The following is a 144179-nucleotide window of genomic DNA, read 5'->3' as shown; positions in this document are numbered from 1 at the left end:
GTAGAAGGGATGTCCTCCATCAAAGCTTGAAAGAAAGCTCCAAAAAGAAGAAGAAAAAGCATGTTCTCAAAAGGCAGAAGGGAAAATAGTCTCCTCTAAGTCTTCTGAAACCCTTCTTTAACCAAGAACCCTAAAATTTACCTCAAAGTTAGTGACAAGCTGCTAAATCTGCTCTTCCAGCCTCCAAACTTGGTCCTAGACTCCATTAATGCTCATGACTTTACAGTCCTTGTGGTCCAAAAATCCTTGATGTCATGTATGTACCTATGTACCTTTGTACATGTGGCTCTTAAATCTATGTGACTAAAAAAAAGTTAATTGAATGGAATGTTGGCCAACTGGATCAAGAACCTATGGCTCTGATACCACTTGTCAAGGAGATGACTGGGGAGAGAGAAAGAGGAGAGACAAGACTACAAAAGAGAGAGAAGAAGTGCAAAAGAGAGAGAGAGAGAGTGACAAGGAGAGAGAAATATTAGAAATGGAGAGAGAAATACAAGAATAGAGAGAAGACAATCATGAAAGCTGGAGAGAGGGAGAAGATGAAGGAGAATCGTATTATTATAATCTGATCGTCAAAAATCGAGTCCCTTACACCTTTTATACCGACTCGTTATTTTATTTCCCCTCTCTTACAAGTCCTCCAAGAATTTGACTTTGAAATAAAATTTCATCCTGGTAAGGACAATCTTGTAGTTGATGCCCTAAGTAGGAAATCCTTATTAAATTATTTACTAATAGAAGAACTATCCAGTAGAGGATTTCTTGTGAGTCTAATTTCCATGCCTAGCAATCCATCCTAGAGGTAATACCTCTTGAAATTCCTAAAGATCCTAATTACCTTGAGCTAAAAAGGTCCATTCAATCTAGGGAAAATAGACAAAATATAAAAGCCAAATTTAAACCTTACCACACTGAGGGCAAACCTTGTACTATCAACATAGGATATGTGTGCTCAATGATTGGGATCTCAAGAAGAAGATTGCATAGGAAGCACATGACAGTCCAATAGCTTGACATCCCAACTACACAAAGACTATAAATGTGGTAAGAAAGAGTTATTGTTGGCCAATATTGAAGGCTAATGTATTAAGGTATGTAACTCAATGCCTAAGTTATTGGTGAATAAAGACTGAAAGGATCAAACTTTCAAGAGAGTTGCATCCTCTTAACATTCCTCAAATGAAATGGGAGTTCATCAATATAGATTTTGTAGTTGGACTTCCAATTGTGCAAGAAGGATATGACTCAATCCTAGTAGTCATGGATATGCTGACAAAGGTTACTCGCATCATTCCTATGAAAACTACCTTCAAAGTATCCCATATCACTAGGTTGTTTGTCAAGGAGATTTTCAAATTGCACGGCTTGCCAAAAAGGATTGTCAGCGCAGTAGGGATTCATTATTCACCTCTAAGTTTTGGACTTGTCTCTTTCAAGCCATTGGTATGCAATTTTGTTTCAATGTCGCTTATCATCCTCAAACTAATGGGCAAAGTGAAAGAGTCAATCATGTGTGCTGGAAGACATTTTGAGAGTCTACTACAATAGGGAGTCCAAGAGATAGATTGAATATTTACCTCTAATAGAATTTGCCTACGACATTTCGTACCAAACAACAAAGCAATGGTATGACCCCTATCAGATATTTTACATGCAAGCTTATTTTTCCACTCTCAATTTCTCAAATCCAACCTTACGGGCCGAAGCATCTAAGAAGATACAAGATGAGGTAGAGGAGCAAGCCAAAGCAATACGCCAAGACATCAAAGTAGCACAATACAAAAAAAGGCCTATGGTGATCCCAAGAGGACTCCCCAAACTTTCAAGGATGGAGACATGGTATTCCTAAGAGTCTAGCCCAAAAAAGTTCCCTATCCCTTAGGAAATTCAAAAAACTTGGTCTAAGATATTGTGGGCTCTATAGGATTGTGAAAAGTCTTGGAAGAAATGCCTATAGATTCGAACTTCCACCTCATCTCAATATTCACAATGTATTTTATGTAAGCATTCTAAAGCCTTATGTTCTCAACCCTAATCATGTCTTAGATGATGAACAAATTGTAATGCCAACTCATGGAATTTTAGAAGTTCAACCTGATAGAATTCTAGAGATCGGGGAAAAACCTCTTAGGAATCATACTCTTCGCGAGTACCTTATCCAATGGAAAGACTTTCCCAAAGAGGATGCCACATGGATCAAGGAATCTATCCTCAGGAGAGACCACCCTAAGCTTCTCTCAAGATGAGGACATCTCGATTTCTCTAAGGGGAAGAGGATATTTCCAAAAACAATATATGGCCACATGATTTTTCCCAATCTTACATAATGTCTAGGAAATAATTTTATAGGTCGCCAGATTGTTTATGCATGAGAATTATGCAAGGAAGTGACTCGCATAACACACATGATAATGTAGCCGTGATGAATAGCATTAAAAACACCTCTAATGGAAAAGAAAAGTAAGCTTAGAAAGGTTAAAAGATAAGGAGAAGAGAGATTATTAATGATGGGGGAGGCGGCCTATTAATGGTCACTAACTTCACCCCCTGCCCCCCTCCTCTTCACATCACCTCCCCTCCCCTTTATGCCACCACCTCATCCCTCCCCTCTCCATGTCTCCTCCTCTCCTTTCACCACTTCTTAGCCCCTTCTAATCTCCATCACCATCATCTTTATCATCTCATCCCCCCCTTCAGTCTCAATAGCCTTTGCCCCCCCCCTCCAATCCACACTGGAAATAAAAATGACCCCGCCATAGAAAAGAGAGAGAGAGAGAGAGAGAGAGAGAGAGAAGAAAGAGAGAGGGGGAGAGACAGACACAAATAGAGAAAGAGAAAGAGAGAGAAGAGAAAGAGAATGAAGAGAGAGAGAAGAGAGAGAGAGGGAGAGAGACAAAGATAGAGAAAGAAGAGAGAGAGAGAGAGAGAGAGAGAGAGAGAGAGAGAGAGAGAGAGAGAAAGAGATTGTCTCTCCCCCCCATAAATTCAAATTTGAATAAGATAACTTCCCCCCTTCCAATGTGGGGTAATAATGATGAAATCCCACCCCACATATTAATGGAGATGAGAGAGATGCAATAAAAGACAAAGCACTTGTGAGAAAGAGTAATGAGGCAAAGCATAAATTTTCTAATGCTATAATTCTACCGATCATTTTTTAAAGCCACATCTTTATTTCATCCTATTCCCCTTCTTTCTATCATCCTACCATCTTCTTTATCCCATATTACCAATATTTTCTCTCCCACTCATCATGCCCCCATGCAAGAGAGTTAGCATGTCAAAGAAGGTGGGGGCCTCAAATGTAGCAACTCCATTATCTACAACATTTAGTGCAAGGGAATTGGTGGCTAATGATGCCATCCACTCCAATGCGTAAAACTAGGTATTGGTTACATTTAGTCACATGTTTAAAAAGCATGTAATTCTAGCTTAGTGATGTTTGAAAATTTTGTTTAAATCCACTTAAATTAGGAAATGCGATCATATTAAAATATTGGAACTTTTTTACATTCTCATTAAAATAATATTGTTTGAGAAGGTTTGACTAGTTATTATTGCTTGCATTAGATGATATGATAAATCCATGAAAAATTTAAAAAAGGACTTTTGGCTTCTGCCCAGATATTGGGCGATATTGAACAATTTGTACCTCCCCTAAGGGAAACTATTGGAGCTCAAGTTGGGCTCGTTTTCGTTCCACCTCATGAGTGTCAAAAGGTCACATATGGAAGAATATTCCCTTCTATGGCAACATGTAACCAACATCTAGGCAAGAAGGTCACTCATGGAAGGTTCTCTTGTATAACAACACATATCCAAGGGGGCTCTGGTTGAAAAAGGATAATCACATAGTTGGCCCTGAAATGGAGAAGAAATCTGTACGTATGCAATACGGTGAGCATCAAGAGCATGAAAATTTATGGGGCTACTTTATTGCTCTAAAGAGAGCACGTTTTTTATCTCGCTCTATAAACGAAATTCAATGTAACAATTATCAAATAATAAAGTAGATGTTTTGAAAGGAATGTATTTTTTGTATTCTTGTTGCACCTAATGAAAATGTGAAATGAACCTAGTATTAAAAAAATAATGAAGAAAGTTGCTTCTATATGTTAAATAGTGTAGCATGCTTGTTTAGAAAACTAAAGAAATCCCACGTGTAAATGGAAAGCAAGTGATCGTCTTCCCCAATGGAAACCAATCAATGGTTAGGTGGACCTGATAAGTCAAGTGCTTTCCTCATAAGAAAATATTAGGACATGAGTCAGATGAAACTTTACATGGGATTCGGTCTTAGATTCTAGTCGCATACCATTTAGGGGAATGAAGATTATATTTTTCCTTACTAAGGCAAAGGGTTAGAGCCTAGCTCCCCCTCATCTCACACTCAATATGAATCAAGTGCATTGATTGGTTGCTCTCAATCCTATAGGGCCACAATGTGATCGCCAAGATAGAGCACTAGAATACTATTAGAGACTGTTATTTTTTGTAGGAATCTTCAACTCGTTCCTTGTGGGTCAAGGCCAAGCACTTTGCAACAACAAGGTAGACCCAAAGCCACCTAGTCCAACTATTCCATTAGAGTGTAGATGGCAACAACTAGGATAGCGACTGCAAAACATTACCTTTTGCAATTAAGTGGTGGGTACATTATATCTATTTTAGCAACTTTCACGTCTTTTACTTCTCCAACTTTGAATTTTATGAAATTTTCCATCTTGGCTCCCACTTCCTTAACCATCTCCTTTTTTTTTTTAATTTTTGTATGGGCTCTTGATTTCTCACGCCTTGAACTTGCATAGGGTTAACACATCCCCCTCCCTTACCCCCGTGTTATACTAGTCCAAGGCCAACACAACACAAGAGGGGAGCCTACCATAATGTATGGAAATGCCTTATCATGTTGTGGTAGTTACCATGATACTTTCCCAACTCTTCCATAAATTGGTCTCCTAGTGGTCATTTTGAATCTTTTTGATACCTAATATAGCTTTTGTGTTAGAAATCAAGCTCACCGTCAGTGTGTCTTCATCTATGACCGACATCTATGATAGCTAGTGTGTACAGCTGTCTACATGTGAGTACATTAAATAAGTCGGGTTAGTAGTCAGTTAGTGACCTGACTAGAGTTAGTCAGTCTAGTCTACATTTACACTAGGTCACTTTATCTTGTAGTGTGTGTGCTTTTCAGTTTAGAGTGTGGAATATGAAGAAATGAGCTTGGGAGCCTGAAGGCTCATGGATATGGTGTTTTCCCTATCTCTCTCTCCTCTTTGAACATGGTATCAGAGCATTGCCAGGTTGAGCTCTCTGGAGTAGGAGGGAGTCAAGAAGACTTGAAGAAGCTGAAGAATAAGTTTTTTTGAAAACAAGAATAGGCTGCCATTACTCTGTCAAGGAATGCATTTGCTCATCTTGGACTCCATGCTTTATCATTGTGGTTGAGGCCTTCCTGGGAGCCTTGGTGGGCATCTTTGAGCATCTGCAAGTGGTCATTGAGCCTCATGATGAGGAGGACCAGCTGAAAACAAGGCCTGGAATTCTATGTGATCTGCGCCTACTGATCTAGGTGGACAGCAACCTATCAATCTTCAGTGGAGCACCTGGACAAGGTTCATAGAGCATGTATGCTCACTATTGAAGGTATTTGAAGTGTGCAAGAAGTAAATGCTTGTGTGGGAGCTCTGTTATGAGCTGGAGTAACAGACACAGACCTGTAATCAGTTCTGAACTGCTGTAAACATGAATGGACAGCATGCATTCAGTCACTACTGACACACAGGAACCTTGTACTACACTCAGAAGGCATCTTTGGAGCACAAGAATGTGTCAAAGCATGTATACATTGGATCAAATGTCTTGGAGCTAAGATTTTTTTGCTCAGAATACTCAGATCTGAAAATCATTGACAGGCTGAAAACTATCATACACAGTCAATGACAAGTACTGTGCATTACTGAAGCAATCTTGGGGGTTCCATCATCTATATGAATTGGCCTATACATGCTGAATGTATGGAGGATTGAAGCAAGCAATGAGCATCATTGAAAACTGAATTCTAAAGCTGAAGTAAATGCAGTTACACTATCCTGGTTAATTACAAATAGCTCATGAAGGTTATGTGATTGGTCAATGAAGACAGGTTGTCTATGCCTACTCAAATGCTCATGTATTGAACTTGCCACTACAAAATAAATGTATGACATGGTCGAAAGACATTTTGGAGCTGCTTGGAGCTTGGTATGTTGAATTCTGGTTGACTGCAACCTGCAACTGAATTTGTTGACACTTGTATGTGCTAGTTATGCACTGTTCTGTGCCCTTATGCTCATGTCTTGACTGCCAAATGTACTAGCAGCTACCTGGGAGATTTTGAAACATGTATGACATGATTACCACTCAGTTGTGGACTTGAAATTGCTGCTGGTTACTCAAAGTTTACAGTTTTCAGACTGCATGTATGTACCCTGGCAATGAGGTTACAGAAGCTTAAGCTGAAGCAAACACATAGCTTATGTATTGACAATTATATCCACAGTTGAGACCACTTGTTTGTGGGTTGTTTTGGGGTGTCAGTGGGCTGAAATACCTTGTTTTTTTCTGCAATTTAGTGCAGAAAACTGTCATAAACTGTTACGGACTAAACTTAGTCAGTCACACTTATTGGACTGCAGGGAGTCAGGCACTTGATAGATAGTCTATTGCATCATGGCTAATGCACATGGGACTGACAATATCACTCAGATAGTTGGAGAGAAGTTGGATAATAAGAACTTTACATTATGGAAATTCAGAATGAATAACTTTCTGGTTGGCAGAGGTTATTGGGATTTATGTACAGGAGATGAAGTTGCTCCTGAGTTGCCTGCACATAATCCAACAAATGAACAGAAAAGAGCCTACAGGCTATGGAATGAAAGAGCATGCAAGATGCTGCATTGGTTTTCCTTATGTATATCTCATGCTATGGTAATTCAAATTACTGGATGTGAGACTCCGAAGGATACTTGGAACATACTGATGAAAAATTATGGAACCATGACACATGCAAGAAAGATCCAATTGAAACAGCAGTTCAACAACATGTCTAAGAATGGCAAGAGCATCGAGACGTATACCACGGAGATTAAGACCATAGCTGATCAACTTGCTACTATTAGCTCAAGTTTATCAGAAGATGATATGATTGTTGTTGCTTTGAATGGCTTAGGCAAACAGTACAAAGCTTTTGACACTTCCATTTCTATCAGAGAAGAGCCCCCTAGTTGGGAAGAGCTAGTTGCTTTGTTGCTGCATGAGGAAGTCAAACTTGGTTTGAATACAGGTTCTAGTGCATCTCAGAGTAGAGACACTATGTTGTACTCTAGCCAGCGTGGCAGAGGATCTAGAGGTCGTGGTTCATTTCGAGGTCGTGGTGACACTCGTAATACTTATGGACAGCAGCAGCAGCAGAGTAATTGGCATGGTGCAAATATGCAAGGCCAGCGTGGATCTGGTGGGTTTAGAGGCAGGGGGAGATCACCCCGAGGTAGAGGTGGTGGTTCTGGTTCATGGCAGTCATCTGATCAGTCCAACAGGGACAAGGACTGCCATTATTGTGGCCGGTATGGGCATATTGCAAAGGATTGTTACAAGAAGCAAGGAGATATGAAGGCAAAGGGTAGACAGCATGGGCACTATGCATCTTCTAGTGGTGCTCATGATGTGTCAGTTGATAGACTCTTTGCCATGCAGCATGTATCTAAAAATGCATCAAGACATGATAGAGATGACAGATGGTACATTGACTCTGGAGCGTCAAACCACATGACCCCGCCTGGAGAGTGGTTTGATGAGATGGTTGCAGGTACACATAGTCATGTATGTACTGGTGATGACACCCAACATGACATAAAGCATAAAGGGATTGTTCCTCTTATGATGCCTGATGGCAAGAAGAAAGGCTTGCATGATGTATTACATGTACCAACCATAACAAAGAATCTGTTGTCTATGGGTCAAATGGCAGAATAGAATTTGCAAGTGAGGCTCAACAAAGATGGGTGTTTCATTGAGGAGTATGGAAATGGCTGCAAGTTAATTGCCAAGGTTAGAAGGGATGGCAAGATGTTTACATTGGATGCGACCATTCCGGGACTCAAGGTAGCCATGTTTGCACATGATGAGAGTGCCATTCGGGATGTAGAGATTTGGCACAAGCGGATTGGACATGTCAATGTACAAAAGCTGAAATCTATGCAGCAGAAAGAAGTAGTACTTGGATTACCTAAATTCAAGTATAATGATTTTGGTCATGTATGCCCTGCATGTCAGTTTGGGAAGCAGGCACGGTTTCCTTTCATGAGACATGTAAAAAACAGCACTAGGCCTTTACAGTTGGTACACTCTGATGTCTGGGGTCCTTCACATAATGCTTCTTTTGGCAGTGCACGATATTATGTCTCATTTATTGATGATTTCAGTAGGTACACTTGGCTTTATATCTTGAAACATAAGGATGATGTGTTTGATGCATTCAAAGACTTCAAGAAACATGCTGAAAATGAATTGGGCTGTTACATATCATGTTTGAGATCAGATGGAGGAGGTGAATATGTCTCAAACTACTTTGACAGGTATCTTGCTAAACATGGGATCAGAAGACAGCTCACATGCAGTTATATACTGCAGCAAAACGATGTTGTAGAGAGCAAAAACAGAGTTTTGATGGAGTCAGCTAGAGCTATGCTGAATGAAAAATGTCTGCCAAATGGTTATTGGGCTGAAGCAGTGGTGACTGCTGTTTATGTGCTGAATCGAACCCCTACAGCAGCAAGGATTCATGATGTCACTCCGTATGAACAGCTGTATGGTCATAAACCTGATATTTCACACTTGAAGGTATTTGGCAGCATTGCATATGTGCATATACCGGATGAGAAGAGGAAGAAATTGGATCCTAAGGCAGTGAAAAGTGTGTTTATTGGATATGCACAGGAACGGAAAGCTTATAAGTGTTATGTACCTTCTACGCATGAGACACTCATAAGCAGAGATGTAGTATTTGATGAGTTAGCATCTTGGTATGGGAATCCTGTTGCAGTGCCTACTGATGGCTTGCCCAGTATGAGTCATGTTGAAAATACTCCTGCAGAGAGTACTTCCATGACTGGTCAGACAGGTGATGTATCATCTACAGTGAGTCCTTGGACAAGATGATTACGGAGTCGCACTACTGCATCCACTGACACGGATATGTCAGTGAGGGGGAGAATAGATAAGGGAAAATAAAAGGTTTTTGAAGATGTAACAGGTCCACTCACTACAGGTTATGATTCATCTAGCAGTGACAGCTTAGATAGTGAATTGGGGATTCCGTCTGTTATGACGCCAGGTGCTAGGCAGAGCCGTTATGTGCCGCCTCATGAGAGGCAAGCTCACAGTGAGCCATAGCTCAGGAGATCAGAGAGGGTCAAACAGTTGTCTCTACACCTCAAGGCATATGGCTGCCAGAAGTAGTATGCTCATGACATGTTACAGAAATATGGTATGGCTGATTGCAAGCCTATGGATACGCCTTTGGAGCAGAATGTCAAGCTGCAGATTGATGTTGGGACAGAGATTGAGAATGTTATGTAGACAGATGGTAGGCAGCTTGATCTATCTCACGATCACTAGACCTGACTTGAGTTATGCTGTGGGCCTGATCAGTCAGTTCATGCAAAAGCCTCGCAAACCACACTTGGATGCAGTCAGAAGAATTCTGAGATATGTAAAGAGTACCACAGATCATGGGCTGTTTTATGCATATGGGAAACCCCTTGACTTGATGGGGTACACTGATGTTGACTGGGCTGGTTGCACATATGACAGGAGGTCAACTAGTGGCTATGCATTTGGATTGGGTAGTAGCATGATCAGTTGGCAGAGTAAGAAACAGCCTACAGTTGCATTGTCTAGTACGGAAGCAGAGTATCGTGGAGCGGCCTTAGCAGCCTGTGAAGCTAAGTGGTTACAGAAGTTGTTGAATGACTTGGGAGTACACTTGGACAACAAAGTCAAGCTGCATTGTGACAATTTGAGCAGTGTTATGTTAGCAAGCAATCATGTTTATCATGCAAGATCAAAACACATTGAGGTTCACTATCATTTCATCAGGGAAATGGTTTTAGCAGATCAGATTGACTTGGAGCATGTAAAGACTGAAGACCAGGTAGCAGACATCTTTACCAAATCACTTGGTAAAGATAAGTTCATTCACTTTAGACAGCTACTTGGAATGATGCAGATGATTTGAGTTTTGTTTTTGAGCTTGAGGGGGAGTGTTGGAAATCAAGCTCACCGTCAGTGTGTCTTCATCTATGACCGACATCTATGACAGTTAGTGTGTACAACTGTCTACATGTGAGTACATTAAATAAGTCGGGTTAGTAGTCAGTTAGTGACCTGACTAGAGTTAGTCAGTCTAGTCTACATTTACACTAGGTCACTTTATCTTGTAGTGTATGTGCTTTTCAGTTTAGAGTGTGGAATATGAAGAAATGAGCTTGGGAGCCTAAAGGCTCATGGATATGGTGTTTTCCCTATCTCTCTCTCCTCTTTGAACATTTTGGGCCATTTGAATACACTAATCAATTTTTAATGGTGTCAATATCTAAATTATTGAGTGGAGAATGGGGAAAATTTGATGGTGCTTTGTATCTAGGGAGTCCAAAACCATCATCTAGGTTGAGAAATGCTCAAAAGAGACATTGTGAGACCAAGCTATAATGAAATCAAGAAGGTCAAGGGAGAATTGTGCCACCCTCTTCAGTATCTTCCCAATTTCTTTGTAGCTTGGCCTCCTAGTGTTTGTTTTGAGTAATTTTTTATCCCAAATGCAAGTCTTTAGCCACTTCAAATGCAAAGACACCATTTTTTTGTCCCATTCTCCACCCAAATTTTTCATTTTGGTATTGTCATTTGATTAGTGTATCCGAAATAGCCTAAAAGCCCCATTGGGTAGAATTGAAGCTTCGCATGTTTAAAGCCGAAAAGGAAACAAAGGATAGATGAGAATGAATATTTTTTATCTAAGGGTGAGAATATTTACCCACCATTGGAAACATCGACCACCACACTGACAATGCCTTTGTGAAGGCTAGAATAGATGCCTCCCTATAATGATAGTCGCTACGCCAACTTTGCCTTGACTATCCTTAGAGGTATGACTTAGAAAACAAATCAATTTAGCTTGATTTTGTTGTTTACATCATAAGCTACAATGCATCTTGGAATTTCTTCATTTAAATCAAATTGGTTGAATTTCTTTATTCAGTGCATGATGATATTTATTATAGGCTATAACACTATGGGTAGGTATAGTTTATTACATAAAGAAGAAGAAGGTAAATCGATGAATAAATTGGTATTATTATGTTCAATTGTGATTGTTACTCAATTACTCAATTAGATTTAGTCATTCATTCAATTAAGTTGTTAATTAGTTGTTGATTGCTCCCTTTGTTGAGTCATTTATTAGTTATCTACATCTCCTTTCTTAAGTAGCTAATTTGTCAATTACCAGTCCCTTTGTTGATCATTTTTTATTGGTTATTAATTAAGTCATTGTTTTGTTGTGCATACTCATGCACGCATGTGTGCATGTGCGTGTGCGTGTGCGCGTGCGCGCGCGCGCGTGTGTGTGTGTGTGTGTGTGTGTGTGTGTGTGTGTGTGTGTGTGTGTGTGTGCGCGCGCGCGCGCGTGCACATGCATGTGTGCATGCACGTGTGTGTGTGTGTGTGTGTGTGTGTGTGTGTGTGTGTGTGTGTGTGTGTGTGTGTGTGTGTGTGTGTGTGTGTGTGTGTGTGTGTGTGTGTGTGTGTGTGTGTGTGTGTGTGTGTGTGTGTGTGTGTGTGTGTGTGTGTGTGTGTGTGTGTGTGTGTGTGTGTGTGTGTGTGTGTGTGTGTGTGTGTGTGTGTGTGTGTGTGTGTGTGTGTGTTTTGAATGTAGTAAATTGTATTTTAAAAAGTGGAGAAATATTTGCAATGCTACAACAAGGAGCGGGTCATGAGGATCGATTACATAGTTTGGGGAACTTTTTGAAGAGCATTCAAGAGGGTTACAAAATTGTCCCAAGATGATACAAAACAGGGATGGAGCAAAAAGATTGTAGATTGCGCTCAAAAAAACCTTTAGTGTGGGATGAATAGATACCAACATATCCTAGTGTTTAGGTTGAGATAAACCAAAGTAGAATTTAAATGCTTCCCCTAATGTAAGCAATATTTTTGCGGCCTCAATTTTTTTCTTCTTGACCTTCTCCTTTCTTTATTTCTTTAAGAGGAAAATATTGAGAGGCTTGATGGAGTGACCAACTTCTTCACTTATGATTTTTTCCTTAAGAGTATATCTACAAAACCAATTAAATACATGCTCATTCCTAGAAATCCAAATAGACCATAAGTAGGCACTCCTTATTATAGTTCAAATTACCTGAGGCATCTAACCTCATTTTTGGGGCAATTGAGAAATTAATTGGGGATGGTTTTTATTTCTTGTTTACATTTCATGCATACACCATCACATTTTCCTATAGTCCAAACAACTTGATGTAGCATAAGCCATAACAAAAAAGAGATTTTAGGAGGGATAGTGAGAAACCAAATTTTCTCAAATCTATAATACCATTGATCAAGCTTCCACCTTCCATCAAGTTTTCCAATTAGCTTTGGGTCAATTCTTTCAATGTTGGGAATGGGAAGTACATGAAGTCTCCTCTCCCACCTAAAGTCCTCCACCCTGTCCTACAAATCAAACTAAAGAAAAATGGGTTAGTCCAAATATGTGATTCCATTCGTCGGTGAAATATCTCCATAATTGTTCATTGAATCAATATTGTGTGACTAGAGTATCTCTAGTGTTCCACTAGTTATTATGGGTGTCATATCTTGACTTTGATTTAAAATATTCCCGACTTCTCGCAAAATGGACTTGAAGAACTATAAATTCATTAAATAGAGATGATCTCGAGCAAAAAGACTAGAGGATCATAACCCGACATTTTTCCAAATTGACAAAGACTGATGAAGCCACCCGTCACAGAAGTTACCGCATGAATGAGAGTTATGAGCTGTATTAGTCATTAGTGTTAATGTCTATAGTATGGATGGACAAAACTAGCATATTTTCGATATTTTGAATATCATTTATTGTAAATATCTTAAAAAGCTATGGAAACTTCTAAAACATGGTGTCGTGTTTTTTAAAAAAAACAAGTAGCTTTTTCAACAAGTTTTGGAGATTTAATGCAAAAAGAAGGATTGGTAAATTCGCGTGCATAGCAATCCCAGATTACAAGTAGCAAGCAACACTCTGAATGAGAAGAAGAAAAAGTGATCTAGAAGAATTCTCATTAGGTTTCTTGGGGTTTTAACCCCCCTTTCAAAGCCAATGGAACCATTAGATTGCAATCTGAGCATCAGATTGCATCTATAGCTTCAAATTACTGATTTTGCCAAGATCCCCTCCATAAAGAGCTCTTCTTCTTAGCCACAACCCTTTTGCTCTAATATAGCTATAAATAAGAGGCATGGGGAGACATTGAGGGCAGTCCGAGCAAGAGGGGAGAGGCCCTTCTCAGGAGTATAGAGCATGAGGGAGTGGGGCAAGAGAAGCACAAGCATGGGAATTCCTCGTCAAGAAGACAAGGAGGATACTCTGCGAGCTCTCAAATTCAATTCCTCCATCCCTTCTATCCTATTCCCCCCTATGGAATCAAGACTCTTCTCGATTTCTCAAAATTCTTGGTGATCGCTTCCCCCCATCCCCCATCCCCAGTCAATCAAATTTATGTCAATCTAATTACCCCTAAACTCCTTCGCCAAATTCCCCTTTTCTCGTGATCGCGTGATTAGAGACCATAGGTCACACAGGAAGAAGTTGCCAATAACGATGTGGACACAATTACTACAAACGGAATGTCAATCACATGGGGATCACAAACAAAGCTGCAAATACCTTCAACCAAGCACCCCTCATGGATCCTCAGGTACTATTTTTTTTAAATAAAAACAGCTTGCATGCCTTTATCGATGAATAGACAACAGAAGCTGCATACATAAAATAAGATTTTATTTGATTCTTGTATATAATTTCTTTGAGGAATTCTTAACTGTGAATTTTAAGGACTTGGGTTTGTACAAGATGAACCTAAGTGAGTACAAGGAAGGTACTATGTCCCTAAAAAATTTAATAATTTTTATTTTTTTGTTGATCAAACAAAATCTCTTATGGATAATAACGGACGTTAATCCTCGGTATATAAGAGACCTTGAAATGCAATTGCCAAATGATATTGTTCGTAATTAAACTAACCAATATTTTATTTTATTGCAGGCAAAGACCCACGAAACTCCAAGGGAGTTATCCTCAACTATGAAATTCTTGCTTAAATTTAGTCCATACTAATCCCAAAGGAAGAGAAAATCCAGGAAGACTATTGGAAGGTATTGCCACTTATGCTAATTTGTCTCGAAATTATTTTGCCAATTATGCTAATTTGCCTCAATGTTATTATTTTTGGAAAGAAAATATTTGTCTTGGAAATAAACTTGTTAAAAGTTTATGTATAATGCATTCAAAATAAGATATTTGTGATTGTAAGCTAGATACCGATCTTTCTTAAAATCATCAGGCTAAAAGATGGATGACTGAGTATAGATCACCAACTGAGGCAATATTCTGGTGAACACAAAATGCCGACTAAGGCAATGTTCTTGATGGCATTAGACCTCCCCAAGGCCAGCATGAATATAACCTACTCTAAGGGGTTTTTCTTTTTTTGTTTCACATTAGTGAGTTTAGACAAATCATGATGCAAAAGGTCGCACTGTAGGAAACTCTAGTCGATAGGAGGAGATGAGGATACCAGGGGGCTCTAGTCATAAACTCCTTAGGCTCTGACAAACTACCAACTACCCTTTGATTTCTAGACTATGTCTGGAAGTTCTAATACTAGTCAAGGAATGGAACTTGGAGAGAATAATACTTTGAATAGAAAACATTGTAAATGTCATTTTTTTCTGAAAGCAACTATTAAGAAGGAATTACTTTACTATGTTTTTGTGTCGTGAATAAAAGGCATGCAACAAATTTGTATCATGAGATAATTCAAAGAAGTCATTTTTATATGTTAAACCTAAAGTGGTAGGTAATTAGATAACTAAAACTACTCTCTCGAGGGAAGTGGGAGGATGGACTCCCAGATCCAAACCTATGGCTAGGTGGTCTTGGTAAGCTAAGAGCTTTCCTAAGAAGAAATAAAAATCACACTTGATGTACCATTAGAAACCAGAAAGACTGACTCACATCACTTTAGAATCTGCTAATATTAATTAACCGCTATTAATAGATTTGACCAAAAAAACTTAGGTCAATCCTCATAGGAGCGGTCGGAACTTCCAATGTGGGGTAGACTCAAGCGAGCCTAGTTAGCAAAATTTGAGGGTTTTATCAAAATCCTGGATGGCACTTCCTAGGACATCTCTTGATGGGCTACTAAGAATGTACCACCAAGGAATAACTCAGGTGGAATGTTACAATGGGTATCCCATAAATCCTTCCAATCTTGATGCCTTTTCTACAAAGCCTAACTATTGTCTTGAGTTCTTCCTCTTGATTGGCTATACCGCTATCCAGAGCCATACTGAATCTAATGCCACCCATTTGATATTGCCCTTCTTATCCACCACCATACTAATAGATTATTTGTATTACTATTAGGATTCCCAAATCATCTTCAAGAATGTCAACACCTTCTTTGCCCTAAATCTTGTATTGTTCTGAGGAGAATATTATGTGTGTGGAGTTCAATAAATGTGCTACATTCCTCCACTGATAGAGTTTAAGGTTATGATTTAATAAAATTGTCCAATCTTCATCATGCTTCAATTGACTTATGACTAGCCATTTTGTTGTGACTTTTCATGCCATGGTGGATATTTGGGATCCCTATTCCATATTTCTTATCTAGGGTGCAAATATTCTGAGCTACTTTACGGATTTTGTGTCCATGGAAGTCCCCACTCAATACAAATTCCTACGAAGTGAGTCTAGCTATCAATGTGTGTTTTACTAGGCTTCTAGCAAGCAAGGAAACCGATGCAAGTAGGAATTATGTAGTGTTGCAAAACCGATTTTCTAGAAGCAAGCCCATGCTGAAATCCTTTCCAATATTCTAGTTTCTTGCTAAGCTTATCCATCACCCATTGCCACCTCTATTTGAGTGTGGCTCCGTAGCCCATGGGAATCAAAAGGAACCTAAAGATCTATCCTTCCACTAGGTTTTGACAACCAATGTGTCTAAAATACATTGAGGGCAATGGCTAGTAAGGTCATGATGCCTATTTTGTGGTGATTCATCTTAGACCTTCAAGGCAAGACAAACATTTATAGACATCTCCAAAGATTCATAAGGGATTGTTGTTCATTCTTTATTGTGCCATTCCTATCATCTACAAATAGGTTCAACACAATCTACTTATTGGAGTTGAGTAGTTTGACTTCTTGAATAAGCCATTTTCTAACTTGATCCTCAAGAAAACAACCAAGCATGTCAATAGCTATGGTGTAAAGTAATGGAGCTAATGGACAATCTTGTCAAATTGAGCACCTCAGTATATAGAGGTTAGCTAGCTCACCATTGATGGCCACCCTAGCTATTGCATTATCAAAAAGGGTAAAGATGAATCTAATAAAGCATTGCCTAGGCCCATTCCATACTGCAAGATAAAGTCCCATTCAATTCTATCATAAGCCTTGTCAAAATCAATATTGAGAAAGAAAAAGTCTTGATTGGTTTTTTGTGCATAGTCAATTCCCTCTCAAAGACCTATAACTATATCTAATATATGTTTCCCATTTATGAAGTTTTTGTGCTCTTTTTTGACTCAATAGTATAAATGTTGGGATAGCCTCCTAGCTAATGTTTTAGTAAATATCATCTATTCAGTCGGTAGGCTGGTTATAGGTCACCAATTCCCCAATTCCCCCTTGTTATCTTTATTGTGGATTAGTGTAACTACTCCCTCATTGATGCTTAGAGGTAGAGACCTTTTGGCAATTGAGTATTTCCATAAACTAAGAAGGATTTTGAGTAAGATATCTTGATATTCTTGGAAGAATTCATGCGTGAGGTTGTCTATTACCTAGTATTTTCCCTTATTAAGAAACTAAATATTATCCACTATATCCACTTTGGTGATATCCATGTCTAGAATTTGAGCTACTTTATGGGATTACCTTCTTTTGACATCATACTATTTTAGCTCCTACATCATCTTCTCAAGAGTTGAAGAGGGGTATTGATCAAAGATGGAGAAGTATTTGTGGGCAAACACCTCCTATTGATGAGGCAAGATGCTATCTTCTTTTTTTAGGAGGGGAACTCTATCATGTCCTTTTTCATTGTGAGTAGATGGAATTGTTCTTTTGTTGGCCGATCCACCTTATCAGCCCACCACCTTCAAAAGTAGTATTGAAGAGACTCTACTTCTAGGAATCCTTCTTTCCTAAGCCTAGCCATTACTTCAATTAGAGGCTCTTGATAGTCCTCTCTTCCCTAGTTCAATTTACCTTCTACTTGGCCCACTTCATTATATACTTGTTGTCTTCTTTTCCTTCTAATTTGTGTTGCCTTGTGTTTTGCCTCCCTACGAAGCTGTTTAGTTTCCTTAGTTGCATCCTTCCATGCAATGGCTAGAGAGAAGGAGTAGAAATGATTGTCCTAGATTTTCTTGGTTCCTTCCCTAATGTAGTTGAAGCAAAAAAGATTTTAATCTACTTGAAACTAGCCTACCCTCATTATGTCAGTGTTAGAAAGGGAAAGTAAGATTGGCTTATGGTTTGATAGTAAAAATATTGTGGAATGTTCTTAGTTTAGCTTCCTTGAAAGAGATTTGAAGTCCTATTGTGACATAGAATTATTCAATGTGAGATTTTCTCAATAGCTAGCCTTTCTAACCTTGTAAAGTTCAACTCATGGCTGGTTCTACTAGACCCTAAAACCTTTGAGCCCAACCACATTGTCTTTTGGCTATGTGAGACCACTTGGCCCTTACCTTCATGTCTATCAAAAAGGTTTTCAACCATGTTGAAGTCACTGTCTAGAATGATAGGGCATTGTAGCTGTTTTAAAGAATCCCACAACTTGGATTTAGAGCTCATTACTCCCTACACATAAACTAGAACAATGGAAAATTCTTCACATCCTCTTACTTGGATTCTGACCCATTGATTGACCTTGTCCTATTGTTATTGAGGATGCATGCTCTGTGTCTTTTTTGTGATGACTTCCTTTACTAACGGTTGTTGTTGTGAATTTGAGTTGTAAGTGGCTAAGTTTCTTCCTTCGCTTGTGATGGGGCATCATTCTATCCATTCTACTGAGTCTCCATTGCCACATTCAAGTCATGATGTTTCGCGTTCCTTTTGAATTTGTTAGTTGTACTAGTTGTGTTTAGAAGAATTGTGTTCCATCAATGAACTCATCCTCATTAGACATTGAGTCTGTATTTGAAAGTAAAACATGAAACTTACCTTTTGTAGTGAATCACTCCTCATTGTCTTCTAGATTCATGAGTAGGAGGGCATACATGTTACTTGTATTGGCCCTTGACAATGACTTACCCTTATTCTTTGCTTTGGTCTTCTTGGCCTTTAACTTCTTCGACTGCATAGTCTAGAGGTATCTATGGTTGTCTTCCCTTCAACTTTCTCCTTCACTATTGGGTTCTTCTTTTCCCACTTAGAGCAAACATCCCTACTTATGGCACTTGAAACATGAGCTAGGCAAATTTTTCTACATAACCCCTTACTTTCTTATGATATATCCATGATCATTGCAAATTAGAGTGTGGTGCTTGAGCTTTTTTGCTTAGATCAACTTCAACTAGGATTTAAGGGTGCCAACAGGGATTTGTTGGTATAGGGACAATGCCCTAGAACTATTGGAGAGGCCAATGAGTTGAGAAAGGGGTAATATTAATATGATAAGTTGGGAAACTTGATCTAGATAGGCACCTTACTTGGTTTAGGACACAATGGTCAAATTCTTTGGTCCACCAAAATAGGGTTAAAGGCAAGCTAAAAAGCATCTAATGCCCATAAGTGAGGACATTGGCAATCATAACATGGGACCCAAAGAAGGACAAAAAATAATTATTCGCGAGATACCTAGTGTAAAACACCCAAATGCATAATGTATGCCAATGATCTTTGACCCAAGACCTAAGGACTTCAATGGGTGGACATGGACCATAACAAAGTTCACACAAAGCATAGGATTGGTACTCCTTTACCCAATGGCAGATCCCTTCATCGGCATTCTAATTAAGAAAGTACCTTTTGGATTGTCTTGTCATTTTATTTGGTGTTAGGATTGTTATCTTTGTTTGCATTGGCTCTTGGTTGAGTAGTGAGGAATGGTTGAGTTCCACAACTTTGTGTCCACTTCCTCCAAACATATGTCCTTCCTTAACTAGCATTTGAGGGTGGTTGAGTAGCAGTTCCAGCAATGTCTCTTGAATGATGTAGCTGGTGGTGATTACATGGTTTGACTGCATGTATTTTATGCCATGATGTAGGCTTCCTTGAAGATGGATGATTGCGGGAATTGTATGCCATGTTGCAAGCTTCATTTGCAAGTGTCAAATTAGTGGGGGTAAAGGCACCAGTGCCTATGCCACCCGTGTATTACTACACTAACAGTAACTACATACCTATATACTACAGGTGGCGGGTGCCCATCACTATCACTTCATTCTTTATTCTTTCAGTGACATTTGAATAAGGGAAGGTCAATCACACATTGTAACTATTCGAGTTCCCACATCTTGAGTCTCTCTCTCTCTCTCTCTCTCTCTCTCTCTCTCTCTCTCTCTCTCTCTCTCTCTCTCTCTCTCTCTCTCTCTCTCTCTCTCTCTCTCTCTCTCTCTCTCTCTCTCTCTCTCTCTCTCTCTCTCTCTCTCCATCCACCATATCTTACTCATTCGCTGCTTCTGCTACTTGCTTGTGCTCTCACTCGGGCTTCTCTCTTCAACTAGTATTAATGCATTGGTTTGAGGGTCTTCTCTTTAGTATGCTTCTGCTTGGATTTGAGATCTACAACTAAGGTCTAATGGCTACCCTTCAACAGGGTATGCATCAGTTCTATGCTTCATAGGCCTATTCTCGGTTTGTGCAGGCTCCTTCCTGCCATCAAGTAGACCTTCAACAAAAAGGGCTCCGATGGGTTCAGCAATAGTAGCAAATAGACATGTTGATTATTCTGTGCAAGACAAACTTGCTATTTATTCTATGTAAGACAAAACTACTATCTAGTTTATGTAGGATAGATCTATTGTTTATTATATGAAAAACAGACTTGTTGTTTGCTTACTCTATGTAGGACAAACCTACTGTCTACTTTATGCAGGACAACAAACCTATTGTCTACTCCATGCAGGATAAACCTATTGTTTACTCTATGCAGGACAGCAGACCTACTATTCACTATGTTACAAGATAGACCTATTGTTCATTGTGTTTCATGATGTTCAGTATGTTGCAAATAGACCTACTATTCACTACATTGAGGATAGACATGCTATTTATTGTATTCAAGATAGACCTATTTAGGATATACATGTTGTATACAGTCACACCAAGCTAATTGATTATGAAAGTCTATGCCTACTACCATCCAATGATATTCTAGTACTTTAGTGGATGTATTGATGTATGGCATTGACGTTATGTACTTGGACATGCTTATGGAATATCTTAAGCTTTGCATTTGAGATCATTTACATGTACTGGAGCTTTGGTCAATTGATACAGTGATCATTCACTTATAGGCTTGAAGATTTTATTGGGTTTTATGCTCTCGACTATCCACTTGATGTATCTTGGATGCTTGCATGTTTACTGAGCTTGTCTTGCTCAATTTCCATTCAATTTTGTTTCAATGGGAGTCACTTGAGCTACTTTGCTATTTTGCATTTGAGTAAAGCTTTGGGTTTATGTAGTTGAGCTTACTTCAATGAGACTATGGGACTCAATTAAGTTGTGTCTATGCTCTCCACATGTTATTTGGATGTGATTCTTGCCTAGTGACCTAATTTGATTCATGCTTTGAGCCAACACCTATCTCTATCAAGTTGTCTTCAGTGATGTATTCATCTTGCTTGGATATGTATTGATCTTCTTTACACTTGCTCAATCAATTGCATATTTGGCAGTTCTCTTCCATTAACTTGAGACCTACTATATGTATGACAATTATGTCTATTGGATGTATCCCACTTTGACACACTGAGTTTGACAATTCTCACCACCAGTTGAATGCTCAATGATTGCTAGTGGTTTGTACATACCTTGCTTCTTATAGGATATACCTGGCAACTACAAATTGGATTCTATATGTTGATTGCTCACACTTGGCTTTGGATTTATTAGTGTTATTATTTTCAGCTTCTTGTAATTGCAGGTTTATGCATCATTTATGAGACCAAATGCCTTGACTTGATAGTCATTCTTTGGTAGTTAGTGGACAACCCTACTCTTTGTAGTTTTTCCTCTATTAGACACTATCTTGGGTGTGATTTTGGACTATTTGGCTGTCATTTACAAAAAACTATTCATCTTAGACTTTGCTCTCATTTACTACATTATGGCTTGTGGGTCAAATGACAATGCTATCTTCAACATTGACAAGTTGGATGGCACCAACTATGGCTATTGAAAGGCATAAATTTGGCAAGCTCTTGCACAAAAATTGCAAATAAAGGCTTGAACACATTGAGGTAAAAGATTAGGATAAGTTATGTAAATCTACAATCATTTTGCCACTCTCTAAGCAAGTCTACTATAAGGTTGTCTCTAATAAACAGACCACCTAGCAATTATGGGATAATATTCATAATGTTTATGATAAGTAAAGGCCTACCTCTTAGATGTATTGGCTGAACCAACTCTCATTTGTTTAAAAAGATTAGCCAATGTCTCTTTTAGATAGCTTAATTTAATTGTGGCTTTATGTGACTCATCCTTGGTCCTTTGCAAATCCTCCAAAAAGGAGGAATACAACTATTGAACATAGGCATTAGTAAGAGAAAAAGAATATTTATCTTGGAAATAGAGGAGAAGTAGCTCATACATACACATTTTTTCTTTGAATTCTAAGTTTGCCTAGCTTTTCCTATGATTGAATCATTTTTCCAAGGAGATTTTTGAATGTGACTGTGGTTGAAATGATTAAAGATTTACAATCTCTTTCCCTTCCCTGAATTTTATGAAAATTGTTATATTTTTCTTTAAAAATTAAAGATCTCTCTTCACAATCACAATCAAGGCACGATTTTTTGTTAATCAATCCATTCCAATTATCACATCTCTTTTTCCCATGTTGTCTGTCCACTTAAGCGAGTTTCATTCTATTTTCAGCTACTTATCTTCGCAAGGGGTTGAATTTAAGGACAATCTTCCTCCCTTATTCTTGCTAGTTATATTAATTGAGTCATGGAACACATTCTGTATTGCTATGTGTGCAATTATGCCTGCTAATGGGCTGAAATCGTAGGATGTAGAGAGTACACTCTTGAATGAAGAGGTTAACAAAAAGAATGTAGATGCTTCATACACCTCTCATGCTTTGACAATTAGAGGCAATAATGGTAGGAGTGGTAATGATCACCTTGGAGAGACTCTCAGAAGTCTTGCTCTCAATCACATGGGCAGACTTGTAGTAACTCTCGTGGCCGTACATTTGCATTGACTTGTGACTATTGTGAAAAGCACTGTCTTGGTCACAGTGCTATAAAATGTATGATGACAACCGCAAGGAAAAGGGCAGGAAAAGAACGATGATCGCAACATTGTCCCTAACAAGTCCTACATCAAGATTAAAGAGATTAAGATCGTGCAGACTGATTTTGATGATGACTACATACTTGTAGCTTCTTCTCTTGAGGTTTTGCAATTAACTAGTGCCTCATCCACCTATACTCAATGTTGGTTGATTGATTTAGGGGCTTCATTTCATGTCACCCCTCATCAAGAGTGGTTCCACTCCTACCACAGCATGACGTGATGTGTCAAATTAGGTAATGACTTGGCATTGGATATGGTTGGTATTGGAGATGTCTAGCTACAATTTTCTTCAAGCTATATGTTTACTTTGCATAATGATGCCATGTTTCAGCTTTGACTAAAAGCCTCCTTTCAGCTAGACAATTGGATGATGCTGGTTATGTTGCATCTTTTGGTGATTCCTCATGGAAGCTTATCCATGGAGTCTTATTTTGTCACGAGGTGCCAAGTTTGGCACTCTTTATACGAGAGTTTTTTTTTTCCCAAATTTATTTATTTTATTTTATGTGTCTATGTTACACAGTTTTAGGCGCTTATCATGTTTCATGCTCTTTGGGTGTGAACTCCCTCTTAGAGCCCTAAGGTTTAAGTGTTCTACTTTGTACTTACACCTTACACTTTAGATTATTGTAGTGGGTGTCATGCTCTCACACTTACACTATCAATTATACTCTCAGCTAAGCTTCAATCTATCCTTTCTCTCACATTTGGTATCAGAGCTCAGCTTTAGCTCATCACCTAACCTCTCAACCATCATCAATAGTTCATTGGTCTTCATGAGTAGCTCCACTGCAGCAACTAAGCCACCAGCTCAAATCTCCAACTCCTTCCAACAACTGGTCCACAAGTCTCCATAGCCCTCCTGGCCAGCATCACCACCAAGACCGTTGTCGAAGTGTTTGGGGTCGAAAGTCTACCACTGGGGTAAGAGACATTAGGGTGAAGGGAAATTTAGGGAGAGAAATTGATGGAAGAGAAGGGGTTTGAAGAAATAGAAGATGTAGAACAATACTCATAGAGGTAAGAGATAGTAAGGTGAAGGGAGATTCAAGGAGAGCAATTGATGAAAGAGAAGGGGTTTGAAGAAATAGAAGATGTAGAACCATACTCATAGAGGTGAAGCCTGTCAATTTATTTCTGCATCCCGAGAAGATAAATCCCTTGTAGACCAAAAACGTGCATCAAACAATACCTTCTTCTCTGTTGCCCAGACCACCAATCAGATGCTTCCGTTGGCTCGAAAAGGAGGGTAAAATACCAAGACACCTAGTCATAATTCTCCCAGTCACTTTTCTAGTCAATCCATCACTTTCAGGTGATAAAGCAAAAGCCACAGGCTTTACCTTCTTTGCAAATGTTTTATACTTTATATCCACCCTTGCTTCAACCCTCTTTTGCAGCCCATAACATTCATGCTCAACCAACTCTTGAATGACTTCATACATCTCTAAAGTGTCAACATAAATAATCTCTTTTTCTACCCCGTTTTCAACATTAATTATTGCAAAAATTTGAGCCATTGTATCAACATCAACCAGCCCTAAAATACCTTTATTTGTAGCCATCAAACCATATGTCTTCAGCTCTTTTTCAACCCATTCTACATATTTCTTTTCAACCCTCCACATTGCTAAATATTCTTAAAACTGCCAAGACTACATGCTATCCATTCCTACAATCTAGACACAAACACAGTTTCCCCCTTTCTTTGAGGCATAATAATCTTCCTAGAGGCACTGCCATGGCCTCCACTTACAATAGTGTTTTCTAAAAACCCTTAAACTCTTGTGCATTAGGTGGCATGGAATTATTGATGGGACCTAAAATGGGCCGGCACTGGCTATGGCAGTAGCCGGACCTCATGCATACAACAGACAACCCCACCACATGGCCTCACAGGCAAGGAGCGTCTAAAACTCACTTTGCACTAAATGCTTATGACAATTTTGCAATTATATCCAATATGTAGTCCAACGTTCATCTTCCCATCTCCTCAAATGGAGATTCCATAATATATAGGCATAATGCCTCGTAATACACACATAGGAAAGCACCTCTCGGCTGATTGCCACGGCTCCATTACGACTCTCTTACACCTCGAGGATTGGCCCCAAGATGCGTCACTAACACATATAACATTCGCACAAACTCCACTCTTTCATAATTCAACATTCCAAGAGATTTTGATTTGCCTCACAAAACTTTCCCCAACGGAAGCGCGTGTCTAAACCTACAGCTTAGGTTTCCTATCCTCTCAGCATTGGTTAAATTTTATCAATCAATTGCAATGCATTCCAGGAGATACCACGTGGCATGCTTAATGGAAGGTGTATGACAATTGTACACAACCATTTTATGATTTAAAAAACCTGCCATGTGAGGTGCGAAAAACAGTCCTTTCATGAATTTTAACTAAACGTTACATGCTGCGCTGCTTTAGGGACTAGCACTGGAACTTCCATGCTACTAGTCGCCTATATTTAATTATGGAACGATCCCTAAATGCTATGTACAAAGAGGAAAATCAGAATTTGTATCTTTTCAACAATTAGATCATCGCACAAACTTCTTTCCCCCCCCCCCCCCGTTACCGTTTAGGTGTTGCTGCGGTGCATAGGTGTAAATGATTGTTTTGTATCATTTTTGTATATAAAAAGTAATAGACACGTACTATAACACAAAGAACAAGGCCAAAATGAGGCTTAACCTCATGCTTTAACATCACCAAGCATCCACACACATAAATCTTATTTTTCCATATATTTTTAGTGTTAAAATCCCAATTTTCTCTATTTTTGCTATTTTTCTATTTATTATTCATGAAAAATAGGTATTTTCTGATTTATTTGTGTTAGCTTATTATTTTGACTGAAACTTAACATTTTCTCTGAGTTTATTCCATTTTCATTCCTTTTTTCCAACTCAAGATCGAAAAAAACCACTAATTTCCATTGAAAATGACATTTTACAAGTTTTATAGAATTAATAACGGCTCTAAATCATTACAAGTTCTATAACTCTGTAGTTACAGCCCTCAAACATGATGCAAACAAGGTTCAAACAAAAATTCATCACATATGAACAACATTTGGACCATGAAACAACAAAAACAAGCAAATTTCTTCATAAAATTGGAGCATACCGCGTGTCTTGCGTGTTGTGGGTTTTTTAATAATTATTCTGAGCAGCCCACGAACCGACCAACAACCATTCTTCAATGCTAAACCTCTTTCCTCAGCCTCCTCTTCATCTTGAAGCAATCCGATCACAGCCAGACAAGCATTCTTCAACCCCTCTTCTTCTTGATTTCTTGCACATGAATTGACTCTATGCAGGAGAGAGAGGGAGGAGAGAGAAATACTGGTTTTTTATCTCTTGACTCAGTATATCATTCCTTGATCCGTTTGTGGCGATGGAGGGCGAAGGATACAAGCATCTCAAGCCCAGGAGGATTCCTCCCCATCCTCCTAATCAGAAAATGATGATGAAGGAGGGGAAAATGGGGCTCAAAAAACTGACCCCCCCCCCCCCCCCCCCCATCATTTCATTTCATGAGCATTTTGGGTACTAAGCTCTTTGTTAAGAGCTTTTAAGCTCTTCATCAACTTATCTAGTTCATGACTTTTGCGTTCACACTTCTGGCAAAAAGTGACTTTTTCACTTTTGGAGGGGCAAACGACATCGGATTCGAGATCTGTTTGGACGGGTGGTTCCGTGACAAAAGATGGTCTTCCAATAGAGCCAAATTTTGAAAATGATTGCATGCAGAAGAGGATGGAAGAGATGGTAGCAAGGTCAATATTTGTTACCATAGATGTAGCCATACATGGGTTGAGAATTGAAAGGACCGAAGAAGCTCGTAAAGAAGGCATGGTTGAAGCAAAATCTGACGTTTGGATGTAAAACATTAGATTGCATCGAAAAAGGAAAAACAACAAAGTCTGAATTGGTTGATGCAAGTTAGAGTATATGAGGAAGAACAGGATGGAGTACACTAGTGGATTCATTTTTAGCCTATGCTTATTTGATTGAGGTTCATAATCAAGAAGCTCTTGTGGAAGAAAAGAGAAGAAGAGATAAGGACACTGCTGGTCCTTCCTCTTCAAGCCCATCTAAATGCATAATACGAAGTAAAATGGAGTAGCAAAAAGAGGCTAAAAAAGCCATACTTGAGCATGTTATGGAGGATGCATCTCAAGAGAAGAAACGAGAAGGGAAGAAAAGGGGCAAGCAGCTCAGTTACAGGTTACAATTGGATCTTGAGACTACCACAAATCTTAAAAAGGTCTTGGAAGATTGCATACTTGGCAGTAGAGTGGAATTCACACTTGGCAAAGTTCTTGGAATCGCGAAGCATGAATTTCATGATGCAATCGTTTATATATTGAAACAAAAAAGATAGTTTGATGGTAAAGTTTTGCAAGCATTGATTGACAAAAACATAGAGAAACAACTTCAAAGGGAATATGATGATGTATGTAATGTTGATTTGGAGTAGACTGATGTTGAAAATGGGTTGAATGGGAGTGTAGACAAGCTTGTAGCTGAAATTGGTCTTATGGATAGTAGTAAGCATAGAGAGAAGGCTATGTATGATGGGGATGTCCATCAATAAGTACATGAAGAAGATGCTCATTTTATTCCAAGCAGTCATTATTCATGAACGCATTGGGCTCGTGCTATAACAGAGACAATTGTTAAAGTGGGAGAAAGAGAGACAACTTGCATAGCTCTTTTGGATCATGGTTTCGAAATCAATGTTATGGCACACAGCTTGTATGAGAATGGAGGTTCGACGATTGATGTCGATTTGGGATAGTGCATGCATGCAACAAACAATTCATTAGGGGATCTTTATGTGGCTTGTCTGAATATACTCATGACTATTGGAGATGTTAGGGATGAATGTCATTTTTTAATGCAAGATTCATGTAGTTATCCAGTGATATTTCACAATCAAGGTTGGAAACAAAAGCCTTGGATGATGATTCTTCATATGCTCGAGTTTGGAGTAGAGACAATACAAAGGCAGTACAGTTTCTTACTATTTGTGTGAATTGTCCCCGCAATCGGGATAGGCTGTGGGATAATTGACAAATGATTTTTTATGCCGAGAAGTGCTTAAAAATAGCCAAAAATTACAAATATCAAGGGAAAAATAGACTTCGTCGAAGGCGGCGGAGGCAAGCAGTACGATTTTAAGCAGCGAGTCCCTAAAGCGCTAGTGCTTATTTTCAAGGAAATCAAATGGTAGCGGATGGCCGAGCTGGAGTTTTCCTAGATGCAAAATGGCATCAGGAATCCAACGCAAGCCTCAGATCTCCATTCCAAGGTCGTTTGATCCCCCATTTAATCCCTGCAAGGTTTGGGGTTGTGAAGCGACTACTGGATCTGGAAGTCGGGAAGAGTGTGATGGGGCCCAGCTTTGTAGATTTTATTTTCCATCTTTTCAAAAGACTAACCTTTTCACTTTCACTTCACGATAGGCTGTACAATCTCACTTTTCATGCTATAAACTATACACCAAATGCATCTCCTCTTGTATCCTTCTTTGTACGGTCTTTGGGCTATTGCCCGACCCTTCTCTTCTACCTTAACATCCAACTTTTTGACCTTTGCATAGATTTTTGTCAAATTCAGCCGGTTGTTCTGCCATAGCCATAGGTGCCTTGGCTACAATTTCAGCCCCCTTCTGAGCACTAACAAGTGTGGTGCCTATACCCATCTTAATTTCATCTACTCTCTCTTTACCAACATATGCACTACCTTAGTTACATTAGCCCAATCTGATTTCAGCCCCGTTTCAAAATACGTATCTTCTAAATGATCAATAAGCTTCTCCTATAAGACAAGATCTGCAACTTTTAGAAACAAATCAATTTTTTTACTCTCCAATGATTGCTGCTCATTGTCATCCAACTGCACATACCGACTTTCAAATTCACAGAGCAAAGTTGTAGCAGCCAACCCTTTATTAGGCTTTTCAATACAAACTATAAATGTCTTCTTAGTTACCAATCCTACATCTTCTAAGAAAAACTCTTCTCTCAAAGCTTTCTTAAAAGCTACCCAATCAACATCTCTCTTATGTAACTCATCAATCTAATCATGCAATGCATGCATGGCCAAAGGTGAGAAATACCGACTCCATGCATACTACAATACCGCATGAAACAACATCTTTTCTTCATACAATAGGATGAATACTGAAACATTTCGACCCTTAAACTACTTCAATTCTTGTCCCACTACATGCAATGCACTCACATCTAAGGAATCAATTCTTTCTTCTTCCTGCCGAGTTTGCATCTGCTATTGTAACAACAACCACTGCTATTGTTGTTGCTACAACAAAGCAATCATCTATTGTAAACATCACCACTACTTGAACCTACAGAATCCCCCATCTTTACACACATGCGGCTGATTTTCACGTCGAGTTCACTACCATTGTCGGAGCATTTCGGGTTGAAAGTCTACCATAGGGTAAGAGAAAGGACGGTGAAGGGAGATTCAAGGAGAGTAATTGATGAAAGAGAAGGGGTTCGAAGAAATAGAAGATGTAGAAGAATACTCATAGAGGTGAAGCTTGTCAATTTATTTCTACATCCTGAGAAGATAAATCCCTTGTAGACCAAAAATGTGCATCAAATAGTAGCTTCTTCTCTACTACCCAGACCACCAAACCGATGCTTTCGTTGGCTTCGAAAGGCGGGTAAAATACTAGGACACCTGGTCAAAATTCTCCCATATCACTCCTTTTCCCAGTTCGAAGTGTTGTTTACTGCATGTAAACTGTGATCGCGCGTCGTGCAATTACACCAATCCTTATTTTTGCATAGAATTCCCCGAAAATGGTTGAAAGCCACGTGCTTTTTTTTTTTACATGTCATTCTATTGTAGAAGTTGTCTACATATTTTGGATTTTAGAAGAAATAATATCCAAAATATCAATAATAGGCTAAACTTGTCCAAAAATCTAATATTTTTGAATCATCCACACTACGAAACTGACACTAATGACTAATATGGCATTGATTCTCTAGATCAATAAGAAAGCCAAATGATGATGCACTCTAGAGTTTTTCACACTATGTCTGCGCAGCAGCACGACACCGCCAAGACTCCACAGCGCCAACAATGCCATCCACCAACCTTTAATGTTGTCACCTCCCAGTAGGCCTACTACATGCACCAACTACACCACATTTACAGTCCATCACTAGTGCCACAAGCACCCATCCCTTATGCTAGACCCTACAACTAGCATCGCCTGCCTGGCCCCTAGTCTAGGTCTGTCGACTATGCCAATACCCTACAACACTGCTCCATCTCAGCTCCCTAGAATTTTGGGCCTTTTGTATTTTCAGTACTATTGAGCGCTTATTACACCTTGGACAACATGTGTTTCAGATAGTTTTTGACAAAGTATGATTAAATTTATTGATTACAACAAAGTACTTGCTTTAATTTCTAGAAATTTTGAGATTTTCAAGTTGTTCCAGCTTGAGATATTTCTCTTTTGTTCTCTGAACAATGACATTTATCATGGCAAAGCAAGGATGTGATGTATTTACATATGTATCCAAGGAGGATAGGTTGGATGGCACCAACTATTCCCTTTATTCCTTCATCATGAAGAACATGCTGAATGGAAAAAATCTTTGGGATTATATCAGTGGTGAAGAAGTTAGACCTAGAATTGTGGCTTCTACTACTCCTTCAGGAGGACATGGACAATTGGAAACTTAGCATGTTCAACTTGCTCCAACTCAACCACTTTCCTAGAGATCGGTAGCACAAAAGGCATCAGATACATGGGATGCATAGGCTTTGTCATCATTGATTGCATTGGCAGTTCAACGGTCTATCATTCCTCATATTTGGTCTATAGCTTCTTCATCATGAGAAGCATGGTTAACCTTAGAGCATATGTTTGTTGGAAAGAACAAGACACATCTCTTTCTTAAAGAAAGAGCTTGAGATTGTGAAGATGGATGAGGGTGATTCTATATAGGATAATCTAAATAAAATTCAAAACTTGTGTGAGCAGCTTATGAATGTAGATGAGTATTACTCAAATTCACAGTTGATATCTACTACCTTGAATTTATTGCCGCCCTCGTACTTGTCCTTTCATATGGCCTTGAACCTCACCATGAGGATTTTCCCACAGCCACTTACTTTCCTTCAGTTGGTCAGTTTGCTCTTAGAGGAAGAGAAGACAAGAAAGAATAGTGGTGTGGATGTTATAGCCTCTGAGGAGGCTTTTATGGCAAGGCAAAAGGGCAAGGGCAGCTAAGCAAAAAATGCTCCACAGAACTCTAGGACTGCAGACACTTCACAGGGCAGCAAGAAATAGGGGGTATACAAGCCAAGAAGGGCAAGTGCCACTATTGCAAGAAGTCAAAACACTACATCACTGAATGTAAAAAGTGCATAGCTAAGGAGAAGGAGTCAGGTATGTCTCTTTTTCATGCACCTTCTACAGCTATTGAGTCCATGTCCTTTGTTCAAATGGTGACTATTGTTTTTACACATGCAATTATGACTCTTCTTGGGCCTATAGAGCATTTAGCTCTACTGAGGATGCGAGTACATGGTTTTTTTACAATGGTGCTTCCAGGCACATCACACCTCACAGAGATTTGTTTGCTTCTATTATTGCAGCTCTAGTTGGCAAGTCTATGTAGTGTGCCATACAATGCATTGTACCCTGTTAGAGATATTGGAGAGATTGTGTTGACATCCATTGATGGCTCTATTCTTTGCTTATAGGATGCCTTGTTTGTGCCAGGCATAAAGAAGAATTTGTTATCTATTTCTTCTTTGGGCAAGTGTGGTTTATAGGTCACCTTTGATGATGACAGATGTATGGTGAGAGATAAGGAACACATGACTTTGGTTTTGACTAGCACTCTATGTCATGGGTTATATGAGTTGGATGCTTTTTCAGTTGATCAGTTAGTCTATCTAGCATCCACTCTTACTCCTGCTATGTCACAGGCAAAGTTATGGCATCCTTCCATGGGGCATGTAAACTATGGTAGCTTGATGCTTATGCAGCGTACGCCGATGCTTGTTGGTATACCTCTTTTGTAGAGACCTCCTGAGCATTATGCAAGGGATGTATTTTGGGAAAAATGCATCATTTTTTGTTTCCCTGTGATGTTGCTTTTAGAGCAACTACTAGATTGCAGCTTGTGCACTCAAATGTGTGTGGTCCCTATGTAGAAAAAGTCAATGAGTGGTTGTTACTATTGTGTTACTTTCATTGATGACTTTACTCATTTCTGTTGGGTCTACTCTTTGGTAAAAATGTCAAAAGTGTATGATGCCTTTTTGTCTTTTGTAGCACTTTGGTGAAAATCAATATGTCTATACAAGGTAAAGACTCTCCATTCAAACCAAGGGGGGAATACATGTCCTCTATGCTGAATTCTTTTTTGAAGTAGGACATTGTTCATCAGTACACTACATCTTATACTCCACAATAGAATGGGGTTGCAAAGAGGAAGAATCAGTCACTCATGGACATTGAAAGCAAAGAGCTTGCCACATAGTTTTTGTTGCCCCACTGAGGCATTAAAGAATGTCATGCCTTTTGAGGCTTGGAACAGTTAGAAACCTTTTGTTGGGCATTTTCATACTTTTGGGTGTCTTGCATATGCACACATTCCCAAGGTGCTCATGAAGAAGTTGGACAACAAGGTTGTTAAATGCATTTTTGTGGGGTACATCAATGAGAGCAAAGGATATAGATTAGATGATCCTGTCTCTAAAATGAAAGGGAGAGAAGGACCAATGCTTGGACTCGAGAGCTATGGCGGGAGAGCAAGAGCAAGAGAGAGAGAGATAAAAAATGGGAACTCCAAAAGTCACAATGTGTGACCGGGCCTTCCTTATTCAAACTGTCACTAAAAGAATAAAGAATAAAGTGACGGTGACGGGCCCCCGCCACCTATAGTGTGCAGTGGCGGTGACTGTTAGTGTAGTAATACACGAGCAGCTAGGCGGAGGCGCATTTACCCCCAACAACCTCCCACTTAAAGGCGAATCTGCCCTAGTGAGGAGTGAAAAGAAAAAGAAAAAGACAGTATAATATGTACACATGTACAATAGGATGAGGAAAGACGTCATCTCATCCCACGCCCATCAACCTCCTGAGGAAGGCAAAGCGCTCTGTAGAGAGGCTTTTCGTGAGTAGATCTACAGGATTCTGGTCAATCGAGATCTTGACAAGATCAACAGACTTGTCCTCAACGACCCCATGTATGAAGTGATACCTCACCTCAATGTGTTTCATCTTCACATGGAAGACCAGATTCTTGGCTAACTGAATAGCACTCATAGAATCCGAATGCAGTGTAGGGATAACATCAATACCAAGGTCAGCAACCAAACGACCCAACCAAATGGCCTCCTTACAAGCCTCTGTGGCTGCAACATACTCGGCCTCTGTAGTAGAAAGGGCCGTGCATTTCTGCACCCTGGACATCCAAGAAATAGCACCTCCAGCATATGTGAATACATAGCCGGAAGTGGACTTCCAACTATCTACATATCCTTCATAATCAGAGTCAGTGTACCCCACGACTCCTGTATCCTGGCTGCCATAGCATATGCACATATCTGCAATGCCCTTCAAGTACCTCATGATACCCTTCACGGCATCCCAATGCTTCTTGCCAGGTGTAACCATATAGCATGCCACAATACCAACTGCAAAGGCAATATCTAGACGAGTGGCTATCATGGCATACATAAGACTGCCCACTGCGGATGCATAGGGAATCTTGGCCATCTCGGCCTTCAACTCTTCTGTCTGCGGACAATCAGCCTGTGATACCTTCACATAAGAAGGCAATGGACAGCCAATAGGCTTTACGTCCTGCATGCGGAAGCACTCAAGGACTTTATGAATGTACTCCCTCTGTGACAAGTAGAGGAGTCCCTGATGCCTGTCGCGTGTAATGCCCATACCAAGTATGTGAGCGGCCTGTCCCAGATCTTTCATCTCAAAGCTCTTCTTGAGCTGAGCCTTAAGAGCATCTAGCTCATCATGAGCTTTCCCTGCTATCAGCATATCATCCACATAGAGTACCAAAATCAATAAAGAACCATCACGAGCTTTCTTTGTGTAAAGACACGGATCCATAGCACTCCGATTGTAGCCTTGTGATTGCATAAATGCATCAAACTCATGATACCACTCCCTAGGTGCCTGTTTCAAGCCATAAAGACTTTTCTTCAATTTGCACACTAGGTGCTCCCTGCTAGGTTCTGCAAAGCCCTTAGGCTACTCCATATAAATCTCATCATGCAAGTCCCCATGTAAGAAAGCCGTCTTGACATCCATCTGGTATAAATCCAAGTCAAGTTGAGCAACCAAAGCCAAGACTAAGCATAGGGTGGTCATCTTAACCACATGAGAAAAGACCTCATCAAAGTCCACACCATGCTCCTACTTAAAACCCTTTGCTACCAATCTAGCCTTGTATGCCGGCTTGGGGTGTCCAGGGGTACTTTTTAGCTTGTACACCCACTTGCATGGCAAAGCCTTCTTGGCCGTAGGAGAGGAAACCAAATCCCAAGTGTCATTCTTATGCAGGGAATCTATCTCAGACTGCATAGCCCTCTCCCAGGAGTGACTATCACCCCTGCGCATAGCCTCATCATAAGTGAAAGGCTCTCCTGCATCTATAACCAAGACATAATTCATCAAGGGTTGAAATCTATCCAGTGGACGTCTGTCTCTAATAGACTGTCTCACGGCAGGCTCTACTCCTGCCCAACTACCTATCCAACGCCCTGACCATGAGCATCTACTACAGCTGTAGACTGTCCAACTGGCTATGCAGGAGCTCTCGGCTCCTCCTGAAATATGACCATGCTCTCAAAACTCTCTCAGGCTACCTATGCATCTTGTCTTCATGGAAGACTACATCATGACTACGAATGACTTTCCGTGCCTGCGGATCCCAGAGATGGTAACATATCTCGCCTGCATCCCCATAGCCAAGGAAAATGCATTTAACACTCTTGGGATCCAGCTTACTTCTCTTGTCCCTGGACACGTGGCAAAATTCCTCACATCCAAAGACACTGAGATGTGCATAAGAGGAGGGTTTTCCAGTCCATACTTCCTCTGCAACCTGGAAATCCAAACCACTAGAAGGTGATCTGTATATGACATGCATAGCTCTACTAACTGCCTCAGCCCAAAAGCTCTATGGTAGGCCTGCATGGCTAAGCATACTACGTACACGCTCCTGGATGGCTCTATTCATCCGCTTAGCCAAACCATTCTTGGGGGGGGGGGGGGGGGGGGGTGTGTAGGGAGCGGTCAACTGACGCTTAATACCCCTCTCATCACATAACTGCCCAAAAGCACGTAAGACATACTCACCCCCATTATCTGTCCTTAGGCATTTTAGCCTATACCCAGACTGGTTCTCAACCAATGCAAGCCATCTTTGAAACACAGCCAAGACATCGGATTTCAGCTTAATGGGATAAGCCTAAACTTTCCGTGAAAAATCATCTATGAACGTAACAAAATACTTTGCACCACCCATAGACTAACAAGGCATGGGCCCACAGACATCCGAATGTACCAATGCTAAGGGCTCACTCATGCGTGGCCTACCGAACTTCTTATGCGTAGACCTAGTCTGCCTGCCATAAAGACAATGCTCACATGAATCAAAACATGCATAATCAAGGGGCAATAAGTACTGCAAACTAGAAAGCATTTTCATTCCCTTCAAAGACATATGGCCCAAACGGGCATGCCAAAGAGATACATGTGGAATAGAACCCACAGATAAAACATGATCAAGGGAAGAAGCTGATACAATGAAGGGGTAGAGACTGCCAGCCTTGGCACCTCTTGCAATCACAAGTCTGCCACGAGTGATCTTCCATGCAGAGTCTCCAAAAGATACACGATAATCTGCATCATCAAGCTATCTAGCTTACATGAGACTGCGTGTCAAAGCAGATACATGACATACATCCTGCATAACAAAACTGCTGCCAAAAGAAAACTGCAGCCTAACATTACCAATGCCCACAATATTAAGAGAGTTCTCATCACCCAAGCGCACAGTACCCGAAACAATACGGTATGAATGAAACCACTCTCAGCAAGGTGTCACATGAAAGGATGCGCCTGAGTCTAAGAGCCAACACTGTGTATACATAGAGTGTATCTCTATCATCTGCGAAGCACTAGAAAAAGTTGCAAGGATATAGTCATCATCATCAACATCCTCAAGTTGCATAACATTGATCTCTTCAATTTTAACACTAGACTTTGCAGGCACTATGCTGCAATCAGAAGACTTATCCTGCACTTATCTTTGGCTTTTCCCTTATCTTTGTGCCTTTCATTGCACAATTCATGGAATTGTGGCCTAATATGGTCCTTTTTCCCACAATGGTAATAAGTAACATTTGCATTCCTACCACGGGATTTACTACGTGACTTCCCACGAGACTTGGACTGAGATTTTTGAGAATCCCGTCCACGGTCACTGCCACTGTCATGCTTTTCAGATCCATCATTCCTGCCTCTAACTGTCATAGCATGCGACACACGAGAAGCATCCAAATTCTTACGGTTAACCTCTTCTTGCAGAAGAGCACTCTCAACATCAGATAATTTCAAGGTAGCAGTAGAGGCACATAATGCAGTGCGGAATACATCCCATGACTCATTAAGAGTACCAAGCAAGAAAAGAGGAGTGACATCCTCTGCAAAAGTGATATCCTACGAAGTCAAGTTCTTGAGTATAGCATAGAAGTGGCTCAAGTGAGCAGACATAGTCAAATTCTCCTTTATGCGCAGATCCATAAGCTACTTCAGCCAATATATTTGACTCGCTGGACTTTTCTTGTCATAGAGATTCTTGATTTTATCCCACAACTGCCATGCACTCTGTTCTTCCTCAAATACATTGTAGTGAACCTATTCTGTGAGAGACAATACAATGGTGGACTTGCATAACTCATCAAGCTCAAGCCATTCCTCATCTAGCATAGTTGCAGGCGGATGCCCGCTTAACCTCAAAGGTTTGATCTGCGATTTCTGCTCCAACACCTGCCAAATCTAGCTCTTCCAATAAGAGTAATCCGTACCATCAAGCTTAGTGATATTGAAAAAAGCATGATCAGTGGGCGAACTCACCATAATACAGGCTGAAAGACTGTAAATAATTCAAAACTGCTTATTGTTTACTGCAAAAAATGACCAAAAAATCACCAAAATCAAGGAAAAATGGCGAGGAAAGTGGAACCAAGCTGCTACCCACCAAGTATTAGTGAAAGAATATCATTTCAGAGTGTTTCATCATGAGAAATCCATGTCAGTCCATACACATATGCTTGCTGTAATAAATTTCAGATTTCAATAAAAAGGAGAGCTAACAGTGCCAAACTCGGATCCCAAGGCAATCAGATATTGCCAATACCAAAGTTGGCATCATGCAGGCATAGCATAAGCATATGACGATCAATAAGTATCAATCCAACACCCAAGTATGTCATACAAACATATGCCAGTGAGTAGACACACCCCCCAGTCAACGGGGCAAAGTGGTCCTGCCACTACCAAAACTTGACACAAGTAGGTGTCAATTCACAAAGATACGGATCCAAAACTGAGACTTAGCTCATAAGCATACAGTGAACCAAGACATATGATGTATCATCCCAAAAGGTAAGAAATCCCAAAGTCTCAAGTGTCTATAATAACTGCTCAATAGCATGTAACGGCTCAATGCATAAAAGTACCGCCTGCTCAATGTCTGATAAGCATTCAAGAATGCTCCCACTGGCACAAAAGTCATATGTAGAGCTCAAGAGCTCAAGCCAAGGCAAGACATAGTGCCAATGACATAAGTCCAAGACAATACATCAATAGTACATCCCGAACATGTAGGTGGTAGAGCATCCGTAAGCATGTAAGACATCAAATATATCCCAATCCAAACTCTGACAAGCCAAGTAATATCCAAGACTACTCCAAATAATCCAAAATGCATCCAAGGTAGAGCTTCAATGAGCACTTAAGCTCAACGTATGCATAGGGTAATCAACCGTGACATGAGCATCAAGCCGTAGGTAACAGGCATGCATAAACCCAAGGAGCATCACTGTCAAAGCATCTACCACTATCAAGCACTTCCAAAAGCATTCGGATTCAATGACAAGCTCAAAGTTGTCCCTCGATGATCAATACATCATAGCATAACCCAAGACACATATCCGGAACCAATAGCCATATGTCAAAGCATGAAAGATAGCTTCAGCCCAAGAGTATTTAGCATGCATTTACTATTATAAACTGTGTATTTCCAGCCCCAAAATCAGGCCAAAATCATAGCATTACATGTAGCTTCAATCCTTCAATCAATCGAGATGCAATAGGTATCAAACCGGTTATGTAGTCATACCCAAACAAGCATAGGTATACAAATACATGCTATCTCAGACTTGAAATCTATTGCAGAAGATTTTGTCATCAAAATTTGGCAAATCCAACATCACCATCACGTCCGGAGCATGCCAAACCCCAACTTAGACTCTTACCTTGCCTGAATCATGTTCTGAATGCCCGAGATATGACAAAAAGAGTGATTTTTGGGCCAGATTTTGAAACAAGCACAAAAAAAATGTGAGCTAGCTGGGGGGGTCTACTGTCCCACGTGTCAACAATGGGGTCCAAAGGGAGTACAAATGAGAGCCAAAGAAGGCCTACACCAAGCCTCAGCAAGCCTTAATAGGCTGGAAGCAAGAAGGAAACTCCAAGAGGTGTGAGCTATGGCTGCCCACAACTTGTTTACAACCTATGAGACCTGAGAACTGAAGTAAACCCTAAAGAAAATGATCAAACACCTCTGATGTAATGCCCTGAAGGTGCCCAACAATGCCGAGAAGGTGCTCGGGAATCCGGGGAGTGACGGGAGCTCGAAGGAGTCGGATATGGCTGCTAGGAAGGAGACCCAATGCGAGTAGGGAGTCAATGGGATGCTGAGAATGCCACGAACCAAGCTCAAGAGTCAGAAAGCAAAGCTCGGATACCAATTGAAAGGGAGAGAAGGACCAAAGCTTGGACTCTAGAGCTATGGCGAGAAAGCAGAAGCAAGAGAGAGAGAGAGAGAGAGAGAGAGAGAGAGAGAGAGAGAGAGAGAGAGAGAGAGAGACAAGAAATCGGAACTCCAACAGTCACAATGTGTAACCGGGTCTTCCTTTATTCAAACTGTCACTAAAAGAATAAAGAATAAAGTGATGGTGACAGGCGCCCGCCACCTGCAGTGTGCAGTGGCGGTGACTATCAGTGTAGTAATACACGGCGGCTAGGCGGAGGCGCCTTTACCCCCAACATAAAAAGGTATTTGTTAGCAGGGATGTGGTTTTCAATGAAAAATCAAAATTATCCTTGCTAGTTTTGACACATATTAAGTTGTCAATGATGTATTAGAAGGGTTGCTACCCATTTGTTTTGGTGATACAACTAGAGCTTCAGCAAATGAACTTAATGTTCAGCCAATTGCTCCATTAGGTAATGTAGAAAATTAGCCCATGGCTGATTTGAAAATACCAAGGTGTTGAATTCAACAATAGCTTGTACATAGTCAAGAGGCTAGGTAGATGCCTAGATGGTATTTGCAGACTATGAAAGATTGTCTTTTGGATGTTCCTATCATTGTTCATACTAGAATATAAGCTCGTATTGCACGATGGTGCACATACTAGAAGATAAGCTCGTATTGCACCATGAATTTTGTTATGGCATTAGATATATTCGATAATGCGAAGCCTAAATGTTTTGAGGATGCACGACATAGTGTACATTGGATGGTAACAATGTAAGCTGAGTTTGATTCCATCATAAAGAATTAAACATGGGATTTAGTGTCTTTGCCTATTGGGAAGAAATCCATTGGTACAAAGTGGATCTATAAGTTGAAAAGGAATGCAGATGGGTCCATTGACAAATATAAGGCCAAGCTAGTGGCCAAGGGGCTATACCCAGAAGAAAGGCATTGACTATGAGGAGACATTTGCTCCTACCTCCTACATGACTACCATTAGGTGTATGGTTGCTTTAGTTACTCATTATGGATGGACTATGCATCAGCTTGAAATAAAGATTGCATTTTTACTTGCGGAACTTCAAGAAGAAGTGTATATACCACAACCCATTTGTTTTGCTGTTGAAGAATCCAAACACTTGGTTTGCAAAAGCCAAAAAAGGCTTTATATGGTTTGAAACAAGCTCCTTGAGATTGGTACGCAAAGATTGATGCCTTTACTCAGCCAAGGGTTCATAAACAACTCTTCAGAGTCTACCCTATACATATGTAAAGAGGGGGGATCCTTGCTAGTCAAGTGTCTATATATTGATTATCTTTTTCTTACAAGGACACATGCTAGTCAGATTTTAGCATTCAAACAAAATTTGCAGCAAACATTTCATATATCAAATTTGGGATTTTCGCACTATTACTTGGGCATTCAATTCATGTTTACCACTCTTTGGCTATGAACACCCTCTTATAACCCTAAGGTTTAAGGGGGTTGTACTTTGTACTTACACCTTACACTTCAGATTACTGTATTGGGTGTCATGCTCTCACACTCTACATTGTCAATTGTACTCACAACTGAACTTCAATCTATCCTTCCTCTCACATCGAATTATTTCTTCTTGTTTCTCTGGTCATTTGTGAATAATTGCAATTGTAATGGTCAATAGATTTGTCAAAGGGAAATATCTCATTGAATATTCAACCAAACCAAGAGTTGAATAGCTTCAAACAAAGCTTATGAATTGAGAGACAAAAAATATAACAATCTCTCAAATTGGATATTGGTTTCTAGGTGAAACAGATTAAAATAGCCCCTATCAATGATGTCCAAGTGTTGTCCATGATAAAAACTAGCGATAAAACTGGAATAACTCATCGAGATTGCAAGCATTGAAGGTTCTTATTCAAAATTTGTTGCCTAGGCTTGAAATTGAGGGAAATCTTCAATTGAGCCCTCTTCATATTACTAAGGTATTCATATTTAGTTGGAAGCATTGGACAATTAAGATTGAGGAGTCTATAGAGTATCAACTCTTATTGTTTGATCAAATTGTGGCATTTCAAGCATCAACTAATCATGATGTATGAGGTACTCCTTATTTATTTCTCTATAATCTCTCTAATATGCTCTTGAGAAAGCCATTTCCCCTTGTTATTAGAGAGATTTGAAGTCCTCATAGAGTCATCTATTCATTAAGATTGGTTGTTAGAACCCTATAAGCAATAACTAGACTCTATTTTACTCAAAATCCCTCTAGTTTCAATATTTGTCACTCTCACATTCATTGTCATCAAGTTGTATTTTATTTAACCTTGGCAATTGATGTCTTCTTTGGATTGACTGTATGGATTAAAAGAGGGTAAGTAATCAAGAAAATCAATGAGTCCTAATTCAATCCATATCATTTGAAAGGTCAAGCTTCATTCAGATTTCCTTCCCAAAGTTGAAAAAGCCTCTTTCAATCCTATGTACTTTTTTTAATAGCCTAGTATTGAGTTCTTGTACATGCATTCCCATCGAGGAAAAAGCTTGGTGCTAGATGAGGTAGTGGGAAAAAAGTGAGGTGACCCTCCCTTACTACATAGGATTTCGAAGGGGTGTACAACTTAGCTCAAGGAGGAACTTTACATACTCCTTGGTAATCCTAAATCCAATTATTTGTAGGAAATTTGATTGAAAATCATTAAGAATGATTCTGGAATGAGGTTTACAAATGGAACCCCAAAACAATGTAGTATACTATTGATATAATAATAATACATATTTTCATTTTTCATTTTGGGGGGAGCAAGACACACTCTTTTCTTTTGGTTCTTGGATTAAGAAATGAGGGGCATTGATGCGAGCTTTCAAATAAGCCCACATTTGCTACGATTATTGGTCTTCAGTCCTATATATAATAATACCATTCACTCAAAGTCACAACACCAGTAGACATCATGTGAACCATGTCTTAATATGTCATCTAATAGTTCTCCATTTCTTGCAATATGTTCTAAGGGAGAAGAAGTAGCACCAAAAGCTTCTTCCTTTCGAACTCTCCAAGTAGAAAACAAACTACGTACAACACCCAAACTTTCTTTTAACCAACCAATACCACGACTATAATTATAGAAGGCATGTGCAATACCAATAAGCAACAAACCTAAATTAATGATTGTATTTGGTATCTCATCAACTATACTTAAAACATATGGTAAGCAACATTGGATAAACTTTTGGTTCTCTTCAGCCTTCTTGAACCAAATATGAAGCCTTATTGAAGAACATTTGAGCTTTCAAGAAACTTTCATGGCTACCCTAGTATGAATTAGGGTTTGGAGAGTAAGAATGTCAAGAAAATGAGGATTAAGGCTTTAAATCTTGCCCAATGGCCACCATTTACAAGTAGAATGCCTTGGCAATGATCTTGATGAAGATTAGAGCTTCGATGGGAGTTAAGTGATGCTAGAATGTTTCCATAAGTCTACTACCCTACTCCCATTAGGGTTTTTAGAGAAAAATGATGCCAAGAAAGAAGCAGAACCAATAATCAATCCATGCTAAAGAGATGCCAAGCTAAAGGAGAATGATGCCTAATAATTATTGATACCAAAGATCACATGTTAGTCACAATAGGTCAAGCCAAGAATGCAACCTTCGAGCAAAGCTTGATACAAAGCACACTTCATTGGTTGTCATCTAGCTTGGATTGAAGTTAGGAAGCCTTTCAAGTAAGTCTTTCAAGCAATGGAATGGCAATTGCCAAGAAAGAAAGGCATGAAATCTCCATGGGAGCTCAATGCAAGCTTAAGAAAGGAAAGAGAAAGCTTGCTTCCAAAAAGGAGCAAAAAAGTTAGTTGTCTTCAAGCCTTGTAGCCTTCAATTTTAGAAAATGTCTTGCTAATTGCATGTAATAGTTACATAAATTTCACTATAATGAAATAGTTACATAAATTTCACTATAATGAAATATATATCCGACATAGTTATATATTTGATGGCTACCAAATATATATCCGACATAGTTACATAAATTTCACTATAATGAAATAGTACCTATTGTCCTATATCTAAATGGAATTTTTTACTAGAACTTGCACTAGACACGGATCAAAGATCATGTTTCAATACCAACTAAAACGAAGCACCCTTCTAACTAAAATAGAAACTTAATACTCATGACACAATGCCAAGAAATAACCACGAAGCTATAGCCATGCCATAGCAATATTTCATATTCTCATTATGTTCACAGCACAAGGTAGCCATAGTTGAAATCAAGAACAACACAATGGAAAATTGCATGAATACTCACCTTATGCTAGGTGGACATGAGTATGCACCCTCATGTGAGGTGGGAGGAAAAGAACCTCAAGAACTCCATTAAAGGGAGAAGCTACAAATGGTTTGTCCAATGATCCAAAGATGTACCATAAGCCTAATGTCTAGGTTTAGTGTAATGACATGCCCCAAAATTGCTACAATACACCTTACTATAGGGATCCTTGATAATTCCCATACCTCATAACTCAATGTTGTTTATTGCTATTTGTTTTAAATTTTACAATCTTAACTACTTCATCTAGTTTGCGAGCTAAACTCACCTAGATTACCCTTTTACAAATCAATCACATAAACCTCATTTGATATACAAGTTAAGATCCAATGAATGTATAGATTCACACATGGCTTCTCCTTATAATGATGACCTTACAACTTTGAGCACCATAAGTACTTGGTGGCAACTTACAAGAGTGGGAGATTGAACATATCTAACTCGTTTATTTTATTAAAGACCATTATAAACCAACAATAGTAGGTAGGCTAACTAGAAAGTCTATTTTAATGTGCCCTTAAAGGGATTTTGAATAAACCAAAACATAATCGACTAATACTACTACCAAGTCATTTAGGTAGAGGATTTGCATGTGCTACATTTCTAATTAAAGCTAGATAGTGCATTAGTCAATCGAGACTGAACTACTAAGAATTCAAAGTGAACATGGCAAGTACTAAGAATCATTATAGATTTATATTAATGTTTTTTTCTAACCTCAAGTCATCATTTGGTCTCTCTTGTATTCTTCATGCCATGCATCAAGTCAACCTCCTAAACATGCATGGAATGCACACTTCATTTGCAATGCAGCTTCATTAACTAGTAAGAAGATTGTGTTTGATATACCTTACTTATCTACCTCCTTTTTTCAATTTACTTATATGCCTCCTCTTTTCCTTTGGCTGTTAGTCTCTTGATTTCATCTTCAATCTTATTATTAGCTATAACCACCTATATTATAGACTTTTCCTCTAGCTTCACCAAGCATATATACACTTTGGCATGTGAGACTTTCAAAACTACATTCTATGCCTCCAAGGTGCACACTTGTCCATGCATGCATTCTTTCAATGGGCTTGGCTCTAAACATATAGCCTTGCTTGTATTTTTTAGCCAATGTAGATGGGATGGCATGCAAGAAACAAGGGAAGGCCCAACATTTTTCGTGAGCTAAGGATACCACACAATAGCCTTGCTCATTTAAAAAAACAAAAGCAAGGCCACCATTGTGCCAAGAAACTATGACTATGTGCATATATGCTTAGTGTTGCAAATTGCTCTCTTTTTTCTTGGTGTAAATTTAGTTTTCTATGAAGTAATATTTATAGAGCCAAAAAGCTAGAGGATGTATGTGAAACATGTATCAATTCACAATCTTGCCACGCCAAGCATGATATTCTCACAATTTATGTTGATCCAAATAGATATAATTCATTTGAGTTATTTTAAACCTTTCAAAAACCAACTCATAAGATATTTGAAGTTGAGCTATAATGATAATTATTAACTTACACTTTTATACAACTCTTTGGAGATTGTTAGGATGGGAATTCTTTCAATTTCTTTTATTCACAACTTTAAGATAAGAGCTTATTTAAAAGAAAACTTCCAAAAAAAAACCCAAATCTTTGCACTCATCAATTAGAAGATTATTAGCCCCTTTGACATTGTATAAATTTTCCCCCTTATAATTAGGATGTGGCTGCTTTGATCTCTTCCTAAAATTAATTAGCTAGTTAGCATGTTTAAAATATTTTTCTCTTGTTCTTTTCCTCCAAAATTTTAACAAGCTCCTCTGCCTTCTTCTGGAAATCTTGGGCTCCCTCTTGCATTTCCGCAGTTCTTTTGTCAATGGCCTGGATTAAAATGATGTAACAAGGTCACATTAAAGTTTGCACACCTACCTTGAAACAACTAAATGATACATAAATTTGGCCTTACTTGAAGCCTTTCCCTTTGCTCCAATAACTTGTCTCGCACCAACGCAACTGTACTTGTAGAATCCTAGGTTAAAAAACACAAGTTGAGATCAACCCAAAAAATCTAAAGAGAATGTGTTTAAAATGTCCAAAGCAAGCCATATACATACATGCACACTTCAAATCCTCGAACTAATTTATCATTAAAATGGTATGATTCCAATTGCACCTTTATATCCCTCAAATCCCTAAATCATAAAAAACTTAAACACCTTGAGCCTTGCATTTTAAGAAAATTAATCTATTTAGTGACATCTAAAGATTCCCATCAGATCATTTTTTATTTAGGTGAATTATACGATTCATCTTTACGATTGCAATTTATCTTTCACAATACATACGAATATTAAAAATTAAAAAACTTTAACCTCTTAAACAAGTAGACGTAATTATAAAAGGCTGGTTCACAGGAGTGGCAATGAGAAGCAAAGACAATGACACTAAAGTGTGTATTATTTGAAAATCTATAAAGATCAAATTAAAATGTGTACATGCGAGCGGGTGGCCTAATTGTCCCACCCATTTTCAATATATAAGAAATTATTATAGCTTCAAAAAACTTAAGACAATGCATCTTTTGAAAAAATTTGTCATCTAATTGGAGTCTGGTGTGCGTTGCCTTTGGAGGGCATTTTATTGGTGATCTCACTTTGAATGCTCTATAATGCACAAATAGCTAAGAGGAACGCATGGTTTTGTTATCATTTGCTTTTTCAAAAGTGATTAGCATCAAGAACCAATGACATTTAAGGGAATTGTGTTGTTATAGTCTTAATGAAAGAAGTTGTTAAAAGATATTTGAAAGGCCTCTTTCTTGAGCAATAAAAAATTGAGACCTAAATTAATGATAATTTCCGAGCCTAGTCCAACTTTAAAACAACCTTAAAAAGAATACTTAAAAGAAAAACATTTCGCATTATTTGATTGGACAAGTGGCTCAAAAAGGGCATAAAAGGAGGTGGTCAGCTGTTCATCTCCCATCCCGCTTTTCCTCATCACCCACATCTTACTCAAGCTGGTTACCATGTAAAAATTACACAGCGCAGCGAACAAAATCTGAGAAAGAGATAGAGATAGAGAGTACACAACAGATAAGAGGAGAATTAGAAAATTTCTTTAGCTCCAAACAACTGATACAGAGATGGCTCTGTCCACCCGTGCGCTTCCACAGTGAAGCTTAGATGGCGATCTAGATAGAAGATAGATGAAGAGCTTAAGGCTAGCTGGAACAACTCTGACTGGGTGAAAGATAGATGATCGATGGCTGTGAAGGGGGTTAGCTTTTATAGCCCGTGAAGGCGGTTAGGTTGGTATGACCGACCTACCATATGAGCCTCCACTACTCGGCTAGGGAATATTCCCTTTACCGTCGAGCCAAGTGCACTGCCCCCGACCCCCGCTAGGGGAGCCGCAACCCTCGAAGCCTAAAATAGGGGCCCCTTTTAACTCTCTTACCCCGCAACTCAATGCAATGTGCCTCAAGTTGCTACCAGCTTAACTACTCAGCCCAACCCAAAGATTAAACCCACAATGGTCACCTTTTTGCCATCCAATCACATAGACCTCATCTGATATACAAGTCTGAACTCAACCAATGTTTAGGCTCACATTTGGCTTCTCCTCATAATGGGGGCCTTACAACTTTGAGCACCATGGATCATTGGTCGCATCTTATGAGGGTGGGGCATTGAGCATATCTAACACCCCACCTTAATGCCCACCCATAGGTGAACTATCTCCTCGGCCCAATGCCGAGTCTCTGAAGATGAACTTGAAGCAGATCCTCATAAGTGCTTTGGTAAAGATATCTGCTTTATTCTCCTTTGTTGGACAGTAAATCAGTTCCACTATCCCATCCTCCATCAAATCATGCACATAGTAATATTGAATCTCTATATGTTTGGTACGTGCATAAAACACTAGATTTTTGGCAATGGCAATGCAACTCTGATTGTCACATCTCAGCACAGTCGGTTCTTCATCATGCACTCCCATATGCCATAAGATCCTTCTCAACCATACTACTTTACATGCAACAAAACAAGTTGCCTTGTACTCTGCTTCAGTAGAAGACAATGCCACTGTTGGGTGGTTGCTTCTTACTAATCCAAGAGAAAATTCATGAATCCAAAGACAAACAATAACCAAAAACTGACCTCCTGAAATCATTGAGTCACAATTCCCCACAAGAGAAGTTTTGAAACTGTATGTGATACCATAGTCAAGAGTTTCCTTGAAGTATCTAAGCACCCGCAAATGACTCTAATGAGGTTTGTTTAAGAACTTGCTCAAAACACCAACAGCAAAACTGATATCTGGTCTGATATTACACAAGTAGATCATACTGCCGACCATCCTCCTATATCTCCCAATGTCTACCAGTGCTGATGTATCATCAACGGATAACTTTGCATTCACCTCCATAGGTGTAGCTATCTCCTTGCACTCGATCATGCCAAATGCCTTCAAGATCTCCCATGCATACTTCTTCTGAGAGATGAAGATCTTTCTTGGCTCTTGCCAGACTTCAATTCCCAAACAATAGTGCAGCAAGCCCAAGTCTGTCATTTCAAACTCAGAACTCAAAGCCTTTCGAGTTTGGTTGATCATATCTTCATAGTCACCTGTGATAAGAAGGCCATTCACATATAGGACAATCACTATAGACTTTTCACCATCCTTGTAAACATACAAGTTAGCATCTAAGGCACATCTTTTGAAGTTTAAGATTAAAAAGAACTTATCTATATGCTAGTACCATGCTCTAGGGGCTTTTTTCAGCCCACACAGTGCCTTCTTCAACATACACACTTTATTCTCAGAATGGGGGACCTCAAACCCTAGTTAGTGGCTGAGCCACGTACACCTCCTCCTTGAGGTCACCATTTAAGAACGCTGACTTAGCATCCATTTGGTAAACTAGCCACTGCTTGTGGGCGGTCACTGCAATTACTGTGCGAATAGTGGTCATTCTGGCAGTTGGGGCAAATGACTCTTGAAAATCAAACCCTTCAACCTGTGAAAAAACCTGTGCAACCAGTCTAGCTTTATACTTTTCTAAAGTAGCATCAGTCTTGTACTTTACCTTCCAAATCCACTTGGTACCGATAAACTTCCGCTTTGTTGACCAATCCACTAGCTTCCAAGTATCATTTTTCATTATGTTGTCATACTCGGCTTGCATAGCTGCGTTCCATGCTGGATCTGCAAGTGCTTTTTCTAAATTAGTTGGCTTCTTTACTTCTCTCATAATCTCAGCCATCAAGGCCATATTGACTACGTGAGCAGAAGCCCTCCTTTGCTCCTCTACTCTCTGAGACCTCCTTGGTCCATCTGCCTTCTCCTCAACAGATGTGGGCATAGGATTATTGTGGTCATAAAGCTGCTTCACCAAATGCGGCAATGGCTTTTCCGATGGGGTGATATCAGGTTGGTGAACTTTTTCCTCATTATTTGAAGATGATGCTTCCTCCTCCTTAAGAATAAGGACAGCTCTCGGGACAGGTTCATAGTGGACTACTTCTTCACTTGATGATAAAGTGAAAAAACTTGCTTTCTCCTCCTCCACTGTATGTAGCTACTCCTTAAACCACATCACGGCTCATGATGATCTTTGCCTCTTGGTTATATAATTTGTAACCCTTTTGCTCATCACTATAACCCAAGAAGATACATTTTCTGCTTTTTGGTTGTAACTTGTTTCTCTTCTCATCTGAAATATGTACATAACATTCACATCCAAAAATTCTAAAGTGTGAGACAGATGGTTTTTTACCAATATAAGCCTCATGAGGTGTTTTTCCCTTAGGAGCCTTTGTGTAGCTCCAATTTAAAATGTAGATTGCAGTATTAACAGCTTCAGCCCAAAAATGATTAGGCAATCTCTTGCCCTTTAGCATGCATATTGTCATCTTCACAATGGTGTGATTCATGCATTCCACAACACTGTTCTGTTGAGGTGTGTGAAGCATCGTCAATTGACGCTTGATCCCTTTGCTTTTGCAAAAGTCTTCAAACTCCTTTGAGTTGAACTCACCACCACCATTTGTTTTAAATTTCTTCACACTTTTCCTTGTTTCATTCTCAACAAGTTTTAGCCATTCTTTAGACTTACCAAAAGCTTGAGCCTTATCACGAAGGAAGTACACCCACATCTTCCTATTGTAGTCGTCGACAATCAACATAAAATAAGATCACCCTAAGACCTGTGTAGACATCTTTTCGCACAAGTCAGCATCCACCAACTCTAGAGAAGCATGTGCTCTATTCTTACTTTCTTGTGTAAATGCCTTTCTTTGCTGCTTGCCCATCATACAAGCTTCACAAGGTTCCTTCAATTCAATCATTGCAAGTAGGTGAGCAACCATACCTTGCTTATGCATCTCCTTCAACACTACAAATCCGATGTGTCCAAACCTTTCATGCCAAAGCTTACTTGTGTCCACTCCAACGATGGTTAGAAGAGCACTTAGCTCATATAGGTTGTTCCTTCTTTCTCCTTTCCCAACAACTTTGCCATCACTGTCAAGAATTTCTACACATGTGTTCTTGAACCTCCCTTCATGACCGAGATCAATTATGGCAGCAACTGGTAACAGATTTCTCTTAATTTTGGGAACATACAACACATTTGAAAGCTTTTTTACATCACCATTTACAGAAACAAATGAAATAGTACATGTGCCCGCAACAGGGCATTTTGCATCATTTCCAACCGTCACACTGATGGATTCTTGTAAAGGCTGCATAGAATTGTATAGACCTTTCTTGTTGGTCATGTGACGGGAGGCCCCACTATCCAACACCCATGAGTCAGTGGTGCATTCTTCTTGCGTCGAGGAGCACACCTCCTCAATCGTCGCCATGAATAACTCTAACTCTACTTCAGTTGTATTGGCTATCTCTTTCCCTTTACTTTTAAGGGTACCATTCTTTTCATCTGCCTTCTTGACACCACAATCTGCGATTGTATGTCATTTCTTCTTGCAGTAGAAGCACTCTCCTTGAAACTTCTTCTTACAGCCCTTCTTCTTTTTGTCACCGTCATTTTTGGTGGAGGAACCACCTTTGCCTTTTGCATTCGCAGAGAATGTAGCATCTCCATTGTTGCTTCCTTCGGGCTTTCAACCTTAACTCCTCCTCCAGCAATAATACACAAAACTCCTCAAAACTCAAAGCTTGAGATCTCACCTGAGTATTAAGAGCAATTACTAGTCCGTGAAACTTTTGTGTACAAATCCGAACACACCTCCGAGCTAGCTCATCGCTAGTCTTTTGTATCCCAGCACTAGTCATCTGGTCGCATCTCTCCTTCAACAAATTTCTCCGCTGCTAGTTGATTCTTCAAGTTTTAAATCCTTATTTGGTTTCGCGTTTCATACTAACTCCTCAATACATTCCAAGCCTCTGATGCTTTGGTTGTATGTTGAGTCAAAGTCAAGACACTGTCAAAACAGCTTGTAACTCAGGCACACAATGTATCTGCATTCCTTCGTTTCCAAGCTCGTAGAAGATCTGCATTCGGAGGAATCATCACACTAGGATTTGATGGGTCGGAGATAGGTTGTGGTTCTATATCAGTCCCCAGCACAGTCTCCAAAAGCTCATAAGAGTCGAGGATAGTTGTAATTTTAAACTTCCACAAGGTATAGTTTGTACCATCTAACTTTCCTTCGCTAAAGATTGATGGACGAATCCTCACTGTTTGAATAGCTGGTACAACAACACCACCTCCTGCACCGCTTCCTGGTGCACCAGAACCGCTTCCAAAAGACGACATTATTCATCTTTGCTATTGAAGCCTTTGCCTCTTGCGCACTCTTCAATCCCTAGAGCCCCTTGGGCTCTGATACCATGTAAAAATTACATGGCGCAACGAACAGAATCTGAGAAAGAGATAGAGATAGAGAGTACATAACATATAAGAGGAGAATTAGAAAATTTCTTTAGCTCCAAACAACTGATACAAAGATGGCTCTGTCCACCCGTGCGCTTCCATAATGAAGCTTAGATGGCAATCTAGACAGAAAATAGGTGAAGAGCTTAAGGCTAGCTGGAATAACTCTGACTGAGTGAAAGATAAATGATCGATGGCTGTGAAGGGTTTTAGCTTTTATAGCCCGTGAAAGCGGTTAAGTCGGCATGATCTACTATATGAGCCTCTACTAGTCAGTCGGGGAATATTCTCTTTACTGTCGGACCGAGGTCGTTGCCCCCGGACCCCCGCCAGGGGGGCCAGCGCCAAGGCCTGCTTCCATGGCCCCCGGACCCCAAAATAGGGGCCCCTTTTAACTCCCTTACCCCGCAACTCGATGCAATGTGCCTTGAGTTACTACCAGCTTAACTACTTAATCCAACCCAAAGATTAGACACACAATGGCCACCTTTTTGCGATCTGGTGACATAGACCTCATCTGATATACAAGTCAGGACTCAACCAATGTCCGGACTCACATTTGGCTTCTCCTCATAATGGGGACCTTACAACTTTGAGCACCATGGATCATTGGTCACACCTTATGAGGGTGGGGCATTGAGCATATCTAACAATTACACACTGAGTGATAGACGGCCAAATCCCACCTTAAGTGTAGGCATACACTTTTTGAAATTGGGCATGCATATAGGCTCAATACCTTTACACACCAACTCGATACAATTTACAAAAAATAAAAAATAATAAACTTACAAATTTTTTGATTGGTTGCAATGCAAAAAGTGCACCCTTGTTCCCCACTTTACAAAGTGGGTAAGAGAAATTCCCCGTCCAAACATGGGCGAGGAGTTCACATGTTTAGCAAGTAAACAAGTCATATCCTCTCCAACATGCAAAGGACTATGGATGCCCACCCCTTGAATCAATGTTTGATTGGTTAAAACTTACAAAGTGAGCGCCTGTCATTTGGTGTGTAACCAGCCTCAGCTTTCCATTGCCATCAACTACTCACAAACTACTACCTTAGTCCCCCCTTGCCCCCAACATCGCAATCCTCTACGAGAGAGAGAGAGAGAGAGAGAGAGTGTGTGTGTGTGTGTGTGTGTGCGCGCGCGCGCCATCCATGCTGATGCTGTGCAAAAAGCTGCTGTTCGGGACCCGCTGCCACTGTTCAAGGACTGCCACCCTGACATTTTGACTGTCTGCACCCTGCTGCAGCAGCCCAAAGGTGACATGATGTTTGCTGCTGATCCCAGCCCCTAGAGGACCTACATTGCTGCTTTTTCATCCTGGGAGGATTGGTACCATCTTCAACAAGAATTCTCAGCCTGGCACATCCTCATCCAGCCAATCAGTGCTGTGTTTTTGCTGTCCATACAACTGCAGGACTGGGCAGCATCATTGATACATTAGATAGATTGATTGCACACTGTCTGGGATCCATCAGCCCTAGTAAGGCACTCTTGAAGCTATTCTTGGTGTCTTCGATGATTACTTCAGGTCACCATCAGTCCTGATCCTTAAGACTGCTTTGGTATAGTATTATCATTTTTATACACCCTTCTTCAATTGAGCATTCATTGGGTAGTGTTATTGTATGGTTGTACTCTTTGTGCTCTCTCGGTCTGCCCTGGAATTTCCTCAAGGAGCTGAGGGCTGTTCGACAGCGTCTCCTGTAAGAATAGGCTGAAAGATGTGGGAGTGACCTGCTCCAGCTGAGTGCAGAAAACCACCACTGCTAGGTGCTGAAATCTGATGTAGAATGAATTGACCAGCATCCCAATAGTTGGAGAAGGCAAAAATGCAGCTGTCCCAAAGAGGATAAAGAAAGCTGAAGGCAAATGCAGCAGCAGACAGAAACATCAAGGTTGCATAGCTGTGCATGACGGCAGAATGTCATCAATCAAAGGGTCTTCTGATAGTAGCCAGAGACAATGAACACAGCAGTGGAAGCCTTTCGCAGTAGCTCCTAGACCATCCTAAATGAGGATTGGCAAGACGACAACTCTGAGGTGAAAATGCAGCAATGGCAGCATTGAATGATGGCAATCACCAGCTGCGATGAGAGGCATCAGCTAAGATGAGCTGCAGTTCATAATGAAGACACCAGCAGTGGCAACAACTGTCAACACTGTGGCAGCAGATAATGGTGATGGGCTAGCAGAGAGGCCATTGACAAAGGCTCGATGTCAAGGATGAGGATCACATCAATGAGTGATGGCAGCCAGTGAAGCAAGGTATTTGGGATAAAAGTGGCAATGACCATGATCCCCTTTTATACAGCTTTTTGAGCTTCTTGTCCTACCAAGTTCTTGAAACTCATTTTTTATCTTAATGAGGAATTTATTTTGCAGCTGTATGAGACCTTAAGGGATTTATATGGAAAAATGTTTGAAAGTTTGAGGCTATTCTAAGTAGATAAACAAAGCCCTTACTTACAGCTTTTTGAGCTCGTTGTCCTACCAAGCTCTTGAAACTCATTTTTTATCTTAATGAGGAATTTATTTTGGGGCTGTATGAGAGCTGAAGGGATTTATATGGAAAAATGTTTTCAACTTTTGAGGCTATTCTAAGTAGATTAACAAAGCCTACTAGCACCTAGAACTTGGAACATTTTATTGGAGGACATTGTTAAGCTTTTAAAAATGCATTACACATTAAATCATCATTAGCTCATTAAAACAGCCCCAAAACTCAAAGATTACCAAAGTTCATGTGTCCCATAAACAATACCCTAGTTCTTCCCAGCCTCCAGCCATCAAGAGCCTCATTCAGCCTACTGCTGTAGTCATCTCCAACTATCACCCTTTAGCCTAGCGACTCCTACAAGCTGCATTTTGCCCACCTTGCTAACACCATCATCTACAGCAAGTCGTTTTTGTGTTTTCAGCACATTTCTTCACCAGCATCTACTCCAACTGGTGGCTAAAGCACTGAGATCCATCTCCAATGGACAGCACACATCAAAACCTCCCTCAGCTGACTCCCACGAGAGACACCGACTATGGATAGCTCTCCCTTTGAGCATCTTGTACACTCTTTCATTCATTTACAGCATTCATTCATTCACTTTAGAGTTCTCTTCTCTGTTTGTATTTTTGTGTTCCCCATTTTTGCATTTGTGTTTGAGTCCTATGTGCTTCCATCGTGGTCATACACTCTGTGTTTTCTTTTGCAAACCCTAGCATATCTCCACATGGTATCAAACCCAATGCTCTTTTAAAGAGTAACCTGAGGCTATCATGAATTGCTTGGTTTGTTCTTAATTACATTATATGTCACGTGCTAATTCACGATGGTTCATGGCACTCCATCCTAGGATTCTCTAATATTCTCTCAGGTTACTCCTTCGATGGAGACTTAGTTTAGGCATTATGATCTTGATTTATAGGACAACGCTCCATCTACTAACCTTTCCTCTAGGGATCATTCATGGAGGCTTGGCTCTTCTTCATCTCATATTTCTCAACAAGGCGCCTCTCAATTGGAGCACTTTGCTAACAAGACCAACCACCTCTCAAGTGAGGAAAGACAAAGCACTTGGGACACAACCAAAAGTTCATAAACAATCCCAGTGGCAAGTTCATCCAATCCATTTCTATGTGATCCTGATTATGTCTATACTGCTCCTCTAGTTATGCAAGAACTAATTCTAAGTTAACATGGAGATCCAAATTGGCATCAGTATGGAGTAGAAGAAAACCCTATGACCAGAGATGTTCCACAAGGTAATCCCTTATCCTTTGTTTCATTCGAGTCTGAGTTTGGTGATTCACATTCATCTTTCTATTTCTCACCCTTCCCTCTCATTATCACTTCCTACTTCAATTGTTTTCTATTTCAACTAGAACCCTACTTTAGACCTACCATAGGTTATCAAATCTTAGCCCACATTGTCGTTGATGCCCATTTATGTTTTAGGCCATCACTACACACTTAGAGGTGTATCACTTTGCACCTTGGTGCTTCGTTACAAGGAATGCCACCCATGCACCATGCACCTTTCCCATATCCGCGAGTATCACTCTCTTTCCTTTGGTCCCATTGTGTGGGGAATCCCCCTCCTCCATATTGCACCACGCTTCCCAATTGCTAAAATGCACGAACCCTCTTCATGTGTTGATGATCCAACTCCATTAACTTTTAAAGGACTCAAGGAGTGGAAAGGAGTCACCTACACATGTAGACCATGTCCCACCCTCCTCAATTGATCCTAAACACAAACCCATTCCAATGCTGATAATCAATCTCCTTTAAAGGAAAAATGAAGTAGTAAAGTCCCTCCTCACAAGTACTCTCTTGGCATTACTTCACTAAAAAGAATAGGTCTGTACACTTTGCCAAAAACCCAACCGTATAAATGACAAAAATGGGTTCAATGTCCAATTATGAAAGCCTATAGATTACTTCACTAAAAAGAATAGGTTTGTACACTTTGCCAAAAATTCAATCGTATAGATGACAAGCCACTCAAAGGCCAAGGATATTAGACCCCCACCCAAAATTGTACCATCTACAACTAAGGGTATTCTATCCACTCCAAAGCAAAATCCATTTCAAATAGTGGTAGTGCCACTCCAAGGCAAGTCAGAGGGGGTTTTCCTCAAGATAGCACAATTTGTCCACCCCTTGGTATCCATATTCATCAATGGCTAGCCCCACTGGTGTGGTGGATCTTGGATCTCCCCCTATGTAAACACACATTATTGTGTGTAAAAGTGTGTATTTAGGTGCAAACACCTTTTATACCAATTCGCATGGTCAAAGGTGTAGGTGGATACCTCAACCTATATATTCAAGCCCTATCACTTGTACTTCCATCAATAACTATCATATCAATCTATTCAACTTATTGTGTCCTTGCAAGAGTTTCTTTTTTTTTTTCGTAAAAGGTAATTGTATTAATTACGAAAAAAGGTACAAGTTTACATGATTACATGATCACAAAATAAACGAGGGCCCTAGGCCAACCTTTTTCGTGAATTGACACTGGGATTTTACACACAAGTCATGGCAAAGACCCAGAGGCAATTGCCATATGCAAGGGAAGCAAGTCCTCCCGAGGGAGCAAGTCCGAGTGCCGAATGAGATCTATCTGTCAATGCAAGAGACCTTTAAGCCGAGCAATGTGTCTCGGTACATTAGAGGCCGAATCAAAGAGAAAGGCATTCCGCATGGTCCAAATATGCCAGCATCCCTAGTATCTGAAAAAGTGGAATAAGATCTTCACATGTAACTATGGCGGAGTGGGGTAGTTTGGGCGCACGAAAACCCAATCGAAAGGAGTTAGTGATGACCCCACCACTGCGCGCCAAACTTGTGACAAGAGTGACCGGATATTCTTGGCGAGCGGGCAAGAAAGAAATCGATGTCGGGCCGATTTCACAGTAGTGGTACAGAAGAAACAATTGCCATTCAAGATTCTACGCTCGAAAAGGGCCGAGGCAAGAGAAAGACCACCAATCATTACCCGCCAAAGAAAGACCTTGCATTTGAAAGGTATCTTATTCAAACAGCCCTCCATCACCGTTGCATTCCACCATGACTGCGATTTCCATAATCCCCATACAGTATTAGCTTTCATAGCCAGCCATTGATGATCTTTAATGAGAAGATGATACACCTGATTAGCAAAGGCCTTTTCCAGACTCAACCGGCTTGCAAGGTCCCAGTCCTACCAAGGACGATCCACAGCCAGGGCAGGAAAGGGTTGCCTACCCCGAAGCGCCGACAAGAGCTGTTCCCATAAATCACGGTATCTGCGTGGGATCCTGAAAAGTCTCCTGGCAATACAAAAGGAGGCGAGGACATTGCGGGTGGCAAGGGTAGCATCCACAACCGAAGTCACACCCAAACGGGCCATGCAGTTAAATCTTGGTCTGAGCTGATGTTTGTCTTCCCATGAAAGTAATCTCGAGACTGCCAACAATTCCAGTTGAAAGGAGTTAATATGCAAGCCGTCCCCCACTGGATGCCAACGAGCCTTTTGGAGCACCACTTTCCAGGAGCCGACTAAATGCAGTAACAGAGAGGAAGAGGGACTAGAAAATTGAGAGTCTGTATTAAGGACATGCCACCAAAAGCCCCGAAGTCATGTATTACCATGGCATAGCCCGCTGTCCTCAAGAAAATAATAGGCTATAACGGTCCACGGGTGATGATCCACACACATTGCGCGAAAAAGAGACCAACGAAGAGCCAGCATATGAGTTTCAGCATCCAAAATAGCTCCACCGCCCATGCGTTTAGGGGTACATGTATGTGACCATGAAATCCACAAAATACCTGCTTGCAATGAATCCTTCTTCCATAACATGAAACGAATGGGGCGAGTGAGAGCCTTCAAAGTAGTAGGAGTCCAGGGCAGCAATAGCAAGAAATATGTTAGCATTGGCAGCATAATTGTCTGAGCCACTTTGAGGCGGACATGGAATGGCCACACTTGCGACTTCCAATACATAAACTTTGCTGCCAGTTTTTGTGAAATCCACTCCAGTAGTTCCTTTGGCCGAACATCCACCCCCAATGGGTATCCAAGATTCCTGACAATGGAGCCACGGGAAACAACCTGGCCCTGCCAGCCTAATGACTGTAAATAAAGCTCCGTGCAACTGAGTACGGCTGATTTAAAGGCATTGATGCGAAGACCAGAAGCATGACCAAAGAGCGTCCAAACATCTAATGCCTTGCGAATGTTGTCCTTGTCCGTCCGCAAAATCATAAAGCTATCATCAGCCAAAGATTGGCTAATGAAGTGCTGTCCCAAAGGAAGAGACAAACCGGCCAGCTGAGCAGAAGCTGCCATTGAAGATAACATTGAAAGAACTGGGTGAGTCGCCAGGGCAAAGAAGAGAGGACTCAAAGGGCAACCCTGTCTCACCGAGCGTGCAAGGACAAGCGGCTCTGTAAGATAGTCAAAAGCCTTTTCCAAATCCAATTGAATCAATACCACTGCCTAATTGGAGTGTCTCGCATAGTCAATAGCCATTTGCACATTTAAGATATTATGCAGAATGTTGCGGCCCTTAATAAAACCGTATTGGAGAGGATGCACAATAGCTGGAAGGTGCTTGTGAAGCCGATTCGCTAGTACTTTGGAGAAGATTTTATACATCGAACCCATCAAAGAAATTGGTCACCAGTGTTGCAGCATTGACGACGAAGGAACCTTTGGAAGCAGTTTGATAAGGCCTTCTTTCCACGAGGAAGGCATAACCCCTGTTTCCCAAACCTGCTGAAACATAGCCGCCAATGGCTTCACCAACTAGGTGGCCGAGTTCTCAAAGAATTCATTGGTGAGACCATCCCAACCAGGACTTTTGTCCTTAGGCAAGTGTAACAAAACATCCATAACCTCCTCCTCGCAAATATCTCCCTCCAAAGTAGCTTGCATATCAAGTGGAACCTACTGGCGGACCAGATCATAGAAGACCGAGCGTGCATGCGTAACCTGGCTAGAAGGCGACGGAGAAGAACCAAGAAGATCCATAAAATAATTTATGCACATATTGACAATGGTTTGCGGGTCAGTGACCATGCTACCTTCTGAATCCTAGAGTCTAGTCATATTTTCTCGAGCAGGAGAAGCATGCAAGGCGCGAAAGAACTTATGAGACTGACAGGCACTATCTTGCAATGTGTCAGTCAAGTTGTGCAGCTTGGCCTGCTGATAAGATTTCAAGTGAAATACTTGAATAAGATGAGCCAAACGCATCGCCAGTGACAGCAAAAATTCATCATCTGGGGTATCCACCAACAACGAACGGACCAAAGCCAATAAATCCTCCGTTGCATGTCGACGCTGCCGACAAATAGAGGCATGATGGATCCCATACTGCCGAGCGACCCGCCGCACATTAGAGAGCAGCCGTGCAAAGGAAGTCAAGCCCTCAAAGGCGAAATCCAATAAGAACCTCTCAATCAATTGCTGCATATAGCCCTGAAAGATGGGATGCTTCAAATAAGACGAGTTGAAACATAAAGGGAGTCTATCCAGCAACTGCATTAAAGGTGCGATAGTTCCCATACTGCCGAGCGACCCGCCGCACATTAGAGAGCAGCCGTGCAAAGGAAGTCAAGCCCTCAAAGGCGAACTCCAATAAGAACCTCTCAATCAATTGCTGCATATAGCCCTGAAAGATGGAATGCTTCAAATAAGACGAGTTGAAACATAAAGGGAGTCTATCCAACAACTGCATTAAAGGTGCGATAGTTTGTGCAAGCATCTCAAGCTGGAGGGGGAAATTGTCGGACAAAGCATATTGCTGCAAGACTTTCATTTCCAGCATCTCGGAAAGAAAAACATCCCCCTGCATGATATACATTCGGTCCAACCGTGACCAAGTAGTTGCATATTGTGCGGAATGAAAAGTAAACCCTAAAGAAAAAGGGTGGAGCCAAGACCAAAGATCTTGCTTAAGTACGTAAAGAGCAAAGGCATTCCACACCCGGCTTTCCGGAGCATCCATTACCGAATGCCCTAAAGTGGACTGAGAAGAGTCAACACACGTATTGAAATCTCCCATCACAACACCCCTTCTGCCAAGTGACATGGAGCTTTGCAAAAGATCCCGTCAGGATGCGGGATCATTCGGAGCATAGAGGCCCAGCAACCATAAAATCTCTCCTTCAAATAAGACTTCGATTACTAGAAAGCGGCCCTGTACATCATTTTTAATAAGAACAGGCTGGTATTTCTCATGGACAATCATAAGCACGCCCGAATAGTGCATAGCATGTGTCCCTACATAAAACAGGCGGAACCCATGGCAATCCACAACTTTTCCTGCTTCACCGTGACTCTTGTGCTCAACCGCACACAAGACATCCCACTGGTTCTCATGCAAGACAGTCCACATGGCATGTTGCTTATGACGAGAGCAAATGCCTCGCACATTCTACGTGGCTATCTTCATATATCTTTAAAAAAAAGAGAATCAGAAACGAGACACCTGTTCTCGATTTCATCTTTTCCACGAGCGCGTCCAGGACACCCTCATCCAGGAAATCAGCTAACACTGCAAAAGAATTTTGGCGGTCCGCTTTAGAGTTAGATGGAATATCCACTGCCTTGGGAGTGGAACGAGGATAACGATGATCCCATGGAGTAATCACATTACCTCTAGTATCAAACGCCAGCATAGCAAGTGGGCCCTTTGAACCGTCTGTATAGACTCTCCTTGTAGACTGATTACGGGGGGCTGAAGGAGCCATAGTACGCGCGGCCTGCTGTGAAGAGAACATTTCTTTCCTACGCATATACGTGCGCACAGAATCCTGTGAAGCATTAGGCCCAGAATCCGCCAGGCCTGCATCCAACTTTTTACTTTTTTTTGGACGTGCCTCGATCCAATCATTGCTACGGGAATCCAAACCCAAGACCTATTGTTTACCTTTATCCACAACATTAGGTGGCTGGGGGGCCTCCTACGCCAGGGCATCAAGCACCATGTCATCCTTAGGCAACACAACATGCGCATCATCGGAAGACGGTTGTCTCTCTGGGCATTCGGCCATAAAATGCCCCAATTTACCAGATGAAAAGCAGTGTCCTGCAAAGTTGCCCCATTTCAAGCGAAAGTGCAAAGGATGCATGCCAAAGCAATTGAGGCGAAGCCACGCAGGCCTTTTCCTAGCCGTGTCCCATAACATGCATAAACGGTTTCGATTCATAGCTCTTAGGCTCGGGAGAACCAACACCGTTCCCACAACTGCCATCACATCCTTTAACAATGGCCAATAGACCGCCGTACAATTTTCCACTTCCACCCACACCGGACATTCTCGTTGAAGCAGGCGCTGGAAGTCTGCCATAGGGCGCCATGGCACAGCATGGACCAAGTGGCGATCAAAGAATAATGGCAACTTGGACAGGAGTTCAACCCGATGTATCTCTGATTTCAACAGCACCTCATAAAAGCCGCGGGGTCCAAGAAAGATCTCCTCAACACACTCCCCTTGCAATAAATGGTGCAGCCACTGGCGAATATGGGAAAGCACTGGGATCCTGCCAGTGAAGAAAAGTATAACGGCACGTTCATAAAACACCGAAAAAAACTGCAAGACTGATTTCGGGTCGACCGTGGCTTCCAGCACCTCATCAGTTCCCGAGTCAGAAAAAGTTTGATGATTATGCTGGACATATTCGCCAAGCAAAGTATTGGCGAAGTCCAACAAATGCTCCCAGTCAATCTCCTGCGAATCCACAGGATCAGAGGCCACCTGCGCATAGGAACGTTCCTGAGGGCCCATTGTCTCGTCAGAAGTATGCTTGCAGCATTTACCCGCAGGCAGCCGGTCAAAACCAAAAGGCAGCTCCTCCGTGCACGGCACCATATCCTCCGGCTCCTCTGTATCAGAATCAGGGCCAAGGGCTGCCACCGTTCGGTCTATAAAATCCATATCCAGGCCAGCCATACTGCCGTTTTCTCTCTTGCTCTCTCTCTCTCTCTCTCTCTCTCTCTCTCTCTCTCTCTCTCTCTCTCTCTCTCTCTCTCTCTCTCTCTCTCTCTCTCTCTCTCTCTCTCTCTCTCTCTCTCTCTCTCTCTCTTTATATAGATCAGTGGGCACGCTGTCCGGGATGCCGCCTCTCTGACAACGGTCAGATTTAGGGTTTACAAGAGCTGGACGCCGTTCTTCAGGCCCTATATGAAAACTCTGTGCACAGGTGCAGTAGCTGTGAAGCGGCTTCTGGCTCTCGCAATCGTTTGGTCAGATGCCACAGGAAGGAAGGAGGACAATGACACTCCTCAGGCACTGCCGCTCTGGAACTGTTCAGGCCCTATATGAAAACTCTGTGCACAGGTGCAGTAGCTGTGAAGCGGCTTCTGGCTCTCGCAGTCGTTTGGTCAGATGCCACAGGAAGGAAGGAGGACAATGACCCTCCTCAGGCACTGCCGCTCCGGAACTGTGACTGCCGCAGGCCTGTGGAAACGCAGATCCCACACGACTGCAGGACAACTAGGGTGTCAGCGGGGGACAGGGCCGTGCTGTCATTACGTCCAATCTGCCACGCAGCACAATCGCAAGAAGGTTGGGCGCAAGACGATTTGGAGAGTGCCAGGCGCAAACGCAGGTGGTAACAGAAGGCAAGGGCGCAGGCACGAACGCTGTGGCGAGTTGAAAAGCGGCTAACAGGCGACGGCTCCCAAGTCAAATGGCAACGGCAGGGGCCCCAACACGCAGGGTGGACCTCGCGCGGCCGACAGCCGCGCGAGGCTCTCAAGCGACGACATCGCGCTCCCCGTCGCATTTTTTCTCCAAGTCTCTCTCTCTCTCTCCTTGCAAGAGTCTCTCTCTCTCTCTCTCTCTCTCTCTCTCTCTCTCTCTCCATAGCCTACTGGGCACACATGAGATCCAAAGCTAACAATGAAATCAGAGTGTGTTTGACTTCAGCTTTGCCCGTGGCTGTTCAATCTTTTGTTAGGTTCTCTTCTCAAGTCCTTCTTGTGTGTTCGTCATGATCACACAATACTACTAAGGAAGAAGAGCAATAGCAATAACAAAAGAAAAAAAAGAGAAGGTGAAGAAGCGCAAGTTCTAAAGAGCCATCTGATCCACCCAAATTGACCTGCTTTTCTTGTGCGCCCACTCCAAATGCGACCCTTATTGCTGCACATCAATCTCGTGTGCCACGCAATCTGTTGACATGCTCCGTATTTGATGCCAAGACACGTCCGTCTGTCTTCTTCTCACCAACGACTTATTGGCTCCAGCCCGTCATCTATTGAGCACCACATCACCTCAACCTGCAACATCTCGATTGTCATTAGCCCATCAATTTGTACCAAATAAGCCAAAAACTAAAAAATTAATTAAATTTTAACATTGGATCCTTAGGGGCTATTCTTATGCAAATTGGAGCTTTTCCTAATGGAGACCAATGTCTCCAAATTTGTTCACCAAATTTTAGGGCTTTTAACACCAGCCATCAAATCACTTGAATTTACCCAAACTTATCCTTGTTTTGTTTTCCCCTTGAAATTTCTCAAAAAATTTATCAAAAATTTTGAGGCTTTTTTCATTTTGAGCCCCCTCCATGGCATCTACCATCGAGATGTTGAGATATGACATGACAATTGAAAAATTCTCAAGCATCAAGTTCTCCATCTAGAAGACAAAGATCCAACTCATACCTATGCGAGAAGGCGCATAGAGAGTAGTCTTCACTAACAAGCCGAAGCACGTAACGGGCAATGAACAACTTCATCGAGAGTGGCTCAAGAAGAATGAAAGTGCACTCACCATCATCGGGCTAGAACTCTCTAACAACCTTCTTTATCACCTTGATCTTGAAAATATGGCAAAAGAGGTATGGGATGGCCTTCAAACCACATTTGGAGAAGATATTAATAATTCCAAATTATTTATTAAGATACAATTGTTTAGTATCTCCTACAATCCCTTGAAGACTCTTAAGCAATATCTTGATCATTTAAGTCTTCTTTACCAACAATTGACCACTCTCAATAGCCATCTAGATAATGATAACAAAAAGGCTATACTTTTTAATAGCTTGATTTAAGAAGCACAATTCCATGAAACCATGACAGCTCTCAAGGTGTCTTGAGAGATGAAATATGAAGAAATGGTTGCCATCCCTTTGGATGACGAAGGGCACAACAAAGATGTTGATGTAGCACTAACAACCTTCTATACCAAGAAATAACTGCCCAAGTGTCAATACTACAAACGTATTAGCCACATTGTTAATCAATTCTACAAGAAGAAAGGCAAGTAAGAAGAGAAGAAACAAGCCCAATATGCCATTACTAATACCTTATCAGATAGCGACCCTGATGAGCCACCTACTAATTCTGACAAGGCCCTTAATGTATTTGTTCAATCATTTTCTCTTGGCAATGCTAAACCCTATCAATATACATTTTGAATTAGATTATAAATAAATAAATAATGTGTTTTTTAATTAGACACTAACCATGCCAATGCATGAGTTAAGACCTTTCCAAACACATCTATTTACTATGTGGAATACTCTATCTGGATTTTTATTCAAAAAGCTTTGTACTTTTCTTTTTTTAGTGTACTAAGAGCTATATTTTAAGGGGGATTGGAACCACTAACTGCATGAACTCTAAGTTAATCCCAAAAGCTATACCCATGTATTTGGCCTCTAGTCATGTACACAATGCCTCTAAGCCACGTTGGCTTTTGATCAACCTTTGAGCCATGCACACGCACCCCTAAACCATGTCTTATTTCGGATCCTTGAGCCTTTTGGTAAACCATATCATGATTGTCCTTACGTTACACCTCTCTCACTTTTGTATCTCCTTTCCAGAATCATTGTACGGGAGTAGACACTGTCTCTTCGAGGTAAGACCTTCTTGTTTCCTTTTTCAAATGTTTCGTGTTCATAGATTCAACCATCCATGACTCGAAGGGAGGCTTGTTAGATTTATTTATCCTCATGTGTGAATACACATTATTGTGTGTAAAAGTGTGTGTTTAGGTATAAATACTTTTATAACACTTAGCATCAAATAAGGGTCAAAAGTGTAGGTAGATACCTCAACCTATATATTCAAGCCCTATTATTCAACTTGTTGTATACTTGCAAGAATTCTCTCTCTCTCTCTCTCTCTCTCTCTCTCTCTCTCTCTCTCTCTCTCTCTCTCTCTCTCTCTCTCTCTCTATGATGATGAGTGCAGAGATCTACGTCGACAGCTACGCGATTTGGAGGCCAGAGAAGAGATCACACACAAACAGGCGCAGAGACGCATGCACCGCTTGACCCGCCGTAAAAAGCGGGAATGGAAGGAGGAGAGATATTGGGATATATACCACCTTCTTATGAGCAGAGATTGTGCAGAGGCATGGAGGCAGATCAGAGAACCACGCTCACCCACACCGATACATGACCTTGCAGTATGGCATGGATACGCACAGAGTTTATATCATGTACCTGCACAGCCGCTAATACCCACACCATGCACACCGAGACCGGGTATTTCATCCTTTTTCACCACTAGTATGGTGAAACATGCTATCTCACGGCTACAGCATGGCCGCGCTCGAGACCAGTTTGATCTTCAGGCAGAGCATATTATATATGGCAGAGACACATTGGCTCCACTCATTGCTCACCTCTTCAACCGTGCATTATCTGAGGGGTTCCCTGACTCGTGGACAGAGCACACCATTGTACCTATCCACAAGTCGGGGGATCCTATGGATCCTAACACATATAGGACCATCATGATTGGGCCAGTTTTGGCCAAACTTTATGGCACGGTGATGGAGGAGGAGCTCAGCACGTTGGCAGAGAGAGAGTGCATGCGCGCACTTGGACAGGCAGGGTTCAAACGGGCATTTTCTACCATAGACCACATCTTCACTCTCCGTTGTCTGATCGACCAGACACGAGTGAAGAAACAGAGATTGTATTGTTGCTTTGTGGATTTCCGCAAAGCCTTTGACACGGTTCCAAGAGAGAGGCTTTTCAGACGCCTACTTGATCTGGGGGTGGATGATGACATGATGTGGGGTATTTATGCACTATATGAGCGGGTTACTGGCAGAGTCAGATGTTTGGGAGGTATATCAGATCCCCTTGTGAGCACCATTGGTGTGAAACAAGGATGCCCACTCTCACCGACTCTATTTGGGCTATACATTGATGAGATAGCAGAGTTTATTCAACAGCGAGCCGGTGGAGGTATAGATCTCAGTGGAGCCACAGTTCATATCTTACCATATGCAGATGACATTGTGTTGGTCTCAGATTCAGCTCTAGGATTACAGTAGCATTTATTAGCATTGGATGATTTTTGCATACAGAGAGGCATGACAGAGAACCTTAGTAAAACCAAGGTTCTTATATTCCATACATCAGCTCAGATACGCAGACAGAGTATTTTCATGGCAGCAGGAGGGAGTATTGAGGTCACTGGATCATATGTATATTTGGGAGTCACCTTTACAACAGCTTCAGGGATTTTCTCGATGACACAGGCAGCTCGTGACCGCCTCACTAGAGGATACTCACCATTGGCTCTTATGGAGCGACAGTGTCATCACGCACATTTCCAGGAGCCCCACACCAAGGGGTGGCTCTTTGATACTCTAGTCACTCCAACACTGATGTATGGAGCAGCTATATGGGGGCCAGGCCTTGCCGATTATGCATGGACATTGATGGAGAGACCTCAAGTGATCATGATATCTAGATTGATTCGCAGCAAGGCCTCGGTCCCACATGACATTGTGCGAGCAGAGCTTGCCACACCGCCCATGCTAGTCGAGGCATTATTTCAGACAGTCTGCTTCCTACACAGATTTCAGGATATGGACAGAGATCGCATTGCATACAGAATACGGCATCTCAGGAGATGGCTCGAGCGGGGGATACCACATCATGGTATGCAGAGACTAGAGCTTGGTTTGACAGACATGGGCTGGACATTGATAGACTCCCACCTCTTCTATATGATACTCAGGCTTCCACTTACACCCTCTCTCTCTCTGAGAGGAACAGAGTCATCAGACAGGAGATATGGCATATTTATACACAGAGGACATGGGTCAACCCCGCACAGTCACTGCCATCGAAGATGGCACATTATTATACACAGTTCTTGAGCATATCAGAGCAGGGATTCATAGAGATTCCGAGATATATGCAGATCTATATGCCACATCGATTGAGAGTTCTTATTGGACAGCTCAGGGTATCATCACATCAGCTTATGATTGAGAGTGGCAAAGCCAGTGGCATCCCACGGGAGGAGAGGATATGCCCCCTTTGCAGATCAGAGGTGGAGAGTGAGGAGCATTTTGTTCTCAGATGCCCAGCATACTCAGAGTTGAGATCTAGATACACATTGAGCAGTTCACTTCAGGGATGTATGACTAATATGGATCAAAGATCATTTGGCCGTTTTCTGGGAGAGGCATGGCACATCAGAGAGCAGAGCACACAGCGGGCCCCAGTCAGAGAGGGGCCCACCCAGATGACTATTACACAATTCTTTCAGACAGACAAAGTGAGAGCTACTATGCTACTATACCAACCTCCAGCCAGACCTCCGAGCTCACACTATAGCAGGCTGAGGACCAGCGTACCCGACGCCGCACAAGGATCCGTGGGTTTCGGACCCCACAGCCACACCGACAAGAGATCCGGAGGATTCTTGATCTACATCGACAGCAGACTGAGATCCGACGACACTCGACACATTGGATCTCAGATCTCCAGTTTCCTCTTTCTCCACCGCCGTTGTACCACATCTTGCATCCAGGAGGGATCACCTGCTATTAGCGACTTCGACGAATGCTACTACATCCCAGGATAGTATATCTCCCTGCATCTGTTACATATACACATCGCACCACTTTATCACAGCCGACAGTTGTTTCCCTATCACAGCCGACATTTGTTCCCCTTTTGTAGCCATTATCTGGAGTACCAGAGCTACATACGCACATACACATACACGACACTTATCACACTCACAGCACCGTATTTTCACTTTCCAGTTTTTAGCTTTTCATTCAGCACTTTTATTTTGGATAGCTGGACCTCATTAGTTGTATCACAGTTTGTCTCATAGGCCAGTTTTGGTCTTTAGAAGACGTTAATATAACTTTCTTTCTTTCTTTTCTTTCTCTCATGGAGCTTCATCCTCCATAGCCTCCTCGACATACATAAGCTCCATACACAACACCTAGTCACCTACCTTTCCTTTGCTTACACTACATGTAACACTCACTTAGCAGTATTTTTCATTTAGCACAGCATCCAAAGCATATCAATATGAAACATCTTCTATGCTTGTTTCTTTTCATCCACTAATGTGAGAATAATTGGCAAAAGTACAACCCCAAGTTATTGAAGTACCATATTCTTAAAGGATATTCATATAGAGAAAAACCCTTCTCTAACAAGAAGATGAGAACTACATGTATTCATAGAAAGCATTTATACCATAATGGCCAAAGGAACACGATAAGCATACAAACCCTAAGACCAACCTTCCTTCTTGGTAAGGGTAGGAGATAACATTACTCAATTCAAATTGCAGTAAGCAACAAAATCACAAATCTGAAATCGCACACTTTACCAATTAATCTTGAATAGCCGATACCTGATTGGCCCCAACAATTGGCACCCCTTGATATCCTTCAATCTTCAATACAAATGGCTACTGTAAATACCTAATCAATTTGCCCCTTGATTTAACTAAATGTGGTTAGCAAACCTATGTCTTATACAGTCATCTCTTGCTTGCGAGCCTCAAGAGTCAAATGAGGACATTAGAAGCTCTAACATAGCCTGTGTTTATTATCTTATGTGCTTTAGGCAGTTTAGATAGAGAATAATTAGTGCATTTCTTTTTGGGTACTATAGGTTGTCTTAGGTGTCCACTTTATGGGATAGAGAATGCATTAGTGCATTTCTTTTGAATATTGTAGGCTGTCTTGGGTGCCCACTTTATGGCCTTGGCCACTTGATTACCAATTGTGGTTCTAGTTTGCCTATTTACAAGTGACATGTCCTCTCATTCATTCATCACATCATTGTGATCGTTCAGCCAGCCCTCCTAACTCTCTTTTATCCCCTTCGTACCGTTCAAGGCCACACTCATGCTCAATGTTTGCATGTTGGGCCTAATTGTTGCAGCCTTGTATCTTTCAACCATTCCAGTCAGTTTGTTCTTTCTCACCTGCATTTATTCAATCTCCTCCTCTCTACGTGGCAAATCATTGAACTCCTGCATTTTCTGTAGAAAATCACCTTAGTCGGCTCTCAATCCATCCTATACCCTCAAGCAAACTATGCTTCTTGTTGTCTCCCTCTACATATTGAAGCAAGCCATCCTCCTCAAATAGGGTGGTACACTCATTACAACCATAAAATTCACGGAAACTAAAAATACACATTTTATCACTTTAATCTTGGACATTGGACACCCTGTTGGCCTCAAAAATAGCACCCCTTGCTATATTTCTTTCACTTTTATTGCAAATGGATGGAGTACAATTGAGGTCCTCTAACCTCCTCCGCTAATCCAAGTGCCTCTTGTTGTCAAAACTAACCAACAAGCATCCAAACCAATTTGCCCTTTGGTTTGCTTGCCGATTGGCCTTCACCTTGCTCCTTGAATGGCAAATTCAACCCCAAATCTGATATTGGTTGGCTGACCTCTTCAATCTCCTTTAAATTTCTCAATTTCAACTCTTGGAATTCAAGTCCTAGACCCTTGATTCCAAGCATGCATCCCAAGGTGGTTGTCAAATCCTAATTTCTATTTACATCAAAGATTGACTAAAATCTCTTCATCTAATGGCTCAGACTATTGGAAAATGTTGAGATAAGTTGAGAGATGGCGCTAGATGAGAGAGAATGCTATATAGAGAAATTTCAAAGTCTCTTTGTGAGAAACGCTGCAAAAGCTACTATACCCTGCTCAAACACTACTGCCTCCTCTTGTATCTTGACTAAAAAACCTTGGGCTGCTGTCACCTACTCATGGAGGGCTCCAAACTGCTATCACATATTGTAGGATTAATCCTTGAGGCTACAAATCACATCAAGAGCCACTCCTTGCTCTCTAACAACCATCTCTCTCACTCATAATGGCTGAAATAAACTTCCACCAGCCCCTAAAAACGTTTTTCCCACTTGCATAGACAAGTTTTACCGAGTGGCAGTCTTTTAATTCCATTTTCCAACAAAATCCAACTTAATTTGAAAAATTCTAGTGTTCAAGAAAAGTAATAATTTCACCAGCCAATAATTAAATTGGCAAGGCTAATTTATCTTCTAAGTATCCCTAAGCAGTTATTAGCTCTTAGACTAGCATTAATTATTTATTTTTTGCCTGATCTCTAATATCACCATGGACATTAGTGGCCAATAATTTATCAAACCTAACACTGAGTATCACCTAGTATACCTATCATGCATAACTCATCAAAACTTTTGCCTTTGGTACCAACTGATATCTCAAGGTCTTAGATCAAACGCTATGAAATAATTAACTTGCACCTCACATGTGCAAGTCGCATTAGCACATTTGACTAACTTTTAATCAAATGCTAAGCAAAGCAATAAAACTTCACGTCTGCATGACAACCCAACCCCTTGAATCTCTGCAATCGTCCTCAATTGCATTGTATTGTACCAAAGGAAAAGCATATTACACTAGAATTTCCATAAGGCATCACAGCCACAACATTGGCCATTGTTGTCCATCCATGCTATATGCCCCAAACTTGCTGAAAATTTCCACCCAACATATGCATAACATAAAACTAAAAATTAGTCCAAAACTGTTGCTAGAAACCCATTGGATACATCTATCGCTCATGTTTCTCAACCATTCTGACTTCAAAACCATAGTAAACCATGTTTTCATCATAAACCATGGCTAAAACTCTCAATACCATTTACTAACATGCTATTGTCCATGTAGCCAGCTGTAAACAATTGAAAATGAGTATCAACTGATCATAAACTGATCACTTTCTGATCTGAGAATTGATCGCAAATTGATTGCAAAAACTGATCAGTAACTAAGTTACTAATACAGAGACTGATGCAAAGTTGATTCCAAAAGTGACCATATACGGTTCTCAAACCGATTAAAAACTTAGTTGAAATGGATCAGAATTTTGTCTCAAAACTAAGGCAAAAACTCATGCCAACTGATCATAAACTCATACAAAAGTATAGTTTCAGTACTCAAGTAAAACTCATACTCATCTGCGTACATCTCACCGTAACTAATACACTAAGTAGTGACCTCATGGCAAACATACTATCAACAGAGTACCTTGGATACATGCTAAATATATCTGAGATACTCTATATACAAGAGCCGTCCACAACTAGCGGAGTGGAAGTTCTACCTATTCCTTAAGCACCAAGCAATACTCTAGACCCCTACTTTGCTGAACCTAACTTAGCCCGAACCGAAGGCGGCTATAACTATAAAGCATCTACGTAAAGCTACAACAACTAAGGATGGTCTGTTAAGTCATCATCCTTCATCCACTTTGCATCTATTGGTAAAACAATACTAAAGCTTCACCAAGAAGCATATGGAAACTTTATCTCTAACTTTACTTGCCTCAAAACCTCCACTAGGCTGTAGGCTTTTCTTTCCCTTAAGCATCATGATGCTTTATACTTTCACATTGCTACAATTCCAACTTAACTAATATGCAACATTACATCCAAATGACTAGCCCCTCATGTATATCTGACATTCTAGGAGCACCATATGCATTAGCAAACATTCTTATTTGTATGCTTTGGACCTTTACAATGTGATTCGATATAAAAAGTTGCATACATCCATACAAAGATACATTTTCCCATACATTGCATGCCTCACTAGCAACATTTTTCCTTGTGACCAATACTTCACAGAGCATTTGCATAACCAACATTTGCTTATTCATCAATTGCCCCACTGGTATCATTGGCTTATGCTTACTACCCACATTTGGAACATCAATCTATTGTATTTGCTCCTTCTTTGTTGCATCTTGCTGTCCCAAAGCTTTTGAAGACGATTTTCTTTTCTCGCCTTTGCTACTCTCTTTTAAGGGGTACAAAGAACAAATGAATTGAGAATCGTTTATCAATTGTATAAACATTTCAACCGTTATCCTTAGCTGATCTTTAAATTGGTCATCAAATTTCTCTTCCTCTTGCTAGTCATCAGCTTCGAGAGACCTAGAAGAATCCACATTTTTGTCGAAATCAACATTATCAACTTGTTATCAGTGTTGGACGTCTTGTCCAAGATCAAGCATTGCATTTCCCCCAACACTCTAGGGATTTCTAAATCGAGAAACATCATCCCTGCTTGATCCCATCTGACTATCTGAAGACATTCTTGTTGTAATGCTCAACTCAATACAATTTCAACACCAGAGTAAAGCTTCTGACATTCAATCAAGTATTTCACCTCCACCAATTCGAGAAAATTGATGGTATCCTAGCAATGAAACCTTGAAACCAATCTTCCTCCTCAAATAGAGTGGTAAATAACCTGATTAAGCATTAATTACAACAACCTGATTAAAATTGACTAGCAAGCCTCCAAACCAATTTGCCCCTTGGTTTGCTTAGGGATTGGCCTTCACCTTACTCCTTGAAAGACAAATTCAGCCCCAAATCTAATATTGGCTGGTTGACCTCTTCGATCTCCCTGAAATTTCTCAATTCAATACTAGAATTCCAATCCAAAGCCCTCAATTCTGAGCATGCATCCAAAGATAGTTGTTAAACCCTAATTTCTATTGTAAATTAGGATTTACAACAAAGATTGATTGAAATCCCTTTCTCCTAAAACTCAAACTGTTGAAAAATGCTGAGATAACTTGAGAGATGACTGGGGATAAGACAGAATGCTATTGAGAAAGAAATTTCAAAGTCTCATCACAAGAAACGCTCCAAAAGCTACTCCTGCCCTACTCAAACAGCCACAGAAGCTATCACCTACAGACCATCAAAAACACTATTGCCACCTCTTGTATGTTGTCATCTGCATCAAAAGGACTTTGAGCTACTGTCACCCGCTCCTAGAGAGCTCCAAACTGCTATCACATGTAGGACTAATCCTTGGTGACTGCAAATCACATCAACAGCCTCTCCTTGCTCTCTAATAACCTCCTCTCTCACTCACAATGGCTAGAATAAACTTTTACCAACCCCTAAAAACGTTTTTTTCACTTGTATGGGCAAGTTTTTACCAAATGGGAGCCTTTTAATCCCATTTTCTAGCATTACCTAACTTAAATTTAAAAATTAATTTAATAATTATTCTAGTGCTCAATAAATTTAATTTCACAAGCCAATAATTAAATTGGCTAGGCAAATTTGTCTTCCAAGTATCCTTGAGCAATTATTAGCCCTTAGACTTGCATTAATTATTTATTTTTAACCTAATCTCTAATGTCACCACCAATATTAGTGGTCAATAAATTGATCTAAGACCCATATTTGACACCAAGTACCATATAGTACCTATCAAGCATAACTTATTACAAAAAAAAGACACAATTGATATCTCGAGGTTCTAGGTCCCACATTGTGAAATAATTGACTTACACCTCACATATGCAAGTCACATTAGCACATTTGATAAACTTTTAATCAAATGCTAGATGACATCTACCTTTAGAAAACCCGCTCCTTTTGCTCAACATCTTGTGCTCCCTTCAGCATCAGATACTCTCCATTCTCTTTGTTGACATCACTCTATTTATTGTATAGTAGATCGACGAACCCCAATTATACACATGATAGATCTTATCAGTTACTTTTCATTCCATTTGCAACATCTTCCTTTGTTTTTATCTTACAAGTACTTTTTGAAGGACGTCTATGGTTGACTTATATGCTTTGTGGGATCGTGTGGATTGGGATCATGAATATCGACTACCATCCTATCATTCTCTTACCCTTCACATTCTTCCAAGACTTCTAGTCTCCAATTGGCAGTATTGGCATCCCCTGTGTAGGTGTCTATCTTACCTTTTCCATCCGCATCCAAGAAGCTAGATAGAACGAACTACCCTCTATGTTCCTACAAAGTTGAGTGCATCCTCGCTACTTACGACCTTTAAGATCTTGTCGCAATTCCTATACCCAAACCTACTATGGATTACTATGTTGGTGTGACCTCAAACTCAGTAGCTTTATGGGATTGATTAAATGTCAGAGTCTTCTCTTTTCTCTTTTTGAGTATGCAAATTCAATGCTCATACATGTTAGGCGAATTTGCACTGCACGGAGATTTGGAAGAGATTGGTGACTCTCTACCAAACCCAAACATTTGGGCATTCTCAATCTCTCAAGTCGAAGCTACAATAGCTCTTTGTCGCAAATTTCCCATTGATGAGGGATCACATCAACAAGATGAACAAGATTTAAAATGAGCTTATATTCCTCGATAAGAGCATTCCTTTAGAGAATCCAACTCATAGCAATCAGAAACGTCAGAAACGTTTTAGAAACGAAACGTCAAAAACGTGTTTCGTAAGTTTCTTTCAAGAGGGGGTAAAATAAGAAACACGGGTTTTTTAATATAGGGATTTTTAATAGTTTTGACTAGAAAAAGAGATTATAAACCTCTATGGAACTCTCTTAAACAAAGAATGGCTACTTGAGCTTGAGTGATAATAGAGTCAATTGAGAATAATACATTATACGTTACATATCCATGATCCATTATTGACTTGTCACTTATGTCAAAGTTAGTCTTTGGACAAGCTATACTATGGTTTATAACTCAAAAATTATGATTCATACATATCATACAAAGAAAATTAAAATTAACATATAAATAGTCTATCTATAATATAGACTGAGTCAAGTTGCAACATCATGATTCTCATTTCAAAACAAACTGACAAAATGTCAAAATCAAAAATGAATCATAATATATCATAAATAACTCATAAATGAGACTAAAGTCGTATAATATTCAATTCTCAAGACAAGAATAGATACTAGATTGACAAAGTCCAATAACTAAACAAAATCACAAAAAAATTAGTCTCTCATCCAAAATCCTGAGTCCTCACGAGTCATTACACATCATCATCATCATGTTTAACATCGCCCATTAGTTTTTGTCAAAAAAACCATGTTTTGGGTTCCAACTCACCAAAAAAATAAAAAAAGTTAAAAACGCCCATGTTTTTTACTCTCAGAAACGTTTCGTACTTTAAGAAAGGTTTCGTAAGTTTCAAATTCAAAGAAACGCGTTTCTTAGCTGCTATGATCCAACTGTGATACTTCTCTCACATGTTCCATCATTGACCTATGATGTGTTCTACACCATTCTTCTCACCTCTCATTTACACGAAACTCTCACTTGGGAGGAGCTAGTCCCATTGGTGCTTGAGCAAGATGCACATCGCAAGGAGACATCTTTGCAACAAGTTGGCAAGAGAGAAAGCTATACATGCTCTATTCCCCTTCCCTTGTGAAGGGTACTATGAGGCAATGTCTATTACTGCTCCCATTCTCAATTGTGCACCCTCCCCCATCCCATAGCTTTTACCCCCTTTCCCACCGTCACATCTGTCAGTTTCCTCGTACCACCCATCTCTTTTAGAGGGGGGCAATATCAATGATGTGGCTATGGATTCCCTTGTCATTTGTATTTTAGACGAGGATTTCTACGATCTTGAGGAGCTTCTTAAAGGATTACAATCTCTTACAAGGGTTTCTTTTATGTGGAAACTTGTTTTCTTCGTCTTTGAGCCACCATCCCTTGCCACTTGGCCCTTGGCACTTCATGCTTCTTTGCATGTTATGATACCTTTGATAGTTCCTCCCTATCGCTCCAAAATTGGGTCACAAGCTTGGCTCACCCAATCCCCAACAACTAAAATACATCAAGGTAAAGTGCATCGCTAAGGATGATTTACCAAGTCACTCTCCTCCATCCATTTGCATCCATCCGATATGTCAAATAATCTTGAGATTTCACCACATAGCATATGGAAATTTTACCTCTTGGAACTTTCACATTGTTGTCAAAAATGATATATTCGCTGCATTTTTCTCACGATCAACAAAATGTGAAGCATTTGCATGACCAGCATTAATACCACGAGCCCCTGAGCACACTTAAGGTTAGCAAATGCATTTTTATAAATGTCATTTTGCACCCCAAGTATCGTGCCAAGATTACCATACATGGGATTTTGCATTCCACTTGCCATACCTGAATACATAGGGCCTTACATTCCATGCATTGCTTGCTGCCTACAATAAGGATTTGTGCCATGCATCCCCACAAACAATGTCCTTGACTAATCATAACAAGTGGAAAATCAATCCCCCACCAAAGTACCCCAAGTGCCCCACATTTGCATGCATGCCTTGCTATCCAAATTTCACATTTGCATAGCTTGTCCCATTCGCATCATTTGCTTTTGGTCATTACCAACATTTTATGCATCTTGAGGTTACAATGGGTCCTCTTTGGGAACTTCCTACTGTCCTGAACCTCTGGAGTATGGCATCTTCTTCTTGCCCTGGCTGTCTTTCTTTGAGGAGCTCAAAAATTGCATGAACTAAAGACTTTTGGTCAATTGAGCAAAGACAACAGCTATTGTCCTCAACTGAGCTTTAAATTGATCAGCATAATCACCCTCTTCTTGCTGGCCTTCAACATTTTGAGGCCTTGAGGAACCCAATTCTTAGTCAAAACCAATATTCTGAACATGCTACCCATGCTACATGCCCATTCCAAGATTAGACATTGCATTTCTCCCAATGCTTTGTGAACTTTCAAACTATTTAGCACCATCATGACTTGAACCCATTTCACTAGAGTATGACAATATGCTTACTGAATTGCACCTAGTTGATCACAATCTCAACAACGTGCAACAACTCTAGCGTGCAATCAAGTGCCATGGGCCCCGTCTACTCAAAGTCTCAAAGGAGTGGATGTATCCTAACAATGGAACCATAAAACCAGCCTTCCTTCTTGGAAAGGGTGGTGGATAATCTAATTCATTTCAAATTACAAGCAGCAACCAAATCACAAATCTGGAATTACACACTTTACCAACTAATCTTGGACATGTAACAACTGATTGGCCCCAACAACTAGCACCCCTTGTGGTATCTCTTTAACTTGTATTGCTCTAAAATGAAGTACACTAAGATTTGGACAGTTTCCTTCAATCTTCAATATAAATGGCTGTCATAAATGATCAACAACACCACTAATCAATTCGCCCACTTGATTTGACTAAAGATGCAGCACAAACTGATCCTTGGGCTCTTGCATGCGAGCCAACAAACAAATGGAAACAAGTTCACCCCTCAGATCAACTCTAAATTCTCAATTCACAACCACTATTCCAAGTACAAGATCTTCAATTATTGGGCATAGATCTTGAGAGGTGGCTGAGAAACCTTGATGGCTATTGCAAATTAGGGTTTCAACAACAATTTCTTCAATTGCTCTTTACCAAAGGTTGGAAGATGCTGATAATTGCTAAGGGAATATCAAAGAAAGAGAGAGAAATATCAGCTAGAGAGAGAACCTTTTGAGCCTTCCTCTTCTTGCATCACCCATGTCGTGTCACACTATGATCAGCTGTCACTATCTCAAAGCTAATCTAACAGCCCCAAAATGCACTAACAATAGTCCACCTTGTTGGAATCCTCTCATATTATCCCAACCACCACAAACAACCTTCTCTCAGCTTGCATAGGCAAGGTTGCCAAGTGGCAACCTTCTAAATGCAACTTCTAGCATTAATTAATTACTTTTTTAAAATTTAATTAATTATCCATTCAACCCTACCCATTAATTAGCTAGTGCCCATTCATATTCAACATACTTAACACTTTGGAACTTTAAGTCATTAATTGTCTTTAGGCTAGCATTAACTTACTAATTAATGCCTAGTCCTAATGTCACCACAAGACACTTTAAAGGCCCAATCAATGTCCCAAGTCCAAACTGACACTAAGCACCCACAAGTGCCTGTCTAGTATAACTTAATACAACTTTTGCCAATGCCACCCACAACATTCTTTGGTTACTTAGGTTGCCATCATGACTTAACTAACTTGCACTTTACATGTGCACCTCACATGTGCACAACTTAATAATGCCAAGCCTAAGCATTTAAAAATGTTCCAATAACAAAGCTCCTCAAATGAAGAACGTAAGCATAATAAGATATGATATACCAATCCCCAAACGGCAATAAGCGTATAGCCCTTGATTACATTGGCACAAATGAGTCATGATAAAGCCCCCCTTGGGTACATCCCGCAATGAGACAATAGCCCACAAAATGAGGCAATGTGCTTTGAGTGTGACACGTATTGTTTTAATATGAACATAATAAGATATAAAATATCAATCCCCAAATGGTAGTAAGCCTATAGGCTTTGATTGCATTGGCACAAATGACAAAGCCTCCCTTGGGGGCATCCCCCAATGAGACAAATAGCCCGGGAAATGAGGCAATGTGCTTTGAAGTGTGACATGTATCATGTTCCTTGATTGTTCTGGTGTGAATCCTCCCTTATCCAAGGGCTCTTTTTACCTTCTAGCTAAAGAAGGGTCTTTTCTCGTGTGAACATCCACTTTGGGTATAATAGTGTAGTACCTTATGGATTATACTTCCTTTCTATCATTCTCAAATTACTGGATGTGACCATCCAACAATCTCTCCTCTCTTGTTGTTCACTATTCAATGTGAGAGTGTGCGCGTTACTGCGAGGGAGATTAAGTAACCTCCGCTACCTGCAATGCACCTGTCTATAAAAGGACCTCTCCTCACTAAGGAAATCCTCCTTATCTAAAGAAGGCTCCCCCTCTAACGACAAATCAACCCTAGAAGACTCTGAAGGGGAGGCTCAACAGGTGGAAATATGCGACGAAGAAGTAGTAGTCACATCAGTCAAAGGTGGTAGGAAAGCCAAAGTAGGGGTGGAGAAGGAGGAGGGGGAGGAGCCAAAGACGAAGACGGGGTGCTAAGAGGCAACCTAGAAGAAAGGAAAGAAATTGAGAATGGGGGAGGATCGGTCGATGACGAAGAATCACCTAGAATAGAACCATCAATAGGATCCTCGGAGGCCAAAGCCTCATCAACGATCATAGCCATGCTCACCTCAAGCGTCCATATCTTCGGGTCGTAGACTTGATAGCCCTTCATGGCAGTTCTATAGCCCACAAAGATGAGCTTCTTGGACTACGATTCAAGCTTCGTCTTCCTCTTCTTGTCCACATGGACAAATATATCACATCCAAAGATACGAAAGTCAGACACAAAGAAAGAAAAGCCTTGTAGGGAGTCATGTCCTGTAGAGCAGAAGTTGGAAAACGGTTGCGAATGTAAACTGTAGTAGCTACTGCCTCACCCCAAAGGGAATCAGGAAGAACCCAATGCTCCAACATCAATCAAGCCATGTCTAGTATAAACAGATTCATATGCTCCACCACACCATTCTCCAAAGGTGTGTTTGGATGGGCATACTCCACCCGAATGCCGTGTTCCTTGCAAAACTAAAAAAAGAGGTTAGAAGTAAACTCTCCACCACAATCTGCTCGATCACCATGAACTTTGAAAGTGGTACGTGTCTCCACAAACACCTTTCACTTACAAAATCGAGAGTACGCCTTGCTCTTGTACTCCAAAAAATAAGGCCACACATAATGACCGAAGTCATCGATAATCAGCACAAAATACTTGGCCTTCCCAGGGGAGGCCATGCCCATAGGTCCACAAAAGTCCATGTGAACTAACCCAAGTAGAGTAGAAGCCCTCCTAGTGGCAACCTCGAGATACACATTTCACTCGCAGAATTGGGAGTACGCCTCACTTTCGTACTCCAAAAAATAAGGCCACACATAACAATTGAAGTCATTGATAATTAGCGCCAAATACTTGGCCTTTCCAAGGGAGGTCATGCCCATAGGTCCACAAAGGTCCTTGTGAACTAACCCAAACAAGGTAGAAGCCCTCATAGCGGCAACCTGGGGATAAGGCTACCTATGTTGCTTGCCCCTCAAACAACTAGGGAACAAAGTGTGAATGGAAGAAAAGTCAAGAAGTCTCTCCATCATCTTCTTCCAAGAAGCCCGTCGTATAGCATCAAAATTGAGATGACCATAACAAGTACGCCAAAGCAATCCAAGCTCGTGGGAAGACCTTGTAGCTAAGGCTATGAGCGTATAAAGCCCACCCTCCTAGGATTCTGTTGGGAATAAAGGCTCGCCATGCCTTTTATAGTGTTCGAGTATGAACACACCCTTACACTCTTGTACTTTATATACTATCTAAACCTAAAAAGTGGTACACTCATCTTTGTACCAAACATCCATTGAGTCATGCTCACACTCCTCTCTCCTGCTCTCTACTCTCGGTGCAATATCTAACACTCTCACCCTTAGCTCACTCAATCTTGATCCGACTAACTCCAACAAACTGGTATCAAAGCCAGTGATGAGCAATAGGCCGCAGGATAGGTGAGTAGTTGACACTGACATGTGGCGTGTAGGCTCGTCAGCCAGGCAACAGACAATTAGGGTAAGTCGAGTAGAAGACAAACTCGTGCAGACGCCAGGTTGCAGGCAGGCACGATAGGCAAGTGCAATAGATAGGTCGCAAGAGGGCTCGACAGGCAAGGGCACACGACGCGCCCCAAGGTCAAACCCAACGGCGTCAACAAGCACCGGGTGTGTTGCGTGCAATTAGGCTTTAGAACCCACGGGTCCTAGTTAACACCAGGACAGGCTCGTCACTTTTTTTTTCTTCTTCAAAATTTTCTCCTTAATTTCTACCATTATTTTGCTATGCATTCACACGCACAAGCACAACATTAAATTTTGACCAAGAAAATTGGGGATTTTCTCCGATTTGGGGACTTCAATGCAAGACAAGACAATAATTGCACATTTGGTGCAAGTTTGCTCAAAAATTTTGAGGCTTTTCACATTTTAATGGAATTTCTTCAATTTCACTAAAATTTATGCACTCTAAACCCAAGAAATTTGGGGCTTTTGCAAAATCCCTTCAATTTGTGCAACAAATGTTTGGTACATGCATTTGGGTACATGTGTTGATGCAATCTAGACGGATTACCCTCTGAAAATTTGGGGCTTTTAATCAAAATTGTCAACTTTATGCCCGAGAATGCCTTTGAAGTAGAAATTGCAATGAAATTTTGGGGATTTCACATGTCATTGGTGCCTTGGTACCTAAATGTGACAGAAATTGCCTGAGGAGTGCAGTCACAGACATCTTTCTTTTCTGAAAACCCATGTGCACATCTGAAATCTTTGCAATCTTGGGATTTTCACTATTGGTTGGTACTTTAGTGTAGCGTGGTTACTTGTGTCACATTTGGGCTTGCCTTTGGTGATTGCTTAGTCAATTTGGGACTGCAAATTATGGCTAGAAAGAGTGACAGCAATAACCTCTTGCACATTAAGAAGCTTGAGGGTGCACATAATTTTGCAACTTGGCAAAAACAATGCTACAATGTCTTAGTGCAGAAGAAACATGTAAAGCCCATCAAAACAAAGGAAATCAAACCAACAAACATGGAACGAGACGAGTAAGATGACTTGGATGAGCTTGCTTGCTCTACCATTGAACTCTCAGTGTTAGACAACTTGCTCTTTAACATTGAGAAGCCGAATTCAACATATGCAATGTGGCAAGGCCTAAAGAATTGTATGCTCAGAAAAGTGCAGCCAGCAAGGTTTATTGGCTGAAAAAAACTAATGGACTTTCGCATGAAAGAAGGTACAGCCATGTCTGTACATTTGAATGAGTTTAACTCAATTGTCAATCAACTGATTGCTTTGGATTTCCATATTGAGATGAGTTCAAGGCTACTTTCTTGCTATGCACTTTGCCTAAAAGTTGGGATACTTTCAAGACAGCTTTGAGTAGCTCGAATGCTCAGTTGTTATGCTCTAATATGCAGAGTTCTTTGCTGATGGAAGAACTCAATAGGCAAAATAACTCACCAACAAGTCTTCTAATGCAATGCACACGAAAGGCAAATTTCAATAAAAGGGCAATTCTGAAAATAGAGCACACAACAAGTCTCGTGGCAAAAATGTGGAGTGCCATCATTGTGGCAAAAAAGGGCACTACAAACGGAACAGTTTTCAATTGAAGAAAGAGAAAGGCAAAAACAAAAACACTAAAGACAACAAGGCTGAAAAAAAGGACAACCAGCCGGCAAAGGAGCAATGTGAAAATAGAAGAGGTTAATATAGTCACTCATGATAATGACAATGATGGCGATGTACTTCTTGCTTTTTCTTTGAGTGCACATGCATTGATTGCAAATTTTGAGGATGATATGCACACTTGGATACTTGATTCAGGCGCATCCTTACATGTCACACCACATCATGAGTGGTTCTCTGACTACAATGGTGGTGTACGTGGTGTTGTCCACTTGGGGGATACCTATGCATGTAAAATTGCAGGCATTAGCAATGTGAAACTAGAATTTCAACATGGCTCTGTGTTTGTTTTGCATAATATGAGACATGTACCTCAACTCAAGAAGATATTGATAAGCACAGGGCAACTAGATGATGAAGGCTATCACACCACCTTTGGGGATAGCAAATGGAAAACCTGTAAGGGCTCTTGCATTGTTGCCAAGGGGTCCAAAAGTGACACCTTGTATCCTTTACATGAACCTAGTGTGCATGACCATATAGTCGCCATAACTGAGCAGCCAAGTGTTTCTTTGTGGCATAGCCAATTGGGACACATTAGTCAAATTGGAATGAAAGTGCTTTCTTACTTGGGTTATTTACTGTCTTTGAGGTATCTTGATTTTGAACGATGTGATTGTTCTATTTATGATAAACATGCTCAAACAGCACATAAAAATCTCTTTCTCTAAAGTCTTCACCCTTAGAGTTGGTACATTCAGATGTATGTCAAATGCTAGGATTATCTCTAGGGGGAGGAAAGTACTTCATTACCTTTATTGATGATACCAAACATTACAATGCCTTTACTCTGACAATGGTGGGGAATATATGTCCAAAGCCTTTCAAGACTTTTGTGACAGCAAAGGGATTAAAAATAAGCTCACTGCTCCTCATAATCTGTCCCAAAATGGTGTTGCAAAGCGTATGAACAAGACCATTTCTAAGACAAGGTCCGTACAATGATGTCACATGCTGCTTTACCCCATGGATTTTGGACAAAGGCTGTTATGATGGCTGTACACTTGATTAATCGGTCACCAAACAAGTCTTTCGGGGGAGGGGGAGTCCCTCAAGAAGTGTGGTTTGGAAAAGCCACCTTACTATGCTCACTTAAGAGTGTTTGGCTTCGAGGCATTTGTGCACATTCACAAGGAAGAACGCAACAAACTTGAGCCAAAGTCATGTAAATGTATTTTCCTAGGATAAGGTGATGAAGGTGAGACGGGGTATCAATTATGGGATCTCGAGAAAAGAAAAGTAGTAGGTAGCAATGATGTTATCTTCCAAGAAGATCGCATGCACAAACAAGCCAAAAGGACAAAGGAGGTCAAAAGGGTTGTATTCCGAGAGGATGTAACAATAGGACAGCAAAGAATGCTCATTAAATAGCAACAAATACCTACTGTAAATGTCCCTAAAATGTCGGGAATGATGCTGAAAATGATCAACAAAATATTGCCCATAATATCCCACAAATTCAGCAAGAACATGTGCCTTTGGAACAACCTAAACCAGATGTACAACATGTTGGGACCTGTAGAACAGCAAGCTGTTAATGCACGTTTGTAGGCTGAACAACCAGCAAATCTTGACCATTGGGTCTATAGGTCGACCAAAGTGCAAAGACAACCAAATAGGTTTGTTCCTGGTGTAAACTATGTGGCTAATTATGTCATGTTAACAAATTGTGGTGAGCCGTTATGATTCTGAGAAGCAATGGACAAACAAGATAGTAAGAAATGGCACAAAGCAATGCTATCAAAGACGGAATCTCTCGTGAAGAATGGCACTTGGGATTTGGCACATTTGCCAAAAGGACAAAAAGTGCTACCCTGCAAATGGGTTTACAAAATGAGAGTCACTCCTAGTTCTTTGCCAAAGCAAAAGGCAGGCTCGGTTGCTAAAGGGTACAAGTACGAGCATGGAATTGATTTTGATGAAATATTTTCTCCTATAATCAAAATGACTACTTTGCGAACCATCTTGGGCTTGGTTGCATCCGAAGACATGGAACTCATACAGATGAATGTAAAAACCGCTTTCTTATACAGTAATCTCCATCAAGAGATCTATATACAACAGCCTAAAGGTTTTGCTGCAGAGGGAAAAGAGCACATGGTATGTAAACTCAACAAGAGTTTGTATGGGCTAAAGCAGGCACCATGAGAATGGTATCACAAATTTGATACATTTATGCAATCTTAGGGATTTCATCATTCTTAAGTTGATCACTGCTTATACACCAAGAAGGCAACAAATGGCAATCTTATTCTCTTGGTTTTGTATGTGGATAACATGCTGATTGCAAGCAAGGATGTTCATGCCTTAGACTCCTTGAAGCAGAGTTTACACAATAGCTTTGATATGAAGGATCTTGGTGAGGCCAATCACATTCTTCGCTTATACTCAGAGACAAATCGAAGAGTCTTCTTTATCTGTCACAACAAAAGTATGTCACTAAGGTTTCGCAATGTTTCAATATGAAGGAGGGGAAAGCCATTAGTGTACCATTGCCTCCATATGTGAAACTTAATGCAGATGACAGCCCTACTTCCGATGATGGAAAGGCTGAAATGGCCAAGATACCCTATGTTTCAGCTGTTGGTAGCTCGATGTATGCTATGGTTACTATATGTCCTAACATTGCATTTGCGGTGGGAGTGGTTAGTAGATACATTGGCATATCCTGGCAAAAAGCATTGGGAAGTAGTGAAGGGTATCATGAGATACCTTAAGGGCACAAAAAATTTGTGTATCTACTTTGGTAAGCAAAATTCATTTGTTGTTGGGTTCACGGATGCAAACTATGCTGGCCATCTTGACTACAAAAAGTCTACTTCAGGATATGTGTTCATGTTCACAAGTGAAGCAATCTCTTGGATATCTAGGCTGCAAAAGTGTGTTGCATTGTCTACTACAGAGGCAAAATATATGGCTACCACTGAGGCATGCAAAGAGGCTTTATGGCTTTTACGTCTAGTGAGAGAGCTTGGTATTACAAAGGTTCCTATCCTCCACTGTGACAATCAAAGTGCTATCATGCTATCACAAAATCCTATCTTTCACACAAAGACAAAGCACATACAAGTAAAGTATCACTTTATTAGGGATGTACTTGACAACAAGGGCATTGAGCTTATCAAGGTACATACAAATCATAACCTTGCAAACCTTCTCACGAAGGGTCTTTCAACCGAGCGGTTTGCTCATTGCCACCAGATGATGGGGGTTGTATAGTATATGTGTATTTCAGCTTTGTACATACAGACTTAGCTGTTTTTTTCCTCTACCTTAGTCATGTTGCCTTTAGATGGGAGGTTGTTGAGAATAAAGGCTCACTATGCATTTTACAGTGTTCGCGTGTGAACGCACCCTTACACTCTTGTACTTTATATATTATCTAAACCTAAAAAGTAGTATACTCGTCTTTGTACCAAACATCCATTGTATCGTGCTCACACTCCTCTATACTGTTCTCTACTCTCTGTGCAATATCTAACACTCTCACCCTCAGCTCGCTCAGTCTCAATCCAACTAACTCCAATAGTTTCTATCCAAAGAACAACACCTATAGAAGCATCCTCCACTGTCATTGCATCTTATGTAAATACCATGCAAGTACTAAGTCGTGTAAGATCATGAACAAACAATAGGTTAAAACCTAAATCCGATACATAGAGAACTTTGGCTAAAGGAGATTGCATGTCTGGCAACAAAGAAATTGTCTCCACTCCTCAAACAGAAACAGTAGACTTGTCACCAATGGTGATAGTGCCCCCTTTGGCATTCAAATCCTAAAGCCAATCCTATCTCTAGATCATGTCAGAAAAGGCGTCACTGTCAACAAGCCAAGGCTTCTCCTAAGCAAAAGAAGCAAGAGTTATATCCTCCTCAGCAAATACATGCATAAAGACAAACTCTATTGTCGCTGAGACAACCTTCGTATCCTTTGAATCCTTCTCCTTTAGCTTCAAATGGGGATACTTTTGCCAACACTTCTCTTCAGGATAAGTGCTCTTTCCACAGTGTGGGCACTTGGGCTTCTTCTTCTCATCCTTCTTGTCTTCTTGCTTCTTATCCTTGGCCGGCGCCTTCTTTTTCTTCCCTCCACCTATACTTGCAATAAATGCCTTAGCGGAGCCAAAACCACTAGCCCCAACCTCTCTAAGTCACTTGTTATGCTCCAAGACAAGCGGTGAAAGCTCCCCCCATAAGAGTGTCTTGCAAATCCTCGATGTGATAAGACTAGTGCAAAAGACATAGAACCAAGGAGATGGCAACTAAGTCAAAAGGATTATAATCATTTCTTCAAAGGATATCATCCGACCAAGAGAGGCAAGCTCACCTCTCATGTCCTCCATCTTCATGACGTGCTCCTTCATAGAGGAGAAATCATCAAGACTTAGCATATAAAACAAGAGCCCAAAGATCGAAGGTGTCAATTATGTACTCCACAATGAATAGTTCAAACCATCAACTTTGTCTTCTTTGAATGAAGGTAAAGCAGGCACTTGGACCAAGGGTATCAAGGATAGCATCTTCACTTTGGACACGGCCTTCTATAAAGGATGAATAGAAGGGGGATGGGTAAGAATGGGGGACTTCTCTCGTCGACTATAATCGTGATAATCACATCTCCACTCAAAAGAGTATCTAGAAAGAAGCTCCGCCTTTGAGTCATCAAAGCTTGTAAACTAGTAAGACATCTTTGATCCTACAATCACCCAAAATTTTGTGTTTTGATGGAGATAGCGAGAAAGACAGAAGACAGTTAGCTACAAAGACTTAGATGCGTCATCTGTCAAGAAAAAGCTATTGCTTGCACCAAGAAGCTGTCGCCTGCACAAGATGTTTTTGCCTACACCAAGATGTTGTTACCTACACCAGGATGTGATCACTTGCAAAACACAAATTTATGTTTTTGAAAAACGCCACCATCTGATACCTAAATGTTGTCACGAGGGTCCTGGATACTGTCACTTGGCTATCAAAAGATCAAACAAGTAGTGGACCACCTATATGGGTTGTAAACACAATAAATGCATGCTAAAAATCTACGTTTTTAAGATTTGGGCTATTCCTCCACAATGAAAACCTACTCTTCTACAAGAAATCTCAAGACTGTCCTCTCTTAGACAATGATACCATGTGAGTGCACAACAAAAGAGAAACATGAACATAGAGAAAAGCGAAGTTAGAGAGAGAGAGAGAGAGAGAGAGAAAGCAAAAGATAAAGAAAGAATACTACACTAACTAAAGAAGAATGCTAATACAATGATGATGGACTGATCAATCCCTACACAACCCAAAGCATCGATAAGGGCACCAGATGAAGATGATGACGATGGTAGCACCAAGAATAGAGAATTGGAGTGTCCGACTATGCACCTACAAAGAGAAGACTGAAGAGAGTGTGTGTCTGCTAAGTGGAGGGATTGGCTATAAATAGCCATAAATGCCCAAATTTCGCCAACATGTACCAATAGGTGCCACAAAAGCTGGCCAACCAGCATTTAATACTGATCACTGGAAAAAAATGCTAGGAAAAAAAGAGGTGACCCCAAAAAAATCCCAAATGACAATGGCAATGTCTGACACGTATAGACAAATTGTGGAAAGTAATACTTGGCCTAGGAATGCACGCAAGAAGCCGACAAATAAAGAAAATGCACCTAAATTGCCAAAGCTCCTAGGTCTCTGTCAAACTTTGACAGGAGCTTACAATTGAGAGATAATAGACAAACATAACTAACATAGACAAGCTAAAAGGTTGTGCATGCACTTCTAGGTATTGCATGCAATGAGAAACTTGTTTCTTATCAAGATGTTTCGGAGGATGAGCTTTGAATAGCAGCCATGCAATCGGAGTTGGATTCCATTGATAGTAATGGCACATAAGAGTTATGTGACTTGCCTCCTAACAAACATGCTATAGGCATAACCGGGTTTACAAGATTAAACGCAAAGTTAAATGTAGCATTGATTGCTACAAGGCAAGGCTCATTCCCAAAGGGTATGCCCAACAACTTAGAATTGACTATGATGAGATCTTTGCCCCACTTCACATATGATGACCATTTGTAGTGTTGTTGCATTGGTTGCTTGCTTTGATTGGCATGTGCATTAGTGGATGTAAAGACTCTCTTTTTGAATGCTAATCTACATTAGGAGGTTTATGTCACATAACGTATCGGCCTTGTTCAAAATGGATCAAAGGGCAAGATGTGATGGTTGCATAAGGGTATGTATGATTTGAAACAAGCACCTAGGGCATGGTACGAGAAAATGCATGCTCATTTGATTGCTCTTGGTTTTAGTAACTCAAACACTAAGAGCACGCTATATATATGCAAGAATGGAGATCTCTTAATTCTCATTCTTATGTGAGCAATATGCCATTGACTAGGCCCCATGAAATGCATATTGCAACCTTATAAGGCTAAATTACAGTGTTCATTTGACGTTACAAATCTTGGCCATTTACATTGTTGTCTTGACATACAATTCAATGTAGTTGCGGGGGCATTGTTTTGAGACAATCTGCTCCTTGAGCATTTTCAAATGCAAGACAATAATCCTATCTCTACTTCAGTTATTAAGACAAGCCACATGTTTACACTTGAAGATGCAAGAGATTCCTTTGATCCCTCTCTCTATCAACAACAAGCTGTTGGCTATCATTTGTACTTATGCAATATTCAATCTGATTGCCTATATTAGCTATCCGCTATCCAACCTTTCCTATCAAGCTGCCTGTTGCCCATCAATTGCACTACCTAGGGCCGCCCAAATTGCTTGCCACCTACCTAGCTTGTTTGATAGCCTTCCCGCCAAGGCTATCCATCTACGCAAACTGCTAGCCACCTTCCTAGCCTGTTTGATAGCCTCCCCGCCAAGGCTATCCATCTACGAACCATCTATAACAGAGATAATCCTCTAACAAGTCTTTTGACCCATCTTGCCTCTAATGGGGGGACACAAAATGAGTTGCCATCTACTTCTAGTGCATTGTCAGAAGCAGCCATGCCCACTTTCCCACATGACTAATAGGTCCAAAGCTATGTCTTCCTTGGATTAGATATCTATGATACTAACCAAGATATGAACCCCCTTTCCCCTACATATCTTCAAATTTCTGTACAGCTCACTTAAGTTTGTACTCTCCCTCCCTCCCTCCCTCCCTCCCTCCCTCCCTCCCTCTCTCTCTCTCTCTCTCTCTCTCTCTCTCTCTCTCTCTCTCTCTCTCTCTCTCTCCTACTACACATTCCTCTTATTCTCTTATATCTTGAGCTTGCCTTTTTTGTAGCGAGTCCTTCCCTTAGCCTTTCTTAAAAGCACCAAAAGTGTCATCATTGTAATAGAGATATTTCCTAGGGTCACGCCAGTACTTATGCTTGATTTGCATTTCAATCAAGGACTAACATTGTACACCCTTTCAACATTGATAGAATGAGGAGAGGGAATGCTTACTTCTTCCACCTTCGTCATAACTTCATGGCGAGAGGTGGGGTATTTTTCTCCCTCAACATTCACAAGTACTTGGTTATCGTTCTTGTTTCTTCGCCTCCCGTTTTATCTCTTGTTTATATCAGGATGATCATTTTGTAAAAGGGCACTTAAGCATGTGAACTCCCCTCCAAGGGCACTACTTCAAGTGAAACCTACTATGTGCATGTTCCAAAATAGTATTATCTATAGCATTGTGTGCCAATGAAAATCCTTGCATCACATAAGCATATCTTTCTTTTTACCTTTGCAAAGTGGTTGACTTGGATCCACATGCACAACATTTCATCCATTCCAAGCTACAATACTAACAATATTCTTTTGTAAACAAAACTCAAGAATGGTCATACACCACGATTTCACTTTGTAGAACTTGAAAGTCATAGTACACAGAAAAGGGGCCAGAAAGAATTCTTGAACTACCCCCTTCAGCTTTACAGGGCATGTCAAGTACGTAAAAATGAACACCTAAATTAATCACAATTTTCCAACCAATTTAACTCCAAAAACAATCCCAGAAAGAAATTAAAAGGTAAGATATTTGCAATGATTTGGTAGAAAAAATGCTACAAAAGGAAGTCCTGAGTTGGTCACTTCTTGTTCCACATTTCCTCATTATCAAACTTTCATTGCCCACATTTTGCTCAACTTTCCAACACCATCAACTACCAATGCTGATGATCGTTCCTTCATTAAAATTCAAGGACAACTATTAAGGTTGGCCTCTTAGTTGATTTCACTTATGCTTTATAAAAAGAAGGGTAATGTGTCAAGGCTTTCAAGTATATAAACTCTGCATTTTGGAATCTTCCTATGGCTTGTCAATTATAAAGCCTTTGTCATGATATAAATTACTTAGCTTTGACATCTAAAATGATTTCCCAACATTATAAAAACTAAGTGCTTACTTGTCCTTTTCCTTGACCATAGGTTGCCTTGATTTCATCAATTGTACGAGGGCGACCTACTGCTGAAGAATCATCAGGTTGTTTATTAATCTCATCATCACTCTTCTTCTTGCCTAGACATCAACATAAGGGTTGAATCAAACATACATCATCCAATGTTGAGCCTACAAAGGAACACGTGTGTTGGCTAGCCCAATATCAATCACTTGCATAGTTCTGCGGGGATAAGTGGTACAAAAACTAATACCTCCCAAACTTTTCTTGACTTTCACCATCAAGCTGCGCAGATTAGGTTTTTTCCTTCTTGTTTTGGTGCCATCCTTGTCCCTAGGAGGACTCTCATCTTCAATATCAAGGTCATCTATTGCCTCCCAGAAATACTAATGTCAGCTTGAAATTACAAAGAAGTTCACTGAAGAGGAACATATTACGCCTCAAAAATGATGCTTTTACCTATGCTAAGGTTCATGCTGCTTGTCTCCATAAATGATGAGCTTTGAGGCCAAAATTTTTGCTATCATTAGTCTCCAAAGAACTTCTGAAATGTGCTATGAGTGAAATAAATCAAGGCACAAAGAGTATTAGAGGCTGTAAGCACTTGCCTGTAACCACAATTTAGCCAATATCCTTAACCTGGTACCTTTTTCTTATTTTCCTTGGATGCAAGAGAAAAGAGTACTCTGAGTTGCTGATGTCAAGTCTCCGACTCCAACATTAGCTGGAATAGAAGTGGGAAATCTGCCAAATTTTAAAAAGGTTTCTCGGGATTAAATGACTCTAAACAAGCTTGAAATTTGATAATGAAGATCCTGCGTTGGCTGAGAGTACAACTGGAAATTTCAAAAATGAAGATCCTAACGTCCCTATAGCATGTAAAATCTGAACTGCAATGTGAGCATCCGATACCTGAGATCGTGTTTTTGATGTACAAGAGAAGTATAAAAGTAGCTTTCTGTCCTGATCTATCTGCTTGCAAGAAATAAGACGGCACAAAGCTTAAAGCATGGCTTCACTACAAGAACAAAACCGTGAAAAGTGAATGAAGAAGCTTCACCTGACAAACGATTTGATGACTTCCAAGTTTGGAGTGACCTAAAAAAAGATGAGCAATAAGCAGTAGATCTTGTAGTCAGTAACTGAGGATGGATCCACCATTGAAGCAGCAAAGAGATGAACAATGGCATGACATGGAGCCAAGAGTCTACTTCTGACCTAAGCTCTGAGTTTTAAAGAAAGAAGGGCAACAGTCCGAAATACACTGAGGCTCCGGTAGCAGGAATTTCGATGCAGTCGAGAGCGCACAATCTTTTAAACCTTTTCAAGTTTTAAATATTTTTTGCAATAGTTAGAGGGGAACGGCCACCCAGTTCCACGTGGCGTGAGTAGAGCCGTCCCCCAAAACCTTCTCTCTCTCTCTCTCTCTCTCTCTCTCTCTTTGGCCCCTTACACACTTGGAAAAGCCCATGAAATGCATAGCCCCTCCAACCAATGAAAGGTGAGATGGGCCATATTACAAGCACAAAGCTCTACCAATATCGTTCTCATCAAGCAAAGAAAAGCGGGAATAAAATCTTCATGTCATGTCCTCCCAAGAAACTCGATGTTATGATTTCTAATCTCTGGTTATGATTCCTTTTTGTCGTGTTCCATTTAGATGTTACTTCCATTTCTGGTTAGATTAGTATCGAGTTGTATCTCCTTCTCTCCAAGCCAGCAAATAGAAAAGCCCTACCAGTAAGTTCTCTTTTTTGGTATGTGCATGTGCCCTTCTCTTTTTTGAGTGGCATATTAATTTGAGCTCATTGTTTCTAAAACATAAAATGGCATCACGAATGGATGTTTTAATTATTGCTCTATCTTAAGAGGTTTTCATGGTTATGTTGGAGTGTTGAGGAAGGATAGTTTTGTTTCTATAAATTTTCTCTTCTTTACAATGGTTGAATTGTATTTGCAACCTACAAATATTTCCTTGCCGAATCATTTTTGGGTTCTCAAGAATTATCTTTTGCTTAATCAATATAATCTATTCTAATTTGGCTTTCATAATGCTTGTATTACTTTTTTGTTTGTTGTAGGACGTCACCATCGACTCCCAAAATCCACTCGATGAGCTTTTGTGAATATATGGTGCATTCTCTCAAGCACCTTTATTCATGGATATACTACAAAGTCAAGCTCCACTTTTGGCCATCCATGACACCCCCACTACCCACATTGGTGTGCCTCCTATTTGTCGAAGCATCATACTCTCAACCATACCCCCGAGCTTAGTTATACCTCCACATTATGCTTTTAGGCCATACCAAAGGCCTTTGCAACCCACCTTTTAGTAGGTTGATATGACACATTCTACAAGAACAGCCACAACACCATTACTTGAGTCCACTGCAACACAACATCATAATATCCTTATGAAATGTAGAAGGAATTCTCTAGGTGACCGGCTTGCAAAGGCAACAACCACTCTAGCTACTAGAATTTAAAAAAAGAGGATGTGAAAGCAAAAAAAAAAAAAAACTAACTACAAACTTTTGGAATAAAGGTGTGACAATGATAAAAGTGGGGAGCTGTAGAAGGATGTGGGATTGTACAACTCAATGACATTCGAGGTTTCAATTATGAATTTAGAAAGACCTTGAAGCAAGGATTAGACCTATGGTCCAAAGTGGCAACCCAACTAGCATCTCCTTTTCCAAACTTTCACAAGGATAATGAGAGTTATAGGAAGACATGGGTTCATGTTTATGATAGCTACAAAAAGGACAAGACTTGCCATAACATCTCACGAGATAATAGAAGTATTAATCCCAGTACAAGATAGAGAAAAAGGAAGCAAAAGAAAATTTAAAAATTTTCAAAAATATGAAAAAAGGCAGTCCAGCTAAAGAAATAAGAGGAAAAAATGTCAAAAGCACAAAGACAACCTTAAAAGTTCAAGGTAAGTGCATGAGAGAAAATGCACTTTTTAAATATAAAAGCACACTCTAAATCCTTGTAAAAGAGTGCCAGGCTCCCTCTTGTGCAATTTGTAAATGTAGATGGGCATGGGTGAAGGCACAATGCAAATAGAATGAAAATAGAAGAAGAGGACCTAGGCTAAAATGGCCGGTCCTATAAAAAAGAGATGGGTGCCCAAAGGGGATTAGGGTTAGGGTTTTGTATAAAATGTAAAAAGTGAATGAATAAGCTCATTCTTGTGTGTGGCAAAAAACTAGCTCTCCTCTTCTCTTCTTCGCATGAGCTTATGCTTGAGAGAGGGAGTGTGAGGGAGTGAGAGAGTGAAGGATTAAGGATGAGGGACCATGGGGGAGAAGCTCTCCATCTTGACCTTCTTCTCTTCTTGTCTCACGCACGACAATGGAGCATGGAGCTTGGAGCTTCCTTGAGCTTGCACCTTGGATCGTGGAGCTACCAAAGTGCTTGAGGGAGGAGACAACTTGATCGAGCATGGAGGTAAGCTCGCTACACTCTTAGGTGTGAGAGCGCATATGGCTATGTGAGAGGTAGTCATTGCACTTGGCTTGAAACGTTTGAAACAATAAACGGTCCATGGGTCTTAGCGGTTGAGCAAAAACTCCCACAAGGAGAATCACTTGCCACCATTGGATCAACATTGTTGATGACTACATGCACCCTTGTGCTAATGTGGTTAAGTATAGCCGAGCTTCAATAAGTGAAGGGTTGACAGTAGATGATGGTGATCCTATAGAGACAGGGGCTCTAGAGGGAATTGAAGAAGACATGCAAAAAAAGATACCAACAATGTGTCCCAAAAAGAATAAAGTGTCCAATTTAAAAATTCGAGTGTCCTAGAAGCTGCAAAAGCTTCAGCTTCAGAAACAACCAATGTGGCTTCACCATAATAGAATCAATAGCAACACCACAGAAAGGATAGAACTTCAAAAGATTCTCTACTTGATGCAACTACAATTATAACAAATATAGTGGCGTGACAAATGGATTTTGATATTGATTGTATAGCAATAAAGTCACAATAACATGTTTTGTTAGGAACACAACAATAGTAATATCTAGGTTGCTTGACTTTCTTTAAAGTCATGGCAATGGATAAGAAATCATCTTTTTTAATCGCCCTCCTTTGCCCGCACTTGACTCAATATTCTAAGTTTGTTGTCATCATCATTGATTTGTAGGCTAGGAAGATATGATACAAAGCTTTGAATTATTGTTATATTTGATTGCATTGTATTGTCCCATGGGCTCTAATGTGCTTTTAAAATACCTAAGTTACAATTGTTATAGTGCATGGTGAGCTCTATAATGATATTCTGTTTCACATGTCAAGGAAAATGTTCAAGTTGGTTTGTGACATGGGTCTTGTTCTTTTGTTAATTTTAGGTAACGAATGATCAAGGGACAATGTTCAAGTTTATTTGTGGCATGGGTCTTGCCCTTTTGTTAAATTTAGGTAATGGATGATCAATTATTTGTGAGTTTTCTCACGATAGTAGTACTTGCATGCATAATAGCATTGTGGAGCATATAGACTCCAAATGAAGGTGTTGAGGACGAGGTGGCTCAATGAAATTTGTTTCTCAGGCATTGGATAGGTCAAGTCATCCCCACTTGTAAAGAGTGAATTGGTCATCAATGTTATTGAAATTCGGTCATGTTGAGCATATGAAAGGCAAGTTGGCTTCATGGAGAGATATCTTGGGAGTTACTCAAATATAATGATGAAGTGTAGAATGTGAATTGATAGGGATAGTTTTCAATTTATTAGTGCATCTCTTACTCCCTTTCTACAATAGAATGATACCAATAGTAGGAAGGAATTTACTATTAAGAAATGTGTGTCAATTGCATTGCATTGGCTTACCAGAAGTGCTCTTCTAGAAGTAGTTGTAGATTTGTATGGTATATAAATATCTTCTATGCAACAAATCATAGTATCAATTTTTGTGATGGATCAAGGGAACCAATACTAGAGTTGCATATAAAGTGGCCATCTCCCGAAAGGATGAAGAAGTAAAATGAAGACTTTCAATGTTTGTAAGGTATTCTATATGTGATTGGTGCCTTAGATGATAGTTATATATCTAATATAGCATGAAAAGATATCTGTACAAACTATTTTTATAGGAAGGGATTCCACTTCATAGTGCTACAAATCATTGTGTTAGCAAATTGTATACCTTGGGACCATGATTGTGGTGGTGTGTATCAATGCATGGTGTCTAAGAAAAGTTGACTTGGAGAGTATTTCCAAGCCAACAAGTTTGGCATATATCATTTACTCGGAGATTGTGCTTATCCTCCATGCTATTGGATGTTGTCTCCATTTAAAGGTGGCTAAAATGGTTTGAGTTGGGAAAAATATTATTGGAACCAAGCTCGAGGATGCCAATGGAGTGTGCATTTGGAATGTTGAAAGCATGATTTAGAATGCTATTGACGTGATGTGATATGCACTTATGCAATGTACCCAATATGATCATAGCTTGCTTAGTGTTGCATGATGCGTGTATCGTACATGGTGATAGTGTTGATGAGGCTTGGTTACACCAGCCACAAGGGAATTCAAAGAGAGCTAGTGCTAACATTACTTGTATAGAAGTAAAATTTTGATTGGTTTGCAAGTTGGGGTGGGGGAACTTTCAAACTTGGTATAGAAAAATGCTATTGATATTGTTGAAAGAGCACAAATATAAAAGCTTAGATAAAGATTCTTTCCAAGTGGAAGGAGGGATAAGGTGAGGTGCTATAGCGACAATAATGTGGAATTAAAGAGAGAAAAGCAATAGTGCACTTGTTTGATGAGCATGATGATGCTAAGTAGCACTTGCATTCAGAAGTGGAGCATGAAGATTGATTGGTAGCACTCTCAACATTTGAAGTGTGAGTATGTATTTTTCTTCATTTCACTGTGGTTGTTCAATCGTTCTTACATTTGTGGGCAACATCATCTCTTTACATGTGTATATGAAAATGGGAGAGTGGATTATAAATTAAACAATTTTGTTGAGGCTAAAATTTATATGGGTTTTGTAGGTACATGTGATTGTTCTAAGATTGTGCTATTATAGCTTTCAACATTTACAATATTGGGAATGATAGATACATATTGTATGCACCACATGTGTTGTTTGTTGGGGGTAAAGGCGCCTCCGCCGTGCCGCCCCGTGTATTACTACACTGACAGTACCCGCCATTGCACACTGCAGGTGGCGGGCGCCCGTCACGTCACTTTATTCTTTATTCTTTTAGTGACAGTTTGAATAAAGGAAGGCCCGGTCACACATTGTGACTGTTGGAGTTCCCATTTCTTGTCTCTCTCTTTCTTGCTCTTGCTCTCCCGCCATAGCTCGCGTGCAAGCTTCGATCCTTCTCACCTTTCAACTGGTATCAGAGCTTGGCATTCTCTTGCTCGAGCTCGACTCGGTGCTTCCCGACCTTCGCATCGACTCGCTTCACGCATTGGGTCTCCATCTCGGCAGCCATAGCCGACCTCTTGAGCTCCCGACTCTCCCCGGCTTCCCGAGCTCCATCCTGGCCTTCTTGAGCTTCATCAGGGCCTTGCCCTTGAGGTATTGCTTCAGCATTTGCAGGCATTTGAGTGTATTCTCAGATTGAAACAGGGCAGGAACAAAGGGCAGCCACTCTTCTTGAGCTCCATAGCTCATATCTTCCCTCCCCTTTGCATTGGGCCTTCATGGCTTGGTATGTGCCTACCTTGGGCCATCATTGAGCCCCCCATTACCCCCTTTTCAGCCCATGTGGAGCAGCAGCAAGTTCAGCACCAACAGGGCAGATTGCATCATTTTTTCCAGGCTGTGAGCACTCATCTACTTCAGCTCCACACTTGGCCATTGCTTCTTGCTCTCTACCTTGATCAAGAGGGCTATAGACTTCATGTTTGATGTCATTAAAGCTTTGGGCATTGGTCTTGATCTTTCGGGGCTGATTTCTTCAGATTTGGGACTGTCATAAACTGTCATAACAGGCTGAAAACAGGGCAGCACCATTGGCATTAGCATTTGTTGCTTATACTCCATTCCGGTTGTGCTATTTGATGCCCGTATGCGGTCTACATGATGCCTAGTGCCTTGGGAATGTATGCACATGATTATGCCATGATTTTGGCTTGAAATATTGGCTGATTTGGGACTGTTATTTACTGTTATACAGTGCTGGAAACAGGGCAGCCACACTTGGCATTGGCATTTGATGCTTATACCCTACTCCGGTTACCTTGTTTGATGCCCATATGCGGTCTATTTCCTACCCGGATGTATTGGGGATGTATGCATTTGGTTTGACCATGATTTTGGCTTGAATTCGGGGCTGAAATCTACTGTTTAGAACAGTAAATACATGCTGGAATAACAGTGGGCTGAAGGTACTTTACATGCTTTGGTACTTACCTACCGATACCGGATGTATTTGAGCATTCCCGGCTTACTTGATCACTAATCTTGGTTGCTATTTGGATGTCATTGAGTTGACCGAGAGCTTATTTGGGCTTATGTATTGCTTCATGGTTAATACGACCGGTGCTTCATGTATGTCATGCTCTCTCGGATGCGCTTGATGCATTGACATGGTCACTTATCACTGGTGCTTTCTCTTGGGTTGTTTGAGCTTCTGAGCTCGCTTTGTACGCCTTTTGTGCCAGTGGGAGCATTTTACATGCTTTCTTGACCTTTGACAGTTGCATGCTATTGGAGCACTTACATGTATTTGAAGCAGTTTATGTCTTGAGCAGCTACATACACATTGAGACTTTGGGATCATACTCCGATCTTTATGGATATGCATTGATGTACTCTTGGTTCACAGGATGCTTATGAGCTGAGTCTCATATTTGGATCTTTCTCTTTGAGCAGATACCTATTTGTGTCAGGTTTTGGCAGTTACAGGAACACTTTGCCTAGAGTGTCTGGGGGTGTGCGTTTCACTGGCAGATGTTATTTTGACATGCTTGGTGTTGAGCTCATGTTCTTTTCACTGTCATTGGCCTTGCTTATGTCCATTTCATGCCGGCTTTGGACCTAGCATTGTTTGCTTGACATTGGATCCTATTTTGGGACAGTTTGCTCTCTAGACTACATACCTGCAATTTATTACAGCAAGCAGTTATTGGTGGACTGAGGTGTACTTTTCATGCTGAAATATCCCGATTTGGTGTACCGCACCTAGTACTAAGTGGGCAGCCATTTTTGGCACACTTTGCTCGCCCTTTGGACCCCGATTTGGTCATTTTTGGGCAGTTTCTGCAGTAAAACAGCAAGCAGTTTTGGACTGTTTGGGCATTTCCAGCCTGCATAATGGCGTCATCTTCGCATGATAGTGCCATCTTTAACATTAAAAAGTTGGATGGTACCAACTACTCTTACTGGAAGAGTCAAATATGGCAGGTTTTGGTGCAGAAATCTCAGATTAAGCCACTTCGGTTGAGTGGGGAGCAGCCTGAAACTATGGACATTGACGACTGGCTTGAACTTAATGAGCTATGCAAGTCCACGATTGTATTGTCTCTCACTGAACAGGTACATTATAATGTATTTGAGGAAGCACAGAGTGCATGGGATCTATGGAATAAGATCAAGAATCTTTATGATAAGAAAAGTCTGGCGAGTCAGATGTACTGGTTGAAGCAGCTTATGGATCTGCGCATGAAGGATAATGCGACTATGTCTGCTCACTTGAGCCAGTTCCATGCTATACTGAAGAACCTGACTTCGCAGGATATCACCTTTGGAGAGGAAGTAACTCCTCTTTTCTTGCTTGGAACTCTGAATGAGTCATGGGATGTATTCCGCACTGCCCTTTGTGCCTCTAGTGCTACTCTAAAATTGGCAGATGTTGAGAGTGCTCTTCTTCAGGAAGAGGTGAATCGCAAAAACTTGGATGCCTCTCGTGGTAGTCATGCTTTGACAGTTAGAGGCAGGAATGACAGGTATGACCGTGGTAATGGCCGAGGTCGTGACTCGCAGAAGGGTCGGTCTAAATCTCGTGGTGGCAAGTCGCGTAGTAAGTCGCGTGGACGCAATGCAAATGTCACTTGTCATCATTGTGGGAAAAAGGGCCATATTAGACCACAGTGTCATGAGTTGCGCAATGAGAAGCGCAAGGATAAGGGGAAAGATAAAGTGCAGGAGAAGTCCTCTGATCGTAGCATAGTACCTGCGAAGTCCAACGTCAAGATTGAGGAAATTAATGTCACGCAGACTGAAGAGTCCGATGGTGGTGATGAGTTTATACTTGCAGCTAGTTCTTCTGATGCTTCACACTTGACTGAGACACCTAGTATGTATGCACAGTGCTGGTTATTGGATTCAGGTGCGTCCTTCCATGTGACGCCTTACCGTGAGTGGTTTCACTCTTACCGTACTGTGTCTGGATCAGTCAGACCTGGAGATGACAGGTCTCTTGATATTGTGGGCTGTGGAGATATTCAGTTGCAGTTTTCCACTGGCAGTTCCTTTTTGCTCAGGGATGTACGTCATGTACCTGCGCTTACGCGTAGTCTTATGTCTGCAGGACAGTTGGATGATGCAGGATTTCATGTCTGTTTTGGGGATTCTGCCTGGAAGATTACCAAAGGCAGACTTGTGCTTGCTAGAGGCGCCAAGGCTGGCAGCCTCTATCCTCTTGTTGTATCTGGGTCTTCTGTAGACCATGTTTTGGCAGTGGGCTCTATCCCACATGTATCACTTTGGCATGCCCGTTTGGGGCATATGTCTTTGAAAGGAATGAAAATGTTATCTAGTTTGCAGTATCTTCCGCCTTTGGATTATGCATGTTTTGACTCGTGTGATCATTGTCTTTATGGTAAGCAGAATAGGTCTACGCATAAGAAATCGGGTAGGCCACGCATGAGTGAGCCCTTGGCATTGGTGCATTCCGATGTTTGTGGGCCTATGCCTTGCATGTCTATGGGTGGCGCGAAGTACTTCGTTACCTTCATTGATGATTTTTCTAGGAAAGTCTGGGCTTATCCCATAAAGCAGAAGTCCGATGTCTTGGCAATTTTTCAGAGATGGCTTGCTCTTGTTGAGAACCAGACTGGGTATAGGCTGAAATGCCTTAGGACAGATAATGGGGGAGAATATGTCTCGCATGCTTTTGAGCAGTTTTGTGATGACAGGGGTATTAAGCGTCAGTTGACCGCCCCTTACACCCCACCCCAGAATGGTTTGGCTGAGCGCATGAACAGGACTATTCAGGAGCATGTGCGCTCTATGCTTAGCCATGCAGGCCTACCCCCGAGTTTTTGGGCTGAGGCAGTTAGTACGTCAGTGCATGTCATAAACCGATCGCCTTCCAGTGGATTGGATTTCCAGGTTGCAGAGGAAGTTTGGGCTGGTAAGCCACCCTCTTATGCGCATCTCCGCGTCTTTGGATGTGAGGCATTCTGCCATGTGCCCAAGGACAAGAGGAGTAAATTGGATCCAAAGAGCATTAAATGCATATTCCTTGGCTATGGTGAGTCAGGAGAGATGGGCTATCGCCTATGGGATCCGCAGGCGCGGAAAATAGTACGCAGCCATGATGTCGTCTTCCATGAAGACAAGATGCACAGGCAGCCTGAGAAGGTGGTTGAGATCCGCAGAGTGATCTTTCAGGAGGAGCCTAAAGCTCCAGCACAGCCAGTAGTACAGCCTGCAGCAGTTCCTCCACAGGGCCAGGATGTTGGACAGGTAGTTAGACAGGCAGCAGAGCCTGCGATGAGACGGTCTGCTAGAGATAGACGTCCACCTGACAGATTTCAGCCCTCTATGCATTATGTTTTGGTTACAGATGCAGGAGAGCCTTTCACTTATGATGAGGCTATGCGCAGGGGTGACAGTCACTCCTGGGAGAGGGCTATGCAGTCTGAGATAGACTCCCTGCATAAGAATGAGACTTGGGATTTGGTTGCCTTGCCTAAGGGCAAGAAGGCTTTGCCATGCAAGTGGGTGTACAAGCTGAAAAGTACCCCTGGACACCCCAAGCCGGCATACAAGGCTAGATTGGTAGCAAAGGGTTTTAAGTAGGAACATGGTGTGGACTTTGATGAGGTCTTCTCTCCTGTGGTTAAGATGACCACCCTGCGCTTAGTCTTGGCTTTGGTTGCACAGCTTGACTTAGATCTATATCAGATGGATGTGAAGACGGCTTTTCTACATGGGGACTTGCATGATGAGATCTATATGGATCAGCCTAAGGGCTTTGCAGAACCTGGCAGGGAGCACCTAGTGTGCAAGTTGAAGAAGAGCTTGTATGGCTTGAAGCAGGCACCTAGGGAATGGTATCATAAGTTTGATGCCTTTATGCAGTCACAGGGCTACAGCAGGAGTGCTATGGATCCGTGTCTTTACACGAAGAAAGCCCGTGATGGCAGTTTGCTTATCTTGGTACTCTATGTTGATGATATGCTGATAGTAGGGAAAGCTCATGATGAGCTAGATGCTCTTAAATCTCAGCTGAAGAAGAGCTTTGAGATGAAGGATTTGGGACATGCCTCACATATACTTGGGATGCGCATTAAGCGCGATAGGCATCAGGGACTTTTGTATCTCTCACAGCGGGAGTCCATTCATAAAGTCCTTGAGCGCTTCCGCATGCAGGACGTAAAGCCTATTGGCTGTCCATTACCTTCTTATGTGAAGGTATCACAGGCCGATTGTCCGCAGACAGATGAGCAGAGGGCCGAGATGGCCAAGATCCCTTATGCATCAGCCGTGGGCAGTTTGATGTATGCCATGATAGCCACTCGTCCAGATATTGCACATGCAGTTGGTGTTGTGGCACGCTATATGGCTACACCTGGCAGCAGACATTGGGATGCCGTGAAGGGTATCATGAGGTACCTGAAGGGCACAGCAGATATGTGTATTTGCTATGGCAGCCAGGATACAGGGGTCGTGGGGTACACTGACTCCGATTATGCAGGACATGCAGATAGTAGGAAGTCCACTTCTGGCTATGTATTCACCTATGCTGGAGGGGCTATCTCTTGGATGTCCAGGGTTCAGAAGTGTACGGCTTTGTCTACCACTGAGGCCGAGTATGTTGCAGCCACTGAGGCTTGCAAGGAGGCCATATGGTTAGGCCGTCTAGTTGCTGACCTTGGGATTGATGCTACACCTACACTGCATTCGGATTCTATGAGTGCCATTCAGTTGGCTAACAATCCGGTCTTCCATGCGAAGACGAAACACATTGAGGTGAGGTATCACTTCATACGTGGTGTCATGGAGGACAGGTCTGTTGACCTTGTCAAGATCTCCACTGACGAGAATCCTGCAGATTTGCTCACGAAGAGCCTCACTACTGAGCGCTTTGCCTTCCTCAGGAGGTTGATGGGCGTTGGATGAGATGTCACCTTTCCTCACCTATGTACATTTGTACTGTCTTTTCTTTTTCTTTTCTCTCTCACTAGGGCAGATTCGCCTTTAAGTGGGAGGTTGTTGGGGGTAAAGGCGCCTCCGCCGTGCCGCCCCGTGTATTACTACACTGACAGTACCCGCCACTGCACACTGCAGGTGGCGGGCGCCCGTCACGTCACTTTATTCTTTATTCTTTTAGTGACAGTTTGAATAAAGGAAGGCCCGGTCACACATTGTGACTGTTGGAGTTCCCATTTCTTGTCTCTCTCTTTCTTGCTCTTGCTCTCCCGCCATAGCTCGCGTGCAAGCTTCGATCCTTCTCACCTTTCATTGTTGAGGGTAAAGTCGCCTCTGCCTTAGCTGCCTGTGTATTACTACACTAACAGTACTCGCCATTGCACATTGTAGGTGGCGGGTGCTCGTCACCGTCACTTTATTCTTTTAGTGACAATTTGAATAAAGGAAGGCCCGGTCACACATTGTGACTATTGGAGTTTCCATTTGTGTCTCTCTCTCTTTCTTGCTCTTGCTCTCCCACCATAGCTCTTCCAAGCAAGCTTCGATCCTTCTCACCTTTCAATTGGTATCGGAGCATGGTTGCTCAAGCATTTAGACTTGGTTTGTGACTCCTTCAGCTTCCTATTGATTACCTACACTCATTGGATCTCCTTCCTGGCAGCCATAGGCGACTCTCTGTTGAGATATTGAGCTCCACTCGTGATACACCAGGGTGACCGTTGTGTATTTATGTCACCGACTTGTCAGTTGCAGACGCGGTTGGTACACCGCCCATGAATAATAGCTACATGATAGCTATCCTTATCTACTCTAGTTCGTGGCTCAGTTAGTATGACCACCTTAGTTAGTTGAGTTTGGTTTGAGACCCATATATAGGGTTCTTCTATTTCTTTGTACTTGAGTTATTTTGGCTTACACACCTAAGAAGAGGAAAACTGTTATAAGCCTCCACCTCTGTGTGTATTCCCCCATTGTGCAAGCAAGAAAGCTACAAGTGAGACTCCTTCCTTCTCTCCCACAATCTTGACACGGTATCAGAGCCTTGTTTGTGGTAAGGAGCTCAAGAAAGCAAGCCAAGCTCGCGGTGTTCTGGTAAGAGCAGCAGTGTTGCTTTCATTTTCTGTTTTGGGAGCAGATCTCTGTAGGTAGCACAGCCGAAAATTGCAAGAGTGCATTGTCTCAGGTTGAGACGCCCTTCGCAGTGAAGCAAGAGGGCAATATATGCTGCGGGATAGGGCTTTAGCCCTTGGCGACCTTGTTTTTTTGATTTGAGGCCATTTCGGGGCCTGTTTTGGAGGCCGAAGTTTTCTGCACGCACTCAAGAAAAAGCCCTGTTTTATGCTGTGCGACCACTGTTCTACAGGTCGGTGAACAGTTACCACAGAAATTGCATCGTATGCTTGTGTGCAGAGACATTGGGAGTTACAGAATCATCCTTGGTTCCTGGTTATGCAAAATCGTCACTAGGAAGTGACTGTGTGGTCAAATACCACTTTCGCCAGTTTTGCAGATTTTCCCTTGTGAGGGTGAAGCTGTGTTTTTTTGCAATGACAGAATTTTTTGCAGTGTTCTGTAATGGCGTCTGATTCTCTTTCACAGATTGTCACTGAAAAGCTTGACAAGAACAACTTCCAAGCATGGAAGTTTAGAATGACGAATTTCCTTATGGGAAAATGATATTGGGAATTTGTTGTAGGAAATGAAGAAGAACCAGTTCTTCCTGATGTTCCCAATCAACAGCAAATGCAGGCATTTAAAGCATGGCATGAGAGAGCCAGGAAAGTTATGTACTGGCTATCTATCAGCATTTCAGACTCTATGATTGTGCATATTCAAGATGCAAGTATGCCAAAGGAGGCATGGGATACTTTGTCAAAAATGTATAGCACAAATACGCAAGCTAGGAAAATGCAGCTCAAGCAAGAGTTGCATAATGTGCAAAGAGAAAATATGAGCATCAATGACTACCACATGAAGGTGAAGAAGATTGCAGATGCACTTGCTTCCATTGGGTCGCCAGTGGAAGATGATGATTTAGTTTCTGTGATCTTGAATGGTCTAGGAAAGGATTATGCACAGTTTCGGACATCCATTTCAGTTCGTGAAAGATTTCCTGATTTTGAGGAGTTGATTGCTCTTCTAATTTCTGAGGAGCAGAGAAATGGTGGTGCATCTTCTTCAGGAGGAACTTCAAAAGAAGTTGTCTTCTACTCAAATGCTGGAAGAGGTAGAGGCAGAGGTAGAGGAGGCCGTGGTAGAAATCAGAATATGCAGCAAACTCAAGAAAACCAGTCCTATGGAGGAGGACGTGGTAACTCTAGAGGCAGGGGGAGCCAAAGAGGTCGTGGTGGATGGCAAACAGGCCAAAATGCAAACAGTAATGTTGAATGCTACTACTGTGGTAAAATGGGTCATATGGCTAAAGACTGCTATAAAAAGCAGAATGACATCATGAATGGAAAATTGCAACAAGGGAATTATGCATCTTCTAGTAGACAGGGTGATGACAGAAATGAACATTTGTTTATGGTGCAACACATGAACAATTCTGTGACAAGTGTAGAAGAAAGCAACGAAGTGTGGTATGTTGACTCATGTGCATCAAACCACATGATAGGTCATGCAGAATGGATGGAGGATGCAAGGAAAATGGAAAAACCAGGATTTGTGGAGACTGGTGATGATACTGCACATCCTATTGTACAGATTGGAAAAATTTATTTGTCTATGCAAGATGGGAAAAATAAATACCTATCAGATGTATTTCATGTCCCGAATATCACCAAGAATCTGGTTTCTGTTGGTCAAATGGTTGAGCAGGGCTTGCAGGTCAGATTTAATCCTCATGGATGCTTTGTTGAGGATATGAAAAATAAAGATCGCTTGATAGCAAAAGGAAAGAAGGAGAGCAGAATGTTTATGTTGGATGCAGACGTGCATGAATTGAGTGCAGCAATGTTTGCACATGGGACCGGTGTAGTTGCAGATATTGATATCTCGCATAAACGCATTGGTCATGTTAATGTACATCGACTTAAATCAATGCAGGCCCAAAATATTGTTGCAGGATTGCCTAAATTCAAGGTTGCAGAAATGCATAAGGTATGTGAAGCCTGCCAATTTGGAAAACAGGCAAGGAAACCATTTCCTAGACATGTTCAAGAGAGTGAGAAGCCATTGGAATTAATCCACTCTGATGTGTGGACTACTAAAGCTGCATCTCTTGGAGGCTATTATTATTTTGTCACTTTTATTGATGACCATAGCAGAAAAGTTTGGGTGTATTTTATGAAAAAGAAAAGTGAAGTTTTTGGGCATTTCAAAACTCTTAAAGCTATGGTTGAAAAAGAAACAGGCCTACAGATAAAATGCCTAAGGTCAGATGGAGGGGGAGAGTACCTCTCAAATGAGTTTGCAAGGTTCCTGCAGGAGCATGGCATAAAGCAGCAATATTCATGCAGTCATACCCCACAACAAAATGGAATTGCAGAAAGGAAAAACAGGCATATTGGAGAGGTATCTCGTGCCATGCTCAATGAAAAAGACTTGCCAGATTTTTATTGGGCTGAAGCAGTTGCTACAGCAGTCTATATAATGAACATGACTCCCACTGCAGCAATACATGGGATGACTCCAGAGGAGAGATATACTGGTAGGAAACCAGATATTTCTCATTTGAAAATTTTTTGTTGCATTGCCTATGTACATGTGCCAGATGAGTTGAGATCCAAGTTGGATCCAAAAGCTGAGAAGTGCATCTTTATTGGTTACTCTCTGCAGCAAAAAGGGTATAGATGCTATAACCCTTCTACTCGTAAGTTTACAGTGAGCAGAGATGTTGTTTTTTATGAGATGAGTAGCTGGTATAAACCAGTAAATGTGATTGATGATGTAGATGCACAAAATGGTAATGCTGCACAGAATTCACAACAGCAGTCACAAAATATTAGTGGACCTGGAGCATCCTCTAGCAGTGGTTCACATTCTTCGCCATGGACAGACAGATTGAGATCAGGAGAATCTTCTCAAAGTAATGCAGATAGTGGTATGCAGGTATCACGAAAAGGAAAAGAGAAGGTTGATCAGCCCATGTTTGATGTGAATGCAGGTCACTCTTATGTGGATGGTGAATCCAGTGGCTTAGAACAGAGCATTGATGATGAGTTGGGTATTCCTTCTATTGTTACACCTAGAGTAAGGAAGACCATGGATGTTTTGAGAGCACCTGGGAGTGAACCTACTTTGCGTAGGTCTACGAGAGCTAGGTATCCTACGGATAGGCTGAAATATGATGGATTTACAGCCATTCACTATGCATATATGGTCAAAGTGATACAGGAACCAGAACCCACTTCTTTTGAGCAAGCCATGGGAAAAGAAAAATGGGAGAAAGCCATGGATGAAGAAATGGATGCCTTGGAAGCAAATGCTACATGGGAATTGGTACCTTTGCCTAAAGGTAAAAATGAAATTGACTGTAAGTGGGTTTATAAGGTGAAGCACAATGCAGATGGTTCTGTGAACAGATACAAGGCAAGATTAGTAGTCAAGGGGTATGCACAAACATATGGCATTGACTATGAAGAAACATTCAGTCCAGTTGCAAGTATGGCAACCTTAAGAGCAGTCATTGCTATGGCTGCATCAAAGGGATGGTCTTTACATCAGATGGATGTAAAGAATGCCTTCTTGCATGGTGATTTGCAAGAAGAGGTCTATATGGAGCAGCCACCAGGTTATGTGCATGCTGTTTATCCTGAGTTTGTTTGCAGGTTGAAGAAAGCCTTGTATGGCTTGAAGCAAGCACCTAGAGCATGGTCTGACAAGATAGGACAGTATCTTGTCACTATTGGCTTTCAGATTTCCAAGGCAGATTTCTCACTTAATGTGAGAAAAACAGAGAAAGGTATTATGCTACTTGTCATTTATGTTGATGATTTGATTATGACAGGTGACAGTGATGAAGATATCCTTCATGTGAAAATGCTATTGAAGCAGAAGTTTGAGATGAAGGATTTGGGAGAGCTGCGTTATTTCTTGGGCATTGAGGTGATTAGATCACCAAGTGGGATATAGCTCTTGCAGAGGCAGTATGGATTGGACATGCTGTCCAAATATGGGATGACAGGCTGTAAGCCTATTTCAGTTCCTTTGGAGCAGAATGTGAAGTTGAGCACAGATGCAGGTGAGCTTCTAGAAGACCCTACTATGTACAGACGCATAGTAGGAAGTTTGATTTATATGACTATTACCAGGCCAGATTTGAGCTATGCTGTTGGATTGGTAAGTCAGTTTATGCAGGCTCCAAGGAAACCACATTTGGATGTGGCTAGACGCATACTCAGGTATGTGAAGTCCACATTACAGTATGGACTATTTTATGAGATTGGGGTTCAGATACAGTTGCATGGATACACTGATGCTGATTGGGCTGGTAGTATTTCTGATAGACGATCTACCAGTGGATATGTGTTCTCTTTTGGGAGTGCTGCAATCACTTGGAGCAGCAAGAAACAGCCTGCAGTTAACTGCCTTGTCGAGCACAGAGGCTGAGTACAGGGGTGCAGCAATGGCTGCATGTGAGGTAGCTTGGTTGCATAAGCTACTTTATGATATGCATCAGTCTACAGATGGGCCAGGTATTGTGACAACATGAGTAGTATACACTTGGCAAATAACCCAGTCTATCATGCTAGAACAAAGCACATTGAGGTGTATTATCACTATGTGCGAGAGAGGGTTTTACTATGTCTTATTGATCTAGTTTATGTCAGTACAGAGGATCAGGTAGCTGACATTTTCACGAAGGCATTGGGCAGAGAGAAGCTGCGCATGTTCAGAGACCTGCTTGGTGTGTAGGAATTGGGATTGAGCTCGAGGGGGAGTGTTGAGATATTGAGCTCCACTTGTAATACGCCAGGGTGACCGTTGTGTATTTATGTCACCGACTTGTCAGTTCAGACGCGGTTGGTACACTGCCCATGAATAATAGCTACATGATAGCTATCCTTATCTACTCTAGTTCGTGGCTTAGTTAGTATGCCACCTTAGTTAGTTGAGTTTGGTTTGAGACCCATATATAGGGTTCTTCTATTTCTTTGTACTTGAGTTCTTTTGGCTTACACAACTAAGAAGAGGAAAACTATTTTCAGCCTCCACCTCTGTGTGTATTCCCCCATTGTGCAAGCAAGAAAGCTACAAGTGAGACTCCTTCCTTCTCTCCCACAATCTTGACACTCTCTTGAGCTCCCGTCACTCCTAGGCTTCCCAAGCACCTTCCCAACCCCCTTAGACATTCTCAGGGCATTCCAACAAAGGTATTTGTTCACTTCCTTCAGGGTTTCATTAAAGTTTACAGGTACAGTATGGTTTGCAAGATCAAGGGTAGCCATAGCTCCCACCATTAGAGCTTATTCACATCATATCTTGCTTGAAGCCTTTGTAGGCTATCTTGGGCTTACACTAGGCCTTCATTGGCTCATGATTGAGTCCCCCTCTCACCTTGTGTAGCCCCAGTAAGAGCAGCAGAAGCCATCAACAAATCAATGTGAATTTGTGCCAGTTCCCTGCAGCCCCTAGACAGCTCCTCTACTCTTGTTGATTATCATGCTTGGACTCTTGGGCATTGTGGCACTACTTGGATTGATCCTTGGCATGATTTGAGCCTTGTAGAGGCTTTGAGGCACTGATATTCAACTCCAATTTGATTGTATATACATTAGACCTACTATTTATGTCTGTTAGAGACCTTTACATGAAGATTGAAGCTCATCTATACATCACTTGATGCATGTATGCTATGCCATTGATGCCTATTGGTTGGTGGATGCAATGCTCGTGCTTTGCCATGACTTTGGCCTAATCTAAGGGTTGCAAATACTCTTGAGCTCGCTTCGCATATCATTTGGATCTCCATCTTTGATGTACTTATGGCATGTACTTTACTGACCGGTCTTGACATGCTTGGCCTATGCCACTACTACATGCCCATTACATTGTTTGGAGTTGGATGCTACTGAGCCTTGCTTTGGCTTGACATTTGATTGCCTAGAGCTTACTCTGGCTATTTCTTGGCTTGCTAGAGTTACAATTTGGATGTACTTGGTGTCTATGGATGCCATGTACGGACGCTACATGGTCTTTATGCTCATGATGTCTTATTGATACTTGATCTTGGATCTTCACTGGTGCTATCATATGCCCTTGTTGAGCTTCTGTGCTTGCTATTTACGGCTTCTGTGCTTGCTATTTACGACTTTGTGCCAGTGGCAGCGTCTTAGGATGCTTGATAGTGGCGGTTTATGCTATTTGAGAATTCGAATACTTGAGGTTGGGATCTTCACTTGGATGTTGCATGGTTGATATGCCGTGGTCCTCACAGATGTACTTGGGCTTATTTGTGCTTTACATTCCCTGAGCATAAACCTATTTGTATCAGGTCTTGCCAGTGTTGAGTATAATTTGCCCTATTACATAGGAGATGTGCTGGCTTATTGACGGATTCCTTTGACATACTTGGATGTTTGCTTGATGTCCGTATGACTGTCACTTGTTGCTAATTTATGCCCGCTGGATGCCGGTTATGCTTTGACAGTTAGTGGTTGACTTGGTGTATTCATTTTGCCTACAATTTGCTCTCATTGTACTTAGCTGTAATTTACAGCAAGTAATTATGCATGGATTGACATGGAATTTTCATATTGAATCATCCTGATTTTATGTACTTTTGATGGTATTTGGTGGGTAGCATCATTAGCTATTAGTTCGTGGTCATTTTGCCTTGGTTTTTATGGTATTTTGGCTATTTACGACAGAAAACAACAAGCAGTTTTGAATTGTCTGCACCGTTTTGGACTGTAGTATGGCTTCTTCTTCCACTAACAGTGCTATCTTCAACATCACTAAGCTTGATGATACGAATTATGCATATTGGAAGAGCCAATTTTGGTAGGTATTGGTGTAGAAATCACATATAAAACCACTAAGGTTTCATGGAGAGTAGCCTGAAACTATGTTTGATGACGAATGGATAGACCTTAATGAGTTATGCAAGTCCATCCTCATCTTGGCTCTCATGAGCAGGTGCATTACAATGTGGTTGAGAAAGCACAGAGCGCTTGGCAGCTTTGGGATAAGATCAAGAACCTTTATGACAATTAAAGTCCAGCAAGTCAGATGTATTGGTTGAAGCAACTTATGAACTTGTGCATGAAGGAGAATATGACATTGTCTACTCATTTGAGCCAGTTCGATGCTATTCTCAAGAGCTTGACTTCACAGGGCATTATCTTCAGTGAAGATGTTACTTTTTTTTTTTTTTGCTTGGGACTTTGAGTTAGTCATGGGATGTATTCCACATTGCCTTATGTGCTCCTGCTACTATTTTGAACTTGCCTAATGTAGAGAGTGCTCTTCTGCAAGAAGACATCAATCATAAGAACTTGGATGCCTCTCATGTATCGCATGCTTTGATTGTTACAGGCATAGATGGTACTGGAAAGAATGACTGTGGGTATGGACGTGGCAGAGACTCGCAGAAGTCTCGGTCTAAGTCGCGTGGTAAGTCGTGTAGCAAGTTTCGTGGGAGAAAGGCTAATGTGACATGTCATCCTTGTGGCAAGAAGGGTCATATACACCCACAACGTCATGAGTTGCGCAATGAGAAGGGGAAAGACAAAGTACAGGAAAAGTCCTTTGATCACAACATAGTGCCTGTGAAATCCAGTGTGAAAATTGAGGACATAAATGTTATGCAGATTGAGGAGTCCGATGGGGAGTACATACTTGCAGCTAATTCTTATGATGCTATGTCATTGATTGAGGTTCACTCTATGTATTCACAGTGCTGCCTTTTCGATTCTGGTGCTCATTTCATGTTACACCATGCCATGAGTGGTTCCACTCCTACTACACTTCTTTGGTTCAGTTCGCTTGGGTGATGACATGTCACTTGCTATTGTTGGCATTGGGGATGTACGGATGCAGTTCTCTACTGGTAGTACTTTTCTGTTTGCAGAACATACATCATGTATCTACGCTTACACACAGTCTTGTCTGCAGGGAATCTTGATGATGTTGGGTTTCATGTCTCTTTTGGGGATTTTGCTTGGAAGATCACATGTGGCAAACTTGTGCTTGCTAGAGGTGCCGAGGTTGGCAGCCTCTATCCTCTTGTAGTTGATGGGTCCTTTGTTGACCATGTTTTATCAGTGGGTTCCATCCCACATGTATCTCTTTGGCATGCCTGTTTGGACCATATGTCCTTGAAAGGAATGAAAATGCTTTCTGGTTTGTAGTACTTACCACCTCTTGAGTATGCACGTTTTGATTCATGTGAGCATTATCTTTATGGCAGATAGACTTCAAATACGCATAAGAAGTCTGGTAGGACACGCGTGAGTGAGCCCTTGGCATTGGTACATTCGGATGTCTATGGGCCCATGCCAAGTCTATGGGTGGTGCAAAGTATTTTGTGATGTTTATTGATGATTTTTCACATAAAGTTTGGGCTTATCCCATTAAGCTTAAGTAAGATGTCTTGGCTGTGTTTCAAAGATGGCTTGCATTGGTCAAGAACCAAACTAGGCATAGGCTCAAATGCCTTAGGACTGACAATGGGACGGAATATGTGTCGCATGCCTTTGAGCAGCTATGTGATGAGAGAGGTATTAAGCGTCGGTTGACCGCCCCCTATACCCCACCCCAGAATGGTTTGGCTGAGCGGATGAATAGAACCATCCAGGAGCGTATACATACTATGCTTAGCTATGCAGGTCTACCACATATCTTCTGGGCTAAGGCAGTCAGTACAACTGTGCATATTGTAAATAGATCACCTTCTAATGGTTTGGAATTCTAGGTTGCAAAGGAGGTATGGATTGGGAAACCTCCATCGTCTTATGTGCATCTACGTGTCTTTGGATGTGAGGTATTCTGCCATGTGACCGAGGACAAGCATACTGAGTTGAATCCTAAGAGTGTCAAATGCTTTTTCCTTGGCTATGGAGATGTAGGCAAGATGGGTTACCGCCTCTGGGATCCGCAAGCGTGGAAAGTCATCTGCAACCATGATGTAGTCTTTCATGAAGACAAGATGCATAGGCATCCTGAGAAGGTGGTTGAGATATGCAGAGCTATGTTCCAGGAGAAGCCACATGCTCTTGCACAGCCAATTGGATAGCCTGCAGTAGTAGTTGGTACACATGGCAAGGGTGTTGGACAGGATGCTAGACATGCAACAGAGCCTGCCGGTCTACTAGAGCTAGATGTCCGCCTGATAGATTTGAGCCCTCGATGCATTGTGTCTTGGTTACATATGCAAGAGAGCCTCTCACCTATGATGAGGCTATGCACAGGGGTGACAATCACTCCTGGGAGAGGGCTATGCAGTCTGAGATGGACTCCTTGCATAAGAATATGACTTGGGATTTGGTTGCATTGCCTATGGGTAAGAAGGCTTTGCTGTGCAAATGGGTGTACAAGATGAAAAGTACCTGTGAAAACCCCAAGCTGGCTTATAAGGCAAGACTTGTTGCTAAGGGTTTTAAACAAGAGCATGGAGTTGACTTTGATGAAGTCTTTTCTTCTGTGGTCAAGATGACCACCCTATGCTTAGTTTTGGCCTTAGTCGTGCAACTTGACTTGGACATGTATTAGATGGATATCAAAACTGCATTTTTACGTGGGGATTTGCATGATGAGATTTACATGGAGCAGCCTAAGGGCTTTGTAGAACCTGGCAGGGAGCACCTAGTGTGTAAGTTGAAGAAAAGTCTTTATGGCTTGAAGCAGGCACCTAGGGAGTGGTATCATAAGTTGAATGCCTTTATGCAGTCACAAGGCTACAGCAGGAGTGCTATGGATTTGTGTCTCTACATGAAGAAAGCCCGTGCTCGTTGCTTATTTTGGTACTTTATCTGGATGATATGCTGGTAGTAGGGAAAGCTCATGATGAGCTTGATGCTCTTAAATCTTAGATGAAGAAGAGCTTTGAGATGAAGGATTTGGGACATGCCTCTCACATTCTTGGTATGTGCATTAAGCGCGACAGGGATCAGGGACTACTCTACCTCTCACAAAGGGGGTACATTCATAAAGTCCTTGTCCTTGAGCATTTTCACATGTAGGAAATGAAGCCTATTGGATGTCCATCACCTTCTTATGTGAAGGTCTCACATGTCAATTGTTTGCAGATATATGAGCAGAGGGTCGAGATGGCCAAGATCCCTTATGCATCAGCCATGGGTAGTTTGATGTACGACATGATAGCCACTCGTCCAGATATTACATTTGCAATTTGGTGTTGTGGCACACTATATGGCTACACCTGGCAAGAAGCATCGGGGTGCCGTGAAGGGTATCGTGAGATACCTGAAGTGCACAGTAGATATGTGCATTTGCTATGGTAGTCAGGATATAGGAGTTGTGGGATACATAGACTTTGATTATGCGGGACATGCAAATAGTAGGAAGTCCACTTCTGTCTATGTATTCACCTATGCTGGAGGTGATTTCTCTTGGATGTCCAGGGTTTAGAAGTGTACAGCTCTACCTACCATTGAGGCCGAGTATGTTGCAACCACCGAGGCTTGCAAGGAGGCCATATGGTTGGGCCATTTGTTCATGACCTTGGGATTGATGCTATACCTATGCTACATTCAGATTCTATGAATGCTATTCAGCTAGCCAAGAATCCGGTCTTCCATGCGAAGACAAAACACATTGAGGTGAGGTATCACTTCATATGTGGGGTCATGGAGGATAGGTCTGTTGACCTTGTCAAGATCTCCATTGACAATAATTCTATAGATCTGCTCATGAAAAGTCTCACTATTGAGTGCTTTGCCTTCCTCAAGAGATTGATGGGCATTGGATGAGATGACGTTTTTCCTCATCTTGTTGTACATGTATACACTGTACTGACTCTTTTTTTTTTCACTCCTCACTGGGGCAGACACACCTTTAAGTGGGAGATGTTGGGGGTAAAGGCGCCTCCGCCTAGCCGCCCGTGTATTACTACACTGACAGTACCTGCCACTGCACACTATAGGTGGCAAGCACCTGTCATTGTCACTTTATCGTTTATTCTTTTAGTGACTGTTTGAATAAAGGAAGGCCCGGTCACACATTGTGACTGTTGGAGTTTCCATTTTCTCTCTCTCTCTCTCTCTCTCTCTCTCTCTCTCTCTCTCTCTCTCTTTCTTGTTGTTGCTATCCTGCCATTGCTCTTCCAAGAAAGCTTTGATCCTTCTCACCTTTCATGTGTATAATATGAAGTTAAGAGCTTAAGTAGGTTGCTTAGAAATATGTAGGTGATATCTAGTTTAATCCTTGTAGACATGTGTGGGTTGTACTCTTGAATAATCAACCCAATGTATTGGAAACACACATAGCAAACTAAAGTTTTACACTTTCTATGTCAAAACAGATTGCCATGGGCCATTGAATGTCAATGTTGGAGTCCTAAGTTGTTTAGTAGTGCTATTTTATCTAAAATTCCACTTTGTTCTCATAAATAAAGTCAATAAATTAGAATAGTCATCATTGGTCAATGGTAGCCATTAGCATACTACTACATGTTGATGTGACTCAAAAAAATAGGTAGGCTATATTGATTACATCACATGTTGATTTTTTTGTTGATACCTATGCTTGATGTGCATTATGCCAATCGATGTGATAGTGCTCTACCCACAAAATGTCATAATCAGTAAATATGCTTGTAATAGCCAAGCCACCTGCTTAACTAGCAATCAAGTGATGTGTACACCAAAACTGCTAGTGGGTTTGCTTGATGATAGTTGCATGCCAATGATTGGAAACTTTTGTGGCTATAGTTTAGCTAACTGGTTCGTGGCAACCAAATGCTCTCCACAACTTGTGAATATAGCAATAGTGGGCTTGCTTTCAATCACTGTAAATTAGTGCCTTTTAATACTTGGTCTCCAAAATGTTGCTTTAATGAGAGATTATGCTGATTTTATTGTTGATACATGTAAGTTTGTCCATAGGTCTTGCTTATGATGGTTGATTAGATGAAAGATTATGGCATATGTTGACTTTGTTGTTGATACATGTGAATCTGCATGTCAACTCTTTCAATGAAGCTCTAGTTTTAAAGGAATGGGCCCAATGTTTGGGTAGCATTTATGAATCATTTCTATAATGCACATTGTGGGATTGATGAAATTTTATTTGCAAATACTCTTAGATTAAGCCTCATTTCAAGATAAACCTTCACATAATGGAGCTGCTAGTAGAATTGCAAAAACCATTAGTAACTTCCCACATTTGGAGAACTAGGATTGTAGTAATAATAGTTTTCAAGTGGAGATATCAAATGTTGTTTGCAATAGTACAATGCTTCGAAGCCTTGCTAATGCTCTATCAAGATCCATACCAAATGCACTTCCAAACAATGATATTTGGATCAAACATGTTATTCAACCATTTGTCGCTTTGGTTCTAGAGAAATTGAGAAATTTGTTGTGCTCTTCTTTTTACTTAAGGAATGAAGGCATTTTCTCTTTTTCATTGAACTTCTCTAATCACAAATCTCCATTTAGTTATATTTGTAGAAAGAAAACATGGTTTGGAAAAGAGCATTTCCCAAGTTTCAAGGTGCCATAAAAAACAAATGGTAAGACTCAATATTTAGAGATGAGAGATATGCAAACATTTAAAAAATTCAATAGTTTTTTGCTCTAGATGTTGCCATGCTATATCCATATTCTCACATGTGATACATACATTGAGTCTTGGAACCCCTTCCCACCAGAGCCAACAAGCTACTACAAGTGCGATAGTAATCATGTCATGGGAAGGTGCTTGTAGATGCTCTATTTTTTCAAAGGGCTTGGAGGGGAAAGTTTGCACTCGAACCTATCATTAGGTGCCACATCAACAAACTTTTTGCTTTTGATGGGATATTAATGTAGGACAAACTTTTTGCTTATCCCACCATTTTGTTAGATATGATCAATGCCCCACCCTTGTTAGGTGCTACCAATGATCCATGGTGCTCAAAGTTGTAAGGCCCCCATTATGAGGAGAAGCCAAATGTGAGCCCGAACATTGGTTGAGTCCTGACTTGTATATCAGATGAGGTCTATGTGACCGAATGGTAAAAAGGTGACCTTGTGGGTCTAATCTTTGGGTTAGACAGAGTGGTTAAGCTGGTAGCAACTCGAGGCGCATTGCATCGAGTTGCGGGGTAAGGGAGTTAAAAGGGGCCCCTATTGTGGGGTCCGGGGGCCACGGAAGCGGCCCTTGGCTGGGGGGTCTCAGGGGGGCCAGGGGGGCCAGCGGCCCCCCTGGATGCCCGATGGTAAAGGGAATATTCCTTGGAATATTTCCTGGCCGACTAGAGGAGGCTTATATGGTAGGTTGGTCAAGCCAACCTCACGGCCTTCGCAGGCTATAAAAGCTAAGCCCCTTCACAGCCATCAATCACTCATCTTTCACCCAGTTAGAGTTGTTGTTCCAGCTAGCCTTAAGCTCTTCACCTATCTTCTGTCTAGATCACCATCTAAGCTTCACACAGTGGAAGCGCACGGGTGGACAGAGCCATCTTTGTATCAGTTGTTTGGAGTTAAAGAATTTATTGATTCTCCTCTTATCTGTTGTGTACTCTCTATCTCTTTCTCAGATTATGTTCATTGCGCCGTGTAATATTTTACACATTTGACATTTTCTAGCCTAACATGGTGATACAAAGCCCCTATAGGCTCAAGGAGGAAAGGGGCTTGTTATGTATGCATGCCTGTAGTAACTAGTGTCCTCTTAATGGTTCAAAGGAAGCACCATGAATTTCATAGAGGCAAGGTATGATAATTGGTCTAATGTAGCAACATATAAACATAACCAAAATGAAAATCAATAGCACTATATATGCTAAAACTTGTTTAGGTATATACTATCAGAAAATCTCATATATATTTGCTCACCTTGATTCTAGCATTGTGTGAAATGTTTTTGCCTATCCCCTACCTTTATTGCCTCTACATTTGATCCCTTTAGCACCTATTAGCATGAGTCCTTCCTTTACCGTCTGTCAATTCAATATATTTCCCTTTGTGTTTTATTCCTTTAGTTCTCATGAGCACAATTCCTTGTTAAGAGACACTACGAATAGCACACAAGCAAAAGCTGTTGAGCACGATTATTTTATAACTCTCTGTGTGTGTGCGTGCACGCGCGCGCGTGTGTGTACACATGCACACACACGCATGCACATGTGCGCGCACGCACACACACACACACACACACACACACACACACACACACACACACACACACACACACACACACACACACACACACACACACACACACACACACACACACACACACACACACACACACACACACACACACACACACACACACACACACACACACACACACACACACACACACACACACACACACACACACACACACACACACACACACACACCCTCCCTTTGAAGTCTCCTATTCTCTCTTCTTCATCAAGGTCTCTTGTTCTCTTGCATCACTTTAATGTATGTGTTAGCATTGAAAGATAAAGAAACATTTATTTCTAAGCTAAGCCCTCCTATAGGGTTTGAGGCTAGCATGGATGTTCACACTAGTGATATAAGTGCATAAAGATATAGCTTTTATTCTTTAAAAGCAACCAATCACAAAAGTTTATGCACACTTTTGTTGAATCAAATTTCGCCACATTTAAAGTGAAACATCTTCTATCAACCCTTTTTATTTAAAGCGATATTAGGCCACTAGAAGTTGTGATGGGTTGTTCGAAAGAAAACCACATTTTTGCTTTCAAATGAAAAGGATACACATAGGATGATACCCCTCCCCTTTTTTCTTCTACCACCTCGTGTGAACCCAACCTAAGCTTCATCTCTAATGAATAACATTGCATTTTGCGTGAGTATTTACTCTAGTAAACAAAAAGTCATATCTATATTCTTAGACATATAATAAATTGGTTTGGGATTTATTCCCCCATTTATTTTTTATGACAACTCTACTCTTGCTATGTTTCCTCGTAATTAGGTATAGCATAAGAAATATGAGCAGAATGTTGGGCATATTTGCATAGTTGTTTAAATCACATTACTGCTTAATGTGTTTGTGTGTTTTGATCTTCCACCTCATACAACCTTTTGGTCAATTAGCCTCTCAATAAAGCTTGTACTGCACTTATTAGGGATGGAATCCATGGAAGCCTAATGATTGGTTTCAAACATAAAGACACTTTCAGTAGCCATAGATTGGACCATGCATAGATGGTCAAGGTCATGTCAAAAAAATGGCTAGTGATGATTGTGTGTGACTATGAATGCAATGTAATATCCAAGGAAAAGACTCCACATTTTCTAAGACAACTATAAATGAAAAAGGGCTAACTCATATCCACCTTCCCACCTAACATTGGATAGGCACACTTTGATTGGCCTTTTTTCTTTGCCTCATGCTGTATGTCAGAGAGGTGCACCATCATGCTACTAGCCACTTGTGCACTCTTGTACTTAGGTTGGTTTCACAATAGTTCAAACAACCTATATGTGTGGGGGGTGTGATATAGACGTGTCGTACAATGGCTAGCTCAAAAAGTTGTCCACACTAGGAAAATGTGACTGGTGCATCCACCCCACCCACATTCACAAGGCAAACTCTTTTTTTGGTAACAATTTTTGAAATTGGCATCTTTTGTACATGTGGCCATAGCTCTTCCATCTCAACATCTTTTGTACATATGCTCATAGCTCTTCCATCTTGTGAACCATGTGATAATGATATTAAGGAAAAAATTGTGTTTATTAAGATAGTTCGTCTGGACTAATTGAAAGAGAACCTCGCTTTTTTGAGGAGAGGCATTCCATCCATCAAGAATGGTGTGCATTGGCCTTTAACTTCTCACCTCCTACCTTACGATCTTTGAGTTGAAGTTTGGTTCTCACCTCCTTCTTCTTTAGCCCTTTTTTTAAATTCAATTCAAGCCATATGTGTAATAGTTGTATATGGATTTTCAATTTGCTACATTAGTACCTATTTCAAGATCTGTACATGGATTTTCAAGTATAGCTATGCATGGATCTTGCTATGTTAGGAACTATTAGAAGAGCTATGCAAGTAGAGGCTTGGATCTTACTATGTTTTTGGCATTGGGTTTGGTAGTTGTCTTATTTGTTGAAAAGCTATAAATGGATTTTCATGTGAACTATGATGATATCCCCACTATGCTTAGACAAGTTAGTACTACTATTGCTATCATAGTTTTGCATATTCATTGAGGACAAGGAAATGGATAATGAGTTTTGCACATGTTTCTTTCTTCCACATTGCCTTCCCCTTCTAGATTTTGCACTATCATCCTTGACCAATCTACTTATTGTGCCCTTCTAAAACCAATCAATTAGGGATAGTGCTTGGCCACACACACTTCACCTTCTTTTATTTACCCTTACTTACGTGGTCTAGGTCATTGAGATGTGTAAGCCTTTAGCTATTGCAAAATGGTACATTAAACTAAGGCCTTTGCACCATTGATAGACAATCTTCTGTTACATAGAGGATGACGATCTTAGATTTAGGTCCAATGTTAGACTTCCTCATGATTTATTATTCTTCCTTTATAACTTACTTTCACCTCAATTAACACAAAAACCTATTCCAAATGCTTCAATACATTGCCTACATGTGTAATTGACTAGCATGAAGGTGGATATAGGTCTTCAACATTTTGAGTCTAGTACAAGGCTCAGAGACATTTTCAAACTATACAGTGTTGCACTGTCAATAGTATCCAAAATAGTACACTAGTTTGTGGAGGCCTTGGTCAACAAGCACTTGCCTCGCTTCATGCTCTAGAGCATCTCCAATTGATTAAAGATGGTTTCCAGTCTCAATGTGATTTTCCAAATTTATGTGGTGTCCTCGATAAATGTCACATTGAGATTGAGTTGTTGTCTAATGAATCTTTATGAAATTGGTGAGACCGGAACCAAAATTATTGTATGTGTGTTCAAGGAGGTGTTGATTCAAAAATGAGGTTTTCTCATATTAATGTTGGATGGATAGGAAATAATGTTGATCTTCATATTTTGTGCAATTGCTACATATTCACTCAAGTTGAAAATGGAGAAATTGAGCACCTGTTATTTTCAAGACAGTAACAAAATTCTTGAATACATTATTGGTGATGGAGGTCACCTTTGTGTTCCATGGCTTGTGCATTGATTCCCATCTCATGAGGATACTTGAAGGCTAGAATTTAACTTTTGATTAGCCTCCACTAGAATTATAATGGAGAGAACATCTGGTTGTCTCAAACAAACTTGCCCGATCCTATATGTGGCCACTAAACCGAAACAAATATGTTCCTACCAAACTAATTATCACTTGCTGTTGCATTTTGCATAACATAGTCTAGATTATGAACTAGAAGTTTGTGATGAATGTTTTCCCTAGATTCAAATGAAGCTCTCGACATGATAAACTGTATTATCAATCTTGCAACATGGGAGAAGACAAGAGATGCCATGTTTTGCTCTTTGCACTAGGCTTCATATGAACTCAGTAAATGTCATAGGGTCTTCTATAGGTTGCATTGTTGCCACCTCTTAGTAGGTTAAATAAATATAATTAAATTTGCATTGTTGCCACCTCTTAGTAGGTTAAATAAATTAATTATTTAATTATATTTTAAGGCTTTTATAATCTTGATATTTTTCTAGTTACCGCATAACTTCTATGAGCTTCCTTTTCAACATATGTGCATGTAAAGATCATATGCCTTTGAACTGCATACCCAAAAGCGTAAGTCTTAACTCAAGCTAGCATACTTAAATATTTCCAAAGCACAATTTCTAACATGCCAAAAAGGACCAAAAGGTATCTTATTGAATTTTAGCTACCATAATTTAACTTACTAAAATGCATATCCAAAGTGTACGTTTTATGTTATGGATTTCTCAACATGTGGGTACCATAATGTAACTTATTGAATTGTGTATCCAAAGTGCAAGTTTCTGTTCTTTATGTTTCTTACCAAAATATAGCTATCTGAAAGTTTGTTAAATTTTTTTATAAGTTCATCATAGTATAGGAAACCATGGATCCTAAAGGACTTGATCCACCTAAGCAAGGTGTCACACTCTCCAAAGATGAAAGCATTTTTATTCTTTTGGATAAGTTCTGCACATGTTGCATACAAAGCCACATGGAAACTTTTGTAACCTAGTCATCCCCCACCTCCTTGAAGAATGTCATGGATGAATGAAGGTATATTTTGAAGGGCACCATAGAGTCCCAATGTATTTTCCCTTCTTGTATGCATCCTTATTCTTCATTTCCTCCATTTCTTGAATTGAGTACGCATGGAGGAGTCCCTTGCTCTATGGTTCTTCACCTCTTTCTCACACTACTCTTTTCACTCCTTGGCTCCTACATAAAACTAGTTACAAGTTATTTCATTGTATCTACTACCATGCTAGATGACAAAGTGAAACACCTTGCTTGGCATCTTGCAAGTACATGAGACTCCATGAATGAGGTCAAATAGTATTTATACTTGCAACTAGTATCCTCCACTCTTTCCACTTCCACCTATCAAGATTCAAATTTTTAGTGGTTTGAGTGCTAGCTCTCTTGCCTCTATCCCAACCCATACCCCTTAAGGGTGTAGGTTCTATGGATGTGTTGATTGTTGTAGCTATAGGGGGATTGTTTATAGGCCAACAATCCTGGGCAGATTATCACTGAAAACATGTGTTTGAGTGCCTAGGTGGGGATTGTTTATAGGTCAACACTCCTAGGCAATTTGTTAAGAAAAGCATGTGTTTGGGTGTCCCGTGACGTGGTAGCATTTGTATGGGATAGTCCTTCCTCCAGTTAAGAGGATAGCACATAGTCAAGGTCCTCGGAATTGTGATTTAGACACTATGATGGATTGCAAGGATTGTGATGGATTGAAATTGAGGTCTCCCATGGAGCCTTGTTTATTCAAGAAGATAATCCAATCTTGATTGGGATCATAGTTCATATTGCAAGATGAGTTTCCTACGATTGTAGTGGAAAAATACAATATTAATTGCCCCCCATGCGAGGCACATGACACCAAGTTTTCCACATTTGTGTTTATGAAGTAAGGACAAGTAAACTCCATCACATCATGCCTATTTTGTGTAAAGCATGCATTGACAAAGGTCACTTGGTCCTTGCAAAAAATAGGTTGTGAGGCACATGACACCAAGTTGTCCACATTTGCGTTTATGAAGTAAGGACAAGTAAACTCCATCACATCATGCCTATTTTGTGCAAAATACACACGAACAAAGGTCACTTGGTCCTTTTAGAATGGTAGTCAATAAAAGAAAGGCTTTCAGTCAAACTTATTTGTTCTTTGAAATCAAAATAACATAACAACACACAATTCTTTTAGATGCACTATAGGATCAATTTAGGATGAGTCCTCTAGAATGAAATTATGTGTTTACATAGTGGTGCTTTTCATTTAATGATTTAGAACCATAGTCAAGAAAAGTAAGGCTTTTAGACAAAGTTAAATGTTAATGATAACTAACATCAAAGCACCCATAGCTTTTAGATAGACTTTGGAATCTTTGTTTTCTTTACAATGAGTGCTCTAGATTGAAATGAACAAATGTACAAGGGTTCAGAATGAAATGAACAAACACAACTTTACAGTGAGTGCGCTTTGGAGTGGAAAACAATAATAACATTGGAGTGCTTTACAATGCACACACAATTTGAGCACAAGTTTCAAACACTCTAGTAAATATATAAGTCCAAAATACAAAGTCTAATAAAAGCATGTTTTCAACATCGAAGACACACCCAAACCTTTGTTCTCTTTACAACATGCTCTAGATTGAAATGAACAAATGAACAATTGAGTGCTTCATAATGAAAAGAACAAACACAAAAGGGTGTTTTAGAGTGAAGAGCCCAATAACATAGGAACACTTTATAATGCAAATTCAATTTAGGAACAAGGCGTTCACACACTTTAGAACTTGCGAACAGGTTAATGAACAATGTTATAATTAACACCCATATTACTTAACACATGTAAAGGTGTTAATTGCATTACTTGAACTTAGTAGCATTAGTCTCATAAATACTTAAATACAAGGTTTAATGACAACCTAGAATATATACATGTGATTCTTACATCCAATGAAAATGTTTGATGGTATATCGAAACATCCATACCAAAGTGCATTCCACAATCTTCTTTATGTAAGAGTGTTTTAGATAGAAGTCTATTAAACTCGTGTTTCCAACATAGAAGATACACCCAAATCTTTGTTTTCTTTACAGTGAGTGATCTAGATTGAAAAGAACAAATAAACAAGGATTCTATAAATTGAGTGCTTTAGAAGGAAATGAACAAAAACACAATGAGTGCTTTAGACTGAAAGATAACAATAACATAACAAAGCTTTGCAATACAAACTCAAATTAACCACAAGGCTTTCAAGCACTTCAACAATTGTGAACAAGTTAATGAATAATCCAAAGTAATTTATGAAGGGAGAAGCTTGAGCGAGAGCACTAGCAAGCGAAAGTAATGGAGGAGGGAGCTATGGTGGATGGAGCAAGAGAGTAAGAGAGAGAGAGACTCAAGATGTGGGAACTCCAACAATCACAACGTGTGACCATCATTTCCTAATTCAGATGTCATTGAAAGAATAAATAATAAAATGATAGTGATGGGCACTCACCACATGCAATTATAGGTGTGCATGCTCACCACCTGTAGTGTACAAGTGTGTAGGTATTGTCGATGTAGTAATAGATAGGCGGTGTAGGCACAAGTGCCTTTACCCCTAACCAACAACCTTCCATTTAAAGGTGAATGCATCCCTAGTAAGGAGAGAACAAGAAAAAGTGACAAAGTAAAAACCTACATAAAGTACAATAGGATGAGGAAAGACATCATCTCGTCTAATGTCCATCAACTTCCTAAGGAAGGAAAAATGCTCTGCTGAGAGAACTTTTAGTGAGCAGATATGGAGGATTTTGGTCAGTTGAGATCTTGAAAAGATCAATGGACTTGTCCTCAATGACCTCTTCAATAAAGTGGTAACACACCTCAATGTGCTTTGTCTTTGCATGGAATATTGGATTCTTGGCCAACTAAATAGCACTCATAGAATCTGAATGTAGTGTGGGGATCATATCAATAATATGAAGAATACCACTAGATGACCTAACTAGAGCCTCCTTGCAAGCCTCTATGGCCGCAACTTACTTTGCCTTTGTAGTGGATAGGACTATGCATTTTTGTACCCTAGATATCCAAGAAACAACTTCTCCATCAAAGGTGAAGATATAGCTAGAGGTGGACTTCCTACTACTGTCTCCATGTCTTGCATAATCAGAGTAAGTGGACCCCATGACTCCTATATCTTGGCCACCATAATATATGTACATATTTGCAATGCCTTTAAGGTACCTCATGATTCCCTTCACGGTATCCCAATGCCGCCTACCAAGTGTAGCCATATAGCATGCCACAACTCCCACTGCAAATGCTATCTCAGGAGGAGTGGCTATCATGGCATACAACTTCCTAACCTTTCAAAGCATCCAACTCATCAAGAGCACTTCCTTCTTAGAACTTAAGTCATCACTTGGTGCTCCAAGAAGCAAAGCACCATTGGTCTTTCATCAATCAAGGTTGAATACAAAGCCTTAAGCACATCGGCATGTGGAGTTGTATGGCTAACAAAATGTTTGCATGAGTTGGGGATACATGAAATTGACCAACCAACACCCATTTATTGTGACAACACCTCAACTGAAGAGTTATAAAAGATTCCAATTCAACATCAATGGATCAAATACAGTGATATAAGAGGGAATTTCACTCAAGAGCTTCTCATGTTTGTGAAAATTCTTTACAAAATTGTAATAAAAAGGGTAATGTTATTGATATCTTCACCAAACCTCTTTGAAAAGAGTTATTCAATAAGCATTGAGGTGTTGTTGATATAATGGAGGCTCCCTTAGGTGAATGCGTTTGAGGAGGAAGGAAAGGCTCCATCTGCACATTGGAAGCAAGGAAAGACTTCATTATCTTCCCATCTAATAATGAAATAGATATTTAATTTTCATTTAGGATTTATTTGAGCTATTGAAAAACTTGAGGAAAGGTGTTGAAATATGCAAGTTCACACTATCTCTACTTACATAGAAAACAAGCCCTAATACAAAGACTAAGGATCCCAAATTCATATGTAACTTGTTACATTATGAATCTAAATGAAGAAGGGAAATTACCATTGTAGTTATAGAGATAATTATGTAAAGATTTTAGGAGTTGTCTTTTCAATGGCAATTAATTTGGTAGAACACATTTCTCTTAATCTATATATCAACTTGCCTAGCTTCAAACTTTAAATGTTCCTCTCATTAAGGACTATGATGGCATGAAAGGAATTATGGATATTGGAGGTTTGTGTACATGGAAAGAATATCACAAGGGAAAAATATAAACCTCGTGCTCTCTTATAGGGAACTTTGTACATGTAAGTTTTCCTCATTGATTTATAAGTAATAATAATATTTTGGGTTTCATGAAAGCCATTTTTTCTACACTATAGGTAGATATGATATCATGATGTACTCAAGCACCTACTCCTCAAAGGAGATATTTGCTGAGGTGTTTTTCATTTTATTTTTGTTAATGAATGCATCAACAATAGGCTTTTACACTTTACACTTATAATTTTCATATAGAAAATGCTTGTTCTATGCAAGTTGAGGATCTCATTCTCTCTCCAAAAGCCTTAGATTTCGTGAACATTCTAAACTTATTTCGATTTTTTAACTCAATATTCTTTAGTGAAGATGCATACTAAGGGCTTCAGTTTACTTGATTATGTATATATGTTTGTAGGGTTTTCTAATTTTCATTGAACTTTTAGTTGATTACTATGCATGTTTGTTGTTTTCATTGGTTATGCACACACAAAACTAACCATTTTTGTATTGCTTTAAAGATTGTAGTATTAGGGAGAAGAAATGCAAATTGTTGCTTTGTCCTTTTTTAATAATTTTAGGATCTAATTAAGAAGGTTTTTTGTAGACAATGGGTACATTATATCCTTCTCTCCTTATAAAAATTCAAGCTATCCTCATCTTGAGAGAAATTTAGAATATTTTTTTGCAAAGGTAGCTTTAGGTAGAATTTTCTAAAGGTCCTTCCATGGTACAAGGTACTTGTGAGGAAGGTGAGATATGAGAGGTTTCTCTTTGGCATCTAATATATTTTTAGTTGCATTTCAGGGACTCCTTGTGCTTAAAATACAATTTAATCATCATCTAAAACATGATTAGGGTTATGCCATGAGGTTTTAATAGGAGAGCATGAATATATTATGGATCTTGAGCTATTGGTGTGGCCTAAGATATCCTTATTACTTGTCCAAGGATTTTATTATCTCGTGTGGCTCACAATGTCTAAGTTGGACTAAAATTCTTGTATCTATCTAGTGATAAGGAGATGTTTTGAGTCTTACCCTTAATAAAACTATGTTTTCCCTTTGATTACTCTCTGGATACTTTGAGAACTTGAGTAAGCCTTTTGTTTATCTTGGAATGCCTTGATATCTAAATATTCTTGAGTTGCTAGTCCATCTCTTTTAGCATGGCTTTTGAGGCTTCTTCCTTAAGAGTTGGATATGAGAAATTCCAAGGGTGACAAGCATTCTTGGCCATATAAGGCTTGGAATGGTGTCATCATGATGCTTTATTGTAGGCAATGTCCTCAATGACTTGATTTACTCTTTGAGAGTAACCATTTGTTTAAGGGTTATAGACAATTTTGAAACAAAGTTGGGTTCTAATAGCTTGAAATAGGCAAGTTTAGATCTTGGATTTGGATTTTCAATCTCTGTTTGCAGATGATACTCTTCATTAGTCCGTGTAGTGTACAAGTTGTAATAGAAGATGATGTAATGAACAAAAGTAAAGTAAAGAATAGAGAGAGTACACAATAAAGTAGAGAAGAGTTGAGTTTTATTTCATTGTTGAAAAAGTGATATGTGATGGTTTTGTCCATCCATATGCTTCCGTTGTGAAGCTTAGATTGCGATCTAGAAAAAATTGAGGTGAAGACCTAAAAAAAAAGAGGATTATTATGCTTTTGAGAGGGCCTCGGACCTTTTAATTGTCCACAAGGGTGGTTAGTTAAGCTAACCACCATACATACATACATACATACATACATACATACATAAATATAAATAAATAAATAAATAAATAAATAGTGGTATTGAATCTCTATGTGTTTGCTACACAAATGGAATACTCGAGTTTTAGCAATGGTGGTGCGAATTGTTCCTCACATATTAAGATGATTGGCTCTCCATCTTGTACTCACATGTGTAGTAAGATCCTCCTTAATCACAATACTTCATATTTAGAATGCTTCAAATTTATGAGAAAAGACTTTCAAGTGGGTCATATTTGAGTGTAATTTAAAGAAATAATTAAAATTAGTATTCTCTCATGAAACATGATTTATGCACTATATTTTCAATTAAAGTATATCCTATTCTAAAAGATTTCACCCCCTCCCTTAAACATCTAGTAAGTATCTATTTTGTCATGGACCCTTATACTTTTCTAGCCTTCTTGGATTTATCTTACTAAAAAATATCAAAATATCCCTCACAATCCTATCCTTGTCATGAGTCTAAAAATACATATGTAAATATGACACTTATTCATAATTATAAAGTAATGGTGTTTTCAATGCAATTACTAAGCTATTTTTGACTAGTCTTTTGGAGACAAAAAGTAATTTTACTTTAAATATCCAAAAATACCATAGTTTAAGTAAAATAAAACTTTGAGGTATTAATTGATATATAGAAAATGACCCCTTAGATATGCTCAATCGATCTATTTTTGATTTATTCGAGTGGTCACATGACTATATTGGACATTAAATAAGAAACTCGACATATTTGAATGTGTTATCTCTTGAAGGTATTTATAAGGCAATAATTTTAAATCTTATTTTCAATACAATTAACATAACGTTTTTGAGTGGTCTTTTGGAGGAGAAAACTAATTTTAATATGGATATAGAAAAATACTAATGTAAGTAAATTAAAAATTTTGAAGCATTATATGATAGAATTGATAGAAGACGACCCCTAGATATGCTGAAATGATCTCTTTCAATCAATTTGAGTGGTCATATAACTATATTTGGATACTAAATATGGGAATTATGATGCATTTGAATGTGCTACCTTGAAGGTAACAAAACTAGTAATGATCATTTTTGAATTATCTTATTTCTCAAGAAACTTTATCTCTCACATGAAAAATTGACTAATTTCTTTAATATTTTAAGTCTCTTATTTCTTCTTCCTTGTATGCTTGGATGTTTTTGCTCGAAAAATTAAAATCTCTCCATATGCATCAAAATAAGGTTCCTCATTCTTAAGAATTAGTATTAGAAGACCATGCCACTATTGGTTGCTTTGTGCTAATCCAAAATAAAATTGTGTATCTAGAGAGAAACAATAACAAGAAGCTAATTTTCTAGAATCCCTATCTCTTCTCTAATTTGAATGATGGTTCCCAACCAAAGAGTTCTAAAAATTTATGTGATGCCATAGTTGAGTTATATCTCAGTATTCCAACAATTGAGGCTTGTTTGAGAATCTACTTAAAACACCAACATCAACATTAATATCTAGCCATGTGTTGCATAACTAGATGTGACAACCAACCAAGTTCTTGTACCTTCCAATGTTTGCTAGTGTTGATGTATCCTCACTAGATAACAACACAGAGACAACACATTAACCTCCATAGGTGTAGCTTCCTTCTTGCAATTGCTCATGCTGATATTGGTTTTAAATTCCTATGTACTAGATAGAGGTACATCAATCCACTTAAGCTAGGTAGATCATGATTTTAGAGTGCCTTGCTTGCACATTTATTTTGGTTGGAATAACAACCTTTTCCAAAATTACTAGAGCTTTGTAGATTATACATTGATTTTAGCCTTTGTTCTTGGAGTGTCATAGCCTCTATAGCCAATTTCTCTTCTAGTTGAGCTAGATGTGTGTGAACCTTTGAAAGTGAATCCTTCAAGGCCACATTTTTTGCTCCCAAGTTGTAAACTCATATACATAGGTATTCCTCCCATGGTCTTGGCTCTTGGTCTATCATGGGTGGTGGGATAACAGAGAAAGTCTTTGGGTGCATCTGACTATTAGGGTGAGAATTCAAGTCTAACACTCTCCCCTAGGTGCCACGCTTGCACTATAGGGGGATATGATGAAAAGTTTGAAAACTCTAGAGTAGACTCTTAAAGAGACTCAATTTAAGCCGATTATATTGGATAGACTAAGAGACATAGGGCTGTATTGAGCATATGAGTAGTTTTAGGATACCTCTTTGGATCAAGGTTGTATTGAAGAAATTTGGATGCTTCTTTTGATCACAGCTCCAATTTAAAGGAGTTTGAATTAGAGGATGCAAAGGATGAAGAGGATATCATACCCATTTATATCCCTTTATAATTTATGAATACCATACCTCTTGATGATAGAGAATGTTACAAAGCTTGATTGCAAGAGCAATACCACTAGTGAACCATGCCAGAGTCTCTCATTGAAGGTTGAAATTGAATCCTTTGCCACCATTGAGGAGGGAAAAACAAATGACACTTGGCTCAATTGCCACCAGATCCCAAAGTCAATGCAACAAATTTTGTAGGGAGAAAGAAGAAATAACCTAATTGTCATATTACACAATTCAAGATAAGATAGGTAGCAAGTGGCTATAAGACCATTTATGATGTGGTAACGAAATATCTATTTGTAGAAACATTTAATTGCAAAACCATGGATTGGTTTAGTGATTATAGATTAGACCGCTTCACTAATTATAATCACTTGAAGCTAAATTTCTTAGAAAGGTTTCAGTTGGATAAGATAATGGAAGACAAGAAAAGAAGAAAGCTAAGTAAGATAGTTTAGAATTCGAGGAGGATTCGCATTCAAAAATAGATGACAAAGATGAGGACTTGAGATCTCTAAATCCGAATTGGAGGAGAAGTTAGAAGATTCAAATCATGAAGACAACAGGAAGAAAAGTATAAAAGATGGGGAGTTATCTAAGGATAAGAAGAAAACCACAGGGTTATCAAAGAAGTCTAAAAGTAAGATAAGAAGATTGAGGAGAAATTGAATATTTGGGAGTGACAAAAGAAATTGAGAAGGATAACCTTTGCTAGATATGTCAGAAAAACTCACATGAGAATATAGCACATTAGCACAATCTAAACATTAGAAGTAGTCAGACATACCAACAACTATGATGCACCCAAGGATGAGGCCATGAGAGCTTGTGCAAGTAAATTATATAATCTTAATAGTAGACAACAATTAGGAATTTGGGGACCAAGGAGATTCCCTCCCTAATAGCCTCAGAATAGTACACAAAAACAACAAGATATGCAAGGATGACCATGTTAGTATTGTGGAACTCAAGGCCATTATATTGGATTAAGTTGTCAAATGTGGGCAAAACATGTAAAATAATGAGGGAGATATATAGGTAGCAAAGAGAAGACAACTCTTAGAGATGTTCTACATTATTCATCACACCAAAGAACAAAGCACATCTAACTTAGGTCTTAGTGATAAGTGACTAACTACTATTCACTAACTTTGGTTAAGTCAACTATTGACTTATTAAAGATACACACATGATAGAAAGCTATATATACCCAGCTGTCATGTCAGTAGGCAGTAGGTAGACCGAGCTTGCATATCTCTACACCCCCTCAAGCTCAAGTCACTTCCTATATCCCAAGCAATGGTCTAAAATTTTCTTCATCAAGAGATTCTCTGAGGCAGGGTACTGGGGTAGCCTTATTTTCTGACTAATGAATGTCAATCAAAAGGACAAGGAGGATATTCAAGATTATGTCACCCATGTGCAGAGTCTCTTTAAGAGAATCCCAACCATAGAGCAACTTAGTGAGCGAGCGGTCTCTATCGTGTTCATAAGCAGAATTAGGAGTGAAGAGCTTTACAAGGCTTTGGTGAGCAACTCAAACCTGCAAAGGGATATGCTAGCTAGGGTCTTCAAAGAAGCCATATGTGTGGATGACCTACTCAAAGAGAGAGGCTTGAGGGCCACAAGCTGAGATAGTGTAGCCTCTAGAGAACCTTAGAGAGAGCTATGACCATTGGCAAGAGATCTAGCCAGAGTAACCAAGAGAAATGAAAGAGCATTGACCTTAGCCAGGAGTTGACAGATGTAAAGCTAGAGCTAGCCAAGCTGCAAGAGATGACAAGAAGGCCTACTCAACCTCACATGTAATGCGTGCATTGCAGAGGGAACCACCTCTCAATAGAGTGCATGGATCCTAGATCAAGACCTGGTGCCAACTACGGTAGGTTTGGGCATGATGCTATGCATTTTTGTTTACCAAGGAGATTACCATACTCATAGCCATATAGCTAGACATAATACTTGGGAAATAGACCACAACACTTCAAAAGGGGGACTCCATTAGCTATCCTAGTGCCTAACGATGCCAAGCTAGTTGTCCCTAGGATGATGGACATTAACCCCACATGTATACCTAGACCACATGGACCCTTTGTGACCCATCCATTGAGAGTGACGCTTCGATACACTACATAGAGGAGCCAAAAAAGGATGACACATACATAAACCCTTAGATCTCTTACGATAAAGAGGGTAACCCCATTTTGATGGACTTTAGATTGGTATCGATGATGGTGTTAGGTCGTGGAAGGGGTAGAGGCCTAGGAGGACAGAACCAGGAATCGATCACATGTTGAGACTTGTGGCCACCCAGGTCACATCTCATCTCAGTGCCCTGAACAAGAGCAAGCCAATCGAGAAAAGGTTGACCTGAGATGCCCCGAGTGTAGAATCACTCATTTGTATGCCAAATGCCCCAGGAGAAAATTGTCCACTAGTTTGGCTATCATGCCATCCATACCTTTGTGACTATTTGGAGGCAAAATGCTTGATGGCAAGGCCACTCCCATCTCATTGAACATTGTGACCGAAGCACAAACAAAGCAAGACAACATTTCATTGCCAAGACCTAGCAACCTAGATGCATCCTCAATGGGAAATAAGACTCATCAAAGGAAGAAAGAGGGATGATGCCAAAATAACACTAAAAATGGATAGCGTAACCACGTTAATGAGAGGGAAGTGAATCACAACACATGTAGAAGCTAAGACTTCAACACCCAAGAGACCAGAGAAGGGGAGTGCCAAGATTGAAGAAAATTTTTCGATCCAAGGCACCAATTAGAAGTGGTTGACAAGGTTAAGGAGTGGGTGAGAGAAGCCCAAGAGCATCTAAAGGATGCCAAGCCCATCCTAGAAGATGAGATTGACAAACTCTCTAGTGTGAGCACGCCTATCTCACTGACATGCATAGAATCAAGAGATGCATCTGCACCTCATGCATCACCACAAAGACAAGGCCTAGACGCCATAGGTAGGCAAACTACCCAAGATCAATGGCAAAAGAGTATAGGACATGATGAAAGCAAGTGGCTAGCAGTCTACTTAAAACATTGATATTGGCTCGTGTAACTTTATCGATGGGGGATTTGCTTAGGCAAGGTCCCTCATCATGGCAAGAGTTAAAGCAATGGGTAGAGGGATATAATGAGTTGAGAGAAGCTAACTTGCACAAACATGATGCATCCATTTAGATACCTAGCCTAACACTAAACTTAGTGCATAAATCCTTGCATGTAACTGCTTTTTGGGAGGGCATCCAATTAGATACCTAGCCTAGCACTAAACTTAGTGCATAAATCCTTGTATGTAAATGCTTTTTGGGAGGGCACAGAAAGGCAGGCAATCCTATTAGTGGCAGCATTAGGAGACGTCAGAAGAAAGGGAAGCATAGACACAAGAGCAGGAGTCAGTGTGCTTAGTCATGCAGTCTTGCAGGCTTGGGGTAACCTATCAATGGAGACAACAAATTTTAACATCACACTAGCTAATGGCATGAAAGTTAAACCATTTAGAGTATTGAAGGATTGGCCCTTGAAAATAGCAGGTGTCCAGTTATTTGTAAACTTCATAGTTATGAAGGGAATAGACTACGATATATTGCTAGGCCCACCCTGGATGCAAAACACATGAGTAATCAAAGACTGGGGTAATAGTCTTATATTCCTAGGAAACAGATTGGAGGTAGTAAGAGTTGAGATGGATACTTGGAAGACCACGCCAATTGAATTAGATGGCATCTCCTCTATCTTGAAGGGAGACTCACTCTTATGGACCACTAATGAAGTATATCCCCTACCCTGAGGACGAGCAGGATTGGATGCACGTGCTAGCCACCATCGACCTGCCATTCTCAAATGATGAAGAGGATTATAAGCGGGTTGCAAAGACAGCTGATGAGTCCCATAGAGCCATTGCATCTTAGTTGCCAAAGGAAAAGGCCCTACCATCAATGCCACTTTGTATGATTGCCAAAGGCCCTACCAAACAACCAAGACCTACTCCTTTCCACATCTCATCCAATAGACTTGAGCTCCAAGGGATCCTTGAGTATTTGATGAGGGAGCTAGCTGGTCACCTAGCTGCCAATCTTAAGCCACTCCAAGACCTCATGGATGAACCAAAATGGCAATGGACAAAAGTGCATGACCTAAAATTGATGTACAATTGGGCATTAGCGTTCATGAATGAAAATAGAGGCCTAGACAATGATAGGCAGTCAAAATGTAGTGATTTAGACAATGAGTATGAAGATTGCTACTCTACAAATGAGGAAAGTGAAGAAGAGGCTGAGAGAGTGGAGTACAACACAAACAACCAAGTGATTTAACAAATAAGAGTGTACTCCAAGCCATAGAAAGTCAACACCTTTAGAATCAAGAAGGGATTCTTCAGAATAGAATGCAATCGCACTTGGTTGGATCACTTGCGCGTGATGGACTATGCGCGTCATGGACTAGAGAGCTGCGACCACTAGGGGAAACTCCTTCCTCTAGCGAGGGTTGCGAGTTTAACTCAGATTTGAAAGTAAGCTCTGAGAGTGACCCAAAGATACCTTGACCACTATGACCAAACGCACCAAAGGGAACCTACTAGTCCATCTGCAATGTAGATGATTGAAGGAGGAAACGAGAGGACAACCAAAGGAGTTGAAAGCCGAACAAAAAAAAAAACACAAAGACCTACCAAAGCACTTCACTAAATTCAAAAAAGGAGATAAAGTATTGATCTTGTGGGGTGCGAAGAGACAGGGATAGGAAAATGAATCAATTGAAGAACCTGGCAGGGTCAAGGAGGTCAACTTAGTAAGGGAAAGGGAAAAGGCCTGAACTTGTGTTTATAACTGATGACTTGACTAAGCAAAAGGAGGCTGATCTCATTGCTCTCTTGTCAGAGTACATATATGTATTTTCTTAGATGCGAAGTCAAGGGAGTCGATGTGAGAGTCGTAATGCATAACATCTTAATGACTCCTAATGCAACCCCAATGAAAGAATGACTTTACTCAAAGCATGCTCATGCCATAAAGGAAGAGATAGATAAACTATTAAAGGCCAGATTTGTTTACAAGATTGAGCACACATACTAGGTGTCACCCATTGTGATCGTCCTAAAAAAAAAAGAAATTCGAGTGTGTGTGAACTATAAGAAGTTAGTGCAGTAACTAAGAGAGACAACTACCCATTATCCTATATAGAGCACATGCTTGAGAGAGTAGCAAGACAAGAAGACTACAATTTCTTGGATAGCTTCTCAAGTTACAACCAAGTTCACGTGAATCCTAATGATAGACATAAGACAACACCACCGAGTGGGGCATGTTTGCTTACATAGTCATGCCGTTTGGATTGATGGATGCACGTGCTACCTTTCAATATCTAATGTGAACCATTTTCAAGGATATTCTTAAGCAAGAGCTAGAGGTATTTGCTGACAATCAATGTGTACACTTGATGGAACCTAGAACGGGCCGGCACTGGCTCGTGCACAAGCCAGACCTCTATCTCACGCGCTCAACAACCCCACGGCCTTGCGGCCAAGAGCGTTGATAGCACATACATTGCCTTCCTAGATATCTTGCATTTGTATTACGTCGTTTGTAGCCCACTCTTCTCTCACCCACTACTCCTCAGAGGGAGTCCCTTACACATTGCCTAATGGCACGAAGCACAGATATAGGGGGTCCTCCAACGGCTGAATGCTGCCACCCCTCTGCGACTCTCCTACACCTTGGGGATTGGCCCCTCGATGGGTCGCTCAACATATAAACATTTCGCACAAAATCCACTCAAGGGTACCAATTGATCGTATACAGGAATGTACCATTGTCCTTACTTCTCTTTCCCCTAGACCCCATGACTAGCCTATGGCTTAGGGTATCCTGTCTCTCACTCAACGTGGGTCAAGGTCCTAATGAAAGCAATTGCTGTGCATCCAGGATTTCTGATACCTTTAAATATTTCCATGATTTATACATATTGCGGATGCTAAGTGCTTAAACAATTATAAAATCAATATTGTGCACATGTGGAAAACATCCTTTTAATGGTTTTCAGCTACCGTTCTTATGCGGCGTTGCATGAACCTAGCACCGAGGAAACCCTCGTGCTACTAGGCCCTTATTCTATAATTATTCACCGACCTATATGGTATGAAAAAAAAACCAGCAAGCTTTTCATCGGTTCACTCAGCATTTAGACACATTTTAACCACTCTACCCTCCCATCGATCAAATGTTGCATTGTTGCATAGATTTATAAGGCATTTTGCCATCATTTTATGTGTAAAAAGCGGAAAAAAACACACTAAAACAAGAAGGTGGGGCTGAATTGAGGCAAATCCTCATGCTTCAGTCCCCACAAACATTCACGAACATTGTTCTTAATTTTCATTAGTTCTTCGGCACCCGAAATGCATTTTTTCCCTATTTTTAGTGGTTTTTTACTATTTTCCTTGTATTTTCCCTTATTTTTAGCATTATTTAATTACTAAAAATTCAACATAGGTTAAGGGCTGTGGCCCTTAGTTCCTTCTTGCAACCAAAATGAAAATTTAGTTGGTGTCCCTATTTATTCTTCCATTTTTATGCTCAGAAACATCATTTTCCCTTGGTTTTCCATATTTTACGCGTTTTAGTGTATTATTTTGGGCCACAAGATGCGTGTTTCTCTGATTTTTTGATTTTGATCAACAAATACTCATGGAAAACAGCAACATAAACAATGTTTAGCCCACATGAACAACATTTTATCAATCAAAAGCCATGAAATCTCAAATTTCATTTGAAAAAATTGAATTACCGCTTATTTGCGTGTTTTGGGTTTCATGTCCATGGCTACAAATCTGAAAATCAGCAGCACTTCATACTCATGGCAATCACATGTCACCATTTCCAGCCCGTGGAGCGATCCGATCGATGCCAGACAAGCCTCCACCATTCTTTCTTCTTCATTTCTCTTCCCGCATGAATCCCCCCTTAGAGGAGAGAGAGGGAGGAGAGAGAAAGACTGATTTCCCTCTCTCTCTCTCTCTACAGGCTGCCATTGTCTGCGCGAAGGAGAGCGATTTGGAGCGGAGAATTAATGTGGTTGCGTGCTGTCATTGGCTCTATGGCTTGCTTGACAGCCATGACTCGCATTTGTGGGGGAGGGGGGGGGGGCGCCATTTTTTCACGGGGCGCTGCTGCACCCCGCCCCCCCTCTACTTCATTTTTTGTTTTGGGGGGTGCCCCTTCCCAAAGGCACCCCTTCACTTCTGCTTTTGGGCACCTCCTCAATTTTGACCGGCCTTTTGGCCCTTTTACCGGCCTTTCTTGCATACGGTGTCCGAAATCCAGTTCTGGAAATTTCTGTGAGCTCGTCTCGGCATCCTAGACTGGTTGGCAGCTTCCCTGACTCACACATGCACATGGAAAAATTACTAAAAATCCACAAGTATTGCACGGGTGTCCTTAGAGCATTTTGATGCTTAAAATCGTCCTAGGTCGAGCCGCCGCCTTTGACATTGGATATTTTTCCCTTGATATTCATAAATTTTAGCTATTTTTAAGCAATTCTCGGCACCAAAATTCCACTCTCATTGGCGACCACGGGATAGGGCGGCTCAGCCTGTCGAATCCACGAACATATATGCACATAAGCAACCAAAGAAGCATCAAGCTCATGCAAAGTAGATATATACTAAACACAGCACAATGCTCTCCCTACCCCCTGACAGAACCAAGGCATGACATCCACAAGGAGTAGGCCTAGCACCATCTAATAGAAGATCCGAAGCGAGTGACTAACCAACTGCTCCAACACAGCCAAACTAAAAAGAATTGTCAAAGAGGTTGCCCTAAGTGGTGGTCTGAACTACCTACCAACTAAGGACAACACAACTAGGAGCTCCTGCTAGGCGAGGACTCCTATAGCCTGTTCAAGAAGTATTTTCTTTCAGTACATTTCTTCTTTTAGGGTTTTTATTTTATTAACATACTTGGACATGAAAAAATGAGGGAGCTGAGCGTAGTGACCCAAGGAGAACAGGGTATCGGCCTCAGGACCTCTCTCGGCACCCAAGAACCTACCAAGCCCTCGCAAGGCGACACTTAATCCTTTTCTAACGCTCACTTTTATTTTCGCTCCAATCTTCCTTGTTTTGTTAAATTTTTTTTCCCAGCAAGAAGCCACCCCTAGGAAGACAAGATATCGGCCCTGGGTCTGACCTACCAGGCCTTCGTAAGGCGACGATCAACTGCTTATACATTTTCATTCCTTTTCTTTTCTTTGATAGGGGTTAGAACCCCTTTTTACACACCTTTGTATTTATATTCATCTTTTGGGATGTTCAGGGTTTCTTGGCATCATCATTATTATCTTCTGGCTGGCTTCTCTAACTGCCTCACTACTAACAAGAACTCCTAGAACGGCTGCCTAGCAGGCTAGCAGAACAGGGCCACTAGGACTTCCTTCTAAAACAGGTCTTTCGATGCCTGACAATGTCTTTACACGAGGCAATGACTACTCAGACCTCCCTCAGACATACTTAGCCTAAACCTGGGACTTCATGCCTTGGTTGCCGGTCCCCAACAAAAATATATCCCCTTGACAAGTACAAATACACATATAATAGGAAAGAAAGGTACTCATAAAGGAGAGGTATCACCTGGATTGGCCACAAGAAGCTCCATCGCAGCAAAGGCTCCTCCAAGCTCCACCAAATTCCACGAATCACAAAACGTGTCCAGCACAACACTTAAAACAAAAACTCGATTAAACGCACCCGCACTAGGCAGGGAAATGGCCCTCTTGGCCTAATGAAATCAAACATTACTTTGCCAATAGATTGGCCCTCTTGGCCTAATGGAATCAAACAATACTACGCATAACATCCTCCTGGAAACAACTATGATAGACATCAAAGCATAACATTCCCAGGGGAACAGAGGCTCATAGCCCTAAACTAGGTGCATTAAATTATGACCCATCCCTCCTGCGTATAGGGCAAGAGGTGTTCGCATCACATGTCGTCTAATCAGTCTGTGGGTCCAAGATAATAAAGGCAGATGAGTCTCGCCTACCCTCTGCATCACCCAGATCAACCATCGTTTGCCAAAGAGGGCATGTTCAGAAAGCATACCCCACAAACAACCAGGTCATGTCTCATCGTCAATAGATATATTGGGACAAGGGCCACAATTAAAGAAGAGGTCTTCTTCATACGCAAAATTAGCCAATGAATCGGCAAACTGATTCCAATTTCGTGGAATTAGCTGAAAAGACACTCTATCAAATTCGTCTAGCAGGGCTATGGCAGTATGATGGTACATGCAAAGGATGGGGTTTCGTACTGTGTACGTCCCATTGAGTTGATCTAAAACCAACTGAGAGTCCCCTTTCACCAACAACTGGCAGATACCACCCTTCTTTGCAATATTTAAACCCATAATAAGGGCTTTGTATTCTGCCATATTATTGGTAAAATTCACCCCGAGATAAGCAGCTAACTTCATGACAATGCGTCGTCGAGGGTCTCGGATGACAACTCCTACACTTCCTTTTTTGCATGGACCCCTGGACGCCCCATCAAAGTACAAGGTGTACGTCCATAAAGGGTTTACATATGCCGCCATCCTGAACTCTACTCATAATTATGGTAATCGAAATTCAGCATATTCAAAGGGTGGACTGTAGGCTCCATCCCTCCATCATCATTGAATTCAACAGGGATGCTCGTCAAAATTTGTAGGCAGTGATGGCAGAAGACCTTGATCTCCCAAATAAATGTCCCGCCTTCTTACTCAGTCACCTTGTATCCTTTGCTCCACCAAATAAGCTTTCCTTGATGATACCTCTGTTCTAAATATGGGTGTTCTAAATAAGGGATCAGACGACCCATCCACCTCTATCACGATTTCCTTGCAGATGTTTGATCGATCTCGCCTAGACATGCAAGGCAGTCATAGTATTAGTGCAATAAAAAATAATAAGGTTTAATCTTATTAAGATTAACCTTATTTTTAAATTCTATCCCCTCAAGGTCAAACAAGACTGTGGATTTATTCTTTCCTATTCTAATGATCCTATAGGGCCCGTCCCATTTGGGCTCTAGCTTGCCTGGAAATAATTCACGTCGTGCGTCATAATACAGAACAAGCTGTCCTTTCTTGAAGGTGTATTTCTTGGCTTTAAGGTCGTGTAGCTGCTTCATTCGGCGCTTCGCTACTTCTTGGTGCAATAAGCTCTGCAGCTTAAGCTCATCTAACTGTGCGAGTATCGTCAAGTGCTCAAAAAGTGCGTCTTCATCACTCAAAGAATGATTGATGGCAAACCGAATAGTCGGCAGCTCAATCTCTAAAGGCAAGACACACTCCTCCTCATATACTAACTTGAACGGGGTATGGCCAGTGGCTCGTTTGAAGGTCCTTTTGTAGGCCCACACTGCCACGTATAACTTTTTATCCCAATCCCGTTTCTTTTCCGATACAATTTTGGATAGGATGCCCACAAGCTGCTTGTTGGTGCTTTCAACTTGCCCATTGGCTTGCGGGTTATATGGGGTTGTCTTGTTATGCTTGATTTGCCAAGTCTCTGTCAAACTTTTGATCACCTTATTCAGGAAATGGGTTCCGCGGTCCGACACTAATTCTTTCGGTGAACCAAAACGGCATATTATCTGCTCTAAAAGGAAACTAGCAGTTTCTTTCGCATCATCTTTCCTTGTTGCACGTGCTTCTGACCACTTTGTGAAGTAGTCAGTTGCTACAATGATATACCTCTTTTGCGCAGTCGACGACGGAGTAATAGGACCCACAAAGTCTATTTCCCACTTCTCAAATGGAAGTATCGCCATAATAAGGGTGAGTGGTCTTTTCCTATTCTCTCGACTGTCATGTCGTTGACAAATATCGCATCTCTTAACATACGCAAACGCATCCTGGAAGATGGCAGGCCACCAATAACCTGCTCTTAAAGCCTTTTGTGCTGTAAGCTGTCCAGCAAAATGGCCGCCGTAAGCAAAATCGTGGCACTCTTCCAAAATGAATGGCACCTCGTCGGGCATCACACATCGGCGATAGATGTCATCAACCCCTTGCCGATATAATGTACCTGTGATCAAGGCAAACTTTAACGCTTGCTGCCTAATTTTCCTTCTCTCAGCTTTAGATAATTCGGATCCCGCCTCTCCCGTCGATAAATAATGCGTTATTGCAGCGTACCAGGAGGGAATAGATGTCGTATCTATTTTAAATAACAACTCCATGTCCCTACCTTCAGCCACAGATTCGTTCGGCTCCCCAAAGTGCACAAGACATTCCACGATGCCTTGCAACCTCGGTGGCTTACTCCTGATTTCATAATCAAACTCCTGCAAAGTGATTAACCACTTCGCTAGACGATCAGGCAGCTATAGCTTATTCATCAATAGTTGAAGCCCCTCCACCTTCGTATAAAGCACGAATTTCTCATAGAGAATATAATGCATGAATTTTTTGGTCCCAAAGACCATCGCCAGGCACAACTTCTCCATGTAGGTATAATTGATCTCTGAAATGCCCAATTTCCGACTACCAAAGGCTATCGGATGATACCACTTCTCTTCCCAAATTTGGGCTAAACAGCAGCTGATACTATACATGGTGGCTGTTGAGAATATATAGAACACCTCACCTCTTTTAGGTGCTTTTAAAACGGGAGCTCTTGCTAGCTCCTGTTTCACATCCTCGAATGGTACCTTACAAGGGTCACCCCATACAAACAAACAGCTAAAGGACAATAAATTTGTAAGCAGCAATGTTCTTTTTGCCAAGGCATTTATGAATCTACGATAATAACCAACCGAAGACAGAAAGCTATGAACTTCTTTCGGAGTGCGTGGTGGACCCATGGCAACTATAACTTTGACCTTCTCGGGATCTGTCGCAATTCCTACCGAACTGATCATATGACCCAGCAATAGCCCATAAGGTACTCCAAAAACACACTTCTGTGGGTTTAGGGCGATGCAAAATTGTCTATAGCGCTCAAAGCATTTTCTTAAAATGATCAACTGCCTTCCTCTCACGGTGGCGGCCCTTAAGTCATCAATAAACACCTTCAACTCTTCAGGGGATATGTCACCGAATGTCTTATCTGCTGTTCGTTGCCACGAACTAGGCGCATTGCATAAACCAAAGGCCATCACATGGTATGCAAAAGTACCAAATACAGTAATAAAAGTTGTTTTCAACTTGTCCTCTTCTGCAATTGCCATTTGGTTATATCCTGCAAAGCAATCCATAAACGAATATATCTCCCTACCCGCTAATTGATCCAAAATCTGATCAATAAATAGCAACGGGTAGTAGTCCTTAACTGTCTGCTTATTCAGCTCCCTAAAGTCTACACATAATCGAATTTGATTATTTTTCTTCTTTTTGATCACAACTGGCGAACACCATTCCGTGTGTTGCACAGGAAAAATCAAACTCGTTTTTCGAAGCTTTTGTAACTCTTCAAAGAGACCATCCCTCAGTTCGAAAGGCATACGCCTTACTTTCTGTCATACAAGACGATTGCCCTCTTTCAACGGAATTGTATGAACAGCCAGACTAGGAGGAATGCCTCTCAACTCATCATAACTCCAGGCAAAGATATCACGGAATTCCTGAATCAAGGCCATATAGTCCTCCCTTTCTGCTGTGCTGAGCATAGAACCTAATTTGATTGGCCGCGAATCATCAGGCATACCAAGGTCTAGCTCGACAACATCTGCATCTCTTATACGATATTGGGCCTCTATCGGCTCGTTCAAAGTGATTTGATAGATGTCTTCCATGGTGGATCCCTCTTTGGACTCATCACTTGATGATGTCTCACTGGCAGATAAATCTTCTAATGTCTCCAATTCTGTAGAGGATAGAGGAGCTCTCTCACTCTGCGGGGACTCAGGATAAGCATGAACCACCACACGTTGGGCACCTCTGCCGAATATTAGTCGACCGGCAGGTATATCTACTTGGCAGTTCGCTTGCAAGATCTAAGCTCGTCCAAGTAATACTTGGTAACTTGGACGGCCTGCAAAACGAATCACCCTAAAGTCCAACAGGCATTCTACATTTGCAATAGTGACATGGACCTTAGTAATGCAGCCTTCCAGCTTCCTCAAACTATCGTCTGCCATTCTGAGAATTGTGGAGGTATCTTTCTGGATCGCAAGACCCAACCTTTCCATCAGTTCAGAACTCATAATGTTAACAGATGATCCCGTGTCGACAATGGCATAATCCACTAATATCCCATCGACATATGCTGCAACCCTTGGGCAATGCTTCTCAGCATGCTCGAACCAGTCATCACCAACTCGCGCAATACCCAAAGGTTCTACGATATAACGGGTACGGAGGAACTTTCTAAATTCCTTGTGTACTCCTGGAGAAAGCTTAATAAGCTGCAAAAGATTCACATCCGGCTTGACTTCACAAAGAGAGCTCGCCAAATCGAATTCATGATAGTTCGAGAGAGCTCGCTTTTCACGCCAACCCATCCGCTCTTTAGGTCGCTGAACCGGATTTATTGCCTCTTTCTTAACTTTCATCTTTTTCTTTGGTGATTCCTTATCGGCTTTACTTTCCAGGGGCTTGAAAGGTCCCCCTTCCATGGCAGGATCCAAAACTTGCGTTCCTTTGTCGCCTTGTTTAGGGTTTTCGTCGACAGGCTTATCCTTGTCGGCCTCTCTATCCTTTTGACCTTTTGTAAGAACAGCTCGCAGATTAGAGGTTTCAGCATCATTAACGCGTACAGCCTTAATCAAACTAAGCCCACTACCACTAGGTAGCTCCTCCACTGTAGTCTTTGGTCGTTGAAGTATTTGTTTAGGCCCGTCTTCTTGCTGGGAATCATTTCCTTGCACATGATGATTAACAGGCCCTGGTTGCCAACTACCTGGCTGGAGGGAACTGAT

The 144179-nt window shown here is 40.8% G+C and overlaps 1 protein-coding gene across 6 annotated transcripts; it reads right to left on the bottom strand.

The window, feature by feature from the left end:
- Positions 1-44831: 44831 nt before the first annotated feature.
- On the bottom strand, positions 44832-91658 carry LOC148033131 (uncharacterized). 6 transcript variants are annotated; one of them, XM_087680858.1, is made up of 9 exons: positions 91546-91658; positions 91388-91425; positions 91240-91299; positions 90974-91071; positions 90787-90881; positions 90581-90694; positions 90334-90446; positions 45237-45299; positions 44834-45151 (listed from the first exon to the last, which is right to left on the bottom strand). In XM_087680858.1, exons 5-9 carry the CDS (start codon positions 90815-90817, stop codon positions 45041-45043), a joined length of 432 nt encoding a protein of 143 aa, XP_087536984.1. In that variant the 5' UTR covers positions 90818-90881; positions 90974-91071; positions 91240-91299; positions 91388-91425; positions 91546-91658; the 3' UTR covers positions 44834-45040. The 6 variants fall into 6 exon arrangements, with proteins under 6 accessions (XP_087536985.1, XP_087536988.1, XP_087536990.1 ...); XM_087680860.1 differs by having other exon boundaries at positions 90974-91051; XM_087680859.1 differs by having other exon boundaries at positions 44832-45151; positions 90787-90871; positions 91388-91614.
- Between the last annotated feature and the right edge of the window lie 52521 nt (positions 91659-144179).

Source organism: Lygodium microphyllum, chromosome 7 (genome assembly GCF_053477565.2).
Source record: "Lygodium microphyllum isolate KBCC chromosome 7, Lygodium_microphyllum_v1.1.10, whole genome shotgun sequence".
Lineage (NCBI taxonomy): Eukaryota > Viridiplantae > Streptophyta > Polypodiopsida > Schizaeales > Lygodiaceae > Lygodium > Lygodium microphyllum.
Note: the sequence above shows the minus strand (reverse complement) of the source record. Positions and strands in the feature narration are given on the sequence as shown.

What these genes read in the sequence shown, in the direction of transcription:
- LOC148033131 (XM_087680858.1), bottom strand. Translation starts at nt 90,817, where the DNA reads ATGGAGACAAGCAGCATGAACCTTAGCATAG. An exon ending in AGTCAAGAAAAGTTTGGGAG is followed by an intron (nt 90,447 to 90,580) that starts GTATTAGTTTTT and finishes GTTGATGTCTAG; the next exon opens with GCAAGAAGAAGAGTGATGAT. An exon ending in AGCAAAGGGAAAGGCTTCAA is followed by an intron (nt 45,152 to 45,236) that starts GTAAGGCCAAAT and finishes ATTTTAATCCAG; the next exon opens with GCCATTGACAAAAGAACTGC.